The sequence below is a fragment of the Stegodyphus dumicola genome, chromosome X2 (assembly GCF_044657685.1).
Source record: "Stegodyphus dumicola isolate Sdum_Otavi_A_Nest chromosome X2, ASM4465768v1".
Lineage (NCBI taxonomy): Eukaryota > Metazoa > Arthropoda > Arachnida > Araneae > Eresidae > Stegodyphus > Stegodyphus dumicola.
The window spans coordinates 71976025-72097920 of NC_140781.1; the positions used below are offsets into that span (position 1 = coordinate 71976025).

At 32.6% G+C, this 121896-nt stretch overlaps 1 protein-coding gene across 3 annotated transcripts; it reads left to right on the plus strand.

The window, feature by feature from the left end:
• Positions 1 to 35004: 35004 nt before the first annotated feature.
• Positions 35005 to 120722, plus strand: LOC118198012 (cholinesterase-like). Of its 3 annotated transcripts, XM_085809169.1 has the most exons (12): positions 35006 to 35568; positions 41940 to 42086; positions 50192 to 50342; positions 54375 to 54560; positions 67706 to 67899; positions 78926 to 79100; positions 85152 to 85351; positions 85483 to 85633; positions 93852 to 94014; positions 96699 to 97022; positions 108895 to 108969; positions 114884 to 120722. In XM_085809169.1, exons 1-12 carry the CDS (start codon positions 35131 to 35133, stop codon positions 114957 to 114959), a joined length of 2280 nt encoding a protein of 759 aa, XP_085665295.1. In that variant the 5' UTR covers positions 35006 to 35130; the 3' UTR covers positions 114960 to 120722. The 3 variants fall into 3 exon arrangements, with proteins under 3 accessions (XP_085665297.1, XP_085665295.1, XP_085665296.1); XM_085809171.1 differs by lacking the exon at positions 54375 to 54560 and having other exon boundaries at positions 35005 to 35568; XM_085809170.1 differs by lacking the exon at positions 108895 to 108969.
• Positions 120723 to 121896: the final 1174 nt, after the last annotated feature.

Below are 121896 nucleotides of genomic sequence, written 5' to 3' on the forward strand. Positions count from 1 at the left end.
ATTTCAGACACAAACTGTCTGCCTAAAGAGATAGTACAGATTTCAGACACAAACTGTCTGCCTAAAGAGATTTGGATTTATTATGTTATGGAAAAGTATGCTAGTGTATATTCCTTGATGGAATAATGCTGTTAAGGAGGGCTTTCTGACGGAAACTGTCTTGCACTCATGTTATGCAAGGGAGAATCTATGAAAAACGTGCATGCAGCCAATCTGTTTCCTGAGAATTGAACTTGGACTGAACTATCAGTGCTCAGCTGTCTTACCTGCTGGGCTGTGAAGGAAAAAAGATGCCTTCATGATAACTTTCTACGAAGAACTGCCTCTGTTCATGTTATATATAGGGAAAACTACGGAAGCATCCATGGAGCGAATTTGTTCACCATAATTTGGGGTTTGTCTAACTATCAATGTTCAGCAGTCTTACCCACCAGATTCCAAGATAGGCTGTATATACAGTCAAAAGTCGTTAATTCGGACACCCATAATCCGGACCTCAAAGCTACAAATTTTCTGCGCATGCGTCGCGTTGACGCATGCGCGTAAGACCTTTACGGCTTCCAATATGCGTGTGCGCATACCTTTTTCATGTATTAAGGTTTACTTTGTTAATGTAAAATTTACTATGAGAGTTTGATACTTTTAAATGAAACTTCTCTTTCTTTAAAAATTTTTCTCAACTGGCAAAATCACCTAATTTTTACCTATTTCAAAGCATCTTATTCAAAAGGCTCTCATGAATTTTCCAATGGACCCCCCGCCCCTAAAATGTTCCAATCTCATAACCACTTTTATACTTTTACCCTAACGGAAATGTTTTAACCCATAACATACTGTTATCTATATTTTATCCATAAGTGAAAAAAAAATAGACCCATCTTTACCTTAGGTAGTAAAGAACTTTTCCTAATTACAAGCATCTCATGAGTAGTTTTGTGTTTAATGCCTTGTTCTAAGTTACATTAACACTAAAAAAAATGAATCTAAACAAAATTTTGTAATATGCCAAAACAGAAAAAGAAAACGCTTACCATAAAAGATATTTCCGCAATCAAATAAAGTAAAAATAATTCAATTTCTTTCTCATCGACACTTGATAATATCATTCAGATTTCTTAATAATTACTTAACAATAATCCAGGAGATCCAAAATTCGATTTATTTATGTTTTCCAAGTTACATTAACACTAAATAAATTATTGTAAACAAAAAACTACTAATTAAACATATTTCTCCAGCCAAGATCAGTTTCTTTCTGACCAATACTTGAAAATATCATTTAGATTTCTTAATAATTTACGAGATCCAAAATTCGTTTCCTATTGATATTTAAAACATACACAAACTATATCCATTTTATTCATTATAAAATCGGTGTTGCATAGAGCTTTATTGGAATAATTGATCCCTATAGTATGAAACAGCTTAAATTCTTTATGAAATTTCATTAGTATATTTTCTGCAGATGATACAGCAGGATGTGAAATTGTATTATGTTACTATATAATGATTTAATGCAGTTGAATTGCCATAACTAAATTGCATAATTAAAAAATGAATTTTAGTGCCTTGTTCTAAGTTACATTAACACTAAAAAAATGAATCTAAACAAAATTTTGTAATATGCCAAAACAGGAAAAAAAAAAAAAAAAAAAAAAAAAAAAAAAAACACTTACCATAAAAGATTTCCGCAATCAAATAAAGTAAAAATAATTCAATTTCTTTCTCATCGACACTTGATAATATCATTCAGATTTCTTAATAATTACTTAACAATAATCCAGGAGATCCAAAATTCGATTTATTTATGTTTTCCAAGTTACATTAACACTAAATAAATTATTGTAAACAAACAAACTACTAATTAAACATATTTCTCCAGCCAAGTTCAATTTCTTTCTGACCAATACTTGAAATATCATTTAAATTTCTTAATAATTTACGAGATCCAAAATTCGTTTCCTATTGATATTTAAAACATACACAAACTATATCCATTTCATTCATTATAAAATCGGTGTTGCATAGAACTTTAGGAAATTTCATGGATAAAGTCTTCCAGCAGATCTTATGTCCAAATTTCAACTTTTTTTTTCAAATTAGAGAAATCTCATGAGTAGTAAAGTTTTCCATTAACACTAAATAAATTATTGTAAACAAACAAACTACTAATTAAACATATTTCTCCAGCCAAGTTCAATTTCTTTCTGACCAATACTTGAAAATATCATTTAAATTTCTTAATAATTTAAGAGATCCAAAATTCGTTTCCTATTGATATTTAAAACATACACAAACTATATCCATTTCATTCATTATAAAATCGGTGTTGCATAGAGCTTTATTGGAATAATTGATTCATATACAGTGTCTCACAAAAGTGATGGGACACTTGTGCTTTACAAAAGGAAACTGTAGTAAAATAAATTAAAAAAACATGTAAAAATTTTTTGTGGGTATGTTTCATACTTAAATTTAGTAACAATTATTACATAACATACATTTTCTAAAAATATTAAAATATTAATTTAATAAAAACACAATTAAGACACAATAACACGCCGAATAAATACTAATTCAGAAGTCAAACAACAAAAATCAGCGTTAATTTACAAAATTTTCACAGGACTAGTTTCGATGGTTTTACCGAACCATCATCTTCAGCTGCAAAACCGCAAATGAACAAGATAGGAAATAATGTTTAGATAAGATAAGAAAGCCTGAACAAGAATAAGCAAGTGGCGCCATCTGTTGGCGAAACCAGAACTAAAACATAATTTCTCTAAAAGCCGAAGGCAAATTTGGATTGGAATTAGGATCGTTAACTAGAACAGAAAGATTTTTATGAATGTGAAATGCCTCTAGAAAATCCAGTTCTCCAATGGAAGATGTTTTTTGAATAATTTTGGCAGCAGAAAAATTGAAAGTGTGATTTTCGGACCAACAATGTTGAGCAACAGAAGACTTCTGTGTTTCCTTTTTTCTAACATATGCCTCATGTTCTTTGACGCGAAATTGTAAGGCTCTCTTAGTTTGGCCAATGTAAATTAAACCGCACTGGCAAGGAATCCTATAAATACCCCAGGAATTCATATCCGGAATGGGGTCCTTGAGTATAGAAGTTGGAATTTTATTGATGGGAGAGTAAACAACCCGAAAGTTAAATTTCTGCAAAATATGTGCAACTTTATAGCTAATTGATGGAAAGAAGGGAATGACAACAGAATTTTTATAATCTCCTAAAATAAGAGTGTGGCTTTTAGTGTGTTGAGATGAGAATTTTTTAACTGCTTGATTAATAATGTTGGGTGAAAAGCCCCTGTCAATAGCTATTGCTTTTAAATAATTTAGTTCTTCATCAAGGGCTAGTTTGGAGGAGCAAACTTGAAGAGCACGGAAAACATAGGAATAAAATGAAGCTAACTTTTGTTTAGTCGGATGACATGATTTAAAGTGTGGTGGAAGGCAAACCGATGAAGGTTTACGGTAAACTGTAGTACTGAAGTTGGATGTGTTACGTGTGACCAGAATGTCGAGAAACGGAAGAGAATTGCAAGTCTCAAGTTCAAAAGTGAACTGAATAGCAGGATCAATAGAATTCATTGTTGAAAGAACTCTATTTAAATCATCTTTATTACCTTCAAACAGGGTAAAAGTATCGTCTACGTAGCGGAACCATGCCGGGAAGTTTAAAGTTTCAAATAATTTTGATTCATAATAATGCATGTAGATATCAGCCAGGATGGGACTGAGGGGGCTTCCCATGGCTAATCCATATTACAAGCAAACTGAGGGATTAGCCATGGGAAGCCCCCTCAGTCCCATCCTGGCTGATATCTACATGCATTATTATGAATCAAAATTATTTGAAACTTTAAACTTCCCGGCATGGTTCCGCTACGTAGACGATACTTTTACCCTGTTTGAAGGTAATAAAGATGATTTAAATAGAGTTCTTTCAACAATGAATTCTATTGATCCTGCTATTCAGTTCACTTTTGAACTTGAGACTTGCAATTCTCTTCCGTTTCTCGACATTCTGGTCACACGTAACACATCCAACTTCAGTACTACAGTTTACCGTAAACCTTCATCGGTTTGCCTTCCACCACACTTTAAATCATGTCATCCGACTAAACAAAAGTTAGCTTCATTTTATTCCTATGTTTTCCGTGCTCTTCAAGTTTGCTCCTCCAAACTAGCCCTTGATGAAGAACTAAATTATTTAAAAGCAATAGCTATTGACAGGGGCTTTTCACCCAACATTATTAATCAAGCAGTTAAAAAATTCTCATCTCAACACACTAAAAGCCACACTCTTATTTTAGGAGATTATAAAAATTCTGTTGTCATTCCCTTCTTTCCATCAATTAGCTATAAAGTTGCACATATTTTGCAGAAATTTAACTTTCGGGTTGTTTACTCTCCCATCAATAAAATTCCAACTTCTATACTCAAGGACCCCATTCCGGATATGAATTCCTGGGGTATTTATAGGATTCCTTGCCAGTGCGGTTTAATTTACATTGGCCAAACTAAGAGAGCCTTACAATTTCGCGTCAAAGAACATGAGGCATATGTTAGAAAAAAGGAAACACAGAAGTCTTCTGTTGCTCAACATTGTTGGTCCGAAAATCACACTTTCAATTTTTCTGCTGCCAAAATTATTCAAAAAACATCTTCCATTGGAGAACTGGATTTTCTAGAGGCATTTCACATTCATAAAAATCTTTCTGTTCTAGTTAACGATCCTAATTCCAATCCAAATTTGCCTTCGGCTTTTAGAGAAATTATGTTTTAGTTCTGGTTTCGCCAACAGATGGCGCCACTTGCTTATTCTTGTTCAGGCTTTCTTATCTTATCTAAACATTATTTCCTATCTTGTTCATTTGCGGTTTTGCAGCTGAAGATGATGGTTCGGTAAAACCATCGAAACTAGTCCTGTGAAAATTTTGTAAATTAACGCTGATTTTTGTTGTTTGACTTCTGAATTAGTAAAAACACAATTGTTTAGAACAGAGCAAAAAATGGCTCACATGGTGGATGGGACACTTACTTTTCCATCAAATATTTATCCAAAAATTTTACTTTTTAGAAGGTTTTAATATTTTGTTGGATTTCCTTTTACTTTTAAAACATGATTTAATCTTTTTGGTATGGATTCGACTAATTTTTTTATGATTTCTGAAGCGATTTTACCCCATTCTTCTTGAAGCACCGATTTTAATTGTTGCTTTGAAGAAATGGTGTGTTTGCGAATTCTTGATTCCAATACTTGCCAAATATTCTCTATGGGATTTAAGTCTGGAGATTGTGGTGGTGTTTTTATTATTTCAGGATAGTTATACAGCCGCCAGAGTCTAACGTTCAAAGCAGTGTGCTTGGGGCCATTGTCTTGGTAGAATTTAAAATCATTATGAAAGTTCAATTTTCGTGGTGAAGATTTCAAATTTTGATTTAAAATGTCAATATACTTGTATTGATCCATTATACTGTCAATAAAAATGAGATTACCAACTCCAGCGGACGACATACACCCCCATTCCATAACTCCTTCTCCACTATGTTTTACTGTTGGCACCAAGTTCTGTTTGCGAAATTCTTCCCTGGGTTTTCTCCACACCAAGATTCTACCGTCAGAACCAAATATATTAAATTTACTCTCAACAGCAAATATAACTTCATTCCAGTAATCAGAATTTTTATTTATGTTGGATTTTGTGAAAGCCAGTCTGAGTTTTCTATTCTTTTCACTTACGAAGAATTTTTTCCTGGCTGCTCTACCGTGATATCCAGCAAATTGAATTACTCTTCTAATAGTCTCAGGATTAACAATTACTCCATATAATGCTTGTAAATCAGCAGCAACTTTAGGAGCACTCATTCTTGGATTTTTTTTTAATATTTCGAACGATAATTCGCTTTATTCCATTGGATAGCTTTGATGGTCGGCCAGGTCTTCTTTTATCCTGAATCATATGATTTTTTATATCGTTTAATGATATTGAAAACTGTTGAATGACTCAAGTTAACTGTTTCAGCAGTTTCTCTAATAGATTTTCCACGTTCAATATGCAAATTAATAACTAATTTTCGAATTTCAGGCAAAGTTTCTTTTCGTTTAGCATTCATGGCTGCACAGAGCTAAAAAACACAAATTGGAGAGAAATACTGCAGACGATTTTATAAATTATTGCCAATTGCTTTCGAGTAAAAATAAAAACACACACAAAAAATATTTTTATTGTACTACGTAGTAGTACCTAATGGTGTCCCATCACTTATGTGAGCCATTTTTTGCTCCGTTCTGAGCAATTGTATTTTTATTAAATTAATATTTTGAGAAAATGTATCTTATGTAATAATTGTTACTAAATTTAAGTATGAAACACACACAAAAAAAATTTTTACCTGTTTTTCAAATTTATTTTATTACAGTTTCCTTTTGTAAAGCACAAGTGTCCCATCACTTTTGTGAGACACTGTAGTATGAAACAGCTTAAATTCTTTATGAAATTTCATTAGTATATTTTCCGCTCATGATACAGCAGGATGTGAAATTGTATTATGTTACTATATAATGATTCAATGTAGTGGAATTATCATAACTAAATTGCGTAATTAAAAAAATGAATTTCTTTCGGGGATCATACAAATTCATTTATAATTAAGATTCCCCCCCCTCACAAAAAAATATACTTCTTTAATGTGTACTAAAAGTTATCGCATTAGTGTAAAGTCAGAATACACGTCAGATTGCCATTCGACAGATTGGTAAAAATGAAACTCTCCAGAATTTAACGTCAACACTTTTGGGAATCACAATAAAAAAGTTATAAAGAGAAAAAGCTAGTTTAAAAACCTCATTTTTCGAACGCATAACAATTTTTAAGTTATAAGTGAATAGCAAATTACCCTCTGAACGCGCATACATGCAACTCAGAAGTAAAAAGAATCGAAGGAATTAAAAATAGGGAAAGCCTGATTCATCTTTCAATTTTTCAAACCTTACAAAATTTTACAATTTTTCAAATCTTACAAAAAGTTAGACATATCTTTAACTCTTCTAATTAAAGAAATTCTCATGAGTAGTTTTGCGTCAAGTTTAATAATGGCTTCTTCTAATTAAAGAAATTCCACAAATAAATTTTTTGTGTATGTGTTTGTGTTTAGGGTATGTTAAAAATGTAAGAATTTGGTAAAAAAAAGAAAGAAATTGTTCTGTTTGTAGATTTTTTCCCCTCACATTACAAGAATTTGAAAAGTAATAGATTCATCTGGTAAATAATACTTTCAGTATTTATTCATAATAAAAAATGAAATAGTTCATTAAAAATGAAGAAAATATTGGTTGACAAGATATTTGGAGTCGGGTTGAGGAGACGGTATGGTGTGTCTCGCAGTATCATTCCAATAGAAGTTTGAGTCAAGTTGAGGAGTAGGTATGATGTGTCTCGCAGTATCATTCCAGTAGAATTTTTCTTGAGGTAGATGAGGAGGAGGTACGATGTGTCTCGCAGTATCATTCCAGTAGAATTTTTCTTGAGGTAGACGAGGAGGAGGAATTATGTTTCTTGCAGTACCGTGCTCCCAGTTAGTAGATTTTGAAAGATCGGGATACGAGTTGTCCCTTGTAGTATCGTCCTCCCAGTAATTATTTTTGTCCCTTTCCGAAGTAGGGGCATATATTTTATGGACAAAGAAATTTCCTGCGGAAATACTCGTCCAATACTTTGCAGCTTTTTTTCCCCGCACAGAAATAATACCTTTTACTACAACTATGAAAAGGGCATTTGCTCATAGGTGGTGATAGATCACTATTTGTATAGTTTATAATTGTTATTTCACGAATTTCCCTTTCCAATATATCTAAGAAAACCTTTGCATTTTCGCTACCTTTTACGTATATATATTGAAAATTTTTTGTTAAATTTTTCAAGATGATTTTTAAGTCATCGTATGGAATATCTCCATCATTCCAATGTATTCCATGTCGCATGCGCGTTAGCCATTCGTTTTTTTTTTTTTTTTTTTTTTTTTATCTTTCGGGGATAATTCATCCCAACTAAAAGGAGGACCAACTACAAGGGACCCTGTGTGCTTTAGGTTAGATGAAACGTAGCCTAGTTCTTTCAAAATGTACTTGTAAACACTGTTAGGAGCCTTATGCTGAAAACCATCTAACGTTAGTACTATGAACGAATGACAATGACTGGACATTATTTTTTTTAGCGTGGGTAAGGAACCTAGAGGGGGGGAAAGAATATTTTAAGAAATTATTATTAAATTTAAGAACTTTTACAAATAATTCAAAATTAAGAAATTATTATTAAATGAAATTATTATTAACTTTAAGAAATTATTATTAAATTTAAGAACTTTTACAAATAATTCAAAATTAAGAAATTATTATTAAATGAAATTATTATTGGTTGATCTTTGGATTATGGTAACTTAGCGATTTTTTGGCGAAAATTTGGCGACCACCTCTGCTACAGCAACCCTCGATTTTTTTTTCGCCGCCATTTTGTCTTCACGAAGTAAAGACATGTTTCTTTTCTTTTTATTTACTCAACACTTTTTCCAACAATCTACTAGCCGAATTACACTGATGCTAGAAATTTTATGTAACAAAATTGCTTAATCATGACAAATATTAACTGCAAAATTGGGAAAAGTGCACAATCGCAAACTCCTTGCGCGTTTTTCAGTATAGCACATACACATAAACCATTTACATGTCAACTTATTTTTACTTAAAAAAAATCCCAGAATTGCACACACTCTTAACTTTATTCATCTAGACTGCTATTTTCTCATAAATTACAAAAATTTGCACGAAAATTTTCTTAAGCTTTAAACTCGATAAAAAGCACATATATGAAATTACCTGATCGCGAAAAAGTATATACCCTTTCTAAGGATGAACATTTCCACGTATAAAATAAATAAAATATCCAAAAGGTTTTACCTCTAAATTATCTATTATATTATAAACGTCACTAACGAATTTATACGCAAACATTAAAAATAGTTACAAATACTTAGTGTCAAATATTTAAATTATTTCCATACACGTTTACTTCAACTGAAACGTATACCAAATTCCTACAAACATAAAATTCCCAAAATAACTATCACTTAATTAAAATATCACTAAACCATGTACACGTCGACTTATTTTTACTTAAAAAAACATCACAGAATTGCACAAAAATGGCATTGCGCACACTCTTCACTATATCCATGTACACTGCTTTTGTGTCATAAATTAGAAAAATTTTACGAAAATGCATGAAAATTTTGCGAATCTTTAAATCTGGTAAAAAGAACATATATGAAATTACCTCATCGCGAAAAAGTATATACCCTTTCCAAGGATGAACATTTCCACGTATAAAATAAAATATCCAAAAACTTTTACCTCTAAATTATCTATTATATTATAAACGTCAGCAACGAATTTATACGCAAACATTAAAAATAGTTACAAATACTTAGTGTCAACTATTTAAATTATTTCCATACACGTTTACTTCAACTGAAACGTATACCAAATTCCTACAAACATAAAATTCACAAAATAACTATCATTTAATTAAAATATCACTAAACCATGTACACGTCGACTTATTTTTACTTACAAAAACATTCCAGAATTGCACAAAAATGGCATTGCGCACACTCTTCACTATATCCATGTAAACTGCTTTTTTCTCATAAATTAGAAAAATTGCACGAAAATGCATGAAAATACTCAACGTATACTACTCAAACGTATTCCAAAATACTACAAATATATAACTCACAAAATCACGATCATTAAATTAAAATATAATTAAATTAAAAAACATTACTTAAAATATAAATAAGCACATACATTAAATTAATAAAAATTAGATTACAATCCTAATTACTTTAAACTAAATCATTGCTAATAACAATTTTCCAATAATACCACATTAATTTATTTACTCCTTACATTTAGAACTACGCGGATGACACGGCTTTAGCCGTTAAGTCCGCTAGCGCCAAACATGCTATTTTCAAGCTACAGCAACGCATGCCTGACATTGAAGAATGGTGCCAAAGATGGCGTATCTCTATTAATGCACAAAAATCGAACCTATTAATGATTAGGAAGAAACGCAGACTTATACAATTAAATGAAAATATTAAACTGTTTAGGAAAACAGTCCCGCATGTTGAAGAAGCCACTTACTTAGGAGTCGTATTTAACAGACAACTCACTTGGAAGAATCACATTAAAAACCTTAAGAGAAAAGCTTACAGCATTATTAACTGCCTCAGGCCTTTACTTGGCAAATACTCTAGCCTTGATCTTCGCAGGAAAAGACTTTTGTATATTACTATGATCAGGCCTATTTTAACTTATGCGTCGCCTGCATGGGCCACTGCAAAAGATAATGAAATTAAACAGTTACAGATTATACAGAATAAAATGCTCAGACAAATGACTAATGCACACATGTACGTTAGTAACGTCACATTGCATCACGACTTTCATCTGCATTCAATTAAAGAACACCTGCACAAGCTGAATTCACAATTTTTTAATAAAGCACTGAACTGTGACCATCTTGCCGTATTTGATACTTTTAATTATATTATCCTTTCTGACGACGAAGAATTAAGACCTCTCGCGGCTCACCTCACTCACGACTCTAATTTTCCAACATAATCATGAATTGTAAATATTTGTAAAGCATCTTGTATATAGTATTTTTACTTTCTGATTGTATCTTTATAATAAAAGTTTTTGTATTTATTTATGTATTTGTTTATTTCACACTGATGACTTTCACACTACCCGTCTGTCCATGATCGTCTCCTTGCTTGGTCTGCGATGTTGGCCCCCCTTATTACCACCTACCTCTCTTAACTATAGTGATTTCCGGTTATGTTTTTACCACCAATCCTCGAATTCCATATCACAGATTATGTTCTTACTGCATTAATATAAATATTAACAAGACATAGTGCACAATAAAAATTAAGCTTTATTTAGGAACATCGCGCATACTCCCCGACAGCCTGCCTGTTTCGCTCTGCTCGCTACTCGTAAGAAATTTCTCCTCTAGGGTTGCCACACTTATCGGAGGGCGCAAGGCGCGCTCCTTATCGCCATCACCACAGAGTTTCCCCCCAGTTCCTTTAATGACTATTCAAAGGAACGACATAGGTTATGAAATTATCTTAGAGGATCCGTACTGTCGGGTATTTTTTACATGATTACAAAATTAGAATATAAAATTAGAAAAGATCAAAATGCAATTCGATATATAACAAGGTATTGACACATATAATAAACATGAAATAACAAGAAATATGTTAAGATATGAATTTTAAAAGAAATGTTTTAAATTGTTACGTAAGAAGCAAGTTTCTTAGGGAAGTGAACATGTCTTCACGATCTGGTGACAGTTTGTGTCTTAGAGAGTTCGTTTGCAGATTTATTCTGCTGAACTGTCTTTAAGTCTTTATTTGTTTTTAGTTCAGGCAAATTAGAGTCCGAAAGCAAATAGGCTGGTTTCACACGGTCTATAGACACAGTAGATTTCAGACCGTTAACATCAATTGTGAAAGTTTTGTCTGTTCTAGAAAGGACTTTATGCGGACCTGTATATGGTTGGCACAGAGGTGGCTTTACTCGATCGACACGTAAGTATACATGCGTACACGACTTTAAGGTAGCACTTACGTAACATTTTTCTTGGCAATGTGCAGATGTTGCTATTGGATTCAACTGTTGCATTCTATGCCGAAGATTCGTGATAAATTGTGTGTCATACGGAGATATCTTAGATGACGTTATCATATCACTAGGCAGCTTGAGAGTTGTGCCGTACACCAGTTCAGCACAAGATGACTGTAGATCTTCCTTTACGGCTGTCCGAATACCAAGCATAACAACTGGTAGTGTTTCAGTCCAGTTATTGGTCTCGTGAGCCTTGAGAGAAGATTTTAAATGTCGATGAAATCGTTCAACAATGCCGTTTGACATTGGATGATAGGCTGTTGTTGTGATTCTGTTCGTACCCAAAATGCGCGTGAATTCTGCAAAAAGTGCGGATCTCATTTGAGAACCTTGGTCTGTTGTTATGATCGATGGGCAGCCAAAACGAGATATCCAACAGTTGAAGATGGCTCTGCAAATGGTTTCCGTTTTCATATCCGGGATGGGAATGGCTTCAGGCCATCTGGAGAATCTATCTATTAGAGTCAAAAGGTACACGTTGCCTTCTGATGGAGGTAACGGTCCGACGATATCCATATGGATTTCTGAAAAACGTGCATCAGGAAGAGAGAATGTGCCCAGTGGTGCTTTAGTATGCCTAGTAATTTTCGATTTTTGGCAAGATTCACAGGATTTCACCCAATTTTTGATATGACGTTTCATATCGGGCCATACATAACGAGAACAAATAAGCTTCGTAGTAGCTGCAATTCCTGGATGTGACAGATTATGCAGATGATTAAAGATGAGTCTGCGAAAGGAATTCGGAACAAATGGACGAGGAATGTCTGTTGATATGTCACAAAGAATATTACCATCAGAATATTGGCACGGTTTAAATTCCAGTTTCAAAGATGATGTGTTGTTTTTGAGAAGGTCTTGTACCTCCGGATCATGCCTTTGAGCTTCCGAAAATTTTTTAAAATCCAAAAATGGAGATTTTGTTATGGAATCAATTTCGATTCTTGAAAGAGCGTCAGCAACGACGTTTTTTGAACCTTGCACATGCCTAATATCAGTAGAGTACTGAGAAATAAAATCTAAATGGCGCAATTGTCGAGGTGAACATTTATGAGGGTTCTGTTTAAAAGCGTATATTAACGGTTTTTGATCCGTATAAATTATAAAATTTCTGCCCTCTAACATGTGTCGGAATTTTTTAATTGCAGAATAAATAGAAAATAATTCCCTATCGTACGCGGACCATTTCTGTTGACTTTTACTGAGTTTCATAGAGAAAAATGCTATAGGTTCCCATGTTTGTTGAGACAACTGCATAAGTGTGCCGCCTATTGCGACGTCTGAGGCATCTACCCAGATGCTTAGCTGGGCTCCGGGAATAGGGTGTCTCAAAAGGGTAGCCTGAGCAATGGCATTTTTGGCAGCAATAAAGGCTTGTTCAGCATTCTCATTCCAATTTAATTGTGGGGATGAATCCTGAACAAGAGAACGAGATTTCCTTTTATTAATATAGCCTTCTAACAATTTTATTAAAGGAGAAAGAATATGTGCTGCTTTAGGTATGAAACATCTATAAAAGTTAAACATGCCTAAAAATCGGCGAAGCTGAGTGAGAGTGGTAGGTTGAGGAAAATCTAAAATACATTTGACTTTGTCAGGAAGAGGTTCAATTCCGTTTTCACTAAGGTGAAAACCTAAGAAATCAATAGACGTTTGACCAAAGGTGCATTTTGAAACATTTATGCAAAGTCCATATTCCTGAAGTTTGGAAAATAAAGCTTTCAAATGCCTGCAATGTTCCTCAGAATCTTTAGAGGCTATGAGCAAGTCATCGACAAAAGCGTAAACGCCTTCTAAATCTCGCGTGACTTCATCTATAAAACGTTGAAAAGTCGCAGATGCATTGCATAAGCCGAATTGCATACGGATACTTTCGAATAAACCGAATGGTGTGCATATGGCGGTTTTGTGGATGTCGGCTGGGTTAATTGGTATTTGATGGTATGCCTTAATCAGGTCGACATGACTAAAAATTTTAGTACCGTGCAATGCAGCAGTAAAATCGGCTAAGCATGGAATAGGGTATTTGTCTTTTATTTTTTGAGCGTTCAATGCTCGATAATCTCCTACAGGTCTCCATTCCAGACTTCCCTTTTTTGGAACCATGTGAAGTGGGGATGCATAATTGCTGCTCGAAGGTCTCAAATGCCCCAATTGCATCATAGTTTGAAATTCTTGTTTTGCTATTTTTAAGCGATCTGGAGCTAACCGACGAGGTTTTGCAACCACAGGTGGACCTTTAGTTATGATATAATGAACGGTGTTGTGTTTAACAGGTTGGTTAGGATCTGGTAATCTAGTAACTGAAGGAAATTCTTTTAAAATTTTGTGATATGGTGTATCACTAAATACAGTTTTTACTGAATAAATGCTTGCATTTTTCACGCAACCGACGGTTTTAAAATGCGTTTTTAAATCTTTGAGACATTTGTTTCTGAGATCAGGCACCAATTCAAAGAAATGGAGAAAATCTGCTCCAAGAATGGGTGTACTAACATTTGCTATAAGAAAAGTCCATGTAAACTGTCGTCTTAATTTGAAATCCAAAGAAAGTGTTTTTTTGACCATAAACATGAATAGTAGAAGAATTAGCAGCGAAAAGTGTTTGTTGGGACGAATTCCGTTTTTGAGAATTATTTGCTGGAAGTAAGGACACGTCAGAGCCGGTATCGACCAAGAATGAAAGGTTTGTTCTACGGTCACGAACGAACAGGCGACGTGAAACTTGAGGCAAAGAATAAGTCGCCTCTATTCTTTGCTGGTTTCGTTTCCCTGCCATGAACAAGGTTTTGTACATTTGTCATCTCTACACTTTTTCCCAAAACGTCTATGATACCAGCAAACAGAATAATCTCTCCTTTTGGAATTGCTTCTTTCCTTATTGCGATCTCCGCGATTTGGCGAGCGACCACGAGAAAGAGAAATGCGATCAATACGTTTGTTTAATTTTTCTATTTGTTTAAATAATTTATCCTCAAGAGACTGATCGACTGTGCGAGAAACGGCACAAGTCCCTGGGGTTGGATTTACTTCTAAAATTCTGTCGGCAATTTCTGCAGCTTTGTCTACAGTTAAATTGGAAACCGCTGCCAAAATAGACTGAACAGTCGAAGGCAAACGTTGAAGGAATAATTCTAACATTAAGTTATCAGGAACATTTAAAGATTCTGCTCGACGTTTCATATTTCTAAGCAAATCGGAAGGTTTTCGAGAACCTAATTCTTCTCCAGATAATAATTGGCGAATTTCTTGCTGAGAAGATTCTCCTGCACGATTTATTAACTCAGTTTTAAGCTTTGCATATGGATCAATAGGGTCTGGTTTCATAAGTAAATCCCGTACTAGTGATGCGATATCTGGAGGAAGATGAGAAACTACATAATTATATTTAGTAATGGATTCTGTGATAGGTTTGGGGGTGGCAAGAGCAAAAGTACTTTCACACATAATAAACCATAAAGATGGGTCTGATCGGTTATAAACCGGAATTTGGACGGCATGAACATCAGACATTGTGCAAGGTTTTTAAGCCAAAATAAAAGCAAAAATTTTACTAAAGAAAATGAAATTAAATGATAAGTAGTAAACAGAATTATAAAATGATCTATAATTACTACTCATCTGTGATCCGGAGGATGAAAACCGATGTAATCCATTACTTCTGGTTTGGAGATCTTGAGTGATGGCTTGTAGTCAAAACCGAAAGTGCTTGAGAACTGTTCATACGATTTAACACAGTCCAGGTTACCATTATGGTTGGATTTCCGGTTATGTTTTTACCACCAATCCTCGAATTCCATATCACAGATTATGTTCTTACTGCATTAATATAAATATTAACAAGACATAGTGCACAATAAAAATTAAGCTTTATTTAGGAACATCGCGCATACTCCCCGACAGCCTGCCTGTTTCGCTCTGCTCGCTACTCGTAAGAAATTTCTCCTCTAGGGTTGCCACACTTATCGGAGGGCGCAAGGCGCGCTCCTTATCGCCATCACCACATAACTGAAGATTGTACTACTGCGAAGTGCCTTTAATCAGAGATGTTTATTGGTCAAGGGTCGTATTAATTATACTTACAACAATTTATGCCTTGACTAATAAACATCTTTGATAAGTATAAGTAATATATCTTATTTTTGACATATGTTGCCGAATAATAATAAATACTCATGTTTGAAACAAATAACGCTAAGCTTGCAACGATTTAAATAAGTTTTTATAATATGGCAATTTATGGAGCCGGACAAGCGGCCATGTGCTGCATTCTGGCAATATACAAACAGTCAGTCAGTCAGTCATTCTTTTATACTTTTTTGAGATTACTGCTGCTGCTGCTACACACTACATAATGTTCCGTGTTTTGTACAATGAATTTGTATCCGTTCGCTGTTACGTAGATGAAGAGAGGCTGTTTTGGAATGCGGCGGATATTTTGCCATTGATACCTACATCGAGCAAACGGACATCGGATGTTTTATCCGTATTTTTCCCCAAACCCCACACGTATAAAAGGATAAAGGATCTGAAAAATATCGGAAGAAAGGAGGATGGACATATCCTAACGAGCGAAGAAATGTTGTACCTAGCGGACAAAAATCCAAGTAATGACCAACTTCTCGCATGGGTATATACCATTTTGACACAACCACTTGTTCGTGTGACAACCAAAAAAGCGTTATACCGGCTTATGCATCCCGGGAAACGACTCAAATTTATAACCGTTTATAACTTGGGAGTTCGTCACGTACCGCCCCATCCTGGTATGAGAAGTACAACGGACCACACCAAAAGATATGTCACAGGTGCATATCAAACAGATGTACCCAAAACAATGGTTGTGGAGACACAAACAGATCCACCTAAAACAATGGTTGTGGAGACACAAACTGACCCCGTTGTTCTGGCTTTAAATTTCCACGGAGAAGTGCACTTCTGAAATGGAAAATGGAAAAATTTGATCCTCCTCCAAATTTTTTCAGGAACTTCAACTACTAGCCTCTTTCTTACCCCTTCTTCTTAAGAGGGGGGGGTGGAGAAAGAGGTCTGGAAGGAAAAGAGTGCATTTGGAAAAAGATTTCCAGACGCATTTTTTTTTTTTGGTCACTTTCTCAGGTTCAATGTTTCTTCTAACCTTCTTCGGAAACATACAATGACCTGACTAGAACAGAGAGCTTACTAAAGCTATGTTCACTAATTGTAGTAAGTAGACAGGATACAGACGAAGGGTATACAAAACCCTTTATTTTTTCTTTATATACAATGACTTCCGTACTTCGGAATACAATGACCCTCCACTCGGGGTCTAACTTAAAAGATATCAAAATAAAACTAAACTCTAATTTAACTTTAGAATAAGATTGGCCTTATAATAACAGAAAGCGTATGTAGCACAGAGACTGTGAACACTACAATACGTTTAATTTATCAAGAGGATTAAAACCTCTGGCCTGGAAGGCAAAGTAGCAACTGCGTAACTTCTAAGGTAAGCGGTCTGCTTCGAACTCACGGCTTCCTCTCTTCTGCTTGGCAAAAAGGCCACACTTAAATACTTGGCGTTCGCCAGACAACTTTGCATAAACTCCTTCACGCTTATAATTCTGGCCGGAAGTAGAAAATAAGAAGTGATAGTAAAGATTTAAAATAAAATAAACGTTAGTAAAACTTAAGATCATTACATACTTCCCGCCAGAGTTAATTAGTTTGAAACTGAGGTCTAAAACGACCTTGTTGAAAACTTTTAGCTCTAGAAACTAACGCGAGACCAACCTTTTACAATCATAACTTAGCTAGAAACTAGAAAATTTTAAAAGAAAGAAATTTGTTACAATAGCAGCTCCCGGAATATACAACAATCTTTTTTCTTTTTCATCTGTACTGCATCAAAACAGGAGCTTTATTCAATTCTGGTTCCTTCCAGAGATCTGGAAGGAAAACTAGTTTAATGAAATGTTACAGAATGACATTGCAAATAACATATAGAATATACTTTTCTTAACATTCTTATTTCATTCATGACTATTTTAATTATCTCTCCCCGTGCTCTCTGACATGTGTTGTAAAAACACCAAACACGAATGTGTTTCTGTCTATGTGTTCAACACTTCCTCCTACAATCAAAACACTAACGTGTTAAAATTCAACATACGAGACCTCTTAACACACCCTAATTTCAACTCTAGACCCTGAGGTACTATTCTGAAAGTGGCTAACTCTAAAGTGTAGCGTCAGAGAGCCTAACTACATCATTCAACCTTTAACACATATTCACCATGATTTAATCTTTACAGTCACACGAATAACAAATTTTTTAACATTACTTTCACTTTTACCATATCACGGTATTTCTAAACATTCAAAATAACAGTTCACATGTATACAAGAACATATCAAGATGCCGTTAATTTTACACATTTGAAAACATACATTAGTAGTACATTGTTAACTTCTATTCTTTTCAAAGCAAGTGCCAATTCTTTCTACATTGAAATAATACTACATTTCAAAAAGTCTTTCAGACTAAAACTTCTTTCTTGTTAGAATGTTTTAAATAAAATTTATACAATAACTTTTTACAATATTTAAGTCTTTATACAACGCTATTATACATCAACTTTAGTTTTACGCGCGAGTAATTGAAAAACATAATAAGAAAATCGGTCACAACTCATTTCTCGCCCTTTTGGCGATAAAGGTAGACCTCGCATGAGGTAAAACTTGAAATCTGCCACTTGCAGTAAGAATGAAAGATTAACTTAAGTTTGTAAAGTAACATAAAATTTTACTTATCTTTGTAATATTCAGACATCCTTTTCTGGGCCCAGTCTTTAAAGGTGCTGCAGACCGTAGCTTGGTTGATCCTCCTTCTTGTACGGGCTCGCCCTTCAGTGCTTTCCTCTGGAAGCTTCCGTTTTTCACCACTACGGCCACCCTTGAACATCTTCCTTCTGTCCTCTGCTTGTGGTCTTGGCCGTTTGAAGGCAGCTGGTCTTGGTGGAACCGGGAAACTTCTGTCGTGATCCTGCTTGGACCTCGTTGTTGGCCGTTCAAATTTTTCTTGTACTTTTTCCTCCGCCGCTGATGGCCCTTCCGCAGTTCGGCGACTTTTGCTGCGGAGAGTTCTGTCGGATGAGTCAATCTTCCGTTTCACAGCCGGGTTATAGTTGCCGTCCTTTCTCCCGGTCTTTTCCACATACGTCGTCCTTCTCCCTTCTTCATTCTGGGGGTGTTCGTGAACTCTGTTTTTTGGACGGTGGAACGGCTTCTTTTTCTTTGTACCTTCAATTTTTCCGCGGGGCAATTTTCTTTTCACTTGCTTCTGTCTCTCATTGGCTTGCCCTTGTACTTGTCGTTTTCCCACCTCTGGAACTTGTACCTGCGGTGTCTGCCGTACCGGATCCTGCAAAAGATCTGAAAAGATTTGCATTTTATTACGGTCATAGAATGGTTTTATCTGGTCAATGTTTGCGGAACAGGTTTCACCATTTCTTGCCTTTAACACTACAACAGCGTGAGTTATTTTTTCTATAACATATGGTCCTTCAAAGCGTGGAAAAAATTTGGCAGTTTTATCTTCTGGTGCTGAAGAAAGTGAATGCTTAATTTTTAGTACTTCATCCCCTACTTTATAAGTTACTCCCCGTCGTTTCAAGTCATAATACAATTTTTGTTTTCTTTGTGCTACTTCCGTATTCTTTTTTGCTTCTTTTATTAGTTTTTCTATATCACCCATTTTAAATTCTGGGGCTCTTTGTTGCACATAAAATAGTTTATCTAACGGTGTTATAACCTTTCTGCCTAGAAATAACTCAGCAGGAGTTTTGCCCGTTGTATCATGTTTTGCGGTCCTAAGGGCGAAAGCAAATTCATTGACATAGTTATCCCAGCTTTTATGAAAATTTTTAACATAACTACGGATAATTTTCACTATATTTCTGTTGACCCGTTCCGCTATATTTGATTGCGGCCGATACGGGACCATTTTTAAATGACGTATGCCCAGTTTTTGGCACATGTCTTCAAATATATTACTTACAAATTGAGGACCATTATCCGATATAACTTTTAGGGGCGCCCCGTATTTTAAAATATATTTATTTAAAATAGAATCGGTAACTAATTTCGCGGAGGCTCGTTTTAAGGGAACAATTTCGGTCCATTTACTAAAATGATCAACTATAACAAGGAGATAGCGACTTTTGTTTAACTGACTTTTTGGGAAAGGGCCCAATAAATCGATGCCGATTATTTCATTTGGAAATTCGGATTTAATACTATTTAGAAACCCGGCCGGGCGGAAATTAATATAATTAACGGCTTGACATGTTGGGCAGGACTGGACATACGCCCTTGTTAACTTTTGCAGTTCAGGAAAGTAGACTGCCTCGCGTACGCGTTGAGTAGTTTTTCGAATACCAGCATGAGAAGCTAAAGGGCTGTCATGGAGCTCTTGCAGGATATTTAATCTAAGACTAGCTGGGATAACAGGTCGAAATTCGTTGTTGGAATTCGTAGTTTTTGTATAAAATAATAGATCATCTATTAGTTCGTAATGGGCCGCCCTATTTCTTATCGCCACAATATCTTGGTGGCTAAAATTTTCAGGATCCTTCAAATACTCATAAATACTTCCAAACTCAGGATCCTTACCCAGTTCGGTTATTACAGTTTCTCGGGAATTTATTGTACACGCTGTCAGCATTGCAACTTTTACGGTATTACCCTGTTCGTCTAATTTAATTCGTGACAGGGCATCTGCTACGACATTTTCCTTTCCGGGGGTATGCTTGATTACCAGATTATATTCTTGCAGCTTGAGTGCCCATCTTATTAACCTTGGGGATAAATTTTTTCCAGAGTACAATCTAGTTACCGCCGCATGATCAGAATATACTGTTATCGGCGCCTTTCCAAAATAGACTCGGAACTTTTGCACTGCTAACAGAACTGCAAGTGCCTCTCTCTCGGTCGCGGAATAGTTTCTTTGTGTTTGATTTAAAGTTCGGCTAAAAAATGCTACTGGCTGCTGATTTTGCGAAAGTACCGCTCCTACCGCATAATCCGAAGCATCCGCTGAAATTTCTAAATTTTCATCCTTTTCAGGAAATTTCAACACAGGGGCTTGCGTTAATGCTTGTTTTAATTTTTCGAAAGCACTATTGGCTTCGGCCGTCCACGAGAATCTTGCCTTTTTCCTTTTTAATTTTAACAATGGCTCAGCGATAGCCGCAAAATCTTTTATAAAGGACCTATAATATGAACAAAGTCCTAGAAAAGAAGAGAGCTTCTTTGCCGTGTTTGGAGTCGGATACTTTTGTACAGCGATTATTTTTGATTCATCTGTCTCGATCCCTTTTTGCGATATTTTGTAACCTAAATATTTTAATTCAGGGGCTGCAAATTTGCATTTTTCGACATTAACTTTTAGACCGGCCTCATTTAATAAAGAAAACACCTGTCTTAAATCCTGTACATGTTGGTCTAGATTATCACTAGTAATAATGATATCGTCTAAATAGATAAATGTGGACTTTCCGAGAACAGGTCTTAACACAATGTCCATGCATCGCTGAAATGTTGCTGGGGCGCCTGAAAGGCCAAACGGCATTCGCAAAAATGCATAAGTGCCAGACTTGGTTATAAAAGCAGTCTTAGGCACGTCCTCAGGCCTGATCCCTATTTGAAAATAACCATTCGTTAAGTCTAAAGTTGTCATAAATTTGGTTGATTTTATGTTCCTTAAAATTTCTTCTATAATCGGTAACGGATATACCGGATATTTCGTTATGGAATTTAATTTACGGTAATCAATAGCGAATCTCCACCTTTTTGGATGCTCCAAAGGATAATCATTATTTTTCTTACATAAAACCACCGGACTAGCATAACTACTTGAGATAGGCGTTACGATCTTTTTACGTAGCATATCGGTAATATGCCATTCTATAATTTTTTCCTTATTCTTATCATACCGGTATGGTTTTTGACGAACCGGCAATGCATCTCCGGTGTCAATACTATGGTTAGTAACCTGGGTAAATCCTGGAATATCACTAAATAAGGAAGCAAATTCACTTACCACTTGTCGGATTCTATCTTGCTCGTCATTAGGCAGGTGGTCAAGATTTAACCTCGGCGGTTCAACCTTTTCTACACGCACTGGTTTCATCGTCAGCTTAAGAGACGCTTCATTAAAATCCAGTGTAGCTTGTGCGTCTGAAAGAAAGTCTATTCCTAGTATTAAGTGTGCTTGCAAATTCTTTACTATAAAAAACATCACCTTTACTTGTTCGTCCTTGATACGGATGTACAAAGGTACTTTACCTACGCACTTACATTGTTCTCCTTGCGCCGCTAATACTGTTGTATTATCCGCATTATATATGCGGTATTTGCGAAAATACTTTCTAAAAAAGACTTCTGCCACACAGGAACACTGCGCGCCGGTATCCAGGAGTGAGGTGGCCGGGATATTATTTACCAAGACTTCAATCTTCGGAAGAGTTAAATTTTTCACCATTACTGTATTTAACTTGTAGGAAGAGGGGTTTTCGTGGCCTTCGGATTTCCGCACCCTCTCGTCAGCAGAAATCCGTTTTAGTTTAAATTATTTTTTCTTTCGGTGCTTTCCTTCTTTCTCCACTGGCCTTGAGACTTTTTTCCTGGGTTGCTATTGAACTGTCGACGTTCGCCGGCTGTTTTTGAATGCTCGGGTTTCCTTGCCCACTGATTCGCTTTTTCTCCGTAGCCATGTGCTTGAGTTTGCTGTAGTCTTGGCGTACCAAATTGGTTTCGCTGTTGATATTGGCGTCTTCTTTCGACGTCCGCCGTTCTTCTACTTTCAAACTGGATTGCTAGCTCAAATAATTTTTCCAGTGTAGTCGGATTTCTCAATTCAATAAAGTCTTGCACTTGGGGTAGTAACCTCGGCAAAATCACTTGAATTATTTCAGGATCCGGACGGTTTCCATACAAGAGCTTGAAAACGTGAATTTTTCTTAAAATAAAACTCGAGAGGTTTTCCATTCTTTGTTGATATATACTGAAAAGTTCTGTTTCTAATTTCGCACGATCCCTTACAACAGGGAAGGCTTTTAGTAGGGCAGTCTTGAAATTTTCGTAGGTATAGGTGGGACTTGCTGCTTGACCCAAGAGACTTCTGCCGATACATTTGAACCAGTTAAGCGCTTAGCCCCTCAAAGCGCTGGTAGCTAAGGTAACTTTTTGAAACTCGTGCACGGGGTAGAGCATGAAGTGGTCATCCAATTTTTCCAAAAAACTGGTTACCTGTGAGTTTCCATTAAACGTTGCTTCTGGTTTCATCGAAGCGCGCATGGTCTGGACAATATACCCAAATCCTTCCAGGGCGGCAGCTGGCATTTCTGGATTCTGAGCTGTTTCTGCAGGCAGCACAGGTTCTTCTTGAAACTCGGCCATGGTTATTCTTCGTCGGGCGCCACTATCAGGTTCAATGTTTCTTCTAACCTTCTTCGGAAACATACAATGACCTGACTAGAACAGAGAGCTTACTAAAGCTATGTTCACTAATTGTAGTAAGTAGACAGGATACAGACGAAGGGTATACAAACCCTTTATTTTTTCTTTATATACAATGACTTCCGTACTTCGGAATACAATGACCCTCCACTCGGGGTCTAACTTAAAAGATATCAAAATAAAACTAAACTCTAATTTAACTTTAGAATAAGATTGGCCTTATAATAACAGAAAGCGTATGTAGCACAGAGACTGTGAACACTACAATACGTTTAATTTATCAAGAGGATTAAAACCTCTGGCCTGGAAGGCAAAGTAGCAACTGCGTAACTTCTAAGGTAAGCGGTCTGCTTCGAACTCACGGCTTCCTCTCTCATTCTTGGCAAAAAGGCCACACTTAAATACTTGGCGTTCGCCAGACAACTTTGCATAAACTCCTTCACGCTTATAATTCTGGCCGGAAGTAGAAAATAAGAAGTGATAGTAAAGATTTAAAATAAAATAAACGTTAGTAAAACTTAAGATCCTTACAACTTCTTTAAGCCAATCTTGGAGAGTGATATGAGAAATATTTTTTCCACAAAACCCGTTAAATTCTAAGTTCCCTTTTATCATCTATTCTGAATTTTGAATCACTTCTTCAAGCCAATCATGGGGAGTAATATAAGAAATATTTTTTTTGTGCAAAATCCGTTAAATTCTAAGTTCCCTTTTATCATCTATTTTGAAACTAGATCGTTTAAAAAAATTATTTTAAGAGCTGTGAAGCCAATCTTGGAAAGTGATATGAGAAATATTTTGAATTTAACTCTTTTACATCTATAGAGGATCTTTTTATTTTATAAATTACGTCTTAGATAGAGTCATAATAACATTTTGAGTTCAACCCTCCCTTTTCTATGTATACAACTAAACCTATGAATGAATAATGAAATGTGGAAATTTTATATAGATAATTTGATTATTGAGAAACTAGTAACCTGTCACCGACTGTAAAAAATTTGTGAGAGCTGAGAGAGAATCTATAGTCTTTCTTTTTGCACTATAATTTGATGTCTACACTGTTTCGATTTTGGAATGGAAATCTATTTTTAGAAACCCAAGGTCAAAAAAGTGTCGACATCAAATTATAAAGAAGAAAGGGAAGGTTCTTTTTTTTTTTTTTAACATATTATTGTTCGAATTTTCTGAGCTAACAGAGATTGCTTGTAGCCATGTTTTGATCCAATGTATAGGCAGACTCGTTTTTTCTCCTTTCACAAATATTGCCCCTGCTAGGGCTGTTTGGTTCTACATTTACTCAGGAGTTTAGTCCTGCCATGGAGGATATCTGTACTAGAAAATCGATAATTTTACCCTTCAGATTCGAGAATATACCCGTGACAATCTTCATTAATAAAAGATATTTATGGTTTAAAGCTTTGGACATTTCAAACTGCCTCAAACGACTATTTTTGAGTAACAGAGGAGAATCAGTCTTAAACAAATTTATCTCGAATGAAACGCTTCCATTCAGGGATACAGGAAATACCCCTGAACCCATCTTGTACCAAACGAGGATATTAAGAAATACCAGGTTCCTGATGTATCCAAAACTGAAGAGCCTCCTAGAGAAGTTGGGCCAAGACGCAATTTTGTTCTCAAACTGGCTAAACGACGTGTTAAACAGACCGCTTCAAATAAATGAAGATAGAGTCACTGGAGAACCCTATTTTACTATTATGGAAACTGAATCAGATTGTAAATTCCAAAATTTTCAGGAACTGTTGGATACTGCCTACCTATATGAACAAATAAACGTTCCTTGAATAGTATTATATATGCATTTAGTTTTTTCCCGAAATATATCATTATGAGATCAAAACATAGATGTAAGCAATCTCTTTCAGCTCTGACCATCCTAAGGAACAAAATAAGTCAATTCTCATCTCCTTCCTAATTGATTTGGAGGTCTACTACGTCCCCAAAATGGTGAAAACGCAAAAAGGATTCCTATTCTCCTGTGGATTGGTGAAAGGGTGAAAATGTTCTCCTCATTTCCCTATTCAAAATTCTGGAGAGTTTGATAAGGAGATCAAAAAATGGGTTTTGGAAGGAAATGAGTGCATTTTCTTATCAAAAAGAATGCGTTCTACTTCCTTCCAAGACCCATTTTTTGGGGGTTCCTTTCTCACCCAACCTTGGAATAAAGAAATATTTGTCAGTATCTTATCTCTTTAAATAAATGAATGTATTTTTGTAAAGGTTTTGGCATGAAAAGGAAAAGACCCAATGGTAGTTATCTTGGAAAAAATGAATCCCAGAGACGAATCGAGATAATCTCGGTTGGGTAAGGAGGTTCCCTTTGGAAGAGTAGAAAAGAAAGCTTTTTTAAGGGAAAATATCTGAACGGTAAACAAGTAAACAATGTAAACAAAATGGTAAACAATGTAAAAAATGGTAAAGTAAAAAATCGGCTGGAGAAAATTTTCTCAGGTAGAAGAAAAAAAAAATCTCTTCCTTTTTCCCATTATAATTTGATGTCTAAACTTTTTACTTTGGAATGGAAATCTATTTTTAGAAACCCAAGGTCAAAACGTGTAGACATCAAATTAATATGCAGAAAGGAAGGAGGTTTTTTTTTTTTTTTTTTTTGAGTAAGCTGAGCTTAAAGTAATGACATTTGCAAAGAAAAAAAAATTAATATATGGTACACAAATTATCCCTTTATAAAGGATCTTTTATTGGGATTCAGTCTACTCAACTTATTGTTATGAATTCCTTCATTGTTCTTAACATAGAAGGTTTTGATTTAGTCCAACATAATGATGAAAATTACCATGATATGTTAGAAGTGTATATAATTAAGGAACTCGCATATATCTCGAGTGATAATGCCAGAGGAGTTGTATACGTTAAATCTCCAAAAGCATGGAGTGATTTAACACATTCCATGAGACGACGTTTTGTTTCTACCTACCTCCACCTAGCCTGTTCTACACACGGATTTTCGTGGAATGAGAGCCATCTTCCTTACAAAGCGTTACAATCCTTTCTCATTTCTTTAACGGCAGGTTGTAGTAAAATTTATTGTCCAGAATTTTGGAAAGGTAATCTTTTACAAAAAATAATTGATCGGGATGTTGAGAATACATTATCATTAATGTCCATTAATGTATGTCAGAATAATTTAGCTTCAGATTCATATTCTTGCCTGAAACATTTAGGATTGAACAATTATTGTGCTTTACAAGGTGCCGTCGTCTATTTTCGTTATCTTAAGGAATATCTATTGGACCGGCCTAATCAACTAAATGATCGACAATTAGGAGTAAAACAATGGATTAATGACATGAGATTACAATAAGAATTCTTTTATTTCCTCTCAGCACTTTGGAAAAAAAAATAATTTAATTAATAAAAAAAGAAGGGAATATTATTATACTCTCCTCTAATTTTCTGTTGTCACGGTGCCAATATTTAAAATTTTTTAGGCTCAGAAATTTTTCCTCAAGATGAAAATTTCTTTTCAACTTATTCCGATCCTCCCCCCCCAAAAATAAAACAATACAACATGTTTAATTGTTAAGCGGTCAAGTTTAAGCCATTTTTCTTCCTGTTTGATAAGTAACTTTTAACACAGGAAATGGGAGAAGGAGCTTGAAAACAGGAAACTAAAATACAGTTCGATTTCTGAGAAAGAGCTTCAAAACAGGAAATTGGAAATACATTTAGTTTTCTGAGAAGGAGTTTCAAAACTGGAAATTGGAAATACGGTATAAAACGGGAGGACAGAAAGCGTTACGAGTCATTGCCTGCTGAGCTTCTTTGACTAGCTACGTATTGAAAGCCATTAAGGAGAAGTTGTGCGATGTGTTTCCTTCCAAATGTATCGAATCCGTTGACGAGTTTCAACGACTGTCCAGCTTTAATGATGAATATTTTAAAGATCACTGCTGCGCATTTATACCTCACATACCCATGGATAAGAGAAAACTGTACTACAAACAAATTGATACCACTCAATTAATTTTGCAAAATATTGAACGGACTATGCTCGATTCAAGATTAGCTTGTGAGTGTGATCCTTATAAATGGAACAAAATTGATCAGAAACTTCGTCTACCTGTGAAATCCTAGAGTGCGGAAAAGAAATATACGGACACCAGGACAAGCTTCAGGTGGAACAATATGTTTCTAACCAAAAGTTACTTTACGTTTGGACTTAGAAGAACGGAAAAGGGAGAAGTACATATTTATCAAACAACTGCAGCACCTATGGTATATAATGAACTTTGCCCTTCTCCCAACAATTCCTCTATCTTAGATAGAACGTTTAGGCCTGTAGACGAACTTAAATTTAAAAGGTACATTTTTCAACCGAATAGGCTATACCTTATCCCGTCAGATAGGGCATATACAATTTTGACTACTCTGAAAACATTGTTCGCGGTGGACAGGTGTGCTGCTGCTTTAGCAGTACAGATAAAAAAGAAGCTGAACATAAAATTCAAAAACTCGCGCAGTTACACGAAATTTGAACTCTCAAAGGATCAGCCTATCGACCCCCTATGAGAAACCACCTGCGACTCCCTATTTAGACGAAGTGGCAAAGTGGACGTCAACCTCGGTACCCAAAAAGAGGAAGAGTGAAAAAGCGGAATCAAAAGCGAAAATTGCAAAGTTGTTTGAAAAAGCAGAATCCGAATTCTATCAGTACTTATCAGATGAAGAAACGGGGAGCAACAAGAGGGCGGAAGAAGGAGAAAAGAAAGCGGAAGAAGAATTATTTAAACAGCCACTTCCACCCCCTCCTGCTGTTGTCAAGATACCAGCCTGTACTGAAGCATCTTCAACTACTATTTTGCTACCGGAGAATTTCATAACACCCATGAACGGTACCATAATACTTAATCTAGAGGAACAAACATGGGCAAAAGATACCATGTCTAATTATACGGACTCTGAAATTCCCCAAACAGAACTTTTGTGTTTAGAAAAAAAAAACCAAGATACCTTACTGCAAGCAGAGGTAAGTGGTAATCCTACCACAAGTTTTAGTAATGCTCAGCCTGAAAACATTACATCAAGTGACTGTGCATTAGTTTCAACCGAAACGACTATTGACTGGCACTTTTTTGTGAGTGCTCTAAATGATTATAATAATACGGACGTTGAATCGTACAACTACTCATCACCACAACTAGTACAGACTGTTGTACAAGAATCGTCTTTTCAGCAGACTTTATGTTTTAAACAAACCCAATGTACCTCATTACAAGCAGGGGTAAGCGACAATTCTACAGCAAGTTATAATGACGTTCAGTCTCAAACTGTTACATCGGGGGACTGCATTAATTTCAATGAAACCTGTTGAAGATTGGAACTTTTTGACGGGTACTCTATGCGATTATAATATGGACGTTAAATCGTACAACTCGTCATCTCAATTAGAGCAGACCGTTGTACAAGGAGCTTCTTTTTCGCAACCTTCATGTATTACAGAAACCCAGGAGGCTTACTACATGGAGAGGTAAACGACAATCCTACAACAAGTAATGTTCAAACAATTTCATTCACTGATGACTGGGACTTTTTGATGAAGGACATTAATTCCTACAATTCGTCACCACAATTAACACAGACCGTTGTACAAGAATCTTCTTTTACGGAAACAAAAACTGAAGAAGAAAAATGTGGGAAGAATTTATGTCATTTTCCTCATCTTTAGTTTAGAATTGTGTATATATTTAATATAATTCATTGATTTCGTCATTGAGAATCATATTTAATGAAAAAAAAATTATGTATATCTTCCCATTTATTGGAACTCAATAATACTGTTTTTTTACGGAAATTTTGTGTTGTTATTTTGTCTTTTTGTTTAACTTTAAAAAAGTTTTTAAATATTGAAACATTAATGAATAAGAAACAAATTACACTCACTTGGTATTTACCAATAAATTATTATTTGTAGTAACTTAAAATAATCAATATATACATACATAAAATATTTAGAAAAAATAATTTAACACTAGTGGAACTGGCCAACTTTAGTCTAATTTCTTTTGTAATCTATGTGTGGGGGGGGGGGGTGGAGAAAAAATTAAGCAATTCCCTCACTGGACTTTTTTAAATTTGCCACAAGTGTGTTATCTAGTTACAGCATTGTTAAGTTAGGGATATGAAAACAAAGCAGATATTACATTAACTTTTGTTTTATACAGTTAGGGCTATTAAAAAAAAGTTAAACAGCTTTTAGTGATTTTTTCGTTTTCAAGACGGGTACCGGTGTTCAAATACTTTTTTTGACAGACTGTACATACAATACAGTTTCTAATTTTATTTGTGTAACCTGACCCTTTAAGTTTCGAACTTTAAAATAGCCTTCACCAATACCATAAGAATTTAATTTAGTACCATCGGCTACAGTTACTATTTGTTTATTAGAGTCATCTGAGAGAAAAAATTCTTATCACTCGTCATATGAGTTGAGGCTCCCAAGTCAATAACCCATTCTTGCGTTTGCGTGTTTTCATGCTTATTTTCCACTTTTAGAACTTGATTAAACTGAATCTGTGTATTTTCAGTTTCAATACTTTTAAAATACTTATTTTCTTTAAGTTTTGTTATGTCTTGTACACTTTGCATATTTGCTATTTGGCATGCATTACTTTTATAATTTTGAGAATAGTTTCTTACTTTACTGTTATTTACATCCGTTTTCGGGGAAGTATTAGCGTTGCGTTTTAAATGAAAAGTCATTTATCGTATGGTTATTTCTCTTACAATAATTACAATATTGTGTACTATACTTTGATTTATTTGCGCTTTTACTTTTTAAAGCAACTGAATCGTAGTTTTGTACTTTCTTAGTTTCCACACGTCTACAACACTCATCTATTAATTTGTTTTTAACATATTCTAGCGACAATTCAGCTTCCGATTTACTTTCTATTGCAGTTATTAAGGAGTTGTATGAATTTGGTAAAGAACATAGTAGTATTGCTATTAAGTTATTTTCTTTAATTTCTTCACCTATCTACTACGCAGCTTTTCAGCCAATTCTAGTACTCCTTTGATATGTTCCTGCATTTTAGAACTTTCATTATATCTAATGGAATATAGTTTTCTAAGAAGAAATAACTTATTTGTTAAATTTACATGTTCATGGACACATTTTAACTTTGGCAAACTTCTTTTGCAGATTTACTATGTAAAACATGGATAATTTGCGAATCCGAATTGTTTAGACATATTAAAGCTTTAGCTTTACGATCATTCTTTAACCAAATATCAGTATCATTTTCTGGTTTTTCTTCGAATACAACATCATCTAAACCTTCTTTTATTAGAAGTTGTTTTATTTTAAATTTCCACACTGAATAATTTTCATCTGTTAACTTTGCTATACAAATTGATTCTTTTAGAATACACATTATTTGTTACAATTATTCTTTTCAAATTTGTAACTAGTATTTTCAACAAAGCGTTTTAATACTTTATGCCCCTGGAATCTTACAACATTACAAAATTTCAATTTATCAGTCTCATAATCTTTTGTTAGTTGTGCATTAGCACTGAAGGCGTAATGAGTACGTTTCCTCAAGCACAGAATTAAAGAATCAAGTCAAAAATTTTAACTACGAAATCTTTATTTAATAAAATAGGATAATTCTGCTTAACTTAAGCATAACAATAAAGTAATAATCTTCACAGACATTAAAATTGAAGTATTCAAAAGAATAACTTACATAGAATCATCATCAGTACTAAATATCATCAGGCTTACCTATATTAGGCAATAAAAAAAAGGAGAAACACGAACATACTTTGCCATCGTACCTGAAAGAGAAGAAAGTGCTACTGGATTAGACCTTTGGCCAGGTACAAGTAGCTAGGGTGAAAAATCAAATATACTGCATTGCACAGGAACTTTACTTTCTCTCGCCAATATATATCTTGGTGCACCGTTCGTTTCGTATGCCTTTTGAGTTTCATTATGCAAAATACCTAAATTTATGCTAACAAAAGGTAATACAAGACATTCTGATGAAGTCATACATGTGTGCTGATTTATTGCAGTTAGCAATATTTCTTGAAATGTGTTGGTCCTGAAATCAGTTTCTCATGTATTTCAAGGTTTTGAAAAGAAGTAAAAAAGTATCAAATTGGTTAAAATTTATTCAAAGGGGTTAAAACAAAAAGAGCGGCATTTATCTCATGTACATATTTTAATTTTTTTAGAACTTGTATTTTAGAACCATCAAAAATTGTTTTCTGATTTGTTCATTAAATAGCTTCACAAAACTCACTTCATTCTCTGACGACTGAAAGTATTAAATTATATTGCTTGTATTATTTGTTACTGTACTAAAAATGGTCTGCCTTAATAGATGTTGTGTATTATTTATTTTTAGATTATTATATTAGATTAAGTTTATTCTTATAGGAAAAAAAAAGTAATAATGTATATATGTGCAAGATAAGTTGATAAAAAGGTTAATTTTTTTGATTGTTTACTTAAAACATCCAACAGAAGTCATACACTTAAAATTTATATGTATAAATTGATTCACATATTTGCATTAAATATTTTTAAATACATTATCTTAGAATAATAATGTACTTATGTAGAATTTACTATTATATTACTTTATATACATACAAATATATTGCACTATTTCAGATTTCCATATTTAGATATTTGGATAAAAAAGGCCAAGCATTTTTAGATGTCACATCTGTAAATAGTATAAAGCAAAACTATTACAGAGGGAAAAAAAAAAAAAAAAAGGAAAAGAAAAGGACATTCGAAGTACAGTTCTTATACTAGAAATTAGGTGCTTTGAACCTGTAAGTTCTTTTGATAAAGTTAATGACAAGACATAGTGCTGCCATTTATTTCTTAAATAGAATATATAAATATGTCATCTATTACTTGAATATAATATATATATATATATATTAATATATAAATATGCTTGAATATAATGTATAATTATTTTCAGGAAAATATTTTTTTAGAAAATATTCATAACATTATAATTTTTCTAACAAAAATAATCATCTGTTATCATACTTCAATACCATAAAATATATTTGGAGGTAAAATGACTTTCCTGTATAAAGTTTTATTTTTGAGCTTATGGGGGCAGGATATGATAATAAAACAAATACTGCATAAGTCATTTGTAAGCGATTATTTTTCTATATTCAGAGTGTGTAATCAGTCACATATATTTATAAAAAATACCTTAGAATTATCTTTATTATAATTTTGCACATATCCCCTCCTTCTTTTCAATATTAAATATAAGAGAGTCAATTGTGTTTTTAATAAATCATCAGGTACACTATCAAATCATCAAGTATCAATCTATCAAAAATTTTCACTTCTTTATATTAAAATTTGAGTTCTTCTAAGAGTTTAAAACAAACCCACCCACAAACGTTTGCTGTAGAAACCAAAATTATGATAAAAAATTTCTAAACTTTTTTTTTAAGGAGCTGGGTGGTTTGTTTACATTCTTTTTCAGCAACTTTTTTCGAGACCAGACTCAAAAATGTATGTATGCATGTATATCTGTGCACACACACATATACATATGCTACATGAACACGTACATCCGTACATACAAGCATATGCACATACATTTCTGAATTAATCTCCTGAACACACTCTTTATGTATATAAATGCTTCTGTATGCAATTTTATAGAAATATTTAGCTACGCATGACAGAAAAGTTACACAAGGTTTTAAGACGATTTTTCAATTTCGTTTCATAAGAATGTGATTTTACTGCTTGCATGCATGATTTATTTAAATCTGTTGATAAGAATTTCAAGAAATTTTGATTATTTGTGTAAACTCCGCATCAGTATAAAATGATCAAACATTAGCAATTTAAAACAAGAAATAATATTCAGATATATTCAAAGTTCTTTATTTTATATAATGTTTTAGATATCTATCAAAGAATGATATTAATTAGTCATCAAACGAAATAAAAAATAACTTTTTCTTGACATTCTAGCACTACACGGAAAAGCAATTCACCCTTCCGATAATCAGACAAAGTAGACAGATGTCTTTTGTTGCACCCGCTAAGTCTTTCTGCACCGATGGGCGAAAAATCAAGCATAGGTGCGAAGGAAAGGTACATAGAAAGGGGGCCAATTTCGTATTTCAAAGGAGAGTAAAAAGGAACTTCGTATATTTTATACGAGTTCGAAAGGCCAGGTAGAAAAGATGGGACAAAATAAAGTAAAAAATAAATGGCCCAAAAGTAATGGAGAGGGAAAAAAAAATTATTTATAATTAAAAAAAAAAAAAAAAAGGCCTATAGAAAGAAAAGGAAAGGAAGTAAGAGAATTGTGTTAAAAAAAAAAAAAAACCCACGATTGTGTTCATGAGTGTAGTCAAAGTTGTTATCATTTACATTAAATAGAGTCTTCCAGGTGTGTGTAATGAGTGTGTTTTGTAGTAAAGTTGAATAGATGTAAAGATGGGGGAAAATTAATAATAAAATAATAAATATTGGGGGTCCAGTCACATAACAGTATAAGTCAAGTTTAGAAGCTAACTATTGCTATAACAGGGAAACTAAAATTTAAAAATTTTTAAATTTAAACTTTTATTTTTTAACATGGAAACCAATATTAGCCTCTACCTTGAGACACAGTAACTGAAGACACATAAGATCAAGATACATATAATATCATGCAAAGTTATACATTAAAACTAAGTAACATCATCTACTGCGGTTTCCAACATATTTATATACTCAGAAAACACCATCAGATAAAATCATAAATCCAAAACAAGGCGAGAACATATCAGCAAAAATAAATAAGTAAATAAATTACGGAGTATTTTTAAATTTTAATATTAATTAATTTTTTTTAAAAAATAAGCATTTTATTTATTTATTAAGTTAATGGTCATAATTTATTATATGTGTACTATTTTATCAATTTGAGGCACACTGTATTAATATATGCTTTTAATTTAAATAGATAGGGAATATAGATTAAAGGAGCAAAAACTACAACTCTATACATTCATTGAGGCCCGAGATCGTGTTTTTCCCTCTCGAGAAATTCCTCAAAGGGGCCCCAATGGGTAGTGCTAACACTACTGATAAGGGCTACTGATAAGGATTGCGTCCCTACGAGATGGTAACCAAAAAAAGAACCACATGATTTAAAGCAATTACCAAGTATTTAATGCCAGAACATAATAAAATGAGCATAATAATAATAATGATCATAATAAATAAATGAATTTAAAGGTACTTTAGTGACAGATATTTGATTTAGCTTAGAGAAAAGAAGTTCTACTTATCTGAATGCTCCGTCTTAGTGCTGCAAAAGATTGCAAGGAAGACAAGACCCCCAGGTACAGGAGAACTCCCGACCTTGAGAACGAGACAATGCAGAGGATATTCGCGAAAATTTTCTTAAATAAATGAAGATTTTCTGGAAAACACCTTTGAAAATTCAGGAGCTCTTCCAAGATCCTGCCTCCATCGTACGTGATCACAGCGCCCTCCCCCCTTCCGATAATCAACACAAATGTAAACAAACATCTCTTTACGACTGGTCGGGATGCGCAGAAATCACGAAAGTGTCTCTGCGCAACTAGTCGTACGTTTAGCATTTTTACCATGTTTCAGCTAAACGTCCGACGTCGTACGGGTAGACACAGCCCACGAAGTTCGTCATTTCGTCAGACTTTAGATTGGCCTTGGCTGCAGGTGCTCGATGATGCATGACTTGCTGCGCCCTCTGTTCGTAACTTTGAAAAAGAAAAGATGAATTTAGTATACTGTTGTAATTTAATGCATTAAATTCGAAATTTCGATTAACATGTTTCGTGCGTTACTTGTTAACACTGGATTTTCTTATATTTTTATCTTTACTTCAGTATGCTTAAATGCAAAATGCCAGGTATTGCGTAATAAGTATATGGACGTTAATTACAGGGGTCAACCGTTCTTAAATGATAGATATCTTCCAAATTCTCGTTATAGTCCATGGGAACGTTCTCGGTTTTCTAGTCCTAGAGATACAATTACAAGTGATTCACGTTGTGACAGAAATCAGAACGATAGGTTAAATGAGCCAGTTATGGTAAATTTGCGTTTGGGTAATGTGGAGGGAATGTACTTTCATCTTTGCGATGGGCCTGGTGTTCCTGAATATGATCGACCAAATTCAAAACAACCTCCTAAGATTTATCGGAATGTCACGGTATTTTTAGGCATTCCATATGCACTTCCTCCTACTGATAATCGTAGATTCAAGGTACGTGTACTTTTAATTATGATATTTTATAAGTATTCAAATTACTTTTGTCAGTTATGAAATTTGCTTCTTCCCTCATATATAGTAATATGTATTTCATAGAAATCCTCTATCTTCAAAATTTCATGTTTTTTTTTTTTTTTTTTTTTTTTTTTTTTTACAATCTTCCTAAAGTATACTTCTAAGGTTTTTGAAGTACACAGATAATGTTAATGGCCATGCTGAAAGAGGGGAATCTAGAATTAATTTTGTCGAACTTGTTTCACTTTACTAATCATTCCTTTTTCTTAAGAAATTGAGCATTCCAGTTTGATAAGACTGATGCTGTGTAATTTCTAAATCAGGCATAGAAAGTGAATCATTTGTCAAGTTGGCTGTCTGTTGATAGTTATGCATTCATGAAAGCACAACATAATAAATAATGATTCACTTGGATAGTGTCTAGGAAATAAAATATTCAAATGTAAAACCAACGATGTTCAAAGTAGAATGTTTCAGTTTCAGGTGTATGCCAAGCTAAAAGGTGGATAGCCAAATTATTGCTCATACACATTTATGCTAATAAATTATTGTTTCTTCAGTATGGTGGTATTTTATTTAATGCTGAAGTGAAATTAAGAATTGGAACTTTTCCCATGTTTTATTCTGAAAAAATATCAAATATGCATCAGTAAAGTATACAAAAAAGAAAAAATTCCAGATTCTGAAATGAAGAGCTTCAATTAGAGTATGCCGAAGAAAAGAAAATGAGATACAGGCAACTAGGCAATATAAGGTTCATTGGAGAAGTCTTCATATTAAATATCCTTATTGAACCTATAATGCATGAGTGTATTAAGAAGCTCTCAAGTCAACAAAATAAAGAATCACCTGAATGGGTTAGAGTAGACTAAAGGGTATCCCATATATTATCGCGAAGTTGTTGTTTCATTTATGGTAACCTGAGTAGTTGAATGTTTTTTAAGTGAAAATAGGTCAACGTGTACATGGATAAAGTCAAGGGAGTGAGCAATGCCTAGTTTGTGCAATTCTATGATTTTTTTAAAGTGAAAATAGGTCGGTGTGTACATGCATACCAAGTGTGTGCAATTCTTTAACTTGTGATTTTGTCTTTGTGTAGTGTCGCAAAGATCGCCACAACACAAAGACAAAATAAGTTAAAGAATTGCACAACCTCTGTATCCATGTACCACCAATTTTCGCCAAGGGGTACTTGTAAATATACTTTTACCCCTGAATGTCTGTGATGGCTATTGAAAACCATATGCAAAGAGTTAGATAAAGGAAAATTCTCCTTAGATTGCATAGCACAATCCATATGTGACTATAAGTCAGTAATAAATGGTAGACAGCTGACCTACATACAAGATGATCCAAATGAATTGTTTTCAATGATACCTGGGATGTTTATTCTTGGAGACAGCCAGAGTGAAACTCCAGGTCTTGACAGTGTAGACTGATCTTCCGTGATAAACTGCATAAAGTATGTGCAAACATTAAATGGAAATCTTAGTCAAAGATTTAGAAATGGGTTCTTGTTCTTTTAGGCCACAAGGGAGTAAGAAGAAATGATGTTTTAAACATTAGTGGTGGTATTTTAATTATGCATAATCTTGTCCAACACATTGGTTGGCCTCTTGGAATAATTTTAGAGCTCTGTCATGGAAAAGACAGTGTACTGTGAGTAGTGAAAGTAAGAACTTCTAAGGATGAAGGATATGTTCTTTTGAAAGACTTTATCCATTAGAAGTGTTGGCAAAATTGATGTTGATGTCTTCGAAACGTCTAGAAAAAGTGATATCCGTTGGAGATATTCCTGACTTTTATTGAGAACACATACTGTTAAAATGAAGCACCCTCCCAAGAGTAGATCAGGAAGAACACTAAGAATTCCTCATCATTCCTTCATCCAAAAGTTTGTAGATTGTAAATTTTCACCCAATCAGTATCAAACTAGAGAACTTGAAGGGGAGTTCTGTGTTACTAATAGAAAACCAGTTTTTTTTACATTATACTCTGGAGAGTGATCTACTGCAATTGACTGTTTTATGTCGTGTAGACAAAGCAAAAAAACACCGAAAAGTTCTTATGAAGTGTTTTGAATGTATGATATGGCCTGTATTAACGTGATGTGACATTGTCCCCAGACTACAGTAAATCTAGATTTTAAATCTTGTGAAGCTTTAATAAATAAATATTATAAAATTGCATACATAATTTTATGACAACTCCAGTGTTTATATACGAGTGCATCAGTCCTTCATTACAAACATAGAGAGGTGGACTTTTTAGTTTTTTAACATTTTAAAGAAAAGCAAATCAGACATATAAAAAATCAATCAATAATTCTTATATTGAGCAAAAATAATGGACAAATATAGATGTTAATTTATTTAATCAGTGGTAAGAGGGTAATGGTGCTTTTCAATCCATTCCTTATGTTGGTGCCAGATTCTTCTTTAACATATTTTTGGAACTAAGCTGAGCAACGTTTCTCTAGTGTCCCCCTAACACATCACACATTTATATCAAAGATCAGAACTGTGTGATGTAAGAATAATTTAACAAAGAACAGATGTTGCAAAAATATATATGAAGTCTTCCAAAAAATTTACAATTGAAATAAATTCATTTTGAAAATATTCTAAAAATAAACATTTGGTGTTAAAATTTAGCTTTGATGTTCTTAGAGCAGTGTGTTTGAACTTTAAATGATAATAAAATGCAAATGCCTTTAAAATTTCAGTATTTCATAACCTTATTTTAAAGTGATATTTTCTGGTTTAATGTGTAAAATTTCTAAAAGCAACAACCTTGTGTTTGGCATAGATTCAATGTGATATAGTGATGGTGACTTACACCAGGGTACCTGATACCCTGCACTTTGTAAAGTACCAAAAGTACAGGGTTCCAATACCCTGCACTTTGTAGGGCAAGTAACATTCCTAATTATATATATGCAAGAATGATTGACATCTAACTATATATGTATATTTTACATTAATATTTTGCTTAGAATAAGATTATAAGACTTTTTTTAAATAAATAATAAGAGATTAAGTAAGGAGTATAAGCAAAATGATAACCATTTTGGTTGATCTTTAGATTATGGTAACTTGGCGATTTTTTGGCGAAAATTTGGTGACCAACTCTGATACAGGAACTCTCTATTTTTTTTTTCCCGCCGCCATTTTGTCTTCACGAAGTAAAGACATGTTTCTTTTCTTTTTATCTACTGAACACTTCTTCCAACAATCTACTAGCCGAATTACACTTATGCTAGAAATTTTATCTAACAAAACTGCTTAATCATGACAAATATTCACTGCAAAATTGAGAAAAAGTGCACAATACCATACTCCTTATGCGTTTTTCAAAATAACACATACACAAAAACCATGTACACGTCGACTTATTTTTACTTAAAAAAACATCCCAGAATTACATAAAAACGGCATTGCACACACTCTTCACTATATCCATGTACACTGCTTTTTTCTCATAAATTAGAAAAATTTCACGAAAATACATGACAATTTTCTGAATCTTTAAACCTGGTAAAAAGAACATATATGAAATTACCTGATTGCGAAAAAGTATATACCCTTTCCAAATATGAACATTTCCACATATAAAATAAATAAAATATCCAAAAACTTTTACCTCTAAATCATCTATTATATTATAAACGTCACCAACGAATTCATACCGCAAGCATTACAAATACTTAGTGTCAAATATTTAAATTATTTCCATGCACGTTTACTTCAACTAAAACGTATACCAAATTCTTACAAACATAAAATTCACAAAATAACTATCATTTAATTAAAATATCACTAAACCATGTACACGTCGACTTATTTTTACTTAAAAAAAAAATCCCAGAATTGCACAAAAATGGCATTGCGCTCACTCTTCACCATATCCATGTACACTCCTTTTTTCTCATATATTAGAAAAATTTCACGAAAATGCATGACAATTTTCTGAATCTTTAAACACATTAAAAAGAATATATATCAAATTACCTAATAACGAAAAAGTATATACCCTTTCCAAATATGAACATTTCCATATATAAAATAAATAAAATATCCAAAAACTTTTACCTCTAAATTATCTATTATATTATAAACGTCACCAACGAATTCATACCGCAAACATTACAAATACTTAGTGTCAAATATTTAAATTATTTCCATGCACGTTTACTTCAACTAAAACGTATACCAAATTCCTACAAACATAAAATTCACAAAATAACTAAAATAAATTAAATTAAAATATTATTAAATTAAAATATAATTAAATTCAAAAACACTACTTAAAATAAGCACATACATTAAATTAATAAAAATTAGCTTACAATCCTAATTACTTTAAACTAAATCATTGCTAATAACAATTTTCCCAATAATACCAAATTACTTTACTTCCACCTTACATTTAGAACGATGCATAAAAATAATATCCTCAAATAATTAAAAATACTAACTTACCTAATATTCTTCAGAATCTTGATTACGTGTCTGATAAACTTTTCTTATTTCCTCCGCTAAATAAAAAGCAAGCGTATGTGCGCCTGTTTCAGGATCTTTAAAATCATACTTATAGTTCACAGCAAGGTACCAGGTAAAATAAATAACTTAATAAAACATCTTTACTTCTATCTCGCACAACCTTAAAGAAACACTTATTACTACCCCTTTCAATCCCACTAAATACCCATTTCAAATTCACTTTAGTTAGGGCCATGGGATCCAAAAATTAACGAACACTGTTTCACACAACACAGAATAAAGCCAAATACAAAATTTCCAGATTTTTTCCCGATTTCCCCCCTTTTCCGATTAAAGAACCGTAATTCATCCATTAATATCACATGACATATCCCATGATCTCTCATTTCCCTCACACAAAATAATGCGTAATCGGAACTGAGTACTGCTCACATTATTGCCAAAGTCCAGGTAGTAACCTTTATCGCCTCCAAAATGTCGCCAAACTACCAGTTACCATATTCTAAAGATCAGCAAAAATTTTAAATATTTGAGTATGCATTATTAAAATATAAATGCACAAGCACCAGAAAATTCAAGTAGACTCTGAAAATGCTCCAGGGGGCCGTTCAAGCTAGTGACTATAACTTGTAAGTGAGAGTTAGTACGAACCCAGTGGCTCATTTACAAAGTGCACTGGATTTACAGAACAAAGCTGCAAACAGGTATTACAGAACATAAATATAAATATTGCAGTAAAAGTATTATAAGATAGAATGGGATGCATAAATTGGAATTTACATATTGTAAGTGAGTGCTGCAAGAGATTTGTCTAGATTAGATAAGTCATTAGAATCATATCTACAGATTTTGATACCCGGGTTGCTGATTATACACTGCCGTTTGTGAAATTTGGCAAGGTTGTAATAGTGGGTCCTTAATTGAACAATTTTGAGCTCCTCGTAGATTCTCTTTCGAACAGTTTGCTCTGGTTTGTCATTTGTCTCAGAACAGAAATTTGTGCAGTTTATAGCCACTTGTGATTTGATCTACAGGCATATATATACCTATAAAGGGCATGCATAGCAGAGCATAGGACTCGAAGTGGATTTGTAAATAAGTTATTAGTCTTTAGATAAAACACTGTTTCGAGTAATTAGGAGGTGGTTGGCATAGATTTTACTCAAGACTACATCTTTTATTCAAGTCCTGATCTAATCTTTGGAATATGGTAACATTTAGTTTGGCGACATTTTGGTAAGGTGATAAAGGTTACTAGCTAGGACTTTAGCAGTGTGCATGGATAAAGTCAAGAGTGTGCGCAATGCCATTTTTGTGCAATTCTGGGATTTTTTTTGAGTGAAAATAGGTCGACGTGTACATGGATGATACCGTGTATGTGCAGTTCTTAAAAACGAGGCAAGCAGTTTGCGATTCTGCACTTTTTCCCAATTTCGCACCTAATCTTTGTCATGATAAATCACTTTTGTTCCATAAAAGTTCTAGCATAAGCGTAATTCGGCTAGCAGATTGTTGGAAAAAAAAATGTAGAGTTTAAAAAAAAAAAAATCCCTTTACTTAGTGAAAACAAAATGGCGTCCAAAAAAGAACTAGCAGGTTGCTGTAGCAGGGTTGGTCGCCAAATTTCCGCCAAAAAATCATTGAGTTACCATAATCCAAAGATTAACCAAGTCCTGATTAAAATCTACACCAAATACAAGGATGTTGCTTTGCTAATTTTAATGTTCTACTGTGGCATGTTTCTTTTGTGTCTTGATTTTCTTGCTTAATGCTCACTCAAAAATTAAAAAATAAAGAAAGAAAAGAAACTAGAAATTAGTTTCATATGTTACATTGGAATATTTTTAGCCTCCTCAAGTCTATCCTTCCTTTAAACGTCTACAAGCAACGCAGTATAGAAGTTCCTGCCCACAGTCGCCAAAATTTAAAGGCTCTAAAACTGGAATCAGGGATACTAATGAAGATTGCTTATATTTAAATGTCTTTTCACCATCAGTAAGTATAAATTATTTCTATATTTTAAAGTTTTTATTGTTCATTATTTAAATTTTACAAGCAGGCAAAAGTAAGTCTTGATGGGTTGATTTAATTTGCTAGTTCATATCATGCTCATATCAAGTTTTGAGTGAAAATGGTTATATAATTTGAAATTAATCTTGTGCCTTTATCTTGCATTTAATTGATTTTAAACTAGAGCATGGTTATCAAATAGAATTAGATATTTTAAAATGCCAAGTATGCAATGCAGTAAAATGAATCGAAACTTTTTGACTTCACTAAGCATTTAAGGGATATGTTTACGTAATAGGTACTGTAGTTGATAAAACTATAAGGCTAATTTTTTTAATGTATATTTACTGGAACAGTACTTTCTTTCAAGAACTTTTTCATTCTCTTCATAATTATTCTTGATGCTAAGGCATAATTTTTAGCTGGACTGAGCTGGTTATTGTGTGTCTCTAGGGTTGATAAATTTTCATTTTTGACTTTAGAGACAGCTATCTTTTTTTTTTTTTTTTTATTTTCCCTTGGCCTTCATAGTACTTGTTGATTAAATATTCATCAGGCAGTGGCTGAGTTCATGTATTATTGAACATTCTTATCATCATTACTAAGAGTGCACCTCAAGCGTAGACTGATATTATATCCAGTTAGAAAAGGAACGATAACACAAAGTAGCTAGGCCTTATTTAGAAGTCGGACTTTTTCTTATTAACTTATAGCCACCTACTACTTCTCATCATACAGAGTGAAACAAATATGTCTCTCACTTTTAACACTACATAGTATTTATTGATAGATTCTTTACATTTAATGACTAATTTCAGTATAGTACATGTGAAAATTTTGAGATATTGCAGCAGTCAACAAAGACTGACTGAATAGATGAATAGTGAAAGGTTTGAAATATTGGGTAAATAATGAGAAATATGCAGAAGTATGAAATGATTAAATTTTATTGGCAGAATAATCAACTGACTTTATTCAGGGATAATCTTAAACCCTTAATTTGTAAAACACAGTGTCTTCTAAACACAAAGTGAAGTGTAATCAGTAATGGATACCAGTATTTGATGCATTACTTGCCTGGTAAAACATTTTTATCATTTTACATACTGTTTGTTTATGATGAATCATTATGCAGATGTGTAACATCAGCACTGGCATAACTCAGTAATGAGTAGAATTATTGAAAAAGCTGAGTGCTTGTTTGGGGAGTTGCATTACAAAGAGGGCCTTAGAACAGGGTTCGTAGCGGTCCTTACAAGTGCTTATAAGTCCTTATATTTGAAAATAAAATATAAAGGCCCTTATAGGTGCTTACTTTTTCTTTAAAGCCCTTATCTTTTTGTTTTCGGTGGTTATTTTTTGCTTTTCGTACTTTTAGTACTTTTTAATGAACACGCATTCCCCCCCCCCCCCGTACCAAAGCCGAAACTAAATAAACAACTTTTCTTCCTTATATGGAATGTCAGATGGTGAATCGTACTCCTGGAAATAGCTTTTCCCCCCTTTCTCTACGTTAACATAACCTTTGGCGCGCGCGAGAGTACAGACAGGTGCACGTCGTTCTATTAGCTGAAGAATTGCAAAAGCGGTAGAAAATTCTGGTACATTCGGTGTTCTTTTCCTCCCACTCAAATACTACACATGTTTGAATATCTATCAAGATTTTAATAATTTATATTCTTGTTCTGTGTGATCAGTTCATATCGCATTTATTAGGATCGTTATGCTTATATTATGAGCATATGTCTGAATATTTATAATAGTATGGTTGCAGTATAGATAAACTTTCAAAAATGGATAGATAAGCTGTATAGATAAACTGAAGTATAGATAAACTTCCAAAAATGGGTGTGTTTTAAAGGAATAATATTCGGAATAGCTTAAATAAAAGGAAAGTAATCGAATATTCAAACTAATTGAATTTTTTTTTTACCAATACATTATACAGTACGGAGGTTGGGAGGTTCTCCCCTTTCTCAGCAAAATCTCAAATATTGAAACCATTACAGCTCGCTGCAAAACAAGCAACGGACTTTTCTTTGGTCACTTTCCAATCTGGAGTGAATAGGACTAAACGTTCTGCAGTCTGTCAACTCATTCTGTTCTGGAAATTTAAAGCAGTCTGTTCAAAATTAGAATCAAAGACACTACAGATTAGTAAGTCTCTTTCTTTTCCTTTAATTAATTCTTTATTCTCCAAATACTGGCAGCTGTTGATTCTGATTGCGTAATATCACGTACGGAAGAAATACGGTGCATGTATTGCACAATAATGTTTGCAAAATTGTGCAGAGATAATTAATTTTGATGTTCAGTCTGAGATTTCTTTATGAGCACTTAAAAGGGTTTTACTGTGTTTGCTAAGCAGAATATTTTTCAGTTCTGTTGGTCTATTTTTGTATGATGCACATATCAAAATGTCAAAAGCATTTATTTAGCTGAAAAATCTAAATGGCTACAATCTACCCCCCCCTTCCCCGGCTCTTTTTTTTCCAGTTACGCTCGACTATTCTGAATATTCGGCAATTTCCGAGTATGCAGGTTAGTGAAGCTTTTACTGTTAAAGGATGACTGACTGCATGAAGCAATTTCCCATCCTCTGATTTCAGAAATGTTCCTCTTTGATACTTAAATTACTTTGCTTGCAATATCTGTTAAGGGAAAACTGTTATACAATGAAAATTTAGAAAATGTTCAGAATTTTGATTTAAGTATGAATATGAGTGGAAAAATAAATTGTATTTATTATTAGGTGCCAAGCAAATACAATAAATATGGATTATTATTATTTATTTTCTATATTTTGAACTGAAATTTCATCATTAAATCTTGCAATATAGTTTAGTTATGCATAGTTTTCTTTTTCTCTCATTGTAAACTAGCTCTGTAAATTGAACTGTTATTTAGAATTAAAAAAAAAAAAAAGTTAGTGTTTTCCATGGTTGAGGTAATGCTCATCCTCTCTTAATAAATACTGCCTTTCTCATATTTTAAATTACAAGTCTAATTTTTCTTTTAATGTTATGCAGTTGTGTATAATGTAATTAGTAGGCATGAAAGTTTTCCACGTTTTCTCGGAATTCCGCTTTTTTGAACGTCACCTGGGCTGTTTCTGAGATTGATGTAGAACCATTGAGAAATCGCGACCGGCAAATGTGTGTGTGGGTAAACGGAGGACACGCTCTCTCCCTCTTTTCTTTATAAAAAAACTTTCCATCATCGCGAAATACGTTGTTTTACATCAAGGCGAAGTAGGTGGGGCTTACGTGGAAAGACGGAACTAGATGCGTACGAATATCGAATCAAAGAAGAGCAAGCAACCGTCAAACGAGAGTTGACCTCAATAATTTCAGCGATCAGTGCTGGCGCCATCTGTCAGACATACGGATAACCGCTTGCATTTTCCAGTACACAGAACTATGTAAAAATTTAAGGAATGCTCATAAACTGTACAAAGAAGAGCTAGAGATAAAAAAGAAGGAGCGAGGAAAAAAAAAAAAAAAAAAAAAAAGAGCAATTAAACATTGCAGAAAATAAAAAAGAAAATAAAAAAGTATCAATGGATTGTATAAAAGCTGCTGAAAAGAAAGTAAAACTAGCTCGCAAACGGAAATTAGAAAAGTTGGTTGCAAAAGTAGCAGAAAAAGAAAAAGCTTTTTCCCTAAAAATTTTTTATCAGGATCCAGTGAGACAGACAAAATAGTTATTTTTTAAATTCCTCCTTTAACTATATATTATGTTATTTTGTTACTATACTTATTGAACTAAAAGCGAAGATAATTGAAAGCTATAGTAACAGTTATATATATATATATATATATATATATTATCTCTAAAACTTGTCATTGCCTGGAAATGGGCAGTAATATATAACATAAATATGTATATTAGTGGGTTGTAATGTTGTGTACAGTATTCATGTATCAACTGTTAAATTAAGTTACATAAAGAGCATCTTAAGAAGGTTAATTCATTACAATCTCTTGGTGATTTGCTAATTTTTTTTTACACGTGGAAGATAAAATTAATAGCAAAATAGTAAGTACAAGTATTATTTTAGTTTAATTATATGTATATGTTTAATACTTTTTATATTAAAAGGTTGATATTTTATTAAAATGCGTTTTTTTTTTTTTTTTTTTTTTTTTTTTTTTTTGAGGTCGTGCGTGCGCATTTAGTTTTTGTGTAATTTTGTGTCTGCGCGTTGTTCAGCTTTTTTTGCCTACTTGCACTTTCATGCCTGAATTAGACAGATGCTTATTTTTTTTCTTAAAATGTGCTTGAAAAGTGCTTACAGGTGCTTATTTTTTTAACTAAAATGTGGCTACGAACCCTGTTAGAATCATGGTTTGAAACTGTGGACCTCTGAAACAGTTTTACATGACCCACGAATGTATTTCTTGTTATTTAATCAGCAGTGTTATGACATTTATTATCATGGCTCATGTTTGGAAAGAAGTTTAAGCTTTTAATGATTTTGAGTCCAATTTTGCATTATTTTCATTACCATTAAAAACACACAAAAGTAATACCATAGAAAATATGCAAATGGAGCTAACTAGTTTGTATCATGATATAAATGTTGGTTAGTCTATATTTTAGGATAACCCTTGGATTATTGCCAAGTTGTTTTATTTATGGTAACCTGAGTGGTTGAATGTTATGGAAACCCTATTAGGATGTGATTGGCTGTGTGATTTTGATGAATTTGACTGATGAGAAAATATTTGTAAGGGCTTTTTTATATCTTGGATGTTGGCTAGGAAGTACGCTATGTATTTTGTGCTTTACACTGTAAAATGCATGCTGGTGGTACAATTAACATGAAGTTTATACACTTCAGAACAATTGGGAAAGAAAACATTGATTGACTGGTGTGTAAATAAAGATTTAAATGGCTTCGTTCACCTCACAGTAAATTACGCAGTGAGATTTAAGGATTTGGAAACCAGAGTTCATATCAATACTATGGAAGGTGAAAGAGGATTTTCAAAAGAAATGCCGTTGACAGTCCAGTAGTACGGATAATATTTTTTATTTTTACTCTTGTGAATTTATGTGGTGACGGCAGTATACAGATTCTAGTTTAGATAATTTTAAATACGAGGCGTATTCGGAAATTAAGTACCATTTTGAAAAAAAAAAATAGTAAAACAATTTTTTTGAATTCAATTTTATTTTTACATAAAAATACATGTCTTAAACTATTTTTCAACATAGTTTCCGCCAATGATCAAACACTTGTCATAGCGGGTGACCTATTTTTGTATACCATCGTCAAAGAAACTTCCCGCCAGTTTCGATAACCACGACTCCACATCATTTTTCGTGTCATCGTCAGATCCAAAGCTCTTGCCACCGAGCTCGCGTTTCATGTGCAGGAACAAGTGATAGTCGGACGGCGCCAAGTCCGGGCTGTACGGCGGGTGACCGAACTGCTCCCAATGAAACTGTCGAATTAACGATTGAGTGACACCAGCAGTATGGGGCCGAGCATTATCATGGAGCAACACAATTCCTTTACTGAGCATTCCTCTTCGTTTGTTTTGAATGGCACGCCTTAGTTTTGTCTCACAATATCGTGCCACATTAATGGTTTCACCTCTGGGAAGAAATTCAGTAAGCAAAACGCCTTTCCTATCCCAGAAGACAGTGCACATGATTTTTTGTGATGACATTGTCACTTTGAACTTTTGTTTTTTCGGAGAATGAGTGTTCTCTACTCCATCAATTGTTGTTTTGATTCTGGTGTGAAATGACACACCCAAGTTTCATCACCTGTCACAATTTGGTTTAAAAAGTTTTCTCCCTCATCACTGTACTGCGTGAGAAATGTCAGGACACTACCAAGTCGCTTTGTTTTGTGAACATCAGCATTTTTGGAACCCATGGGGAACACAGTTTGCGATAATTCAAGTGGTCAGACACAATTTCGAACAAAACAGTACGTGAAATTTGTGGACATGCCTCTGAAAGAGTTGTCATTATGAAGCGTCTGTTCTCATGAATTGCTTCATCAACTTTCCTTACCAAATCATCGGTGACAACAGAAGGCCGACCACTCCGAGCCTCGGCGTGGACATTTGTTCGACCTGCATTAACCATTCTTACCCACTTTCTCACCATTCCATTAATTATCGCGTATTCACCGTAAACTTCTGTCACTTGACGATAAATTTCGGCCGGTTTAACATTCCTCGCGTTCAAAAATTTAATCACGGCACGAATCTCGCAGTCAGCGGAAGAACTAATTGTCTTAAACATTTTGAATGTGCACAGCAAACTGAAAACACAACATAGAGCAACCAAAATGGCGACAATTGAAAGTCAGTGAACAAGAAAGACTAGTGTGCATGCGCGGGACACCTACCACAGCGCTGCAACGGCGCTAGAATGAAACGGTACTTAGTTTATGAATACGCTACGTAGATTTTGGATGCTGTTAAGGAGTTCTGTGTGTTTCACATATGGAAGAAACAGAAATTTTTAAATAAGGTAAGTCGATATTTCCTTTATGTGTTGTGTAGATAACATAACATGTATTTCAATTGTTATTCTTTGTTTGATTTGCAGTTTATTGAGATTATATATTTTTGTTTTAATTTGTTTTGGACGTCATTTTACTGGGGAGGGCAATGGACATAAACAGGAATGGCACCAAAAATTCACCAATTTTCACCAGGGGTTTCCCTGAAATATATTTTTACCTAAATGTAAATGTACCTTAATTCAAAGATTTGAAGGTACAGATTTAATTAACCTCTCTTTTTTTAGGGGGGGGTACTTATCAAAAGATAAATATTCTCAGTTACAAATTTTCTAATAAACTCTTTGAGAATGCATTTGTATGTGAACAGTTTTTCCCATAGCTTCTAAGGAACCGGACTGACTGATGAACATCTGTAATTTGTACAAGTAATTTTTCTCCAACATTACAAACTATCAAAATCCCATGGGGTGTTATAGCTGAAAGTTGTGATTAGAAATAAAGGTTATAATTATTTACATACATATGTGTTTCTTCTTTATGCATCAATATTAGAAAATTTGATACTTTTCCGCTTCCCCGGCGCAAATCTCGCCAAGCAGACTTTATTGGCGACAACATACCGTATACAAGTATGCACATAAAAAATGTTAACAAATGTTAGTTCTAAGAATTTTTTATTTTGAAGGCATAAACATTTTAATAGCGTTTAAAATTTTGTAAAAAGCCAATAAATTTGTAAAACAATTTTAATTTAGGAATTTGCTATGCTTTCATAGTTCAACACCCTAATTCGCCGGTTCATATCACATGACCCAAGTGATCTCATCTCACATAAACTATGCTACAAAAATCTAATTTTCTCAGTAATTACATTAATTTCAAGTTAAACCTTAATTTGGAATACAAATTTAAATACAGGAATTATTTCAATTCATATGACTAGCTTACTCAGAAATTATGTTAAACCGCAGTGCTTTACTTCGCTAGTGCATTCTCATTAGAATTCAAGAATTTAGCCCTTGACTTTGCCTTTTCTATATTTTTGCCTTTGGTGTGACTACATCCTAATTGACTTAATTATCGCGAATGGTCTTAGGGTATGAAATTGAACTATCTGGTAAAAATTCTGTTTTATTGATAGAAACAATCAGTCTGATAAGTCTTCATCATCATCAACTTGTTTTGAATCAGTCATCAACTTGTTTTGAAGATCAGGCGTAAAAGCTTACCAGCGAAGATATTCCGTTTGGCATCAGTTGTACCCTTATTGGCGATTTTATCACCTGCGCCGGCAAAACAGAAAAGTACCGAAAATTTTAATAAATAAAAGAAAGATAATAGGTTGTTGGTATTTATATGTTTTTAATATTTTTGAGTGCCCCAATACAAGTATCTGAAAAGTCTTATTTTCAAGAAAAGTGTTTCATTCATTCAGTAAATACTTGTGAAGACATATTTACATGTATGTATATTTACTTAAAATATATATTTACTTAAAAATTACTTTCAGTATGTAACCCTTCTGTAGAAAATCAAGCCTTTTGAAAATTTTATAGTAATTAATATATTTTAAATTTTTTAAAAATTCTGATCTTTTCAGGTTAAGCCTCAAAAGGAAAAGTATGCTGTAATGATATATATCCATGGTGGTGAATGGGATCATGGCAGTGCTAATATATTTCCTGCTCACATGTTAGCTGCTTCTCAAGAAGTGGTGGTTGTAACTTTCAATTATCGTCTTGGAGCACTTGGTGAGCATGAATGAAAAGTACATTTTTTGTGATGCATTTCTGAAGTTTTGCTGGATCATTAAATTATTAAAGTACAATAGTTCCTCTCCATATCCTCAAATAATTTATTCCAGGACATACTGCGGATGCATGAGATGGTATCCGAAGAAAACATCACAAGGATATCGTTGTCAAAAATAAAGCAGTTAAAAAAGTTCCCAATTTAAAAACATCGTTGTCAAAAATATTGTGGTAAAAATTAAAGTACCTACAAATCATCGCATGCCAGTAACATTGCAGACACGTGTTTTTCAGGCTTTAATAATTGTAAAAGGATACTCACATAATGATTTGTGAACGCGAGATAGAAACAAGGATCTTTTACTTCCATATTTTTTATTAACTAATAAATATTTGTTGAAAATGTAAAATAGAAACTTAAGCATAGAAAATTAATTCAACTTGTAGCACTTAATAGAATTTTAAACTGGCATAGTTAATCAAAAAAGATAATAAATTATTTTTTATATAGTTTTACTGGTAACTTTTCATGAAAAGTATACTCTAAAAAAGAATAAAAAAAGGAAGATAAGTAACTGCATGACTTTGTCTATAAGAAGATTGGGAATTATGAGACTATTTTCTTCACTTTTGTTAATCTGATACTCTTATAGTGAAAATTATTTCTTGTCTTGTTTAAATTTCTTGTTCTATTTTTTAAAATTTATTAGTTAATAAAAAATATGAAAGTAAAAATTTTCCTTCTTCCCATCTTGCGCTCACAAATCATTATGCAAATATCCATTTATAATTATTAAAGCCTGAAAAAGCATGTCTGTGATGTTATCATCATGCGATGATTTGTAGGTACTTTATTTTTTACCACGATGTTTTTAAACTGCGAAGTTTTTTAACCGCTTTATTTTCGATGATGATATTTTGTATCATGATGTTTTAGAACTGCAATGTTTTTGCTTTATTTTCTCCCACGATGTTTTGTTCCATGACGTTTTATCCGCGATGTTTTCGGCTGTAACCCGTGAGATGGCTGTGATAGTGAACATTATGTGCAGGATATTCATACATTGAACATAAATTCTGTGAAACTTAGTTATTGAATTTGGTGAGCAAAAGTTCATTTTCAGAATTCTTTGTTTAATACATTGCTTTGATATATTAAATCAAGGATTCTGAAAATCTTAGCGGATTAAAAAAGAGAAGTCAGAAATTAAGATGTATAATTCCTGTACTAATAAACTGTTTTGAGGATGGTAGGAATAAAAATCCTTTTACAAGAAAGCAGTAATACATACAGTGGCTCCCAAAAATGTTTGTCAATTTTCTATTTCAATGAAAATCCTAAGTGTTTGAACACTTTTGGGATCCACTGTATATGTAATGAAGAAAAATATAATGATGATGTAGAAATATTGATGCCATAGAATGTTGATCCATAATGAAGGGCAATTTGGCTGGCGAGGCCAATTAAATATATAGCTTTATTTCAGTAAGCATGTTGTGGTCATAAAGAACTCGGCTCTCTAATTCGTGCCTATTTCAAAACATTTATATTTTGAATAGCTTGGCAGTAAAAAGAGATGCAGAAAGCAGCAGTTATCCAGGCGGTAGTGCAGAGAGCAAGTGACTTGTGTTCAGGATGAAATATTAATGCAGAATGTGTTTTTTGGTGTTCAGTGCATTTGATTGGATAATTAATAATGCTGTAAAATTATTAGCTGTTTGAATATTAGCTCCACATACTTCACAAGCATTATGTAAGACTGATATGACGTGGATTAATCTTGAAATGCAGTGCAGAAAAAAGTATTATAATTTTTAGAAAGAGGGGAAATTACCAAATTAAAATTTTGCATTAAGGTGTTATTGCTAATTAAAATTATAATTTAGATTGACACATTTTTTATCCTTCTTACATATTTCCTTCCTTCAAGGAGAAAATGGCTTCACGACGGAGAAGCCTTTTTAACTCTTTAACATACAAATAAAATATGCATCGGAAGAATGCCATTTAATTTGGCTCAACTGCGGACACTCATGTGCAAGCTTAGAAACCGAATGTTTTATATTGAAATTTACATTGCTATATAACACTAATAATATACAGCGCGGCGTTCGCCGAAATCAGTTCTTGACATCTCAGAGACATCAAAGTTTACAATTGCACATGAAATCAATGATGCCTTTGCATGTCATTGTGTGCGAAGAGGTTAAAAAAAACCATTAAAACAGTAGCTAATGAAGAGCAATGTAAAACGTAAAATCTTGACTAACATTATTAATTAAATAATTGTAAAGTATAATTTTTGAATATAAGATATTTAAAATAATTTTTAGAATCATTAAGTTTTTCAGCATTTCAGTCCAAAAGTCTGTTTTAAACTGCGCATAATCATAATTCTTCAGGGAAGGTTTTTGTTCTAACAGAGTATCAGAAATGAAAGCTTTTGCATAACCATTATTTATTCTAACTAATTGCAACTCATATAAAAATTTATTGCCCTAATTTTCATATTGATAAATTATATTTTAACATCATAATTATAGTAGGAATATTATTGCCGAAATTGTGGTATCACCGTTATTATCTTTCATTTGCAATTCCTCATTTTACCGAACTGAAATGCCCCCCAACAGTACTTCTAATTAAAATTTCCATTAGTAGATCATATCGACTTGAGCAAACTGGTGCATTTGTTTCATGGCAGTGGCCAAGGGGGTTATGGCAGTTACTTGAAAAGGCCTCCGTACCTTGCATAAGGTAACTGTTCTTCATGAAGTGCACTAATACATTTCTCAATAAAAAATGATGGTTATATAGCTAAGGAAAGTGCATTTTCTGAGGTGCGATTTGTGACTTAGGAACATATGTGAGCTTGCAAAGTTGACCATTACTATCCTTTGTACATATAGTTACTTCTGTTAGGGAAGTGTACACTAATGCATATTGTCACAATTACTTTGGGAACATAGTTCTTGTTTCAGTGTTTATATTTAACATCTTTTCATAGGCTGTTTGTCACTTGGCCATACATTTTTAAACTTCAAAGGTCTTGCTCATTGAGCACTTTCCTGAGTTGTAAACTGCAGATAACTAATACCACAGGTTGAGAATCAGTGGATAAGGGCCTTTGACTGTAGTAGCATTTTAAAAATTGCTGTATAATTAATTAACTTAAAAGAATAGTATTTTCTGATTATCTGAACCCCACCCCCCCACTGAAAAATCGGGAATTCTCTGGAGAGTATTCGTGAACTTGTTGGCAACTAATTTTTTGCCAAGTTATTTGTGAAAGGCAAGAGCTGTTTTATAAATGGCAATATGCTTAGAGTCCTATGAAAGAGCAGTCAGTTGATAAAATTAAAAAGCAAGAAACATTGGTAACAAAACTCTTATTATTTTTAAGAAATCCTTTTATAATTTTTTTCTGCCCTTGTTCTTTCCATGTACCCCAATGATCTGTTTTTCTAGAAAAAAAAAAATCAGGCAATTGTATAAACATGGCATCACATACAACTTTGGCATTGGATGGTGGCCAACTATAAATAAAGTAAATAGCTGTTGTAAATAAGATATGGCTGGCTATCTTCAAAACTAGTTTTCGACCTGCATTCTAACACTTTGCTTTCAATTTTTCATGTTGCATTTCCATAAAATTCGGGCATTTAAGAAGCATTTCATTTCCAGCAAAATGCAATGTTTTCTTTCCTATAATCTCCAAACTTTATTGCCATCATGATTTTTGTGATAAAAAAACAAATATACTCGGGAGGGGGCACACTAATCACAAAAATGACTTCTGAATTTCAAAAGTGCATTTCCATGTATACTTAAATAGATGTGTGCTACCATGCATAGCTGGGTTGCCACGTAATTACTTTTCGGCAATGTCAGATAATACTCATAAGTATTCTGGTGATGTACTGTGATATTTCAAGAATATTTTTTGCAACTTCAGTAATCAGAAATTACTGAATAAACTTGAACTTACTCTTTAAATGGCTATGAAATATGTAGTTTTCATTTTTTCGTAGGGTTTTTTGCTACTGGAGAAAGCTCTGCTGCTGGTAATTATGGTTTATTGGATCAAGCAATGGCAATTCAATGGGTTTATGATAATATTGGCTCATTCAATGGAGATAATGAAAAAATAACTCTATTTGGCACTGGGGTAGGTGCTGCTAGTGCTGGTATTCAGGCTTTATCTAGTAGGTTAGGAAGTAAGTGCCTATACATTTTAATGGTATTAAATAATGATCTTAATTATGCTATACTTTTATTTTTCATGCATCATATATGAATATACAGAAATTATATTATGAAACAATGTTATCTAGTCTCTTTAAAAACTACTACATTTTAAACTTAAAATAGGATTGGGGGGAAAATAGTGAAAAGCAGGAATGGAAAATCATGGAAATGTTTTAGGCTACAGTCATTTCTAATTAACTGAATATTGCACTTGACATGAACAATCAACTCAAAATCATGATTAATTCAAAAGCACTTAAAAAAAAGAAACAAGAATAACCCATATTAACCCGTTCAGGACCAATCTTGCATAAGTGTGACACGACTCCAATCTCACCAGCCCAGCATTGCTTATATGCAAAGAGCTTCAATCAAATGCTTCAGCTCAGCGTCACGTATGCATCGAAGCAGGTCGTTTTGACGCAGGGGCAGTTCACTGCCATATTTTTTTCATATTTTTATTTATTTTTAGAATAAATATGAAGTAATATAAATAAGAAACATGACTGATTTTTATTTATTGAATTAGCGATTGTTTGCATGCATATTTGAAATAAATATATGTGTGTATATGTGTGAAAGTGTTCTAGATTTTTGTTTGTGTCCCAGATTAGTGAGAAACCCCCTCGCCAACGTCAAGGCCCCGGGACATGAGGGAGGGTTTTTTTATTTATTTATTTCATAAAACAGCATCAAAAAGGCAAAATACACAAATGTTAAATAAACATATGGTTACAAAGTAGTTATATTATATTGCAGACAAACAAGATTAAAGATAAATAAGATTACATCACAGAACTGTTATTATACTAATCCATTGCAAAGTTATTCGCCACAGCTTTCAGGTATTCCATTATTTCTCGATTTTCAAAATCTTCAACTATTACTTTAATTCTCATATCAGCTCACAGATACCTATTCCGTTTGTGCGGCGGTTCATCTTCACGTACAAATTGTTCATAATATGATCAATTGATTTTTGAACATGCCTGAGACCATCTATGAATTCCCATAATGTGAGGTGTGAAACACCAAATGATGATGACACCAAATTAATTTAATGATGATGCAAACTTACTCTAAAAATAAATAAAAATACGAAAAGTATGGCATCAAACAAAAGCAAAAAAAGTATGGTGTCGAACTGACCCCGCATTTGAAACGACCTCGTGTCGAATTGACCACGCTTCAAACCGTTGGCGTCGAACTGACCTGCACCGGTATACCGGTATGCATAACTTGAAACCGAATCTCCTTTTTTTTTTTTTTTTTTTTTCAACTTTCACATTCCAGTAGATGGTGCTAAATGGAAACAGTTTTCACATTGGTTAAGTCATGTTGCTTTTGACCTTCATGTATAAGCATCAGTTTCTGTTGTGTGCTTCTAGTTTTGATAGATTTATTGGCTTAAACAAACTTCTTTTACATTTTGTATTTGTAATTTTGTTTTTATGTGCGTAGTTCTAATTTTAGTGTTTTGCATGTTTCATTTATTTCTATTAATGTGATAGTCTTTATGTTTTATTCATCACATATTAAGAATTAGTATATTAAGTATGTAACTTCAAAAATTGAAGTCATTATATTAAATTGCTGATTTTATATGAATTTTTTTGTAAAAGTAGGCATAACTGCTGAAAATGCATGGGCCAATGGCAATGCTCTATTTTGGGGGGGGGGTTGGCCTTGTGGCTGTGCTTCATTCTTCGCGTGATGATCCTCATACTGCTAATACTAATAAATACTCTTGATGATTTACTGATATTTTCAAGTAGTTTATTCTGGAGGATGAATTTATTTAGTTAGAAAAATAAGATTAATATTAAAAGTATCAATTTTATTATTCTATTGAAAAAAGAATTAATATTAGAAATTTGAAAACTAACTTTTAAATAACTATGACATCATCTGCTCTCCTTATTGATATTCCATGCATTTTTTGTTTTCCCAGTTGCGTTTTTACAATTTTGGTTTACCCTGCTAGTTTCTGATAGTAATTTTTGTATTATCCAGCAATAAATGATTTTTATTTTCAATAGGCTAAATGGGTTTCAACTATACTAACAGATTTCTAACAAGTATTTTATAAATTCTAAAAAAATATGTAGTTTTTCTTTTTTTCAAAGTAATTTAATTTCTGAATAAATAAATAAAACTTTTGTAGTGAAGAATGAGATACAGCAAATACTTTTTCCTTGTGATGAAAAAGGAAATTTGCTCTGATTGCCAGACTATTATAATTTCAGCAGTTTTAACAGTACATATAAAAAATAACAAGTCATCAAAGTCGAGCATTACAAGTGCAAGTAAAATTGAAAACTGTAACCATAAATATGATTTCATTTATCACTAGAATTTAGATGTTTTTGTGCTTGACTTTACATTTCTTACTTAGCTTTATATTTTTAACAGTTATTATTGCTCTGCAGATCTAAGCTTAAGGATTTACCAGCAGTTTGTTATAGATTCTTTCATCCTTTCTAGAATATCTTAGAGTATACTCTAACATTTACAGATACATGGATGATATAACTGCAATCAACAACTTCAATCAAATAGAATACAATCTCATTTATCCTTCACGTTTGAAACTCAGTACAACTAACTTTCAAAAAGGAGGTATTAATTACCTAGATTTGTAAATTATCAATTTTAAAGATATCAAAATTTACAACAAAAGAAGAGATTTTAATTTCTCTGCCATAAAACTCATCCTTTGGCATTCCAATATCTCTAAAAGAGTAATACTTGATACCATACATACTCAACTCTTTAAAATAATAATAATAAAAAAAATTCAACAATGTTGAATACTTACAAGAAGAAACCAACTTGGTCAAAATTGTCTTAGAGAATAAAACATCTCTATTCAAAATTTATATAACTAAAGAAAGCTTAACTACATTTTTTTAAAATTTCTCATCTGTAGTGATATGATAATTATTACTTAAACCCTAATCGGAGGTAATAGTTGGGTGATTACATTAAGAAATTTGAAGTAAATATTAACAAAGATTTATTTCTCTTCCCTTTCAATTATTTTTACTATCTTTCTACAATTTTGTGAATTTAATAACTTCCTAATCTTCTAGCTTTTATTTAAAAAATGAGCCTCCCATTTTCAAAGACGTATTGTACCCTGATTACGTGAAGACATTTATCTTTTATAACATATATTTGCCCTTTTCCTCAACTTTGAGCAAGTACTGCTTTAACGTTTTAAGACTTTACAGAAGATGGCATCTTTCAGAAGTTTCTTACGCTGGCATTTTGGAGTTGATGATCAACATCCTCGTAGGTAATTAATTTTTACAGCCCTCACCCAACCTTTGCCATCCCCGCACACAATGTTTAACAGGATAGGACATTTTGTACACATGTTTAAATACTTAGTTCTGCTATTGGAGACTTTGAACCTTATCTCATACTTTTTCCAAGAACTACAATTTTGGCTTCTCCAGAGCTTTTCCTTCTAGAAGGAATACAGTTTGGTCATCTAAAAATTCAGTCAGTTTTCATTTCAAAGGTCGTCCTAAATTTTCAGTAAGTTTGCTTTCCCCCCTCTTCAATTTTTGTTTCTAATAGGTTTTCATTTTTTAGCTGATTAAGGCTCAGATTTGGTTTTGTTATCTAAAGAAATCTGTTTGAAAAGTTTTTTTTTTTTTTTTTTTAAATTAAAAACTTAGCTTAGCACAATTGGGAACCATCCTATTTTTCTATTTTTGAGGGTTGTTTAAATGACAGTTTGGTTTAAAGTTTATTTGTACTGCTCTTTATTTGTATTATTACTTTTAAATTTTGGATTGCATATAGATTTTACACCAGTTTGGTTTTTATGAATGGTAATTTTATATAATGTAAAGTTGTATGGTTTTGAGTAGGCAATTTGACACAATGTTATGTTTTATTGTTTTTTCCAGATGTTTCAAAGGTGCGTAGAGAAAATCCTGGTGTATTTGAGGTTTGTTATCCTGGTACATTTGAGATTCGATTTTTTGGTTTTATATGAATTTTCATGTCTTAAATTTAATTGATTCTTTTTTCGGTTTTTGATCTCAAATGAGCCAGGAGAATGAAACACGTTTTTGAGATACGAAACTTTAGTTCATTATCCCTTAATGAGTTCTGGATTGGAGTTTTAGTAACTAAGCTACTATGTTGTTGTCTTACACAGTGTTGAGACAGCCTTATTCGCTGTTGAATAAGGACTAACATGCCTATTTAGCTACAATAGGCTTAGAAAAGAACCTAGAGTAATCTATATGTTTTAAGCTCTCATTTGGTTTGCTTCAGAACTTACAAGCCACCCCAACAGTACGGCACATCACTGCAACATTACAAACGTGTTGTATTGTGACGACCTCAATGTCGCAGTAACGTGGTAGGAATGGCTTAATGTCCGCTTTTTGTGGACATTCGAATTTACTTCGTAGTATTCGAAATTTTTAAATAATTGAAAATATCCAATATAATCATTTGAAATTTCCTTATCTTACTGAGGTTGTATCTCACCATATTAAGGTTATATAACTGTAATCCATTTATGTTTATTAAATATCTATATGAACTTTTTTTAACAGTTTGGCTTTTAATACTGTTTTCTGATCTCTATTTCTTTTTTCCTTAATTGCTTTCCTTCCAGAAAAAGAGCTAAATTATTTTGATAACTGGATGAAAGAAAAACCGTTTTAGTACTATATTTTATAGGACGCTTACCTATTTTATTAGCTTGTTATATAACGAAATGTTTCGTTTTGAATTAAAAGCTTTTATAAATCAATACAATCATAGACTCCAAATTAGTTAACTACAATCTTCATTTCCAAATTAGCCATTTGTTGCTTAATCTATAATACTGAACAAATAGTTATAGGTACAAAAGTCAGTAGCTGGGAAACGTGGTTATGGAAACTAAATTACAAGGAATAAATATTTATGCTTAAGTTATATTAGTTATACAAAACGGGCATTCTTTTTCACCATTATTACTCCATTGACAAATTACAATTTTATGATATTTTTAAGCTATAAATTTAAAATGTCTTACACAGCACAGCTCCAATATATTTAAATAATTGTATTACAGTATAAATGTTGTATAATTTGTTTCATTTGGTGATTAATGTGAATCATTTGTTTTAAACATATGACACTGTTAAATAGCTTAAGTTCACGCCGGGAAATAATGTTATGAATCTTACTTCACGGTACCAATGTTATGTTAAAAAGTTTCGACACCAAGGTTAAATAGTTTTACTTCTAGGTACCATGTTATATCTGAAATTCCTATGTTGTTAAATGTTAAATATGAAACTACTTGCTGTAAAAGGCAGTAATCGTATAGTGAAACGTGTACAGCATTTTTGCGTTGTGAAAAAAATGCATTCCGGGACCGCGCCGTGAGAGGATCGAAAACATAAAACATATACAAGATATAAAGGAAAAGTTCATATTAAATATATAAAGAAAACATACTGTAAGAGGTTCCAGATTAAATATCAGTTTATTCAATTACAACACAATAAGAAAAATCTTAACCTCATCTGAGAGTCTGTTCATTTAAATTCATAAAAAAACTTGAGGTTTGTCTGGTGATTTAAAAGAAAGGAAAGGGAAACAATTTAAGGCCTGAGAGTTAAATTTTAGATTTGACGTTGTTTTTTTTTCTGCTAAGGACGTTTTTGAAAAGCTTGCCTAAAGTTCAAACACACCAAAAAAAATAAAACTTATCTTGAAGGGACATCTTGAAGCGGAGGACTCTTATCTTATCCCGCGTTGATGTCGGCCGGGCTCATCTTGACACTGGTTCTAAAAATGTAGACCCACTTCACTACTGTAGAACAGAAACAGGAGCACTGCTGCCCAGGATGGCTATCCGCTTGGTCCTGAAAGTCCTATGTCAACACGCAGGTAACTCGTTCAAATTTCGCCGGTCAGAAACGTTGTTGCTAGGAAATTACGGCTCGCCTGTTCTTACTCATCCCAAGAGCAAGCTTCACGGGTAACGTCCCAAGTAAGTTCCAGAGTAACATCCACAAGTCCAGCCAACCAGTAAGTGCGCGAGTCCAAAAGTAAGAGTGTCCAGAGTAAGTGTGTAAGAGAGTCTCGCCTCTTAACCAAAACGCGACCGGGGAGCATATTTGCCGCTCCCCGCTGGAAAACACCTCTCGGAGTCACTTACATTTTGTCCAGCAAGCCCAAAAATCAGCGAGTCGGTCCGAGAGTCAGCCAAAAGTAAGTGTGTCCAACTCAAATTTCCTTCTTCTCCTTCACCAAACGGGCTCCCACTATGGCTTCACTTATCGCCCCCTTAATTATGGCAAAATCTTCGTTTTCAACTCCAGAATGCGGAAATAAGGGTGATCGTGCATGCGCGCCCTTCTTCACTTAGCCAACAACCGGACCCTCAATCGCCAAAAACCTGAACGACTTACATTGAAAGACAAGTAGCAACCTTTGACCTTTCCGTCACGTACTTTCTTCTCTTAAGGTCAACTAACAATGAAAATTCTTTCTCGAACATTCTAAAGCGCGCGAAATCATGACTTGGCGAAAATTGCCTCCCTTTCCCTGCTTCTTTCACAATGAATAAAAGTTTGTACAAGATTTACAAATAGAGGAAAATAAATAATACTCTTTTAAACTAAATAATATTTCCAGAAGCATCTGTTTTCCCCCAAAATTAAAGCCTTAAATTAAATAATTCAGAATCAAAACAAAATTTAAATTTCCATAAATCATAAAATCATTCACCTAGTTTTTACAACGCTATCAGATAATTTCTCTACATAACATTCCTTTCCCCTAAGGAATTAAATTTTGGTTTACCAAAATTTAGCAGACAGACACTTCTTGAAATACCATGACTCATACTGTGCAATAAGGCTAAAGGATAACATAATGTAACAATATTTCACACGACTACTTGGTACAGTGACATTACTGACACGTTAAATTTAAAGTCCAAAATGTGCAAGTAAAACAACAAGATTAATCAAAGCAATTACTAATTAAATACTCAAGGAAGATCATTAAAAAAACAATTAATCAAAACATCAATTAAATCACTTAATTAATTAAACCTAGAAATACTCAGAACACATACAAAAATAAAAATAAAATATAAGGCGTTAATCACAAACAAAATATGTCTAAGATCAATCAATAATTTTATGACAAAAAGAATTTCTCTTTTTTTTTTTTTTTCAGTTCATTGCATCACATTAGTGTTGCAGTCTCTGTGTGGCCACATTTCTGAACGTTTATTTATCTATTCATTCCTTTTCAGTCCATTAATGTAAACAATTTCACCTGAGGTCGAACACATTCTACTATTGTGACAATTTCTGCTGAGCACAATCATGGAGTACATTAAATGAGTACGGAGTTGTCAATGCAAGCGAGGGAAAACCCTGTAGTTAGAAATCATTGTGTTAACAACTCCCCCCTGCAGCCTTCAACGCGAGAAAATGAAAGCAACCAACCCCGGAATGTGAACTCAGCACCACAATACTCCTTAGTAGAGGAACTTGACCTTAAAAGAAACCAGATTTCACCCTCCTACGTCTCACCTTCGACCAAGGAAGAACAATCACTCTTTCAAAGTTGAAGAAGACTTTATCTTTCAATTTTTGCCTTACAATAGATAAGCCACTGAATGTGTTCGAATACACACACCTGAAGAAAGAAATAATCTAATCCGATTGTTCACACCCAAAAAAAAAAAAATGAAATAAATAAAAATAAGATAATTAACGCGCCGCAAATACATAAAATACATTCCTGAGAAGATAAACACACTAATAATTCAAACACTTCCAGATAAAATATGTCACATGAACGTATTCAAAAAAAAGAGTAAATATCCCCTTAAGTACTACGAAATTGAATAACTTCCAGGAATGAATCCCAAACAATCACGTCTAAGAACAAAAGCGGCCTGATCAGGGCCAAGCATTAGAAAAGAAAAGAACGTTACAACACAAGGAACCTCGGAACCAGCCGAAAATACCCCACACAAAAAAAATCAGAAAGAAAACGTGATTGTCCAAAAATTCAATTCAACCAAAATCAATTCCGAAAATAGCATCCAGAATACGCTGTGCAAATACCAATTAGAATGTCATCCCAGACACACAAAAAATAATAATAATAATACAACCTAATGCATGTACAAAATAACGTTTGGCCAAAAATTTACAAATACTACCAAGATACACATATACACATAAAATGAAAATACAATTAAACTGTAAAAATTTCGTACATAATTCAAATGAGCAATGAGATCCGTGACACTTAAACAAAAAAATTTTAAATTGCAATACCTAAACAAATACACAAATAGTCATTGCGTTAAACCATGTCAAGTCAAAAAAATATTTCACTGTAATTCAAATCAAGCCAAAAAAAATCAACCAGCAAGAGTGAAGTGTCGCTAAAAAAATTTTTCAAACCTCAAGGTAAACACCCGTGAGTAATAACACCAAACTTAAGTCCCCTTAGTAAGACCACACCAAAAAATTCAGTAATTCTAAAAATCCATTAGGTCCACAAAAAAAAAAAAAAAAAAAAAAATTCAACTAGTCAAAGAAATCAATCAAAGCTGGACTGAAGCACGTTACTAGAACACTAAATAAAATATCACAAATCAAAAAAAGTGTTCAAAACAAACCCCCCAATTTTAGGCAAAAACTGAGATCTATTCTGCATCAGACTCTTCCAAAATGTTGTATAGTAACCTAAGTAGCAGCCTTCAGCAACACCTCCACCCAAACAAAAGAAACAAAGTAACTCTTTACCGCGTCCATGTAAGCTGAGAAGAGCGCTGTATTATAAATGACAGACTCAAACTTTACGTATCAAGCAAATCTCCAGACACGTTGAAAGAGAACATAAGATCTCTTATCTCGGAAAGAAAAGTGTGCTGACCGAAACGTTACAATCCTGAACCAACACAATGAAAGAGATACAACAATAGATTTCTCAGATAACAAGTTCCTGTTTGCCCCCGGTGTAAGAGGTCAAGTGCCACCATGAAGTGCAAGTATTTACAAGAAAACGAGCTTTCAGGACATTACAACTTCACGCAAGACCTAACTGCAAGCAACAAATGCAAAGTTCTCAAAAGTGCTAAACTAAAAAAAATACTCATAACTCGTAACTCAAAATCCCTAAAAATCACACAAACGAAATCCATAACTCAAATTCTACTATTTTCCTATGACCACAGAAATCTCAATTCTTCCACAGAAACCAAACATCAGAGAACTTACATTTTACGGACCTTGGCAGAAACCACCAAAACAAAACAAAAACCTGATACAACTATTTTGATACTACCAATTCAAATACAAAACTTAAGCCAAAACAAGAATTAACCCCAAATTCAGCAACAAGTCCAACCAAGAAAGAAAATTCAGTAACTCAAATCAAATCTATTACGATTCACTAGCAAATTCAAGACAAACTACTTGTAATCAACAGAAAATTCCCACTTGTGAGTACAGAGCAAAAGTAACCAATCTTCTCAAACTTATTTCAAAATTTTCACAAAACAAATTCCCGTTGTCACAAAATTCTCATTAAACTTCACTTTCTACAATTCACAAGACTAAATAAACAATTCTCACATGACAACTCTTCACAAACTTAAAACTCAGAAGATAACTAATCCCAATTTCTCTGACTCATTAAACTAATTAGAACTTCACTCAAGCTGATGAATTCAATCCAAACAAATTAAATATGCAAACATCACTATTGCTGATCTCAGGCAAAAATCCAAATCTAACCCATGTTAATTTTAAAACAGAATTTTGCAATTGAAAAACAATCTTCAATTTTTCTAACTCATTCATTTGTATCATTATGCCTTAAGAACTTATAAAATTCATTGCTCAATACTAAATTAAATTACTAACAATTACACAATATACTGGGATCATATCAAAACATTGTAAATCAAAAAGCAATAATATACTACGCTAGAGAATCATGAAAACATTACATACATTTCACAAAATATTATTCAATCAATTAAAAAAAAAATCAAAATTTCTCTAACGTTACCCCTCACAATTACACATTTCACAAGATTCTAGGTTAAATAAGTAGCAAAAACACAAAAAAAATTTCTAGCTACGCATAGCTATGGCTTGTCTCATTCAGTAAAATAATTAGAGTCTTTAATCTCTTTCTCTTAGAAGTGCTCAAAAAAATGAGTCCAGTTTTTACCGACAAGCACTCGAAACTTTATACAAGGATACACAAATAGCATAGGATTATCGTGAAATAATTCATTTTCCATCTTGTATCATAAATCAGTACGTTGAAAATCAAAAATACACATCTAGAAAACACTCAAGGATTTTCAACAGTAAGAATGTACAGTACCTATTCTGCTACATTAAAATATATATTTTTCCTAATTTTAAAGTTCAATTCTGTTTGCCTAATGTTAAAGTCCAAAATTTTTGAAATTCACACACATTTTCAAACTTTATCACTCTCGTATTAACAAATAAGCAAACACAAATCAAAAACTCTAATTAATCCTAGCACCCAAAATTTAACACCTTCTTAAAACAGTAAGTTATACGAAATAAATAAATTCAAAAAATCAGTTACTGATTCGATCCTTCACTAAGCAGAGGTCACGGCACCAATGTTATATTGAAAGAGTTTCGTGAGAGGACCGAATAAACACAAAAAAAAATATACAACTTATCTGTTAAGACATCTGGCACCAATGTTAAATTTTGCCGTGAGAGGATTTAAAGTTCAAACAAAAAAAAAAAAAAAAAAACTTATCTGGTGTGGGCCTCTTGAAGTGGAGGAGAGCTCATATCTTAGCTCTATCCTTACGTCACTTGGCAAATCCGCAAGCCAGAAACTCGAACGGCACGACAATAAATTACATCAGCTATACCGTCAAATCTTACGCCTGCTACTGGTTTCCATAGAAGAAAATTATTCCCACTGGAAGCAAGAGAACAGCTTACACCGCACGGCTGTCTGCCTAGACTCTCAGCTCCACCAAGGAAAACGTAGACAATTAAGCTAGGCATTTTAGAGAACGGCTAACGCAGGCTTCCAGTTGACTAAGGTGACATAATTCCTTCTGTTTTCAAGTCGGAGTTCAGAGGACAACGTCCTGACTTTTGCCGATACAGATAGAGACCCAAGTCTCTGTTAATTTTTTTTTTGTTATTCGCTCAACAGTTTTTTTTTTTTTTTTTTTTTCTTCGCATTTTTGAGAAAACCCACGGCCGGGGAGCATAATTGCCGCTCCCCGCCGGAAGCACAGCTCGATGCCGACTAAATCTTTTCCTTTCTCCTTCGCAACACCCACAAGTTTTTTCTCAGTCTCAGTCTCCGTCAACAAGTCCGTCAAGCCCGAAAATCGGCGAATCCAAGCAGTGAGTGCCTAAGCGAGTCAAGAGTAAGAGTGTCCAGAGTAAGTGTGTAAGAGAGTCTCGCCTCTTAACCAAAACGCGGCCGGGGAGCATATTTGCCGCTCCCCGCCGGAAAACACCTCTCGGAGTCACTTACATTTTGTCCAGCAAGCCCAAAAATCAGCGAGTCAGTCCGAGAGTCAGCCAAAAGTAAGTGTGTCCAACTCAAATTTCCTTCTTCTCCTTCACCAAACGGGCTCCCACTATGGCTTCACTTATCGCCCCCTTAATTATGGCAAAATCTTCGTTTTCAACTCCAGAATGCGGAAATAAGGGTGATCGTGCATGCGCGCCCTTCTTCACTTAGCCAACAACCGGACCCTCAATCGCCAAAAACCTGAACGACTTACATTGAAAGACAAGTAGCAACCTTTGACCTTTCCGTCACGTACTTTCTTCTCTTAAGGTCAACTAACAATGAAAATTCTTTCTCGAACATTCTAAAGCGCACGAAATCATGACTTGGCGAAAATTGCCTCCCTTTCCCTGCTTCTTTCACAATGAATAAAAGTTTGTACAAGATTTACAAATAGAGGAAAATAAATAATACTCTTTTAAACTAAATAATATTTCCAGAAGCATCTGTTTTTCCCCAAAATTAAAGCCTTAAATTAAATAATTCAGAATCAAAATAAAATTTAAATTTCCATAAATCATAAAATCATTCACCTAGTTTTTACAACGCTATCAGATAATTTCTCTACATAACAACACATATATTTCCTAAACAAATTTTTCTGTTCTCTTAACAAATGGAGTATTATGCAAAAAAATTAACAAATTTGCATGAATTAATTATTCCAGTTCATAAAACAATTATTGTTGCCTAAGCTGACTTACGGAAAATCTGTATTACAGTACAAAATCTTTAATTCGGACAACTATAATCCTGACCTCAAAGCTACAAACTTTCTGCGCATGCATTGCACATAATATGTTTACGCATGCGTGTTTAATGTATAACGGACGGTGTAAGCTAGGCTAAAATTATCTATTTCAGTTAAAGAACTGAAGTCTGCCGCAATAAAAGGAATTCCATGAAGTTATATTTTACCTTAAAATCCATTTTTCTTCCCCGTTTTCTCAAAGACTTTAATTTAATTTATCAGTGTTTTATATGTGAATTTCCAAGTTATCACAATGAAATTTTTAAATTCCTTTCTTAATTTTTCTAAGCTTTTCAATAGTAGTAAAATCACTGAATACTTGCAGATTGATTCAGGTGCCATGTAAGTGAATGGTGTATAATTGATTGTTTTTCCTATTTTATCTGTTTGGAAAAAATAAAAATTATAGTTACATTCCTTCCAGATGTTCTATTTTTAAAGAACAATAGTATATTTGATTACTCTGCACTTCTTTAAATTTGTGGTCTTAACTCTAGAAATTTTAGTCATAATAAGAGGGTTAATGTAGTGAATGTATATGCACGCAAGGAAAATGCTTGTTCCTGCTTCTGTTCTGACATGATTATAGAAAATTTATAAGTGTATTAAACCAAAAGTGCATGAAGTGTTTAAAATAGCAGAGCTTATGAATAAATCTATTGTAAACATGACTGTATTAAATTTATGTTCTTATCTTACAGTTTATTATTGAATTGTATTTTTATTTTGGTTGTTTTTATACCAAAAAAGGAGTTAATTTTTTAATTTTAGAGAAAATTCATCGTGTAATAGCTCAAAGTGGATCTGCTGTTGCTGATTGGGCAGTAAATTCTAATAATTATACAGTTTTCAACAATAGTATGGAATTTGCTTCAACGTTAAATTGCCAGTCTCCATCTTCTTGGAGGACAGTTGAGTGTTTACGTTTTGCAACTTTAAACCTCATTGAAGCATCAAATTATAAGGTAATTTTTGTTATTGATTTATGTATGATAAAATAATATACAAATGGAGATTTTTGAAATGAATGATTTGTGCAAAGAACCCCAAAACTAAAAGGTAGAAATGCTTGAAATGGTCAAAAATATTATGCATTGGAAAATTTGGTCGAAAACTTATTAATGAAAAGTGTTAAAGAATCCTATATTAATACTTAAACACCTGGTAGCTGCAAAGAATAAAATGCACCAAATATCAAAGCAAAATGTATTGTATGATTGACATTAATGGGGCTTGATAGGCTGTATTTACTCGGAAAATATTTCTTCTTTATCTCTTTAAATTTACTCCTTTTTCCTTGCTTGTTCTAAAATTTGGCAGCATTCTTTCTTACTTCTAGGAACCCTAATTATAACTAACCCTCTATCTAAATCTTTTGCTTTAGCTTTCATATAATGTACTGAATAATTCTTAACATTTGTTTCATTGTTTCCATTCAGTTAAATCTTACACTATTTGTATTATAATGTATCTGATATTTCAGTAGAGTGTGTTTTGTGTAATTCATTTTTTATTAGCATAAATAATGTGAGGTAGGTTCTCGCTCTCTGTAACATCTTTTATTTCTATATTGGTAATTACTTTTGTGTAGTTTTTGCCAATGGTTTTAGTTGCTTCTCAAATTTGAATATTCACTTTCTTCTGGTGATATTCTTAAAGTTTGTAAATTGCAGCTGATTCTTTTAACAGGCAACCCATGGTTAATGGTTAATTAATGTAGTTATCACTGCATGGTTCTTTATATTGGCACATTTTATGTAAGTCATTGGATATATAGCGTCTGTTCCTCATATAAATACATGATTGTCTACTACTTCTGTCTACTGCATTTTATTTTTCGTATCATCATGCTGTTTTGAGAATGTTTAAAGAAGCTCATTTCAGATTGGAACTGGCGACCAGATGTCGGGGATTTATTGATTGTCTTGGTATAGCCATGGCTGAAAACATTTTCTCTCTTTTATAAGCCAAAGTCAAAATGCCTTCTGCACTAGTAGCAAACTTCAAATCTATATTTCCTCCTTGCACCTGGAAGAAGTGGGTATCTTTCACTCAAGCCTTCTTTTGGAGCAGCTGCTTCATAATTAGAATTTTTTGCATTTTGTTTAATTGTAGGTTTTCTGATCATCTCACATTTTGAACATTATCATGTACATCAAATTTCTCTGCTGGGCGTTTTGAATTTCTGATTTTCTCCCCTTCATTCATGAAATACTCTTTCCTGTCATTCCTTACTTGCTTTTATATTTCATTGGTAATTGTTTAAATCTCTTCTGTCTTAATTCCTAATCCTGCTAGATATTTGCTAATATATGTACTTATTTATGCATAAAATTGCTGTAATTTTTTGTGACATGAAATTTCACAAGAACTTTTCTGGCACTAAATCTTTTTGACAGAAGCTGTTTGATGAGGTTAAAGTCATTACCTTTAAAATCTGGCTGTTGCGTAATAATTTTTAGTACTTCCATAGATAAATAATGTAACAAAAATGCTATGTAATCTTTATGTTCAATATTCACTGGCATTTAAATAGATTTTAATACAGTACAAAGTCAGATCCGGACGTTCAATATCCGGAATGGTCTAAAATCTGGACCTCAAAGCCGCAAACAACCCCTTTTTTTTGGTTTGTTTAAGAATTTTTGTATGGTTTTCGCATGTACATTTTATTTTTTTTCCCATAATGAAACATGTAGAGCATTCTGATTCTTAATTTCACTTCAGCACTAAATAAAATACCTCGTTATTCAAGAAACAATAATTTTAGCATAAATTTTATGATCAATAATTTGGCTTTTGTAGCCATGTATCTATCTGCTTGGCATACATCTCAAACTGAAACATTCTATTTAGAAACATCGTTGATTTTACATTATGAAATTTAAGGGGAGCAAGGTAATAAATGAAGATGATATAACAGTTTTTCATTGTGATGACAATGCCCCAATTATCAATCAGCAATCAGTTAACGGATGGAAAAATCTGTAGTATGGTTCTAGATCCATAAACTACCACTACCGAAAGTGATGAAAGTGGCAGAGAGGTCAGTGGAGAGGAAAATGAAAGGACAGAGAGAAAAATGAAAAAATTTCGATTTATAAGTTAGTCGGAATTCTCAACACAGCAATTATAGGACTCGAACGAAATGAAACTTTGTAACTGAACAAAAAATTATGTCTCTTTATAGAATTAAAGAGAAAGTATTAGCACAAAAATCGAAGCAATTTAAACAACTTACATTGAAGTTGTTGAATGTTTAATAAAGTAAACAAATATTTAGCCTTTTTTTTGTAACTTTTGACATCCTTTAGATCATAAATGCTTCATTATTTCATAATTAAGCTTTCATATTTTTTATTTCGACATGCCATCTTACTAGATTTAAGTTGATCTAATATCCAGAAAAATCCCATATTCGGAATCGCCAATGTACTAATGAATCTAAATCATCTTTGTATTGTACAAATTATTGTCATCTTTATGTTAAAATTTTTAATCATTTTACAAAAATCAATAGCAATGGTGAGAGAGCTGTCTTACTTTCTTGTTAGTAGAATTGTTACTACAGTCAAAAGTCATTAATTCGGACACCCATAATCCGGAATGATCTATAATCCGGACCTCAAAGTTACAAAATTTCTGTGCATGCGTGTAAGACCTTTACGGCTGCGAATATGCGTGTGCGCATGCGCAAAATACATTTACGAATGCACATTTAATGTATAACGGACGGTATAAGCTAAGCTAAAATGATCTAATTCAGTTAACGTTGCAGATTACGTTGTTCCTTAATCTTCGAATTGGATTCGGCTTATTATTTTTTGCAGACTGTTACAGCAACTTTATAAAAGTAAGCTTGAACTTTCGATTATGTCAAATAGAATTTCTGATATATATTTACTAATATGTAAAGGATCTACAAAGCGAAAGTATGTTTCGAAGTCCATTAAACAAAAAGTGGAATTGCTGCAAAAAATGGATAAAGGCATATCCTTCGTTTATCTAAACTTTAACGTTTGTTTATCTAAACTTTGTTTATCTTTAATGCTGCGGCACGCAATGAATTGGAAGTTGATCTGTCAGCACTATCCTTATCTTCAGGGCAGATGTTTTTATTTTATTTGGCTTATAATTCCTTACTAAATGTAGTATTTCATCTCGATGTACTCCGTGTTTGATATGATTTAAATCAAATTCCTCGTCATTATAAATTCACTTCTGATAGCGAAGAAAGTGACAGAGGTTATTGAAAACGAAAAAATTTCGATTGACAAATTAGTCGGTATTCTCGACACAGCAATTATAGAACTGGAACAGCGGAACTTTGTAAATGAATAAGAAATTATGTCTGTTTATAGAATTAAAGAGAATGTATTATCACATAAAAAACGAAGCAACTTAAACAACTTACATTGAAAGAAATGTTTTAATAAAGTAAACAAATAAATATTAAGCTTTTTTTTTTTTTTTTTTTTTTTTGTAAATTTTGATACCCTTTAGATCATAATTGTTCTTTATTTCATAAATTATGGCTTCATATTTTTAATTTTATAATTTCTGCATGCCATCTTACCAGATTTAAACTGATGATCTATAATCCGGAAAAATCAATAATCCGGAATCGCCAAAGTCCCAACGAGTCCGGATTAACGAATTTTGACTTTACTAAATTCTCCTAAATTACTATTTACTAAATTCCATTCAGTTTTAGCTCTTAAATAATTCAGCTGCATGTTCCTTTCTTGTTGTTTTGTTTCATTGATTATTCTGTCTAAAACTTCATAGAGAAGTAATTATTCATATTTTTTAAAATTAATAATTAATTCTTATCAGTAATTGTGTGCTTTGAGATGGTAATTATTCTCAGATCTGTTTTCCAGCTTTTTCCACGTAGCCCCTACATTGTTCAAAAGTACAATTTTCTGTGCTCTTACAAATAAACAAATAAAATAATGCAAAGATATCTCATAGTGTTGAACAAGTACAGCAGCTTTAAAAATAGTATTCTTCGTATCTTGCAATATCGATAAAACATACGTGATGCACAGGTTTTCTCTACTACATTTTCATTTAGACTACCACAGTAATTCTGATTATTGTAATTTCTGTTTTTAGCTTCTTCTAGGTTTTTGTATTACTTTCTCATTTCATTATTGAAAAGTCCAGTTTTCTGAATAGAAAAGCAGTTAGGACTTTCTTGTCTTTTTAACTTTATTTATTGAATAACACTATACAAAAATAACTTTTTTCATTCCTAATCCCAAGACAAAATACAACAAAACAGAAGTGAAAAAAATTCATTGCCTAATATAAGTCTCTGGCACACCGATAGTGGGTGGTCTTGGTCATAATCATTAAGTGCCCCCCCCCCACAGTGAGAAAGGTGAGTTCTGTTCATGGGTCCTATAAGATCACAGAGTGCAAAAAATGTTTGTTCAAGTATGCCATTTCAGTAAAGATGTTCGCTTCAGGCAATCATGGCATATAAGTAGTAAAAAAAAAAGGGCCACAGCATTACATTGTGGATATTGTGGCAGGCAAGCAAGAACTTAACCTTCCATAGTTTTGTCTTAATGCTCTCCAATTATTTCAAGTGATGTCTTTGTTTCATAGACTGTTTTATGTTTAGGCTTATTGTAGGATGTGACATATTTTAGTTCGTTGATTATAATAGTGATGCACCTTTTCGTATAGGATATCTGCTTGTTCATTTCCATAGATGCCACTGTATCCAGGGATTTTCTGCAATAGGCCTTGTCATAATTCTTAGCACTGAAGAACTTCTGTTGATATAAGGATTTCTAAAGAGCCAATGGCTTGAATTACTGCTTTTGAATTCAATAGCAGGATATCATTCTCGAATTTATAATGTAATGTCAATAACTGTTTCAGGCAATTACTAAGAGCCTCCACTTCACCATAATACATAGCATGTACTCTTCTGTTTCCATTTTTGCCTCTGCTCCATTGCTTGTCTGCTTATCTCAGCATCTTTCTCTGCCTCTGGTTACACTTTGATGAACCTTTACTGCTGTCTGCTGTAAATTTGATATACTGTTTCTTTCAAAATAATGCAAAAAAATAGCAGTTTTATGGATATATATATATATATATATAGTTCCTAAACAATATTGATTATTACTCCAAATTGAATTGGCTAAAATGCTTCATAAGAATAAGTTCTTTGAGTATCTGCATTGGTTCGTAATCCCTTCTATTCGCGGAAATATTTGGCCTGACTAGAATTGCCGGTTTGGCTTTACCTTATAACTCGAGTAAAGACGAAACACCTTCGTATTTACGTATTTTTATTAATTATTGTTCATTGAACGGGAGTTGGTTTGTTCCCCTTGAAAAGTCAACTAATTTCCGATCAATGACAATGATTACATGTTTTTAACTTAATTTTTCCTTTTACAATTGAAATTTTGTTCTTCATGATGATTTAATTCCAGTCCTCGTTAAAACATTATTAACATTTTACTTTCAAGTTACTTCAAAACATTTTTCAAAATATAACTTGCCGGTATAGGTTCACTCTTTTAAAATAATTCTACTTTAATTAAACTTAGAAGATAATATAATCAATTAATCAATATTGTTTAGGAAATAAATTATTATTAACTAACTTTGCAGATATTGCGCAAGTTGTAGTAACTTGTTTTCGCACTAAATGAATTTAAGATCATACAACATTATATATATATATATTATGTCATTATAACCTTCTGCATTGCATATGGTTTTCTGAAAATCAGATTGAAGAAAAATTTTACTATAACTACTGCTGCAATCCAACTATGCTGTCTCTCTTTTGCCCTTCCCTCCTGCTCTAGCTTGCATGTGCTTCTCGGGTCGCTGTATCATTCATTGTTTAAAGATGGGCTAAGTTTTAAAAATTGCAGGGTGCATACTGCATCCATAGTTCTGTGTGAAGCAAATATTGTGTCTCCAAAAAGGCATTATTCAATAATAATATGTTGAATTTGGTCACCTCTGTCTGCAAGTCCATGTACATGGCTTTGTCAGTCTATGTGTGCAGTTTGGGAATCGACAAATCTTCTACACGATCGAATCATTAAAATTAAAATTTAGTCTGACAGGATGAATTTATTTCTCATGGGATCTCCAATGGAAAGTTTATTCAACCATCTTTCAAAATTTAAAGAATGGAAAATTCACCAAAAATTAATTTTTTTTATTCATTGTCTGCCCAATGTTTCAGCTGTCTTTTCAAATAGTCATTTGCGGAACAAATTAAAAGTAGTGTATGAGAAAAATTAAATGTGCTTAAGTCATTAAAAGGGTTTAAGGAGTGTTTTCAGCATAGCATTTACAGTAAAGAGATATAACTAGTGATTTGAAAGGTACAATGCTTTGGAAGTCATTGATCTGCATATTAACCTACATTGCCTTGGCATTCTGCAAATAAATTAAGTCATTTTTTACTAGGGGCCCCACCACAGGCTGAGCAGTTTTAAGTAGCTGAGCACAACTAGTTCAATTTGAGGTTCGAATCCCACGAATGGACTAGCTGCATGGAAGTTTTCATGGTTTTCCCCATGTATACAAACCATTTTCTTTTAGACAGTCCTCCACAAAGGCATCCCTCTTCTTTGGCAGATATCCAGTGCTTTGTCATAATCAAATAAACCAACCAACATTTTTCACTGATTCAAGATTGAAAATCATGCTTCAAGTATGGTTACGAGATTATTATCATTTCTGCCCTTTCTAATCGCAGTTATATTACAAATTGGTGATACTTTTTTCAGTATACTGGGTATTAAAATATGGTATTGTGTTGCGAAAATATTAATTGAAATTTTATTGTGTTTGACATTTCTAATTTTGCTAAGTTGTTTTAAGAAATTTAAGATTTTTTATTCAAGGTTTTTAACATTATTAATATATTTTTTGTATTGTTGAGTACCTTTTAATTAATATTTTGAATTTTTAAATTATTTTAAGAAAGAAGTGAAAACAAACTTTGAAGGCTGCCACTTTATAATTTTTATATGTAATCATTATTTTTATAGTGGAATGAATATTTTTTTTAATAAAATGAAATGTTATAGTGCAGTTCAAAAAGGCCAGTTGCCTTTAAGCGAGGAATAGAGGTCTTTTAGAAGCAACTGCATGGCCACCTTGCCCACTGGTGCAGAACAAAGTGGATTTACCCATAAAATGGATGTGTTAGTTTTTAGAGAAAGCTGTAAGAAATCTTCCAATGTAATTAGAAATATCTTAGTAATAATAAAAAGCATAATTTCACTAAAATTATTTCAAAATGATGTTAAATGGAATGGAGATTAGTTGTACAATACCATTTTGAAAATTGTTGTGATTATGCACAACAATTAATGGATGTATGCAAAATTTTTATGTTTATAATATTGTGCAGAAAATTTTGAAAGGCCTTTTCTAAGCAATTATGAAGATTTGAAACCTTAATTATGACAATTTTGCTTCAAATTTGATTTTTTCCCAGTCTGTCTTCTTTTCCATCTTATGCTTTCATTCTACTCATAGTTTTTCTATTCAAAATTTGCTGTGTACGTCCCCCTGAGATTGGAGATGAGGAGAGGAAAATCTCTAAGCTCCAACATTTTGCTATCTGGATATCATGAACAGATTCTAATACTACATTTTATCTTGCTATAATCTGACCTGAGGTTTTACATTATGTGTTTACTCTTCACATCCTCTCCTTGGGAAGGTTACAAGCAATGATAGCACATATCTGCTGACCCCTAGGAACACTTCTAATCCCCAAATTTAATGCTTTTTTAGTTAGGAGACTCTCATATGGTCATGAACTTACTGAGCAAGTAGTTGAATAATCTAAAAGTATGTTTACTAAATTTTCTAAGACATAATTTGATTATACAAGTTGTTCATCTTAACTTGATTTTTTAATTTTTCTATATTTATTTTTTATTATAGGTAAGTGCTATAAATAATTTTGTGGCCATAAAATGTGAATGTAAACTTGGGGGGGGGGAAATGCTAAAAGCCAGTTACGGTGTGTAAGGAATGGAGTTTCTTATATGAGTCATATTTAAGCATCGCACAGCCATCAGCAAGTTGTTATGCTAATTCGCTTGTAGAGGACCTACCCATTTTAATCGAAGTTTCATATAGTATTTTAAACTTCTGTGTATTAATTTTTACATTGCTCTACAATAAGAAAATCTGATTTGGTTTTATAGTAAATATTAAATTTAATAGATTTCCATAGCAGTGTACCAGAAACATTTTCATTTTAATTGACAACAATACTTTTTATGAAAGATTTTCACGAGACTGCGAGAATTTGTTATGTGATCTTCCAGACACCTGAAATTCACAAATTTATATTTTAAAGACTTTCAAGTTGCACTCAAAATTTAATTTACATATTATATCATGTATTATTCTAATATTTATAAATTTCATCTTGAAGCAGTACATTGGTTTTCATTGGAATGGCGTATATTTTACAAAATTTCTCTTCCTGTGCTCATGTTTTTTTTTCCAAAAAACGTTTTGTGTCACTTAGCCTTTTTCTCCGTAAAGCCTCGAAACGCTAGATAAAAAATATGTAACTGTGAGTTACACATTAAATTAGCATTAGCCCCTAATTCTGCACTTTTAATTTGGGCACTTATTGCTCTGTATTCTAAATATAGTTGAGATCTATTTGAGGTACTACTAGTTTTTAAAATAATAATAGCTTTATCAAAACTTCATCATATATGAAAACTAACCCAGGATTATGTCTTCTTAACTTTCTGCATTACATACAGATTTTAGCCAGTCAAAAATTTTACTATAATACCACTGCAATTCAAATATGCACTTTCACCCTTCTTTCCTACTCTAGCTTGCAGGTGCCACTTGTGTGACTATCATCCATTACTTGAACATGGGTTAAGTTTTAAAATTGTAGGGTATATACTGCACTCATAATTCCATGTGAAGCAAGTATTGTATCTCTAAAAAGACATTATCCAATAGTAAAATCAAGTTGAATTCAGCCACACCTGTCTCTAAGTCCATCATTTCCATTTACACCACTGTCTCAGTTTGTGTGTGCAGTTTGAGAATCAACAAATCATCTACACAATCCAATTATTACATATGTGTGTATATATAATAAATTAATAATATTATTACATTATATATAAAATATGAAACAAATTTATTAAACTTAATTAGAACCAACTGGCAATAGATCTTTAATTTCATAATTTTATTATTAAACACATACCGTCTTCAAGGATATGCTTTGCATCATTTTATGTCACTAGGGATAGCAGGGAAAGTAGTGAATAGCAGGAAAAGAGTGATGCAGCATGCACTAAATAGCAGGGAAAGAGTGATGCAACATGCTGCATCACTCTTTCCCTGCTATTTTTCTGCATTGCGAGACCTTTTGCCCAATTAATGCTCAGAATTAAAGCAAAAACTTGCCGGGGTTATAAATATTACTGCAGTTTGTATGCATCACCTTTTGCTTGCTTGCTCTGCCTGAGAAAGTCATGTCTCTTTGATAAGCTTCTTTTTCTGTTATCTAAAATGTAAACTGTGTTTAAAGAAATTGTGGGCCATGTTTAGCATCCCTAATATACTAATTTATGCAAAAATGTATTTCTGAAGAATTTTTCCTGCTCAAAGAAAAAATGATACCCTAGCAATCAAGCTTGTGATTTTCCTTCCAGTCATATCTGTGCAGCATATTTCTCAGTGATGACTAAAAACTGGATTGGTTTCTTCTTCCTTAGCCAGCTCTTTGCTAAATTGTATGAATGTACCAATGGCTGTGAACCTCTAAAATATCACACACACATATATGTGTGTGTGTAAGATAAATATGTAAATATAAATCATAATTTAAATTAACAGTAGTGCCTTATTTCTTTATTTTAATTTTTTATTTCCCTTCTCTTTTCTAAAAATAGCAGTCTTGTCCTGCAGGGCATCATTTCGACACTAATCCATGTTATATGACTCTTGCATAATGCTGGTGATATAAATGAAACTAAAATTCACACAGCCAATAATAATTTTATAAGAGTATTATTTATCCAGTCTGATGCACTGAGAACTGAAACTAACTCATTCTGAATAATGAAGGTGAAAAATAGTTCAAAGATAAGCTGGAGGTAGTTTTGCTAACAGGCTTGTTTCCTGTGTTTATGAATGAAGCCACTTTTCATGTTTTTGGTAATGTTAATCACCATAATTTACACTTTTGGGGCACAGAAAGTCCATATGGTGTAATGGAACATAGTGTGATTTTCTGAAGGTGAACGTTTTCTGCGCCATTTCTAATACTTGTGTTTTGGGTCCTTTTTCTTCATGGATAGACCGATTAATGGGTGCATTTACCTAGATATGTTAGAGCCATTGTTTCCTCAGTTGGGGAAAACAGTTCCTGGCTTTATTCTGCAGCAAGATGTTGCTAATCACCTTGGCATAAAAATATATGTCAGTACTTGAACAATTGTCTACCCCATTGCTGGATTGGCCATGCTAGGTCGAATGATAAGTAACTGCTTTTTTAGCCCCCGAGATCCTGTGATCTAACCTTTTGTGATTTTTTTTTCCTGTTGAACTTTGTTAAAGACAAAGTATTTGTGTCTCCATTTCACAGGACTTTAGCAACTGAAGCAACGGCTAACTGAAGTGCTCGAATCATTAACAAAGGATGTTCTATCACAGTGTAGCAGGAATTAAAATACCACATGGATATTTGCCATGCCACCGGAGGGGCACACACAACACATCTATAGAAACTTGGATCACTATAGTTTCACTCTAAATTTAATTTTTCAAAATAAAATAATATCAGCATTCACAGGTATGCTTTCTTTTTGTCACATTCAATAGGAAATGCCCTATATATGCTTAAAAACTGGCTATATCTATGTAATGGACAACGGTGATGGAAACACGCCATTAATTTTAAAACATTTGTATATTTATCTATTACTTATTTGATAGCCAAAAGTTGGATGGTTTCGTTGGAGTCCTGTTATTGATGTTTGCACACGAGAAGAAAACAGAAGAATTCTTCCTGATACTCCAGAGAATATGATTAAACACCATAAGGATAACTTGCATGCAGATTTTAGTTATATGTCTGGTGTGACTAGAGATGAAGCTGTCTCTATGTTATGTAAGTTGTTTTTTCGATGTGATACAATTTCTCACCATATCTCTTAAGTGAGCTGTTATATTAATGAAGCCATTTGTTGTGTATGATCCTTTCAGGCGACTTTTTTAAACGAATTATATATTTGTTCTTAAGGAAAATTTCTATACTGTAAAAACATGCACTCATATGTCAATAATTAAGAAAATTGCAGTACTAAAAATAAACATAGTAAATGGTGGTAAAGTAATATGGCCTTATAAAAGAAACAAAGCACAGAAAAGTAATTAAAAAAATTGAATTTTATTATGTTGGCAATATGGCCTGGCTAGCTGAGAACAGACTTACACATTTGGATGCACTTTTTCAGGACATTTAAGTCTCATCTGCCTGCCTGCTTGCTTAGAAAAAAAGAAGGAAAATATCCCAAATGAACTACAGATACAACTCAGTAAGAAAGGAGGTAGCATAAAATTACATTGTAAAAGCAAAGAATAAGTACTTGTCTGACAATGTAATGTGAAAGATAAGGTGGTCATGAGATATAGAACTAAATACCATGTCACAGAGAATGTGTCTGGGAAGTCCCCATATATCTATTATTCATTTGCCCAGTTTAATATAATATAATGAATCAATTGCTAATTTTCTGTAGTGTTAATTTTTTCCTTCTAATCTTAGACAAATAATTTTATGCAACTTATGTCTGGTCATAGGTCATATCGGAAGGGATAAAAATTAGAACCATAATCTGCCAGTTAGCATCATTTGCTATGTTGCCAAGCATTTTTATTTGTTTTTGGTACTTTATAGCATCATTTGTAGAGGCGTGTACACAGTTTATATGGTCCTTGAGTATCCGTAGGCATTTTGGAAATGATTCCTAATTTAGGCAGAAATTTTCAATTGTCAGATTCTGACAGTTCCATTGCTTTTCTGTGACTGCCAATCAAAGTGCAAATAAACACTTTGGATGAATATATAATTTACAACAAAAGTTTTAAAATGCTTGATTGATTTTTCACACAGTCTTCTGAAGCCGGCATTAATAATAAAAGTACCATTTACCTGCAGTGGAAAAATGTTTTTAATTTTGACTTACTGTGACAAAAGTATGACTTTCAAAAAGATTAAAGTTCACACTTAATGAAAATTGCACTTCCACTTACTATTATCTGGAAATTGTTCATGAGAATGGACAAAAGGCTTCAAAAAAGGGGAATGATATTCTGAAAAAAATTCTGCTGTAATCAAAATAATGTAAATCTGGTGGAGGACAGCCACTCATTTATGTGGAGAGTTCACATGCTTCTGCTTATGTGCTACTAATAACAATGAAGACAATTTATAGCATTCCTCTGAAGAAAAAATGACCAGTCAAATAAAAAAAGGGATGACGATGGGTGGTTGGCTTTTGAGAAAATTTTCTTGTCTATAGCTTCTAGCAAAATTTCTAAACCTATGATCAAGTCATATCTGACATATTTTCAAGAATGTATAATAATTTTTGGGAAAACCCTATTTTTAAAAATCTAATCACAAAATTAATTTTTATGAATTTTGCCTTTTTCCCCCATGAGGTTAGAAAAAATTTTGCCAATTTGGTGATTGGTGACCAGATTTGTATTTTAAGCATGTAAATTTTGCTTACTGTTTAAATTTATTCTCTTTAATTGTGCAAAAAGGCCTTTTTTAAAAAATTTATATGCATTCTTTTGTTTTGTATTGCAAAATTTGGTGATTAATCATGATTTTGACAATTTTAAGATAAGTTTATTTATAAAAATTTTAAGTTTTCTGGTTTGTGAATTTCAAACAAAATTTTTGACAGATATTAATAATGGAATTTTGATGTTGTAAATATAACAACAGTGTATTAAAATTTTGTTTTTTTAGAAAAAATATTAAAATATTTTTATTTTTTTTGTATTGTGTTTTAAAATGTTTTTGTCTTTGATTTTCAAATGTCTTGATTTTGAAATGTAAATGGACTAATAAATGTTATGGAGCAGAACTTTTTAATTAATTTTTATCAGAAACAAAAGAGCTACCGTAATTAAGTTCAAATTAGTTTCATTTATTCTAATTTTCTATAAGCGCTTTTTCCTGTTTAATTCTTTTTAAAAGATTCAGATACCTGTTAGCCTTCTTTGTAAAATTATTTTATGCTTTTTTCTAAAATGTTGTTAAAAATCTGATATTCCTATCCTTACAAAGTTGGCAGGTATTTTGTTGGCTAAAAATCAAGAAAAAGGCCTGTAGCAAAATCGAAAATGTCATAATCAAAAATGTTGCTTCGGGAAATCGCAGAAAAAGCAGTGAAAATGAAATTATCTGAATTTTCTGTGACATTCACTTATTATTTATCACTTATTATTATTTAGGCATTCATTATTTGAACAGTCCCAAGGGTACTTTTATTAGCAGACAGTGTTAAAGTAGCAGTTCTGTTTAGGGCTCTCGTGGTGTGCAGACTAAATGACTGTGTTAATTTAGAAGTTAAACAACAAAAATCATCGTTATATTTTCAAATTTTCACAGGACTAGTTTTGATCTGCAAAAATGCAAATGAAAAATCTTTTCATTTGTGTATCTGCAGTATACGATTCCAGATGTTGAAGTGTCCGAATTTCGGATACTATATTACGGTCCGAATTTCAAATACTCAATACGAATTTCAGATACTTTTCGGAATTTCGGATATATACTCCGATTTCGGATACCGAATTTCGGAATTTCTAGACCATCAACCAAAAATATCGTTTATTGAACTTTTTTTATGAAATTTAGGAATGCAAACTATAGTATTCAAGAAAATAAAAGTATGCATTAAAGTCTCTCTCTCTTTTTTTTTTTTTTTTTTCTGACTAACTGGAACTCTTGTATCCTTGTATCTCACATTCAAAACACTTCCAGGTTAAGTAATCAAACTGTGGCCAGTGACTGTACATTGATTGATGTTGGCTATGGCCACACTTTGAGCACTTGAGTGGTTGTGAGAGCGTTAGCATTTTTTTAATCTAGCAATAAGTGAAGCCCCAAGGCATTTCTTTGGAGTGGAATGTTGCTGAATATTGGTTTTCTTTTGTTGATAAAGCAGCAAGGAAGGGAAAAGAATCTAAAAAACTTGAGTTTACTTGCACTCTTTTCAAATTGGGCTTTTCCTTAATTTTCTAATTTAATCTACCTTTTTAATTTTTGTAGGCTATAATTATTACAGTTATCAAGTTTACTATTTGAATTTTTGATTATGTCTAGTTCTCAAATTGCAGCAGGATCTGTTAAATTGAATTGCTAGAAAAAATCAGTGAAGGCTTATCCATCCCAAGATTATATGAGAAGTATGGCATTGTAAAATCCATACTGTACAACAATTTTTTTTTAAAAGAAAGGAAGATAAACAGAAAAGAGGCCTTTTTGAATTTTTTGCAGATTTTGTCTTCCACTTGCAATGAATAACAGATAAATCATTTATAATGCTAAAAATGATAATTGAATGAATGAGACTATGTTGCAGTGAGGGCGTGCTATTTACAGGTCCAATGCTAATGGCTCAAGCCAAATTATATCATGAGGAAATGGACTCAGAAACTGAGTGCTCATATTATATAGTTTAAACAAATTTAAACTAACCAAATTTAAAAATAGCCACGATAAAAGGCAGTTATAAATTTCAGGTGAAAATCTTCAGCTGATACTGAAGCAGCTGAAAGATTTCCAGATGAATTCTTCAAACTTATTAATGGCTGTCTCTTGAACAAATTTATAGTGCTGACAAAACTAGTCTTTTCTGCTTTATGTGATAACTAGAAATTGAACTTTATTGATAACTAGAAAGGTATTGATCTACAAGATCCACACTTCCCTTTGTATCATAGTAATAAGTTATGACCTTTGGTTTTGTTTGCAGTTTTTTATTTTTTGTTATTCAACAGTTTCAGAATCATGAAATGATGCTAACATTGTTACTTCCTTTGTGTCCTTATTTCAGAGTGAGGATTTTTGCACGTTTAAATTATATAACTTCATCAGATTTTAGCTTTTTTTTCGGTGCTTAAGATGTGTGTTGTCTAATCATTTCAACTACATCTGTTTGATATGTCAAAAGAATATCACACAATTCTGGTGAAGTATGATAATTAACTTAAGGTGATGCAGTAGCCTTGTTTCAATAATGACCTTGTGAAGGTATCGATAGAGATTGGATTTTAAGATGAAATAAAGTACACATATATTTTATACATATTAACCACATATAAGCAGTTCTAGATTGGCTTAGTGTGTATGTTTTGATTCCGATTTTTTTTCAAGGGATATACTGACACCAAGATATACATCCTATGAACAACATCAGACTTTCATATATGGTAATATATCTTTCAGGTGTAATTCTTGTTTGATATACTTTATTCAAATGCTCACATATAGGCCAACTTTTTTACAGTTTTGTTAGGATGATTATCGGGATCATGAGAATGATTGTTCACAAATTGCAAGTGTTTTTTTTAATTTCACAGTATCGATTATATGACTTGTGAAAAAAAGAAGTCTCCAGTCATTTTTTCTTAGTCCAATACATGCTTTCCTCAGGTTTTTTGACAATACCTTATAAAATTGAAAGCGCATGGAACAAATGCATTTCATGTAGTGATACAGGTTTCTATTCTTTTCTGCTTTTCAGTTTCCTTTTACCAATAACATTACCTGATGCTGAACACAGCGATTAGTTTGTTTTTAACATGTGCTATTTCATCATTTATGAAATGCTCATAGTGTTGTGAGATGCCTGAACTGGCTTGAAATGAAATATTAACTTCAGGCAATAGTTTGAAGTGAAATTGTGGAGGACAAATATCTTGGACATCCGGCATAATTTTGTTTCATTGGCATTCTAGTAAAGGTTGGATGTGATCATTACTGTTATCACTCTCTTTAAATTCTGATACTTTGGAATCAAAAGTATCTGTGAAAAAAAGTTGCTCTTTAAGTCGCTTCCCGATTCTTTAACACTTAAATCCTCTTGTTCACTTGAGCTATTCATTTTACAAATAGTAAACCTGAAAAATTAATTAGCACTGAAACTGAATCTTTTCAAAACGTGTTCTATGTAGAAAAGTATTCTAAATCTGCATACTACTGTTGTATAATCAAATTACAAAGTACTGTACTGCTATCTGTGAATCTGCTGTGTAAATAAAACTGATATGGCCATGTGATAAAATTTGTAATTCCCATGACTTTTTATTGCACAAGCACAGCCCATGTGAGATATGGGCACGCACAATTTATTCGAACCTCCTGCCTGTATGGGAGACGGGTGTGACGACTAAGGTGTTAAAAACATTCTCGACTCAAAACTTTATTGACAATGCCCTAGTCTAGAAGATTATTAAAACATATGTAGTTTATGTCACATATTTTAAGCAAACTGGATTTGCATGTTCATAATGGTGCTATTAGTGTTGCACTTATTCATCTAGCATGAAATATGAATAGACATCGTGTTTCAGATGTGCATATGTGCCTCCTGAATTTCGTTTATCTCACAAAGCTCTTTCTTGTGTTTGGATTTCATTTTCTATCAGAGTGTTTGAAATAGCTGTAGCCTTGTTTCACCTAAATTTTAAGTTATTTAACCCTCTGAGCGACATGATGGGCTTTATCTGGTCATGAGATTTTTTTGCCACTTGGTACATATTAGCTCATAATTAAGATACTTTGCTTTCTTACTTTCTTTAAAAATGAAACTAGAGAAATACACAAAAATAGCACATAAGAAATAATACAAATATATAAGAAATTACATAAATTTTACTAATAAATGCTGTTTAAGTACTGGTCTTCATGACATCCAAAAACCTGCGCCACTCAGGGGGTTACAGTAGTTCACACTAGCTCTGCTAATTGGGTAAGTTATTGTCTGTTGTGTAATCTGAAATAGAATAATAAATTTTATTTGTTAATATTTTTTCATGTTGCTGCAAAAGTGTGTGCCTCTTAGAGGACAGTATTTTGGTTTATTCTTTATTTTCATTGGAAGATATTTAATGTGACATTTTATTTTTTCTCCTCTAGTGAACGAAGTAAAACTGAAGGGTTCAAAATTTAACTATGAAATTACAAAAAGTGCATTTCAACAGAAAATTCAGGAATATTCTGCTATATTTAACTATACTCTTGATGTTGTAGCTTTATCAAAAGCCATAGAGTTCATGTACCTACCACATGAAAAGGATTTAGGGAATCAAACCTTATTAAGGAAGGGCTATATTAATGTGAGTATTTAAAATTTTTATCAAAATCTTATGTCTCAGTCTTTTTATGACTTTTTATATGCATGTGTATTTTCCACGTTAACTTTGTAAGAATTTAAGATTTTTTTTTAATTCTGGTTATTTATTTTTAGATGCTTTCAGATAGCTATGTTAAAGCTCCAAATGATAAAATGTTAAAATTGCTTCTTAAGCGAAAAATTAGGACTTACACATATGTATTAAATAGTTCTCTCGAGGGATTGCAAAGCATAAAAGATCATGAACATAATATTTTTGGAGATGGTAAGTATTTCAAATGTACAAATGTATTTTTTTTTCATTTTCAATAGTGCAGGAAACAGTCTATTAGCACTTCTAAAATATTTTCTTTTTTTCAGTGGAGGGGGCATGAAGGAAATTTAAATATTAAGTATCAACTATAATATATTAATTAATCTTAACTATTCCTTTATAGTTTGTATATTTGCTAATTCAGTTAAATGCACTAGCTCTTATTCTAATACATAAACATAATGCATTGAGTTTTAAAATTGATAAAACTATTACTTTTTTATTTGTCTTGGGCATTATGTTACAAGCATAAAAATTATTCATACCTAAATATAAACATGGTTAATTATTTTATCTCCGTAGCATTTAATTGTAAAATACGAACCAAATAATTCACAGAAATATAGTTCAGTAGAAATCAGATAATCTGCACACCTTGGCACAGATTAGAGAATTTTTCTGATTGTAGATCATATTTCTATGTATCTTTTCCCGTTTATTTTTTTATATGAAGTTTGGATTATTTGTATATAACTAACTAAAACCTTCTTATATTGTAAAAATTACTTCACAAGGATTTATTGGTTACAAAATAATGTTTTGTTATCAGTAAGTATGAATACATACAAACAAGTAAAATATTAGTACAAATACTGGAATTGAAACTTTAGATTTAATAAAAGAAAATTCCCATATTCTTTAGCACCCTTTTTTTTTTTTTTTTTACCAGGTTTTCAATTTTTAATACCAGAAAAATCTCTACAGCAGTTATTTTTAAGAATCTAATATCTGCTGCTGATCTAAACAAGCTTGCTAATTGTGTGGAATGTGAGCAAATTAACTATGAGTTGAATATGTTTTAAAAGCTGTCAACCAAATAAATTCTTTCCATATGTTATCCGCGTAAATTCAAAATTAATTTTGAAAATTGGAATTTATCTAAAATGAAAAATTTGCAAAGATTGGCAATGCAAGCAGAAATGTGCTGATGATGAGCAGAAAATACTAAATAATTTCAATAATAAATTTGCTTCTTGAGCCAGAATATATTGGAAGTATAATGAAATTTTGCCATAAAGTTTATTTCCATGTACAAGCAAAGAAAATACTCTGATGAATTTTGTTTGTTTACATCCTAAACATGAACACTGATTACAGCATTTTCAGATTAAGTTGTTGTGAGTTATTGGAATACTACTTTCAAAATGTCTTACAGGTGGTGCCTTACTCTCAGAATAAAGTTTCCTACAGCTATCAGCTAATGTGCTTTGGCATGCCCAAGGGCAATTTTCAACACTAAAGCTTTCAAACTTTTTCACAATTAAAAGTTTTAATTCACCAAGGGTGTTTTTTTGCTTCTTCCCTCACCTGAGCATCTTGTATTTAATGCAGTGGTTAGTGATCTGCAGTAATTCTCGGGTGCACTGTAAAAAGCATCCTCGTCAGCTGTTGTCATGCAGGCAGCATCGCCGATAATACAGGCTTAGCAGTAATGTTTACTATTTTCCTGTACAAAGCATATAAAAGGTACAGATACCTTAAAAACTGAGTCCACTCAAGGCAAGATTTTGTGTCTACCTTCCATGCATCAACCAGATGCCTTCATTCTGCAGAGGATTTTGCGATTCAGTCTTTGGATTACTTTCCTCCTGTGTTCACAAGACCTTTTTATGTGCACCACCATATTATGCTTAATTTTCTGTACATTTTGGTAGCTTATTTTACATATTTGTAAGTATTTTCAGTGCTCTACATTGATTTTTACACCATTTCCACTATTTCTCAACTTCAACAATGCTGTGACATCGGACTTCTCTGTTGAACAGACCAATTAGAATGCTTTCAGGAGCTGACTGCTGTGTACTTAAATTTATTTTGTTTTCACATCATTTTAGACTGCACAGAGTCTGCTAGGCACCTTCTGATTATGATCCTTATATTTACCATGATTTTAAATGGTCATGCCTTACTTTTTTACTTTTGTTGCACTTTCTGTGCATTTACTCAATTTCTATGCTTCTGACATTAATTGCAACTGTGATGATGCCACTTTCTATAAGTATCTTCACTGTAAATACTGTTGTATATATTGTGTTTATGTAAATTTGTACCTATGTTTTAATTCACTGAATGAAATCTGCTCATGGCACTCTACTGGACACCCAAACTCAATTTCTCTGCTTGTTAACTCACAGACCAATCAGGTTGCAGCTGCGTGCTGGCCTCAGGAATTTTATGTACAACTTAACTTTTTTCTACTTGTTCATCTCAAAATATTTTCTCTGCTACTTCATGATATAGAAAATATTTTCCTTCAAATCTTGATTGGTCACACGACCCCTTTTGATACCAAGTTCACCAAGCACAAGGAGCTTTACTTATTTTGGACTTTCTACTTTTTGGGATGATGTCACTTATGTCATGTGTCCCTATCTGTTAATGATATTTTGCATTTTTTTTTAATGCTTATTTTCCCACAGTTTTTTGCAAGTCTAAGAAATGCTATATCTGATAAAGAAATGCTTTTCCAGGCGTGTGATGCTCTGTGGCCCCCTTTTCTCCCTCATTGCTGCTCTCCAGAGATCCACGCTCACGAAAACCTCGCTGTCTTGTGCCCTATGGCCCGTATTTCATGGAGCTGGAACACTACATACCAAGTATGCGATATCTCTGGCATAAAGTGGAACTTGGCTGTGATTCTAGTTCCACTTTCAAAATAATTAAATGGAAATAAAAAACAAAAACACAAAATATAAATGCAAATAAATATAGGGTGGTTATAATTAAAGTTCTACTTTGAAATTGTCATAAAAGGCAAACTACTGGACCAAATGTTATCAATGGTAATCGTGTAAAGGAGGTCGTGGGAATTTATTTTCCGGGGAAAAAAAGTTTAAAAACTAACCACCAGGGGGAAAATGGCACTATATGCAATATTGTTAAACAAAATAAGACATGAAGCCATCGGTTTAAAATGTGTTTAATCGTTTCTAAAACATGTTACAAAGCATGTTCAATGGGGCATCCACCATTGAATCGTATTACTGCATTTTCAACAGCAACGAACATGTCAGCGTATCGCATATTTCAATTCGACCAAATTGTTTAGATTATCACCATAAACAGTGCTTTTGAGATAACCCCACAGTCAAAAGTCAAAGGTGTTGAGGTCTGGTTACTGGGGTGACCAAGAAGTGGGGGAATGTCGCTGTTCATTTGTGAAATGTTGCCTAAATAACTGTGTGACACATGAACCAATAAGTGGTGGGGCCCCGTCCTGCATAAAAATCGTGGTGTCTAAAATGCCATGTTGCTGCTCTTCAGACATCATGAAACATATTAACATTGACGCTAAATGAGTTGCAGTCACAGTGCATTTAACAGGTCCAGCTGTTGACTTCTTTTCAAAGAAAAATTATCCAATTATGGTACTAGCTGTGATACCATACCAAACAGTGACTTAGGAGAATGCAGTGGAACTGCGTAGATAACATGAGCGATATGCAAGAAACCGATTTCTGGAATGCACACACTTTTGCAAGAGATTTTCTATCTCACAATCTCTAATTTCTGATTTTCACATATGATGCATTCAACTTTTATCACCTTTAAATGGTAGTTTTGTTTAGGTCAGTATTTCATAAGGGTATACAACCCGTGTAACAAAAGGTTAAGTGAGATTCCGACCCTTATTTCATTTAACAATATTGCAGACAGCTCTATTTCCTCCCTGGTGGTGAGTTTTTTTAACTTTTTTTCTGCGCACAATAAATTCCCATGACCTCCTTTACACAATTACAAAGTTTGATAACATTTGGTCAAGTAGTTTAAAGTGGAACTTTAACCACCCTGTAATTAAAACAAGCCAAAAACGCAGCGTATTTACACCTGCATTGCAGTGCCCTCGCAATTTATTGCCAAGAGTTCAGAGATCAAATTCAATGCAACTGTATTAGAATACGCTGGTGCTCAAATTAAGAGAATATTCACATTTGGTTGATTATCTCTAGAAATGATGGACTGATTTTAATGAAATTTAATATGGACATAGATTAATATACTACTAAAAACTGTACCACTCAACAGTCGTAACACATGTGCATGATCGAGTTCTCTTTGGCATAAGAAAGTCTAAAACAGAGTTTGCAAGTTCGAACAAAAGTAGAGTGTAGTCCCATCTAGGAATCATACAGCTCTCAGAATGTGATTTCATATTGAAAATGAGGTTAAAATATCCATGTGACAGTAGTTCCCATTCCTGCAGCAATACTGTTAACAGGTCTTGTAGTTTAGAAATGAGGAAAGTGAGTTCCAAGTGCTCTCTCATGAGCATTTCAAACATGCTCTGTATTGTTTGGGTCTAGAGATCTAGCTGGCCAATTTACCCAGTTAGTAGCTCACTTTCCAGGAAATCCTTCACCTGATTAGCCATATGTGGACAAGCGTGGTTATCCTTAAAAATAAACTGAGGGCAAACTACATACTAAAAATGGAAGCATAAGGCTTTAAGATCTCTTCCTTATAACTTGCAGCAGCCACAAAGCCTTTTGCAAGAGTTCTTGTTCTTACGTCCAAGATTAATGCCTGCTCAGAACATCACACCTCCACTGTTATACTGGTCACTTGCTTGAAATTTTGAGGATAGATAGCAGTTTTTTGGTTGTCCTCAGATGAATGTCACCAAGAGTGACTTGTTGGGTTGAATCAAGGCTCATCTGTGAAGGGAATAATCACACATTATTGCTTGGTCTAAGGTCAGTGTGTTCTGTACTTTGCTAAACAGGTTCTATTGTATGATTGTAGAAGTGAATGGTATGCAGGCAGCAGGTCTTCAAAACAGATGAGAGGGAACTCTATTTTTCAGGAGTGTAGATTTCCCTCAGGTCATTTTTATGGATGAGAATGCTCGGCCACATGTTTTATTCAGGTAGATGATTTTCTTGAAAGTGAGGATATTAAGAAGCCTATGGATTGCCCATCCAAATATCTAAACCTAATCCTTGTCGAATATGTTTGGGATGCTTTTGGGAGGAGAATTGCATCTCACCTAGAATCCTAAAGGATCTGAAACAGGAGTGTGACTGAGTGCCTTAGGGACTCGTAAACTGCCTCACTTCCACTATCAAGTCAACATTGAGGCATGACTGTTAAAAGGGGCCATACTTCGCCTCTTAGTTTGTTTGATTTTGCTACTTCTGCTTTAGACCTTCCTGTGCCAATGAGCTGTATGAAGTGACCATGCTTGTGTACCATGACTGTTGTATGGAACAGATTTTTTTTAATAGTATCATTCTGTGTCCATAAAAAGTTGTATATCAGTTCTAAAGATAATTATTCAAGTGTAAAAATTCTCTTGATTTTGAATAATGTTTGCTCTTTCAATATTATTGAAATTATTTTTAAAATAATGTTTATTTTCTCTTCAGTGTACTTCTTCCTACCATGCTAGGCTCAGCTTTAAATAAGTATATTTCTTTCTTTGTGAAATTCCTTTCCCCAAATAATCTATATTTTTTCTACATCAATGGTATTTGAAATTTCAAGAATTCAGCTTTAAAGTATGTTTATCACTTTGTAATCTTGGATTTTGTCTATTTTATATGACTTTTAATCAATTCACAGAAGTTCACAACTGAAGTGTTTATCATTTACAGTACCTACTGCTTATTAAAATCACTTTCTTTACAAGCATATTTGAGTTAAATAAATGGTGATAGCAGTTTTTAACTTTTCAAGTAAAATAATAACTAAAAATTAATTCATTAGTTAATCCTAAAATTAAACTATTTATTAGTGGCATAGCTAGGCTGGGGCAATCTGTCCCTGGGCACAGCATCCAGGCGGTGCCAAATTGATGCTACGAAATTTTTTAATAATATGTTTTCCATTCTTGGCACACAGAAAAGGGTGCAAATTCCTCAGTTGTCCCCATGCGCTGGAATCCTAGCTACACCATTGCTATTTATGCAATTTTTAATTTAATTTTTTATAAAAAATAACTTTTAGCATACAGTAAATTAAAAAAAGCTAAGGTAAATGATTTACTCAAATTTCGAAATTTACATTTCTAAACAGCCCAGATGACTCTTTATTTAGTCAATCTGCCACTTCATCATTATAAACATGACCATTGCTTTTATTACTTTTTCTTGAGCCTTCAGTTACCACTTCCTTTCCATTTAGAGATTGTTAATGCATGATAATGCTTAGAAGCATTTCATGACCCAGTTAATAACTCTTTGTGAACAGAATGTATCTATCTCAAGCAGAGGATTCTGAAGTTGTAAAGCTTAAATGATGGGATAAAGAAGTTGCTTTTTCACCTCCTGTAAGATGGTGTTTGGGAAGGAACTCTTACTTGTTAACCTTGTTGCTTTGTTAACTGTTTTTGTTAACCTTAAGATAAGCAAATTATGCCAATATAAAGCAAGTGCAAACAAAATCTAAAAACGGTATCTTGCAGATACAGGGACCCAAATATTAGTTAAACCCGTTTATTGAAACACTACATACCTAAATGATAAAGCCACAGCCCATAGTATGTTAAATGGATGAACTAGGAAAAGCTTTGACAGGTACAAGTAGAATATTCTGGCACTGAAAAAAGTTTCTGGCACTGCAAAATGGAGAAGAATTTAGTAAGTGGTGGTTTTTCTGTTGACTAGTATGTGTTTGGTTCTTGGAAATTTGAACTCAGCAAGCAGCTGAGTTTATTAATGTGTTTAATAAGTGGGGGATACTGTATTTTTATTTGAAGGAATGCTTTAGTTAATTTCACTTAAAATATTTCTGCATCAATCGAAAATTCTGAAAATTATCTTTTCTGTTTTATACAGTCAAAAGTCGTTAATCCGGACTCGTCGGGACTTCGGCGATTCCGGATGATCGATTTTTCCGGATTATAGATAATCAGTTTAAATCTGGTAAGATGGCATGCAGAAATTATAAAATTCAAAATATGAAACCGTAATTTATGAAATAAAGAACAATTATGATCTAAAGGGTATCAAAATTTACAAAAAAAAAAAAAAAAAAAAAAAAAAAAGAGCTTAATATTTATTTGTTTACTTTATTAAAACATTTCTTTCAATGTAAGTTGTTTAAGTTTCTTCGTTTTTTATGTGATAATACATTCTCTTTAATTCTATAAACAGACATAATTTCTTGTTCAGTTACAAAGTTCCGCTGTTCAAGTTCTATAATTGCTGTGTCGAGAATACAGACTAATTTGTCAATCGAAATTTTTTCGTTTTCAATAACCTGTGTTACTTTCTTCGCTATCGGAAGTGAATTATAATGACGAGGAATTTGATTTAAATCATATCAAACACGGAGTACATCGAGATGAAATACTACATTTAGTAAGGAATTATAAGCCAAATAAAATAAAAACATCTGCCCTGAAGATAAGGATAGTGCTGACAGATCAACTTCCAATTCATTGCGCGCCGCGGCGTTAAAGATAAACAAAGTTTAGATAAACAAACATTAAAGTTTAGATAAACAAAGGATATGCCTTTATCCATTTTTTGCAGCAATTCCACTTTTTGTTTAATGGACTTCGAAACGTACTTTCGCTTTGTAGATCCTTCACATATTAGTAAATATATATCAGAAATTCTATTTGACACAATCGAAAGTTCAAGCTTACTTTTATAAAATTGCTGTAACAGTCTGCAAAAAATAATAAGCCGAATCCAATTCGAAGATTAAGGAACAACGCAATCTGCAACATCAACTGAATTAGATAATTTTAGCTTATACCATCCGTTATACATTAAACGTGCATTCGTAAACATATTTTGTGCACGCGCACACGCATATTCGCAGCTGTAAAAGTCTTACGGCGACTCATGCGCAGAAAGTTTGTAGCTTTGAGGTCCGGATTATGGGTGTCCGAATTAACGACTTTTGACTATAAATAAATACTGCAGTGAGTTAAATCTCTTTTATCTTTTAAATTATGTTTTATTCATTATTAATCTTATTTATGTTTAGTATAACACTCCTAATTTATTCTGGCTTGTCTGGCTTTTGTGGTTTACTCTGTTTGAATGGCTTGTTGTTCTGCTGTGGAGCTATTTCCCTGTACAAACATAATGCTGATTTGTTTTTCAAAGTTTTTTTGGCACAGATAATATTTGTTATTTTCATAGTTTATTTATTAGCACTATAAGTTATTTTTAAAATGCTTGTAGTATTAGTATTGTAGCATTTCCCCCCTTTCTAGTTGTTCCTCATGATACTGAGTATTATTTTATCACTGGTGCTCCTTTTATGGATCCAAAGTTATATCCTGATGGTCTGAATCTGCAGGAAGCACAGTGGACTGAAAGGGATAGGAACATGAGTCAGTTTTTCATGACTGTCTGGGCCAACTTTGCAAAGTTTGGGTAAGAATGGAAGTTTTTTTGATTATGAAAGAAAAATATTTCTGTTAGCAATGTTGCGTGTGTACTGATTCATAATAGATTGGATGCACACTGCTTCAGTGATAAATTGGTAAAATTTAATTTATCAAAAAGGAACACTGCAGAGTTCTGAAACTTTCTACAAAAATTGTTGTACAACTCTTCACAGTATCTCAGAGTAAAATCAGTAGTTACACTTCAAACTACCATAATTTCCGGAAGAAACGCCGCGGTGTTTACGTGTTTAAAACTTAAATTTTCAGCGGGTGTGGCGTTTCTACACATGTGGCATCTAGGTGCACTAAAAATAAAATATTTCCTAGTCATTGTACATAGTTTGGATGGCCTTGTCATTGCACATAGACTGGTGCTGTTCCCACACAAAAGACCACTCAGTTGCTTTTTGCAAACGTTTATTTTGTTTACATTCTTTCCCTTGAACAGACCTACATGCCTTATTCACCCTAAACGAGATCTCAGAACAATAGCATTCTTCCCCCTTTCAAATCAACATTCTCATCAGTTTGAATAGTCTCTCTCCTCTGCCATTCAATGAATCTTCCAGTACCCATCCTCTCCCCACCCCTGTCTTTTGTGCAATTTTTTTCAAAGGCGGACACGACTCCACCTGCCTCGCAATAACGAACTCTGACGTATTTTCCCTTCAACATGAATCGATTTTTCTTGGCATTCTGCCAGATACAAATCCCATCAGTTTGGGTACAAGTACTTGTTGGATAGTTTTTAAGTAAGAAGGGAGCGGGAAATTTTTGAAAATGTCACCTAAACCGCACAGAAGCTATACTGCTGGTTTTAAGCTTAATGTAATTTCATGTGCTGAACAAATTGGAAATAGAGCAGCAGCTCGAGAGTTTGAAGTGGACGAGATATGTATTCGACGTTGGAGAACTGAAAAAGAACTTCCTAAAAATATGCCACAACAGAAACGAGCCAAAAGAAGTGGTACTGTAAGGTGGCCAAATCTAGAGGACGACCTTGCAAACTAGATAAAGGAGCAACGAGGAAAGGGAATGGCAATTTCAACAGTAAAAATTCGCTTACAAGCAAAATTTTTAGCAAAATGAATGTACATAAATGATTTCAAAGGAGGACCTTGCTGGCGTAGCAGATTTATGAGAGGGAAAATATTTCTGTGTGTACTAGAACAACAGTCGGGCAACAATTACTAATGGACTGGCAGGATAAAAAGGCATCTTTTCTAAAATATGTGACAGATATTATTGACAAAAAAAAACTTCTTCGGTCACAGATAATAAATATGGATGAAATGCCGTTAGCTTTCGACTCTCCTGTAAACAGAACTGTTGATGAAACTGGTGCAAAAACTGTATCTGTGCTTACGATGCGACATGAAGGAATGTCATTTACATGTGTGTTAGCTTGTGCCGCAAACGGTGACAAGCTAAAGCCGATGATCATTTTTAAACGAAAGACTATTCCAAAGGGAGATTTTCCTAATGACGTAATTATTTGTGCAAATGAGAATGGCTGGATGTGCAAAACAGTCATGCTTGAGTAGCTACGGAATGTTTGGCAGTGTCGTATGGGATCTTTTTTCCAACCAAAAGAGTTATTGATAGTGGATTCCACGCGTGCTCATTTACTTGAGTCAGTGGAAACCAGATGTCAAAAATTGTGTACGACCGTAGCAATAGTTCCTTTTGGTTTGACAAAAATCTTACAACCATTAAATTTGTCAGGTAATAAATCCTTCAAAGCTGAAGTCCGAAAGCGGTGGGAGTGTGGGATGAGTGAAGGATTGCATACGTATACTAAAAGCGGTAAAATGCATAGAGCATCTTATGAAGAATTTGCAAAGTGGGTAGGAAGTGCGTGCTTTTAGATTTTTGCTGTGTTGTTTGCATATTTAGAAGCCTGAGCCAAAGCTTCTGTTAGTATTTTACTTTGTGAATCCCAGCATCAATTACTCAAATTTTGCAATATTTTATATTAGCAAGCAGCAGTGACTCTGTAAGCATGAACTGTGTATTTGTTTAGTTATAGTAAAAATGTTTCTTTTAAACCTCCAACCTGAGTTATAGTTGCTTCACTGAGATGTAGCAAAAAGAACCTAATTTAGTTTTGTAATTCTTATTATGCCATATATCTTTGCTAAAACTTTAATTTTAATATATAATAGTAATAATAATAATAGTTTACATAAAATAATAAGCTGGATCAAAGCAAAAAGTTAAGAAAAAATGTTGTTCAGAGTGATAGTTGACCTTAAGCTCATTGGAATCTTAATTCTTTGTCGCTTCTTCACAACTGCAAACAAAAGAAAACCATCATGTACAATATGCCACTAGAGGCAAACTCTTAATGTTTTTTGCTTGCTAACAGGAAATCCCCACTAATCCAGGACAAAAACTGATTTACAGTATTCATTTGTTTTCCCTCTTGAGTAGCTTAATCTCAATTCACACACTATAGGAAAAAAAAATTTTTTTTCAAAGAAAAAAGTGGATGGTTTGATATTTGATCATTCCACTTATTGGACATCTGGATTTAAGACTTTGTACTGTATAACTATAATGGAAAGTGAAAAGGGTAATGTTAAAAAAAATGAAATGTTTCTGTTTTGATACATGCAATGTGCTTTGGTATGAATATTTATTTCATTGTATATACAATATCTATTATAGGAATCCAACTCCAGCTAAAGTGTTTGATATTTCTTGGGAGCTTACAGATTCAAGGAATATGCAGTATTTGTCCATAAATACAACCAATTTTACAACTGTAATGTTGTCAGGGTATCGACAAAAGGAAAGCCAGTTTTGGAACTCTTATTTACCAGCTTTGATGAAACTCAATTCAACACCTGCATCTTACTGCCAGCCTTTATTTCAACCATGGGAAGATAAGAAACACCATTATCTAGGTGCATTATGGGGAGTCTTAGGAGCTGTTGGATTGTTTTTAATTCTGAGTGTCCTTTGTTTTTATCTGTATTGTAGAGCTAAAAAGTAAGTATTTATAATATTTCAATTTAGAAGAGGTTATTGTTGTTTTTACTTGTGTCCACTGTGTATATTGCAGTTTAGGTACTTAAGGACTCTGAAAAGCGGAAATCCAACTCAGTTTTTTGTAGCTTGGAAATGCCTTTTGGTCACAAAAATATATTTTTAGTGAAGTATTTAATAAAATGAATTTTCCCTCATCTGGGGCCAGTTTGTCAAATATAAAAGTATGTAAGCACAAAAGTCAAATCAGTATTAATGTGTAATCATGCTCATAAAAAGTAAAATACACACAAACGAAAAAAAGTTAGAAAAATTTTAATTATAATATAAAACTAAGTGAAATATTTACAAAAATATTGTAGATGTGTGATTTTTGGAAGTAAAAGCATATATCATGCAGCAATAATGAAAATACTACAGATTTCCTTATTTTTATACCTACAAATAAAGATGTAATATGAAAATAAACAAAAACAGTGAATAGTAAAACTATACATTTATATCATGAGAGGATGGCATATCTGTAGTTCTGTTAGCTGCATTTCTGACATGGGCAGTTCAGTTATGAAAGTATTTTTACAAAATTTTTGAAGATTTTTATCATGATAAAATTGAAAATAGCTAGCAAACTGGTGAGGTCGCAGCAACAGAATGTGTGTAATAAACTAAAAACTTGTTAAAGTGTGAATAAAAGGTAACGACTGTAAAATTTAGTCACTAAAGTCTTTAGTCAAAAGTGGAAAAGGAAAATTATGCCAGTGAGTTCAATAACAAATAACGAGTACTAACCAAAACAAACAACTAAATAAATTAATTCCAATGAACTAGTAAATAAAAAAAGAGAAAAAAATAATTTGCATACCTGTCCTGTGCATTGAGCTAGCTGAATTAATAGGGAGATTAAAAAGTTGAAACTTCATCAGTTGTAATGATATAAAAATAAACTTTGTAATGCAAGGCTATGTTATATATAACTAGGACTTATTTGTAATAAAACTGTTTATTGTAAAATGTCAAAATTAATTAAATATTTCGAATTTAATTTAAAAGCTCTTTAAGGCAAACATAAAAACCACTGTGTATAAATAACCAAATATAAAAAAATAAAGTAACTAGAGAAGTGTTTTATTTTTGGAAATTTAATGTTGACATGTGTTATGCAACAAAAGAAAAGCTACAGGTAGAGTTAAGAGAAATGTATGTAAAGACTTGTAGAGAATTAGGTTAACTTTGTATAGTAACAGATTTGTTACGATTTCTTTCTACAAATACACATCTTGAAAATGTCTAATCTTATGTTTTTCCTAATTGTGTATTATTTTTTGTGGTACAAATCTAAAAACCATTTAGACTGATTTGTATTATTTAGAACTTTAAACAAATGTTGTGTTGTGACTTATCTCACTTGTCTGATGGTAACATCAGAACAAGCCCACAAAATGCATCGTGGCAAAATGAGCAAGATTGTGCCTTTCATCGGCTAGAGCCTTGAGCACAATACCGGTGACAGTACAACTTCGCTCAGTTCCACCTAATTTCGGGGGAGAGTACTTCGGAGGAACAGGTCTGAGGGTCTCCCAGCCCTCTTACCTTATTGCCTCTTACCATTACTAATGTGTCATGGTGAGCCGAAAGCTCTCTGCTCACCATGTGTTTAGGGGCACCCATGCCACAAAGACATACATTTACAAACATTCATGCCTTCTCCGGGATTTGAACCCGGGCCCTTCAGTATCGTAGTATGCTTTCCTAACCACTATACTGTCTGGGCGGCTCACTAAAACTAATAGTTCAAAATTTGCAAAAATTTATTAAAATTTGCAATACCACCTCACTTCTAAAAAAGACATTTTCCTTTCAGAACCATCAAACTATATATCGAATTCTAATGTCTCAAAGTTATCACCAAGAATGTTACATCACCCCCTTATTTTTACTTATCATTCAAAAATCAAGAGGGAGAGATTTTGCAAATAATTCAATTTTGGAAAGATGTATGGCTGTAGTAAAAATGTAACAAATGAGAAGTATTCATGAATAAACTACAGTAACTATCTAAATATTATTTACACTGGCTTCTAAAAGTAAAGCACTCAAAGCAAATAAGCAGTTTTTGAAATTGTAAAGTGGCTGAAAATTTATGGATGCAGATGCCAGTATGAAAATATTGGATGTTACAAACAATTATGATAGATTTTCCAAACATATGCTAATTGGGCAGTCACTGAAGATGCCAGCTTCCTGACGGGTTTGAGGAGGTTCATTTAAATGTGTGCTGGTGGGCTGTCAGGTGCATCGAAGCAGGCGGGTCTGTTAACACGTTTGCTGTCAATCATGCACTGGCCTTATTAGTGAATCACGCTCTTGCGCATGGTGTGGCGGTGATGTCTCAGGTGTCAGTCACGCTGGCATGGAAGAAGCAACATCTCATTGTTTATTTTCAAGTTCAATGAGCATTACGTTTTGGATATATATGCTGGTATTAGCATGGAGTAAAGGTTAGAAACTGGTTGTAAATGTATGTGGTTTGGAATGGAAATAAAGTTTAATTTCATCCAAAGATCGTACATGAATAACATTCTAAAACATATAGTTTGCAGTAATATCATTGTAACTATATATATATATATTTGTTTGTGATATAGTTTCATACCCAAATAATGCATATTGTTACTTATTTTGATTCACTTTAAATGCTATGTGCCAGCGTACAATGTGGCATTGCAGAAGTAATTTTACCTCTAATGCTAATCACGTGCTGGCACGTAGTAATAAAATTCTATGCTTAAAGGCTTAATAGTAATCAATGTGGTACACATAATAATCTTTTATTACCTCTTTTAAATCTCATTTCTTACAATGTGTCGGCATATGGGTACAATCTATTTCTGTGTCACAGCATTAACTATCAATACAACCTCATACGACTGGCAGCGAAAGTGCTAAAGATGTCACTATTTTCTTTGGCATTGATCATTTGGTAATGTAGAAACAATGCCAAGCTAGTCAAACAGTTATTTGGAGATCCATGCCCTGTCAACCAAGGGTTACCACCCTTTCTGAATATTGGTATATTGTTATAGTAACCAAATGGAATCTGAGAACCACCTGCACAACTGTTATATCCATAGTTGTAGCATCACTTTTTGGCTATCTGCCAGTATTGTGTGCCAAAGGCTTCACATGAAGGAACTGTGCCAAATTCATTAACCGCTTATTCCAGAAGAGCAAGATTAAAAAGGGGTGTTATAAAAATTTCAATTGGACTGTCTCAAATTGGCACTAAGCCCTGTTCATGGGAGAGTTCAGATTTGCTTTGGGATCAAATGATAAGACTTTTAAGGCTCTGTAGTGAACAAAGCGCATGGAATGAGTCCCAAAATGTCATCAAAAATCACACATTCAGAAGTGGCAGCATCATGGTGTCAGCTGGGATTTCATTGGGATGTTGCATCTTTTAAAGATGCATCTCTTTAAAAGTGGTTTGTTTGTATTGAGCCAACATCATTAACGAGTATTTGGAGAGCGAGAATATCTCTTGTGTGGCCTGGCCTCTATATTTCTCTGACCTTGATCTTGCTAAAAGTCTTTGGCTCTCAGGCTTTCTGTCTGCATGTTTACCTCCTTCAGACAGTAGGAAACTGCCCTAATGCGTGTTGCTAGCTTCATAGCTAAATAAAAGTATGGGAAGTTGATGTGAAGGTCTCATATCAGATTAATGTAAGTGTTCTTTTTTCCTAGCTTTAAATATCAGTTTGTTAATGACCCAAATCTGGCATTATTGTATAATTTATGGAAATTAAATACTGTACTTGATAAAAGATCTTTGTACATGTTTTTTTTTTCCCTTGCATATAAACACATTTGCTTCCTTTAAGTGCAGTTTGGTGTTAATCAAAGTTTTGTGTTTCCATTTTTGTTGATTTTACCATCACATGCTTAACTTTTGGAAGCCAGTGTATCTAAAGGAAACCTACAGTGGATGGACAAAAATATGGAAACACCTTGTGAAATGCATGTTTGAAAAGAAAGATTGATTTTAATGAAATATGTAGGTGGCGCTGGCATTTTTGGCTACTGACGCCACCTATACAACTTCGTAAATGTGCTAAACAGTTCAGTTGTTGTCGGAGTACTGTTATGTGAGGTTGTCATTGCATTATGTCAGAGTTAACTGACTTCGAACGTGAGCAAATTGTTGGAGCACGTATGGTAGGTGCTTCCATAAGCAAGGTAGCCGAGGTGTTTAGTGTTTCAAGAGGTACAGTATCGAAGATTTATTCCGCATATTTGAAAAGCGGAAAAACATCATCTGCTAAATCACAGCGCGGACGAAAGTGTGTCCTGAGTGATTGTGACAGGCGATCATAAAGGGCAATTGTGACGAAAAGTAAGAAGACCACAGCTGCAAAAGTTACTGCTGAAATGAATGTTGTGTTACCGAACCCTGTGAGTACCAAAACAATTAGAAGGGAGCTTCATAAACAGGGAATTGCTGGCCGTGCTGCAATTGAGAAGCCACTCATCAGTGATGCTAATGCCCGTAACAGGAAAAGGTGGTGTTTAAGTCATAAAGCCTGGACTATAGAGCAGTGGAAGCGAGTAATATGGTCTGACGAGTCTTCTTTCACATTGTTTCCCACTTCTGGCCGAGTTTACGTCTGGAGAACGCGATCTCAAGCCTATAATACAGACTGCTTGTTGCCAAGAGTAAAACATGGCGGGGGTTCTGTTATGGTTTTGGCAGCCATATCGTGGTTCTCTGCTAGCCCCATGATAACTGTGTCAGACTTATGTGAACCAAGACTTATGTGAACATTTTGGCCGATCAAGTTCAACCCATGGTACAAACTTTGTTCCCCGATGGTGATGGTGTCTTCCAAGATGACAAAGCCCCTGTTCACACAGCTCACATTGTCCAGGACTGGTTTTCTGAGCACGAGGATGAGTTGTCCCATCTCCCCTGGCCACCACAGTCACCAGACCTGAATATTATCGAACCTTTGTGGTCTACATTGGAACGGAAAGTGCGTTCTCGTTATCCACGGCCAACATCGTTATCTGAACTTGCCACCATTTTGCAGGAAGAATGGTATAATATTCCCTTGGCAAACATACAGGAACTGTATTTATCAATTCCGAGAAGACTGCAAGCTGTTTTGGATGCCAACGGGTTTCCTACACCATATTAAGCAAAGAAACATGTTTTTTTAAAGGTGTTTCCATATTTTTGTCCAACCCCTGCACATTCCAATATGATTTCATGGTAACCTTACTAGTATCCTAAAATACTTCATTTCCACTTCCTGTATCTTGAATCTTGCTCACTCTTATTGTTGTCCACTACTAATACTCACTGTCATCATCATTTAATAGTACTGGAACTGCTATCTGTGATGTCTGCTGCAACTTGCAAGCTCTCACTGTCATCATCTTTGCCACCATTCAGTCTGTCTTCCCATGTGCAGTGATCTTTAGAACCATCATGAGTACTAAATAGCTACATTTAATATTCTGGACTCTTTATTTCTTTGAGCCCATGCACCCAAATCCACAAGCAAATCAGTTGGAGAGACAAAAACAATTACTACATGGGGGAATTTTTTTTTAAATTTAGAGAAGCTTGCTTTCTGAAGGCCTTCAGGAATAGGAAAATTAGGTGAACATTTATCTAAATTTCAGTACCTAAGGAGGAAAATGTATTAATAATTGCAGTACTAAATGAACCATTGGAATTAAAATTTATAATAGTTAATATTACATTATAATAGTTAATATGATTATCAATTAATTCTATCACCAAGCAGCTATCAAAAGAACAGTTATGCCTATTTATGAAAATATTTTTTTTATCCAATGGTGAGCACCTGCCGATTCAGCATTGACCACTCCTAAGGCCAGAAGTGGCCTTATTTTATTTTGGAAGCACCCAATATGCAGCCACCACTGCATCCTATGAAGGGATGGACATTATAACCATGCCTTCTCCGGAATTCAAACCTGGATCCTTCAGTACCTCAGTAGGCTTACCTAATATTTATGAAAATAGTTACATAAATCTATTGAGAGACTTGTGGGATGAATGGCTTGTATATATGTACATACAAACCTATTGCTAAACAAATGGCCTAAATCTACTTCTGAAGTCTAGCCTGATTAAGTGAAACTTTCTGGTTTCTATTTTATTCCCCCCCCTTTTTTACGAATTTAAACATCTTCGTTTCAAAATAGCACATTTTATGTTGATTTTTATTAATTTTTATTTATTTGAGAAAACACTTTGTATATTTGCCCTAAATAATTTTAAAATTAATGTTGCTGTGTTATAAATAAATAGCTTAACTATAAAACCTCTGGCTATATTTCAACCTTTAATTGTGTGGTTAATTTTATGAAGACTAAAAATGATGCTACACTTTTGATTTTTTCATCCTGCTAAAATATTTCAAGAATTACATAAAAAATTTTCCATCAATGAACTTCCGAGGCTCGAGTGCAGCTAATACAACGTTAACGAATTGAAAAACGAAGGGTTTGTGTAAACAGTGTAATGGTCGCACACGCACACACACGAAAAAAAAAGAAGATAGCTTGATTTTTGAAAACATTTAAGTTATGTAACGTTTCTTCTGTGCTGTAAAGCTGTAAAAGATTATTCAGAATTAAGGATAACTTTCTGTGTATTTATAAAAAAAATTTTAATTTAATTTAAATAAATTAATTTAAATACAAATTTAATTAAATAATTCTTTGCGCCATTGCTGCAAGGAAGGAAATTTAAATTGAAACAAATTAAATTTAAATTTTAACAAACACGTATAAAAGTTAAAAAGCAAATTTAAAGCCAAAATTTAAAAAAGCAAATTTAAAGCCAAAAAATAAATAAATAAATAAATAAAAAATTTAAAAAATGTTTAAACATATAAAAGATTTAAAAGATTTAATTCTCGAACTAATCTATAATATCATTTAAATTCAGAAGCATAAGCAAATCAAGTGCAAAACCAATCCATGAAAATAAATTCACTAATTTAGCAAATTAAAATTAAAATTTTAAAAATGCATAAGTGAATGACTGTTGAGCAGGCAGGAGACAGACTTATCAAGGGGAAGTTGCCTCCAAACCTAACTCTCCAATCATTCAGTTCGTGTTTCGTCATTCATGCAGGCAAGGGTAAAAGTCAAAACCAAAAGCAAAAAGTGAATAATGTCCAAAAAGAAATACCAATAAAGTGGCACCCCTAGACATTAGCATTTAAGAATTAAAGTTTTAAAAGGAAAATACTAATGAAGTCTTTTGAGAAACAAGCAAGTAAAGTCAAGTATTAAATTAAACTTTTTTTAAAAAAACTAAATTTTTTATAAAAATTAATCTAGATACTAATGTATTTTAGAAACCATTGTCTACAGAAACCTCCCCGACACGAATATGCATATCAATAAAAAGAAACCAAAAAAGAACTAGACACAGTCCATATAAACCAACAAGAAACATAAAGAACTAATTCACAATTTCAAAAAAAAAAAAAAAATATATATATATATATATATCCCAAAAACGTAATTTCATATCCAGAAAATACCTAAACACTACATAAAAAATTTTAAAAAATACTCAAAGCAAGCAAACAGCAAGTTTTATTTCCAACTTACCTACCAAATGAGCGCTGGGGTCTGCAAAAGTGTTTTTAAAGAGAAGTAAGTGTGTTCTTCAAATTAATTACAGTCAAAAGTCGTTAATCCGGACTCGTCGGGACTTCGGCGATTCCGGATTATCGATTTTTCCGGATTATAGATCATCAGTTTAAATCTGGTAAGATGGCATGCAAAAATTACAAAATTAAAAATATGAAACCGTAATTTATGAAATAAAGAACAATTATGATCTAAAGGGTATCAAAATTTACAAAAAGAAAAAGCTTAATATTTATTTGTTTACTTTATTAAACATTTCCTTCAATGTAAGTTGCTTCGTTTCATGTGATAATACTTTCTCTTTAATTCTATTAAACAGACATAATTTCTTGTTCAGTTACAAAGTTCCGCTGTTCAAGTCCTATAATTGCTTTGACGTTGTAAGGTTGTTGTGTTGAGAATACCGACTAATTTGTCAATCGAAATGTTTTCGTTTTCAATAACCTCTGGGTCACTTTCTTCACTATCTGAAACGAATTATAATGACGAGGAACTTGATTTAAATCATATCAAAGACGGAGTACATCGAGATGAAATACTAAACTTAGTACGGAATTATAATCCGAATAAAATAAAAACATCTGCTCTGAAGATAAGAATAGTGTTGACAGATGAACTTCCAATCCACGGCATGAAATTGATAAACAGATTTCGGATTCCAAAACATACTTTCGCTTTGTAGATACAAATTACATATTAGTAAATATATATTGAAAATTCTATTTGACATAATCTTTCTAATCTATCATAATCTAATAATGACGTTTCTGCCCCCCCTTCTGCGGCAGAGCAGCGTGAAATTGATAAACAGATTTCGGATTTCAAAACATACTTTCGCTTTGTAGTAAATATATATCGGAAATTCTATTTGACATAATCGAAAGTTCAAGCTTACTTTTATAAAATTGCTCTAACAGTCTGCAAAAAATAATAAGCCGGCTCCAATTCGAAGATTAAGGAACAATGCAATCTGCAACATTAACTGAATTAGATAACTTTAGCTTAGCGTATAACTCCGTTACACATTAAACGCGCATGCGCACAAACATATTCGCAGCCGTAAGGGTCTTACGCGCTCTCGTAAACGCCTGTGCGCATGTGTGAACGCGACGCATGCGCAGAAAGTTTGTAGCTTTGAGGTCCGGATTATAGATCATTCCGTATTATGGGTTTCCGAATTAACGACTTTTGACTGTATATAGATGGCGCCCATGTAGGCAAAGCTGAGTGCCAAGCTGCTATCTTTGCTATATTAATTTTTTTTGCTAACATTAATATTAAAATATATAAAAATAAATCTAGAAAAAATTAAATTATAAATTAAAAATCCTAAAAGTATGTAATTCAAGTTCCAGTTTTAACGATAAATTATTTAGGAAGTTAAGCCAATGAAGAGAGGTAAGTTTGCTTGAAGTAAAATAGAGTTAAGTGGTATTGTGAACCAATAAATGCAAACTGTTTGTAATGCGAAATGTGTGTTCTGTTGAAAAATTTCTAAGGGTACCACTTTATTGGTATTTCTTTTTGGACATTATTCACTTTTTGCTTTTGGTTTTGACTTTTACCCTTGCCTGCATGAATGACGAAACACGAATTGAATGATTAGAGAGTTAGGTTTGGAGGCAACTTCCCCTTGATAAGTCTGTCTCCTGCCTGCTCAACAATCATTCACTTATGCATTTAAAAAAAAATTGTTTGGATTAATTTTAATTTGCTAAATTAGTGACTTTATTTTCATGGATTGGTTTTCCACTTGATTTGCTTATGCTTCTGAATTTAAATGATATTGTAGATTAGTTCGAGAATTAAATCTTTTAAATCTTTTATATGTTTAAACATTTTTTTTAATTTTTTATTTATTTATTCATTTATTTTTTGGCTTTAAATTTGGTTTTTTTAATTTTGGCTTTAAATTTGCTTTTTAACTTATATACGTGTTTGTTAAAATTTAAATTTAATTTGTTTAAATTTTCTGTGTATTTATTTAGCTACTTTGTGTAATTCTGAATTCCTTCTCATTGTGGTTTTATTTTGTGCTGCTAATTTTTTTCAAAAGTACCTTTTTTTCATTCTTGGTTCTAGTTCTGCTTTTTTAGATTACAATCCAAATTATAGAAGAGAAAATTTTAAAACTGAGAAAAGAAAAATGTAATTACCTTTTTTAACAGTAAGATATATCTAGAAAAGATAATTAAAGATGTAATCTTCATTAAATTAGCTGATGCTACTTTTGTAAATCAATTCTTGACAGGTATAGATTGTTGATAATAAGGTTTATGCATGCTATGGGGATGCTATTGAAACAAAAAGGATAGGATGCAGCTTATAATTGTTTTTCGCATGATTTCAACAATGCCATTCTTTCATCCTTTTTTAATCATCCCCAAATCGTATATCATGCATTTTAAAATATAAATATTCTACGAAAAATTACAAATTTTCGTTGGAGTATATATTCAGAATTTGAAACAAGTGATAAAAAGTAGAAGTAAAAGTAGAAAAAAAAAAAAAATGAATTACCTAAAATTAAAATTAATTACTGCAGATTAAAATATTATAAGTATTACCATATGATGGAATCTGTTTTCTTATTTTAAGGTTTTGTTAGGATTTAAAATATATATATATATACATATATATATATTTTTTTCCTTCTGAATTAAAAATATATATGTATAACAACTTGAGTATATACAAGAATATAATGCTGTTAGGTTTAAGGTACCATCTGAATGTTATTATTTAAAAACTGCACCAGTAGCATCTTTAGAGCATCTAATGCACACATGACAAGGATAGTTTAGATTAAATTTTGTGAAAATGCCTTTAAAATTTAAAGTCTTCTTTAAATTTTGAAAACTGTTTTACTTTCAAGTGTCCAAAAGCATGGTGTGTCTTTTTTAAGTAAATTTGTTAATGGGGTGTAATTTTTGCATAATTTGCAATTAATGATTGCTTTATTATAAAAGATGTCAGTGGCTTTATGAATAAATAACTATTTTAATATAAGTTGATGACTATGTAAAGCAAAGTTTTTAGGTTTCGTATTGAATACAACAATTTTATAAAATAATTAATTACAAGAGGATTTTAAAAGTTATGTAATGATATTCACGCCAGGATTTTTCAAGAACTTTGAGCTTTTATAATTATTTCTTGAAAAATTTGGGACTCCAAAATTTCAGACAGCTTATATTTCCAGAGAAAAACTGATAATACCTTTGAGTTAAACAAGTGTTTTGTATATTGTATAATGCCATATAAGTATCAATTGTAATTTTCCATTTTTATATGTGTAATATATTACACATATAAAATTTAATTCTGTTATAAGAAATTTAAATAATGAAATGATGGGGCATAGGGATGAAACCTTGTCCTTGATGAAAATCTTTCACTTTCACATTTTTGTCATCTGTTAGAGCTGTGTATGTTGTAATGTTTTTAATCTGCCAATGTTTTAATGTTTTTTCCCAAAAAAGCTTTTCTGTCACTAAACCTTTTAATCTTTACAGAGGAGGATATGCAAAATAAAAAAATACGTAAATAAAAATTCTGCCATTAATTTGCAGTAGTTCCTTAACTCTTCATTTTAGTTCATTTATGTATTTCCTCCTTCTGTCTGAAAAATAGTAACTCTTGTAATAAATCTATCTAAATTGCATCATTTTAAAATTATCCCATGTCACATGATTCTTCCATTTTATTAATGGTGCATGCATACACTTCAGTGCAACCAAAATGTTTCGTTAATAATTTGGAAACCATAACTCAAGTCACTGTTAACTTTCATCTTGGATAAGTCACATTCCTGCTTTTGTTTGGTGTCCTGCTAGCATGTCAATGTTTACCTCTCTTTTACAAATTATAATATTATAAGCTGTAGAATAAACCAATGTGTGATCAAGATAGGTGTGCAGTTTGCACCCGTTATGATGTGTGTAAATTATATTATTAGGAATATGCTTCTCAAGAATAAAAGAAACATATTAAATTGGCCATTTTTTTCCAAGTATCTGAAACTTTTAAATTATTGCTTGTTATTAGAAGTTTTAGAAATGAAAATTAGTATTTAACTTCATTAAAGCATTTTCTGTTTTAAAATCGAGTCCTCTTAAAAAGTTTATGCTATTTTTGTTACTTTTATTTCATTAATCTAATAGAAACATCATTTTTTCAGTAAACATGTTGTAAGTACTGAAGATATTCCAGATGCTGTATCAATGACACCTTCATCTATTGATACTCTCTTAAAGTGAGTTATTTAAAATTTATGACTTAATGTTCTGTAACAGCAATTAGTGCGAAACTAAAAAAAAAAAAAAAAAAAAAAGAAGAAGAAGAAGAAGAAGAAGAAAAAGTTGCTGTATATTTCATGTAATTTAGTGTGAGTAAATAGTGTTAGAATTCAAGCATATCATGAGATGTTGAAGGTTCCAGTCTTTTATATGTTCTAGTCCGGGGTTGAGCAGTCTGTGGGCTCTATGTGGCCCGTTAAAGCATGAGCTCAACGGAGTGTTGAGTTTGTGTATTCAGAAAAGAAACACTGGTGGGTGTTTAAAATCAAATTTTATTAATTGACAAGTTATTCTAAAAATTATGTTATTCTTCACCAATTGTGTCATAGCTGATAACAGTCTCACTAATAACAGATCAAAGTCTGTGTATCTTCCGTTCGCATTGCATGCAATAGAATGCATGACCTGCTGACGGCAGATTGCATCATCTGAGCCTATGCCTCATCTTCGGTGATTGATACTCCATTAACTGTAGTTTTTGTACTGCCCGTGCAAATCGCAAGAGTTGTGAGATTTCCACATCAAGCTAATCACCCTTCATGGTGAGTCAACCATCTGATTTTCCATGAATTATCACAAATATTTATGCAAATACCTTAGCAAGAATTGGATTTGAAGCACCCATCATAAAAACGGCAGTCATTGCATATTATACATGGACTATCACCAGACACCACTGAGAAGAGACTAATTTGTCATAGAAATAGTATGTAATATCTCTTTTTTATCCATGCACACCAATCAGACTAAGTTGTTTTTGTTTGCTTATTTTACTTAAAGAGCCAGCAAGTTACTCTCAAGGGTATATTGACAGTCCTTCACAATTATACAAACTGCTAGTTATATGATAGTATTTAAGGTTAATTAAAAGTTTTTTTCACAAATCATAGAACCTTTGTGTGTGCATATTTTGGGTTGACTATATTTGTCCTTTGTCAGTGAGTCATTATTTTAAAAATGGAAGCAGTATTTTTAAATCTAAGAACTAATTTCATCAGCTAAAAATTAAATTTTGTTATGTTTTTTATTAACACTTACCCTATTCTTTACAGTTAAAAATTTATTCTCAAAACAAACATGAAAAAAATGTTAGTGTTGAAAACAGAAATTTGAATGACCAATGGAAATTGAATTTTTTTCCCCCACTTCTGTCAAAACTCTCTGTTTGCCTTTTATACTCAGACTCAGTATCTGCATTAAAAGAATATAGTATTAAGCAGCATTATGAGATGAAACTTGACACAAGTTGTAAAAACTTCCAAGGCCAAATGTTGGAATGAATTGGAGAAAAGTGTAATACAACAAAATAAATTTAAAGTTCAAAGTTTTTCATCTAATTTTACAGTGAATGCTAGTTAAACTGTTTTTATTTTTTAGTTACATGGTCAAATTTTAGACAAAATAATGAAACCATTTGCTGAAGGAATGTTTAACTACTGTTGCAGAAATATCTTTTCTTGATAAAAAAGTATATTTCCAAAATTAGTTCGTCAAGATTTACAGTTGCAAGATCTTAAGACAAATCCAAAAAATATTACTACAACTTTAGGTGAATGCATTGAAAAATTTGATTGGTTCCTTGTCACTTGAGAGCCGTGACATCAGTGACGCTACACAACTAGCACTATTTTTAAGGAATCGAACTGGGAATTTTAAAGGAACTTAAAACAAACTTTTAAAAGGAATGAATTTTAAATGGAATTTAACTACTTTTGCAGAAATATCATTTTGTGATAAAAAAGACATTTCCAAAAAAAGATTTACATTTGCAAGATCTTAAGACCTATCCAAAAAATATTACTTTATCTGTAGATGAATACATTGAAAAATTTGAATGGTGTTCTTTGGCACTTAATGAGAGCTGTGACATCAGTGATGCAACACAACTACAGTCAAAAGTCGTTAATCCGGACTCGTCGGGACTTCGGCGATTCCATATTATCGATTTTTCCGGATTATAGATCATCAGTTTAAATCTCGTAAGATGGCATGCATAAATTCTAAAATTAAAAATATGAAACCATAATTTATGAAATAAAGAACAATTATGATCTAAAGGGTATCAAAATTTACAAAAAAAAAAGCTTAATATTTATTTGTTTACTTTATTAAACATTTCTTTCAATGTAAGTTGTTTAAGTTGCTTCATTTTATGTGATAATACTTTCTCTTTAATTCTATAAACAGACATAATTTCTTGTTCAGTTACAAAGTTCTGCTGTTCAAGTCCCGTTAATTGCTGTGCCGAGAATACCGACTAACTTGTCAATCGAAATTTTTTCGGTTTCACTAACCTCTCTGTCACATTCTTCATGTCTTTATCCATTTTTTGCAGCAATTCCACTTTTTGTTTGTTGGACATCGAAACATACTTTCGTTTTGTAGATCCTTTGGAAGTTCCAGCATCCGAAATTCTATTTGACATAATCGAAAGTTCAAGTTTACTTTTATAAAATTGCTCTTACAGTCTGCAAAAAATAATAAGCGGGACCCAATTCGAAGATTAAGAAGCAACGCAATCATTAACATTAAGTGAATTAGATAATTTTAGCTTACACCGTCCGTTATACATTAAACGCGCAGGCAAAAACGTATTTTGCACTTGCGCACACGCATATGCGCAGTAGTCAAGGTCTTACACGCACGCGTAAAACGCCTGTGCGCATGTACCAACGCGGCGCATGCGCAGAAAGTTTTTAGCTTTGAGGTCCGGATTATAGATCATTCCGGATTATGGGTGTCCGAATTAACGACTTTTGTCTGTAGTACTATTTTTAGAAGGAATCGATTCCAGTCTTAATATACCTCAAGACCTGTGTCCTTTGATGTCAATGGAGCTACAGCAAAGACCTGTACACTGAACTAAAATCACTGTAGAAGAAATTATGAATTCCAGGTGAAAAGATCAATGGTATATCAACTGATTGAGAATGGGCAATGGCAAGCATGAATGTAGGAATCACAGAGTGTTATTTAATGATATTAACCTGTTCGCGATGGGTACCTTTGTTACCAAAGCGTTCTCTTGGGACGGCGTGTTAACCGGATGTGTCATCCTGTGGGGGCGGGCAGTTTATGCTGCTAAGCCTAACTTTGGAAAAAAATTCGTATAAATTTAATTTGTCATCCAATTGTTCCAATTTTTGGTACATTATGAGAAGAACATTCAGGTAGTTGTCAGAATTAATTTTAAACCTTTATTGTTATATTTTCCTTAAAAATTTTATAAAATAGTCATTCTAGAATAATATAATTTTCCCTTTATCCCACAATTAAATATATATGGAAAAATATCTAAGCAATTGCAGATTTTATTTAACACACAGCGCATAATTAGAATTAAAAAATATTAAAACTGTTTTTCATAAAAATTTAACGAGGAAACAACGAAAAGTAAGCAGTGTTTCAAAATCAGATAGTGTATGATATTCTTTTAAACTTGGGTGTATGCAAAGTCCAACATTGCATTAGTCACAGGAATATAATATCTGCTGCTATTTTACTCAGCAAATTTGACTCATTTAGCATTTGTATATGTTCTACGGTCAGATAGTGCTTTCGTTTTGCCGTTAAAAAAAAACTTTCGCTAAGCGATACAAAATAATCGTCTCAATGCTGGAAAACTCAAAGAATAATAAAAAAGTCTCTAACGATAGAACATCTACTCCACTATAACCGATAACAAAATAAATTAAAAATAAGAAAAATTAATAAATTAAATTAAAAGTATTCCAGACCATCGAGAATATGTTCATTTGTTTATACAAAATGACGCAGTAAGAACCATTACAATACTCAACACCAACGAATTAGCGATTGTGTATAGTCTATGTTTAGTTACTGTTTTCGTTTGCCATTAAAAAAAGATATGTTTCGCTGACGATTAAAAATAATCATAAAAAATCTAAGAGTAATATAAAAAAAGGAAAAATATAAGAGTAATAAAAAAAACTCTAATGATAGAACGTCTATCCCAGTATATCGCAAAAATAAAAATAAAAAGTACCTCAATGCAGCGAGCGCTCGTTTATATCAAATTACGCAGTTAAAGAGACATTACATTGCTCAACACCCACCCATGAATCTCACTCTCATTCCGAAACAAAATACCAAAAATAAAAATCATTGCATAGGAATGAAGGTAAATATACTTAACTTTCGATACATTTCCACATAACAGGCATACATCTACATCTAGCGCCAACAAAAAATATTAATTAAATGTTCTATTTAAAATGTCAAATGTGGTGCTCCCGCCCGGTAGAGTGAATTAAATGGTGATTCAAATATGACACACCCGGCCGTGAGGTAATGTTCGCTACTGATGCAGATATGACACACCTGTACCGAACGGGTTAAAAACTTAACCAGGGAAAGAAATATTTGCTAGTCTTTGCATGATTCAAGAACATAATCTTTGCACTAAAACTGTAAAGATGTCAAATGTCTCCATGTCTGTAACAAAACTTGCTTACTAATTTTCTCAAATCTGGAGTATTAAATCACTGCCAATTAAAAATAATATTTTAAAAGATTTGGAAAGTGAATATGGTGACATAATGTAAAATGTAGAAGTATACTGGTTGACTAGAGGTGCTATGCTAAAAAGAGTATGTAATTTAAAAAGTGAAAAATCAGTTTGTGGAAGTGAAAGAATATGTACTTTCCATATTCAATGATAAAGAAGGGATGTGTGGTTTTGCTTTTCTTCTTGATACAACTTAGGGTCTGAAAATTTAATTAAATGTATCTAATATGCCTTATTTATTTTGCACTTTTAGTCTGAATATTATGCTTTATCTTTTCTGTCCTGAAATCTGCAAAATCCTAAAATCCGCACAACCTCTGGTCCCAAGCTTTGCGGATTTCTGGATTTTCACTGTATTTCTGTTATATGATGTTGCTCTTATATATTTATTTCTGTTATTTTTTATAATGTTATTTTGTTAGTGAAAAGATAATTTGTGTTTGTCATCTAGTTTTGATAGTTTAATGTGTTTTTGTATCTGGCCTGCATAAAATTTTTTAATTTGCTGTTGGTCCATTCTAAAAGAAAATTGCTTACCCCTGTTATAGTTTACTGTGATCAATGAATGTTGCATTGAGTTCCAAATTTATTTATTTATTTTCTATTTTGCAATGCATGTAGAAGTTATGTTTTGGACTTGTGCTTCCTATTCTTTGTGTAGTTTGCACTGAAATCCAAGCTCTTTAACCTATGATACTTAGCTTGTCTATGCATTTTGCATACAATTTACAAATCTAATGTTAATTAAAATTATAAGCATTAGGAAGAAATATATAGCCTTTGATTTAAAATTAAAGGCATGCAGCTGAATATAGAAATATAATAATTTAAAATCAGGCAAAACTTTTTTTTTTTTTTCGTTAATGTTAAAATACCACCGGGGAAACAAAGACTAGCTATTCTAAAAAGCATTTATGTGATCGACAGTTTTAATAACTAACAAAGTAAATAATATTTAGGAAAGTTAAATATTCAGTATCAAAGTAGGTAATATTTAAATGATTACGTTTAGCCTAATTTCAGTTTAATAATAATGAAAATGTTTAAAGAGAGATGGTGTATAAACAGATGATTTTTAACAAAAATACATTCAATAAGCTATGCTTGTATAATTTAACGTTAATACATCCAATAAGCTATGCTTGTGTTATTTAACATTAATATATTCAATAAGCTATGCTTCATTGTTTAACAGTGTAAATTAGTTATGAAATGGATTTCATTGTAACAAACTTTTTTAATACTTCAATCAGCTAATTTTATGGAATCTTTTTGATTTTATTTTTTTAATTGAAAGGAAAAGTTCCTTCTGTAATCTTATGACAATCTTTTTTCTTTTTTAGTATGAAGCGAGTAGATCCTGGAAATAGGTACTATCCTGAAACTACTCTTTCAAAGCAAAAACATACGCAAGTGTAAAAATTTCATGCTGTATTTTTAAATGCTACTTTTGTATTTTCATATGATTGTTTCACTTTGTAATATATATATATATATATATATATATATATATTCATATGATTGTTTCACTGTGTAATATATATATATATATATATTCATACGATTGTTTCACTTCATAATGTATATTTATGTGATTGTTTGACTTTGTAATGTATATGTTACGGTGAAACACCGAAATCTGGAGAATGTCAACATTAACATAGTCGCTTGGTGTATGTCCGAAATAGTTTCCAAATACTCTTATTTCTGACTTACACCGGTAAATGTCGACATTCACTATGTACTAATGGTGAATGTTGAGTATATAGGAATATTATATTTTCTTCTCTGTAATTCAGTGACGAAAAAACGCACTTGAGACTTAAAATAAGAACTTAAGAACATAAGAACTTAAAACACACAGCACATTCAAAATGAGAAAGGAAAATAATAAAAGTTAAAAACTTACTAAATTATGTGATTCAAATCTTTTTATTGCAACAACTTTTATGACACTTTAAATTGCACAAGAGACCCTTGCTTTTACAACTGCATTTATTTGTGGAACACTTCCTTTTGTAATGACAACGTGTATATATACTCCTCTCTTTTCGACCTACACCGGAGCATATCTGTGAATTTTGACATACATCGGTGAGGGTCCGAATGTACAAGAATGCAATGCAATATTCGATCTTTCACCGATGTATTTGGTGAATGTTGACATTCTCCGGTGAAAGTCGACATTCTCCAATTTCGGTCTTTCACGGTAACATATATATATATATAAATTGTTTCATAAGAAACTAATTTTTGTATTATTTTTGTATTTTTATAGATTGTATTTAGTTTATTTTGGTTTACATGCATAATTCGTGTTGGGGAAATTCCAGAATAGGCAAAGGGTTTCTAAATTACTTTGGATTTATACCCTTAATTACATTAGCAATGTAGTTTAAATTAAAAAAATGTTTCATAGTCGATTTGCTTACTAAATTTTTCAAAATTCTGTTATAATTAAATTTCTTATTTTAGCAATTCACTACTTTTGGTTTTGAATAATTTACCCATTCCTATATGGATGAAAAACACGAATTGAATAATTGGAGAGTTTGGCTTGGAGGCAACTTCCCCTTGAAATGATCTGTCTCCTGCCTGCTCAGCAATTATTCGCTTTATGCAATTAATTTAGTCTTACAAAATTTTAAAACAGTTTTAGGATTAATTTTTGGATTATTAAATATTTTATAATGTTATTAGATACTTGCACATAATTTACATATGCTCTCTGAATTTAAACAATATTGCAAATTAATTCATAGCAATAATTAATGTTTTATTTGTATACAATCGAATTTTCATAGTTTAAAATTTAAATTGGCTTTATATAATAGAGAATATTTGTTAAATTCAAATATATATAATCTGTATCTAAATATTAAAAATATATTTTTTATGATGATGCTTTTATGAAATATTTTTATTATATAAAGTTTTATAATTATGTTTTGTATTATTTTTCTTTGTTTTATGTAGAACTTCAAATATCTTGTCATTTAAAAAAGAACATGTTCATCAGCTCTTTCTGTGATGTTCTGTACTTATTATTATTTTTGAAGCATGTAAATACTCATGTGAGAGTACAAGTTTTCTTGAAATTTAAATTCAGTTTATATATGTATATATATATTTTTATAAAAGGTATGTTTTTGTAACAGTTTACTTTAGTTGTTTTCTGAGAATCAGTATTAGCATTTTGAATGACTACATGAATTTCATGCATTCCTTATTGTCCATATGTAGTGTGATATATAGTACATATACAGTACAAAGTCCGTAATCTGGACTCGTCGGGACTTCGGCAATTCTGGATTAGTTGTTTTTCCGGATTATAGATAATCAAATTAAATCTGGTAAGATGGAATGCAGAAATTATACAATTAAAAATGTGAAACTGTAATTTATGAAATAAAGAGTAATTATGATCTAAAGGGTATCAAAATTTACAAAAAAAAAAAAAAAAAAAAGCTTAATATTTATTTGTTTTTTTATTAAGCATTTCTTTCAATGTAAGTTGTTTAAGTTGCTTCGTTTTTTTGTGCTAATACTTTCTCTTTAATTATCTCTTCTATAAACAGACAAAATTTTGTGTTCAGTTACAAAGTTCCACTCTTCAAATCCTGTAATTGCTGTGTCGAGAATACCGACTAACTTGTCAATCGAAATTTTTTCGTTTTCAGTAACCTCTCTGCCACTTTCTTCACTATCGGAAGCGCACATGTGTCGCTTTACTGGCTTTACAAGCATGTGTAGTGGACGTGCGCATTAAATGCGCATGCATAAGTTTGTGGCTTTGAGGTCCGGATTATAGATCATTCCGGATAATGGACATCTGGATTACAAACTTTGTACTGTATATGATTTATGCAATTTCACTGACTGTATTTTTAAAGTTTATGGTAATTACTGGTTCTTCAAATAAAAGAAAAATGATTGAAGTTTTACCGATCATGGTATTAAGTGTTGTATAACATTGGTCTGAAACTTGCAGCCCTGGAAAATTGAGCCTGCAGCCATTCTATTGAATTTTATGTTGCCAATTTCCCATGCATAATTTTTTTTATTTATTTTTTTATTCCGAGTTTATTTACCTGCTGTGTACATGTCAGTATGTTCTGTAACTGGATAAGCTCAAAAATTACCTCGTTACTGCTCACAGTCTATAGAAGAGAACAGATTAACTTACTTAAGTCAAATAAATGAAAATAGGTTTCTCATACTCTGTAGGCTATGATATTATTGAAGATTGCTTACCTCGGGAAAACATAATTTAATGTTATTTTTTAATATGACTGTGAAAATTGTTTTCTTGATACAAATATTATTGAATTTATTGTAGCAATGATTGGAATGAACTGTGATATATTATTATTAAATGTAATGATAAGCCCGGTAATATATGCAAATGAATATAACTTATATATGGATATTGGTCACATCATATAAATAGCTATTTTGGAATACATTTTCATATATTTAATAATAAATAGTGCTGAAGTGCGTCTTTCATATATACAGTTATGTGTAGATTTTCCTTAATAGACAATTTAGTTCTTTTATGTAGATATGTGTATAACTGATTATTTATTGGGGTAAGTGCATGCTTTTATTATTTTCACCTAAGAATTCCTAGCCTAATTTATATAATTTTGATTTCATTTATTAAAGGGTGGTTAAAGAATTGCGGTATTTTTTTCCATGTATCATATATATGCTCTGTTTTGATTCATATACACAGTGAAATTTCTTGTGGAAACCATAACTATTCTCTGAGAGTAATCAGTATCTCTGAGACTTTCAACATTGATTTTGTTTGAACTTGACCCTTCTAAAATGACCACTTCCAGAGAAATATAAGATATGGAACTGTTAGTGGTCCTTTTAGAGATAGTTTACAGTATTTTGAATTGTGATAATTGATTAGTTGATATGGAAGATGAAAACATGTTGCAATATAAGCACTTTCTTACTTTCCATTTATTTACTTTGAATTAGTTATAGTGTAAAATTTTCTATTTTATGTAAATTGGATCTCTGGCTTCATTATTTATATCTTTTTCATTTTGTAGATGAAACCTTGGCCTGTTTTATTCAAATAATGGAATACGGTTATTAATTTCATAAATGTAATAAACATTTCTTTGTTTTTATTAAACATAAATTTGTGTATTTCTCTATGATGTTTGATTTACAATTTTTTCTTAGAGTTATTTTGTTTTGTGTTTTTTAGTATCTTACTTTGTATATATTTTTAACACTTGCCGACTATGTTTACTTTTATAAGATGTTCTGTGGCTGATGATTTACATTCTGTTATAAGTCCTTTCCTATTTCACAGTTGATGAATATTAACTTTTATTAAACTAAAATTTTACGCACTTACTTGATTGTACTGTTTAGTATTATGCCTCCCTTTTTTTAAATCTTAGAAATTGGTTACAAATAAATGTGTGTAAAATAATTATATAAACAAATTTCTTTCCTGGTAACAGAACTATTAGTGTCGCTTCCTGCAAATACAACTTCATTCACCCTTCAGATCAGATTATTACTAAATTTTTCAAATGTTGTTATAGAAAAGATCTTCAGAAAATGATGAACAGAATTTATTTGTGAGGAAACGCATTTTGAAGAAGATAAATATGTCTAGCTCTTCTAGAGGCCATGTATATCATAATCAGTGCAGAGTGTTAATATGATAAAATCGGTTAAAAACTGTTTTCTGTTAAAATCAGATTGTGTTAATCTGCCCATGTTTTGAATTCCTTTTAAGCTTAAGAAATTAAACCGAATGAAAGCTTTCCTGCTGTTGTAACAATTTTATAGCTATTCCTAAACATTTGAAGACAGTATTTGATAGGCTCTGAAGATTAAGAGTTGTTTCTGTTTACCCTTAAATTTGTTATTTATCTTAAACAAATGATATGATCTTGGCAAATAAATTTGATTTCCATAGTCATTTACATTGACATTTACTCACTCACAAGTTAATTCACATTATAATTTACATTTTAAACCTCTTTCACATTATCCATTTTTCATTCCTGCTACTCATTGTAATCCAGCCATATTCAGCATTGGCTCATTAATTTTACTTTCATCATAATTTAGATCTTCTCTATGGCATCAGTTTTTCATTTTTGATATATCTAATAATCTGGCCGCATTCATACTCTGAAACCATTAGAAAATGCTATAAAGACTTACCTTTTTTTAAAAAAAGATAAGCACTTTTTAACTTTCTGAGGAAAATGGCCTAAATATATTGATTCCTTCTCATAAAATAGAACAGATTATTTTGTTATCCCTTAAATCGGAACAATGCATTTTTTTCAGAAGGAAGACACAAAACTGAAGTGAAATTTAAACTAGCTAAACAACTGGCCAAGGTATGTAATGGAAGCCAGGCAATTGGTATTATATACTTTTCAATATTAGAAAATCCAAACTATTGTTATTAATTGAGTACGGTCCTGAATAGTCACAGCAGTTTGCTATCTCTTTGCTAAATTTTCCACTCCTTTGTTACAAAAATATATTTGTTGCTATGAAAAATATGATTCAGTGTCAATATTAATATTACTAACATGTAATCTTTGTTTTATTCTGCAAAAGGTTATCAGTTTAAAGGTATCGTTATGAAATGGCCTTGAGAATATTTTAAACATGTCCTTTACCTACGTGTTGATAGATACCATTTTATGCTATTTCTAATTTTTAGGCATTTCCATATGACTAATTTATTATACCTATAAAACATGAATTATATGCAATGTTTTTTATGTTGAATATTGTTGAAATTTTTTTTTTGTTAAAATAGTAAAATCCATATGTAAAGTATGTTTTAGTCTTATATTGCTTGGAATCACTTTCTGGAAGACACTTTAAAAATATTGCTCAACCAAGGTAATTGTGGGAAGAAAAAAAAAGTATCGCATATAATGTAAAATGTACTGAATGTGTTGTTTTAATTTAACATTATAAGGATACCAAAGTCAATGGTAGTAGTTCCTAGAAGAATACGATGACAGATCTTATCTAATTATGTCTAAGATAAAAACCTTTTAAAAATGTCATTTTATTGCATTTTGATTCACAAGGTTGTATTTGCAAAGTCTTTGTGTACATATACAACGTCTCTATATTTTAAAGTATTGAAATAAAATTACTTTATGGCACATGTTATAATTATACAAATGTGATTTTTCTGGTTGTGTTTTGAGAGAGAATGAATTAGCCATTAGCTTGAATGTGAAAGATTTCATCACATTTGAGTTACTAGAAAGACTATTACAAAGAGCTTGACATTTAAAATTGCATGTCCCAAAATGAGAAACATGTGTTTTCTGTGGATAAGTAAGTTAATTACATTTTCCTTGTGTTACATTGTAAGGGATGAACTTCCTAAAAGCAAGCAGTGTGTATAAAATGAATTCAGTTTATATCTGGAGTTAGTGTCTTGTATTTTCAAAGGAAAATATTAATATTTGTTTTCAGCAGAATGAGCTTGGCAGTTTTAATAGTTTGCCTTATTGTAATAGCTAATCTTTAGTGATGTACGTATTATCATATGAACACTACTAATATAAAAATCTGTTACCAAACCTTTTTTCATCATGCGCATAAAATATGCTGTGAACGTAAAGTAAAGGTAAAATTGCTAAGTAAGTAAAAAGTAAAAGCATTTAATAAATTTTCCTTATTCAATCCAAGTGGCTCAAAGGATCAGTTTATGAAAGCATGAATAAAATTTTAAAAATATAATTAGCTTTAACTTAAAAGCAAAATATCAATACCAGTAGATTAAAATGGTAAAATGTGCTATAAATCCTTTGTATTTAAAATCCCGCAAATTATAGAAGCATATAATAGAATAAGAAGGTATTAAAATAGAACCTAGAGAAATCACTGGTATAGAAATTAAGCTGGAGATAATGAAATTTACATGTATAAGCTTAAGTTTTTGAATTTTCATTTGTACTACATTAAATAAAAATACTATTAGTACATGTATAGTACAAAGTACATGAAGTCAAATATTTCAGTATTCGTTAAAAAAAGTAAACGAAATAACACTGTCTTTTAATCTGTGTTAGTTTGGTTACATGGGTTACAGCCATGTAAAACACAGATTGTTAGTTTGGTTACAGCCAGTTAGTAAAAGTATGTAAAAAGTTAATTTAATAAAGTATGTAAATGCTAATTTTTTTATATAGGCTATAGCGAAAAAACTCGCAGAAAAGGTGTTCTCTATGGCTGGATTGGCCCTCCCCGGTAAAAGAGAACCTTTATAAGTCAAAATTACCTGAGGTAATATTAATTAAAATTTTGGAAGTTGAATCCCATTAAAAGAAAA

Excerpts from the sequence above, each read along its gene's own strand:
- LOC118198012 (XM_085809169.1), top strand. The coding sequence starts at position 35,131 with ATGTTTCGTGCGTTACTTGTTAACACTGGATTTTCTTATATTTTTATC. Across the intron at positions 67,900-78,925 it reads TTGAAGCATCAAATTATAAG|CCAAAAGTTGGATGGTTTCG; the intron begins GTAATTTTTGTT and ends CTTATTTGATAG. Across the intron at positions 79,101-85,151 it reads TGAAGCTGTCTCTATGTTAT|TGAACGAAGTAAAACTGAAG; the intron begins GTAAGTTGTTTT and ends TTTCTCCTCTAG.